Here is a 117718-nt window from a genome sequence, read left to right as displayed (position 1 = left end):
ACTGACTACCTTGGCTTCTGGCCTGCTCAGCAGTCACCTACACATTCAAATATGCCATCTACTTTAGTCATGGGATGCATTTCCATAACTTCTCTTTTCTGGCAGAACCGCTGGCTGGCTTCTGCTATCAGCTATCTAAGCCTTGGCCGACAAATCCTAAATTCGGAGTAAAATGGTGTTGCTACAAATCCGTCTTCAGCTGGACATGACCAGTGCTGCTGGTTTACTATATCTAAGCTTCTTCCCTTGACAAGCCTCATCTATAACATCCTCTCATGGCAGAGAGAGACACAGTCCACATCTATACCATCCTCTCATGGCAGAGAGAGACACAGTCCACATCTATACCATCCTCTCATGACAGAGAGAGACACAGTCCACATCTATAACATCCTCTCATGGCAGAGAGAGACACAGTCCACATCTATAACATCCTCTCATGACAGAGAGAGACACAGTCCACATCTATAACATCCTCTCATGGCACAGAGAGACACAGTCCACATCTATAACATCCTCTCATGGCACAGAGAGACACAGTCCACATCTATAACATCCTCTCATGGCACAGAGAGACACAGTCCACATCTATAACATCCTCTCATGGCACAGAGAGACACAGTCCACATCTATAACATCCTCTCATGGCACAGAGAGACACAGTCCACATCTATAACATCCTCTCATGGCACAGAGAGACACAGTCCACATCTATAACATCCTCTCATGACAGAGAGAGACACAGTCCACATCTATAACATCCTCTCATGGCACAGAGAGACACAGTCCACATCTATAACATCCTCTCATGGCACAGAGAGACACAGTCCACAGAGTGTTGGAGCACAGACTCGGGTGGTAATGTGTTTAGTGAGCAATACAGAGCCACCACAGCTTATAACCATATTCAAATCTTCCCAGCATTCAGATTTGCTAATACAAATAGACCTAGTGGACAGAAACAGCAGCATAAGGAAATGGCTGTGAAACCACAAGAAGCACAATGTAGTAGGTCTCGATCATATAATGATAATGATAGTTGTATGATTCTACAACTATTAACTCATCCTGTTACAATTTGTGCAAAATAGTTATGGTAAATAGAAAAAAGGAGCTTCTTGATGCTTATAGAAGGATTTAATAAAGAAGTAATGTACAGTTATACTTATTCAGTTAATACAAAGTACATCTTCAAGATAGGACAAGGGCACAAGGGACGCAATGCGTTTCAACCTCTGGTCTTCGTCAGGCTGTAGGCAAAATAGTTATAAAATAATGACAATATTTGAAGTACCATCAACTAAATGTACTCAGACAAAATTCTATCTGAGTCGTACAGAAAGGGATCAGTCAGAATCAGAATCAGTTGAAATTACTGCCTAAAAGGAACCAGGAAGCTGATAGTCACAATAGATGAAGCTAGGGCTGGGCAATATATCAATATTATATCAATATCGTGATGTGATATGAGATTAGATATTGTCTTAGATTTTGGATATTGTAATATTGTGATATTGCATAAGTGTTGTAGGCTGCATTACAGTAAAGTGATGTCATTTTCTGAACTTACCAGACTTACTATCCACATTACTGATGATTATTTATCGAAAATCTCAATGTAAATATTTATATATTGTAAATATATTTTGTAAATATTTTGTGAAAGCACCAATAGTCTTCCCTACAATGTTGTTTCAATATCGATATCGAGGTAACGTATTTGGTCAAAAATATTGTGATATTTGATTCTGTCCATATTACCCAGCCCTAGATGAAGCAAAACTTGCAACATTCCTCTGTGGGAAATCTAGTTTTTGATCTTACTCACTTTGACCCATTATATTTGTACGGTCACTAACCACCACATCCTTCTCGTCTTGTAGTCTGCTTTTCCAACACAAGGTGGCATCAGCACACAGTCTAACACGATGAGGTGAGACGGAACAGCAGGAAGTGGCCAGATGCTGTGTGTGATGCAGGTTGTCTGTGACATGAGAAGGCAGAACCAGTCTAGCAGGGTGGCAGCCTCTGAGCGGCCGTATGCTATTTGAGCAGCGCGTCATCAGCAGCACGCATGCTGTCAAACTGGAAGAGCAACATGGCGAGGACATGCAGGAAGTCAACACTCCCAGGGTGCCTTGCTCCTGTTTGACTGCAAACGAAGAGAGCCAAATAGATGAACAATCCTCTCGTCAGCTGGCTGAGCTCGGAACACATGAGGTCACGTGACAGGGGCAAACAGCTCGTCCCTACTGTCAAAGCCTGCTCCTCTCAAATACCTTTTGGGAGGAGGACAGGCCCACAGCAAGCTGAGGAAAGCCTGAATATATGAGGCTGGTACCAGTGGTTCTCAACAGGGGGTCTGTGGACCACCAGGGGTCCTTGAGGGGGTTCCAGCAGTGGGTCCCCAGTAAATTGATGAATTGTTAAACTTCAGCATTATTTCATTTGCAAGAAGAATGCAATTAGAGAACATAGAAGAGTGACGAGGCTATTTTGACCTTATTATAAGTACAGTCACCACAGTCACAAAACAGTAGTTATACCTATTCTAACAATAAAAACATAGTGAGAGAGACAGAATCTTGTCAAATGGGCGTCTGTGGCTCTTATGTGGACTAAATTCGAGGTCATTGATATGAAAAAGGTTGATACTCACTGGGCTACGCCACCCTTTTTTCTGTAAGGGGGGGAAGCAATTACTTGGGCATGCTCATAGTCTTTTTTCCCCCCTCCCCCTGCGGACACCATGTCTAATCACATCCAAAACAAACTCAAACTAAAAATACCCTCCTGTTTGTAAATGGGGAGGCATCCTGTTCTCAGAGGTAATGTGCCTCCGCTCCCCTGGGAGAGAAGGCCCATAAACCTATAAAACACAGGCCCGACCATTACTGCTGCCGGCTCTCCTGCTGGGATGACTGTAAATTGATGCTGAGAATGGCCAACCTCCAATGGAAAAAGACTGGGCCCTGTCACGCAGAGTTCATTCATTCATCATTAGTTAAATAGTTTAAATGGGGGGTAACACGCATGCAAGTGTGTGTGTTTTGCTCCTACTCAATTCTGGAAAAGGATGAGATCAAAAGAGTGGATCCACCCCTCTGCTGCCCTGGGAAATGAGCATAATGCCTTTAGACTTATATATCATCTGTCACAGTGAGTTCACACAGTGTGGAGTAAAGAGGGAGCTGAGCTGTCTGGCTGCACTGTACTTTACATCTTATAGGTCCCCTGTTCAAATAATACTGGAAGGCTCTAAGTAGCCTATAGCGTAGACAGAAGGCTCTAAGTAGCCTATAGCGTAGACAGAAGGCTCTAAGTAGCCTATAGCGTAGACAGAAGGCTCTAAGAAGCTTATAGCGTGGACAGTCTCATTACTTGGTCTCATTACTTTTGTGCTCCCTCCATCTCTCCATCTCCATCTTGGACATTAAGACCATCAAAATTCTCTATGCTTCAACCTTAATGCCAAGCCCTGCCTGCAAAGGTCTTACTGTGAGAAGAAACAGAACAGTGGCAGTGCCTTGGTGGCTCACTGTGTTTTTCTGCTCCCACGGGGCACCAAAACTACTAATGTTCACTTTCATATGATGTGGTCAAATATGCCATTATGAAAAGGTGTCGTACTTCTACACAATGAACGTAACTTGCCAAATGAGTGTGTGTGTGTGTGTGTGTGTGTGTGTGTGTGTGTGTGTGTGTGTGTGTGTGTGTGTGCAGAGGGGTAGTGTGTAAAGTTTAGAAATGAGACCACAGCACAAAGGGAGTAGCGTTATAACTATTCTAGTGATCTTTTACTTTTTCTAGAATACAGGCTTACAGATCTCTTATCCGGCTGCTTCCAGAACCCGCTACCCACAAAGAAGACCGGGCACTGATATCCCAACAACAAACTGAGATTGCCCTCTTGTGGAACAACATGAGAACATCACATGCATAGCAACATAAACATTACAACCCTCCCCCCCTTATATCAACTGTTAGCATGCAATTAAACTCAATCTTTTTTTCTTTTACATCCACTGTTAGCATGCATTTAAACTCAGATTTTTTCTTTCTCTTTTAGCACTATACTTTTCAGTCCATTCAATTTATTCAAAGTCAGTGAGGTATGATGGGGCGGGGTCCTCTGTTTACCCTGACTGGATATCTACGGACAGGTGACTGTGACCACGGGGGGTCAGGGGGCTCTGGGTTTTGTTCTGGATGGATTTCAGTCCAGTCCATGGCATCCTGTCCACCACCCATGTCTTCCCCCCACATGCCTGAGAGTGGTGATTTCCAACCCCCAGTAGAGTCTTAAAGTGAGATGAGTTTCTGGTGATGATATGGTTGTTGCGTTTGGCTTTCACCATGGAACCTTTCACAGCGATGACCTTGTATGGGAGGGGATTGTAGGGAGGGCATAGCTTCCCTTCCTTCTTCTGACGACACAGGACCACCGGATACCTGGAGTATTCATCAATGACCACCAAAAGGTAATCACCAGAGGGGAACGGACCACAGAAATCCACACCAACTTTTTCCCACGGTGATGATGGCAGCTCAGACATGCAGAGAAGCTCTTGTGTGTGATTGGGCACAACAGCCTGACACGGGATGCAGCCAGCTATCATGCTTTCTACTTGGCCGTTGATGCCAGTTAACCAGACCTTCTCCCTGATCAACCTCTTTGTCTTAACCACCCCCTGGTGGCCTTCATGTGCAAGCGATATTGCCCTGCTTTGTAAGGAATGGGGGACAACAATCCTTGTGCCCCGTAGTACCGTGTCATCATTAGCGGTCACCGTCAGTTCATTTTTGATTTTCTTGAATGACATGATCTGGAGAAGTGGGGGAACGCATCTATATGGGGAACACCCGCACATGCACAGGTCCCAACAACCCACTCAAGCATCACACTGTGTCGGTTAGAGACACATTATTTCAAAGATGTTTCAAGGTAAAATCATATTTTTCATCCGGAAAGTGCTGCTGATGGACCCTCGTGTATTTATCATGTGTCTTCCTCTTCTTCTTCTTCTTCTTCTTCTTTTGTGCTGTGCCCGTTTGTGCATTTTTATGCCTCCGCCGGCGATAGCCAGGCCGGAGGCATTATGGATCCGGGTTGTCCGTCCGTCCGTCGTCCGTCCGTCCGTCCGTCCGTCCGTCCGATGTTTGTTAACGCGATATCTGAGGAACGCCTTGACGGAATTTCATCAAATTTGCCTCAAACATCGACTTAGACTCAAGGATGATCTGATTAGATTTTGGTGGTCAAAGGTCAAAGGTCAAGGTCACTGTGACCTCTCGAACGCAATTTTCAGGCTTGTTAACGGGATATATCTCAGGAATGCCTTGACGGAATTGAATCAAACTTGTCTCAAACATCGACTTGGACTCAAGGATGAACTGATTAGATTTTGGTGGTCAAAGGTCAAAGGCCAAGGTCACTGTGACCTCTCGAACGCCATTTTCAAGCTTGTTAGTGCAACATCTCAGAAATGCCTTGACGGAGTTTCATCAAATTTGCCTCAAACATCGACTTGGACTCAAGGATGAACTGGATTCGATTTTCGTGGTCAAAGGTCAAGGTCACTGTGACCTCACGAATGCCATTCCCTAGTTCGTAAAGCGATATCTCAAGAACGGCTTGATGGAATTTCTGCCAATTTGGCTCAAACGTCGACTTGGGCGCAAGGATGAAAGGATTACATTTTGGCGATCAAAAGTCAAGGTCACTGTGACCTCTCCAATGTCATTTTCAAGCTTGTTAACGCCATATCTCAGGAATGCCTTGACGGAATTTCATCAAATTTGCCTCAAACATTAACTTGGCCTCAAGGATGAACTGATTACATTTTGGTGGTCAAACTTCAAGGTCACTGTGACCTCACGAACGCCATTCCCAAGTTGGTTAACGCAATGTCTCAAGAACGGCTTGATAGAATTTCTTCTGCTTTGGCTCAAACATCGACTTGGACGCAAGGATGAACTGATTCCATTTTGGTTATCAAAGGTCAAGGTCACTGTGACCTCTCGAATGCCATTTTCAAGCTTGTTAACGCGATATCTCAGGAATGTCCTGATGGAATTTCTTCGAATTTGCCTCAAACGTCCACTTGGACTCAAGGATGAACTGATTACATTTTGGTCGTCAAAGTTCAAGGTTACTGTGACCTCACACACCCAATTTCCAAGCTCTGTAACGCAGAGCTATAACTCAGGAGCGCCTTGACGGAATTTCTTCCAATTTGCCTCAAATGGTGATCTCAGGAGCGCCTTGACGGAATTTCTTCCAATTTGCCACAAATGGCGATTTGGACTCAAGAATGAACTAATGGCGGAGGCATAAGTCCACGTTGCGGTCATTCTAGTTCTTTGTTTGTAACAAAAAACATAAAGCATAAAGCATCAGAATCTGCTTGAATGATGAATCCTCAAAGGATCAGGTTGACTGTAGCCGTCCATCCTCAAAAACAAAGAGGTGTGTGCTCGACTTTAGCAGATATTCCTTTGATCCTCCCACAGCCGTGTTCATGCAAGTATTGTTTGATGTTGGAAATAATTGAGAAGAGGAGCCTCGGCTCTCAGGATGATTCCTTGCTACACTGCTGCAAATACAGAACAGGGGTGTACTGTGTAGATGTTTGTTAGATGTTTTTTTTTACTGTGTAGATGATTGTCACTGCTGGAAATACTGAAGACAGTGGTTTACTGTAGAGATGTTTGTGCTTGGAGCTGTGTCGATATGCCTGCAGCCATGCAGGAACAATACAACACCCTCTTTAGGTGAGAGCGCAGAAAGACATGCCGGTCATGACCACTTTTACAGTAGACAGCAAAGACATGCACTGACACGGTCATGACTTAGACAACACAGTCACTTTACAGTAAACAGCAAAGACATGCCCTTACCAATGGTTAATTAATGTACCCTTATTGTAAAGTGTTACTGAATGAGTATTACAGTATTGCTCCAAAGCCAGGCCATATAATAACACTTCTGGCCATAACACTACAATATAAAAACAAGACTTTAATCAGCTGAATATTAAATGAAATCTCCCAACATTATATTATCAAATAACATTTCCACATTTTCAGCTGCGACAAGTCATTGCTACATCAATTAGGACTTCTGGCGATGACACATCATGAGGCAACATTTTCCATATTCATCAAGAACCGGAAACTGACATGCTTCCATGTTCCTCTCCATGTTATGAGAAGCTAGGAAGAATGTATAGTTTTATTGACTCCTTAGCTAGATATTGTGTAGCATTTTACTATTCCTGTTTCTTAGCTGGCTGTTTAGTTTCAGAAACGCTGCCCCAGTTCTTCTCTAACCATGGAAACCATGCAGTTTATTACTATAGGTTGGGATGGTTTGGGATGACCTAATCATCATTAGGTGTGAGATTCAGCTCCACCAATGCAAGACAGATGAACTTTAATAATTGGAGGAGGTGTTTTTCCTGCACTAGAATAGAAACTCTATGTCAACCGTTGCTTGTTCAAAGTCATCGCATAGATGGAAAATACTATACTGCAAGTCCCTGTGGAATCAGAAGTAAAATACATTAGGTACATACTATTTACATTCTATCCTGTTGTTAGACAGCTGTGCAATCAGAAGTAAAATACCGGTACATTAGGTACAGTACATACTATTTACATTCTATCCTGTTGTTAGACAGCTGTGCAATCAGAAGTAAAATACATTAGGTACATACTATTTACATTCTATCCTGTGTTAGACAGCTGTGGAATCAGAAGTAAAATACCGGTACATTAGGTACAGTACATACTACATACTATTTACATTCTATCCTGTGTTAGACAGCTGTGGAATCAGAAGTAAAATACCGGTACATTAGGTACAGTACATACTACATACTATTTACATTCTATCCTGTGTTAGACAGCTGTGGAATCAGAAGTAAAATACCGGTACATTAGGTACAGTACATACTACATACTATTTACATTCTATCCTGTTGTTAGACAGCTGTGCAATCAGAAGTCAAATACATTGGGTACATACTATTTACATTCTATCCTGTTGTTAGACAGCTGTAGTCGACGTTAACAAGCTCTCTGACGGCAAATTCTTTCTTTTGTTTCATGTCTTGAGCTGCTGAGAACACAGACACACAGACACACACTCCAAAGCAAAACATGCCTGCAGAGATCAATCATATACTTGAGTGTGCTTTGCCTATCACAGGTTTCCCAAAGGTTTTCATATCAAGGGCCGTCAAACAGATGAGATAACACCACCGACCTACATTTGAGAAGATCTGGTCCTGTGAACCCCATCTGAGATTTGGTTGTTGTTAGATATGAATTAATTTTATAGGGCAGATGGCTGGGTGGGGAGATAAAGACTGAAACCTTGGATCTCACTTTGCAAACTGCCAGGGGGTCAAATAATAGGAAAAGTAGGCTATTCATTATTTTTGCTGATGGCCCCTGGTGGTCCCATGGACTCTACACTTTAACAATACCACCTAGCGACACAATTTCTGAAACCTGGCCTGTATGCCTTCATAGACAAGAAAACATAAGCATCGACAAGATTGACTTCATTCAGGAGTTCCTAACGGATTGATTCTGGAGAACAGACGCTGCAAAATGTCATGAACATCGGAACATTAAATTTGTCTTAACGTGGCGAAAGAAAGCAAAAATACAGCAAACAAATCATTGAATGTCTCTTCACTATCCACTGAAATTCATTCTATTTGCCTGCAATTCAATTCCCGCACCAATTTTGCTCCCTGTAGACTTCATCTGCACAAATTGAGATTCACGATGGCTATGGGAATTTAGCAGCAATTTACAAGTGTGCTATGAGGCAGGGCAGCAGCACCCCCACCCCGGACCCCCAGAGCAAACCCCACGCTGCCCCTCGGCCCCATTAGACTGAATGTGACTGCTACAGTGCTGCAGGGAGGGGAGGTTTCAATCTGCGAAGGTGGCCTGAGGTACGTGTTCAGCATGGAGAAAAGACTAGGTCTAATTGCTTGGGCTGGAAATAGCCTGTGTGTGCGCGTGTGTGTGCGTGTGTGTGTGTGTGTGTTGTGGAGGGGGGCGGTTTCCAGCCGAGGGAAAAGGGATGGCCCCCATCCTGTTAAATCACCACCCTGACCTCTGACCTCGCTGTGGCCACTCAGGTGCTGCAACACACACCTTGCGCTAATGCGTATGAACACACACACACGCGCACACGCACGCACACACACACACACACACACACACACACACACACACACACACACACACACACACACACACACAATTTATCGTTGACATCACTGCTGGTAATAACAGAGATGACCCCAATCACAGAGGGAGAAAAAGGGAAAAACTCTGCCCCGCTCCCTTGCCAAGGCTAAATTTTATCGCTTTCCTCCATTGTACCCTGCTGATGACATGGCAGGTTGATCACCTATAATGGAGTCCAGTGGACGTGCAGATTAAAAGTACAAATCACATTGTAAACGACTGAGCCAAGCTGCACTGTAACCTCCGTACCAGACTGCAGAGACTTTGCTCTGGCTGGGTCTCACAACTTGCCTCAAGAGAGGAGAGATAACAGCACAGTCTGTGATGCTAGGCCACTGAGAGAAGATATTAGAGCAGGTGGCTGGTTCTGACCTTCTGACCCTTCTTAAAGTCGCAGTGAAATGGCATTTTCAGAGCATCTTGCATTTCCTATGGGGGCGGGACATAATGCAGGGAGGGATCAATCATAAGTGTAAACAAATGGCATAACAGTTAGGGAGAGAAGAGCAGTTTCATTTGATGGGAGTAGCAGAGGGGCGGGATTGTCCAAAAAATCTGATGGTTTTATTGGTTGGAACTTTCATGTCGGTCTACGTCTCCTGGATGAAGTCACTAAAGATTGTCAAAGTAATGAGATTTTGATATAAAAAATACAAGAAATAACTTTTTTCTGGTTCTTTTTGACCCAAAATTGTCAAATAGGTGTGTGTCACAAGCTAAAAAGGCGAAAAGTTCAAAACGTCATTTGTGACTTGAAGCGCTCTCGTCTCCTCTGGCGCCATATGGCAGTCGGCCGAGGAGGAGGGAGCAGCTCTGATCAAGTTAATTTCCCACACGCAGCGTGTCTCCTGTGGTAAGGCTAAGTGCTGCTCCGCTCGCTAACGCCACACGTAACGCTCTGCGACAGCGAATTAAAATGTCACATCCACTGATGAGTGTCATTTTTACTGAAGTCCCCATCAGAGAGACAGATGGAGAGATCTCTAAATAACATGATGTTCTTCTCGGACTGAACCAAATCTCACAGGGATCCGCCGACTTCCCCCGCTTCTCTCCCGAGCAGAGAAGGGAAAGGTCATTAAATGTCATTCATCAGAAGTCACATATTAGTCATCAAAATGTCAGCGGGGCAAAACGGCGAGTCGATGCTTCGAGGTCAGAGGTCGGCCTGTAACAGATACCTCCATATCGACCAGGAGGGAAGAGGGCAGCGGGGCTTTGAATGTGTACAAACGCAAAATGAGGACTACTGACAAATGAGGCTCTGGGGGAAACCTCAAGAGAAATCTGGGCTGTCTGCAGGCCGCACCCGGCGCAGAGGGTTGATTAGGGTTATTCCTCCGTCTCCAGCTACAACATGCAGGTTGTTCCAGTCCTCCTCCTCCGTTACCAGCTTACAACACGCAGGTTGTTCCAGTCCTCCTCCTCCGTTACCAGCTTACAACAAGCAGGTTGTTCCAGTCCTCCTCCTCCGTTACCAGCTTACAACACGCAGGTTGTTCCAGTTCTCCTCCTCCGTTACCAGCTTACAACAAGCAGGTTGTTCCAGTCCTCCTCCTCCGTCTCCAGCTTACAACACGCAGGTTGTTCCAGTCCTCCTCCTCCGTCACCAGCTTACAACACGCAGGTTGTTCCAGTCCTCCTCCTCCGTCTCAGCTTACAACACGCAGGCCAGGCCAGGCCAGGCCACCGGGCATCGGCCCGACGTGCCCGATTAAGCAGTCCGCGCCTGTCTGTGTGTGAGAGGGGGAGGGAGACAGGGGCAGACAGGGTGCTGTCTGTGACAGCCTGTCACTGTCCATCTGCGGTGGTGCTGAACCGAGGGCTGTGCCTCGGTGCTGAAACATCTGAAGAGGCCTGGCTGGCAACCTGTGTTTTTCTTTTTCTTCTTCAGAACAAGCTTGTCTGTAAAGTGGCTTCACTGTAGGCTTTCTTGGACATAATATTACTTGGCTCAATGAGTGACAAATTGTGTTTTTCGGATATAGGGGCTATCAGCTATTTTACAGTTAATGACTTAAAATGACTTTATTTAATAAAGTCAGTGGTGTGAGTGTGAGAGGAATTCAATCAATAGACAATAACATTGGTGTTTAAAATGAGATATTCCACTAAATATGGCTAAAACAGATTCATGTTCAAACAAACTGGCATAAGCCAGCAGCGAGCACACTCACCGGTGTTTTTAAAGTTTCGGTGCGCGGCACAGGAGATACTTAGTAGGAGAAAGAGAGCCAGCACACAAAAATGTCCTTTCTTTGAGTTTATTCCAGCACACCAGGTACAGCACACGGACGTTTCAGCCTAACGGCCTTCTTCACGCTGAAGAAGGCCGTTAGGCTGAAACGTCCGTGTGCTGTACCTGGTGTGCTGGAATAAACTCAACGAAAGGACATTTTTGTGTGCTGGCTCTCTTTCTCCTAATAAAACAGATTCAAACATGCAAAAAAGGCAAATTTTTCTTCAGGGCCTGGCCTGGCCTTCAAAAAAAAAAAAAAAAAAAATTTGATGGGGCCCCCCTAAGAGCTTTGCCCCCTCTGGGCTGATAGGGTCGCTCCGCCCCTGGTTGAAAGGCTTGGGTGTGCCAGCAGACGACACAACCATAGGTGATAGTCTGAGAGCCACTTTGATGAGAGCAATGCTTTTAGAGGGCCCTTTTGTTAGCAGGGAGCGAATCACGCCTTGCAAGAGAAATCATCCCGCTAGCAGCCAGCCTATAGAATCACGCCTTACAAGCGAAATCATCCCACTAGCAGCCAGCCTAAGACTGTGTACAACCAGATAAGGTTGCCAAGGAAACCCTCCTCCTGCAGGACCAATGAGCACTCTCCTCCATACAAGTCTCTCTGATCTGTGCAAACAATTAATTCCTCACCCAGGAAGAATGGGAGGGAGCAGAGGAGGTGGGAGGCAGGCACAAATCCCCAGGTGCTTAGCACAACACCACTCTCTCCCTTTACCCAGGTGCTTAGCACAACACCACTCTCTCCCTTTACCCAGGTGCTTAGCACAACACCACTCTGTAGGGGCGGTTGGTACAAAGGCAGATGGGACTGGAGGGATGACGTGTGACTCATTGTAGCCTACATTAATTCAATGAGAGGAGAAGAGCACATAGTCCATAAATCTAATCAGCACACGTGCAACAGCACACGTCGCTAATGTGTTTTTAATGAATGTTTTCAATGCACAGCCGTAAAAGTGCCATTATATCCCGCCATGTCCATTTGCTGGATGGCGCTGGCATCGCTGCAGCAGAACAAACCCTGGTGCACCCCCACCCCCCACCCCCATGTGGAGCTGCTGGGGAGTCATTAGGATCCATGAGTGACTTTGACTGGCCACAGATCAATGCTCTGGGGCCTTATCTATTACTGACATCCAATTACAGCTATGGACGTCCGCTTAGCGCTGCTACTAAGTGCTTGAGTCTTTTTTATTGACCACCTGTCAAGCGCCTGCACACAGCCGAGCTATTGGCTAATAATCAGCAATCAATCCATTCCCATGTCAGGATCACCGGCACATTGTCAAGTGTATATCAAAAGAGAGGAAACAGTCGTCAGGGATGCCTGGATTGGAAGGAAAACACACACAGGCATGGATATGAACACTAATGCATTCATGATTCCTCCCACAGTCATTAACTTGGCATTTCACAGCATTAGGCATAGTTAATTAGAAAGCTAATTTTGTACAACTTTGATTAGTGGTGGCTTGCAATTAAACTAATTACCAACCCACATTAACTAAGGGAGGAAATTGGCTGTAATTGAAGAGCTAAGCAAATGTTGACTCAAATGGCTCTGATGTGAGGGACAATATGGTACAGGAGGGGAATAACAATGAGTCAAAAGAGGGGCTGAGAGGGAGGTTTAACCCTGCGGTAGTGGAGCCGGGTCAGAAACCTTTTGCGTGGTTCTGCTGGAGTTGTACGGCGAAGCGCCAGAGAAGACGGGCGGCGGCAGCCGCGCCTGCCTGCCTGCTCCATTGATTAATTACAGTCATTAACTGGTTGGAAAGTCACCTCACCTGGTGTTAGAGGGGTGAAAATCACTGCCTGATTACAATTCATCACAGTGGAAGGCTGAAGGAGGCCGGATCCCCGGAGGGCGAGCCTGCCGGGGATGAATGAATGAATTTTATTTACGCTCTCGAGTCAACAGCTGCTACTTCTTCTGGGGTCCAAACAAACAAACAAACAAACAAAAACATGGCTATCTCATTTTGTGGACTTTTATTATTCAAAAATACAGCACAAAAAATACACACACAAAAAAAGAAAAGTAAATTGGGTTTTCACGCGGTGTGCAAACCCCAAGAGATCTTCATACAATATTAGTAGGCTGAATTAAAAGCTACAGTTAATATCATTAGTAGTATGTGTCATGTTCTGAGCGGAGAGAGGGACGGTACAACAGGACTATCTCCCTAACAGCTCTGCACAGTTTGTCAGCAGGTGAAAGTCTAACTAAAATACTACAGGGGCCCCATCCAGACAGCAACCTCCCCCCCCTTCCCCCCCCACACACACACACAGGTTTAAGGAGAACTGACAAGTTTGATTCCTTCGTCTAGGCGGGCCCAGGTCTCACTTTCCTTGGTGTAAGAAAATAGGTGACATTAAACCTAAACCTGCCACAACCAGTATTTTCTACAGCTGTCACCTCCTGTTAAATCCCCGGAATGATTAGACACACAAACACACATGTAACGCCAGGAACTCCCAAATATACCGGGGCGCATTCATACTGTAACGTCACCGACAAGACCCCCCTTGCCCCTTCTCTCCTGTTTTAGATATAGATTTGCCAAGCAGAGCACTGCAGAGCATCGTATATACATACAAACGCCATCATCAATATTCACATCAACTGTGTTGTGATTAGCGATAGTGTTACTTTGACAGGATATTTATACATACAACCAAAAACCATGTTTGTCATAAAGTTTGTCATAAAAAAGAATAATAGCACATCAAGTAATGAAGTTTAAATAAACCTTAAAAAAAACACGATTCAATGTTTTGTCATATAAAAGAAAAGCATCAAGACAATGTGAGTGGTTTGGTTAAGCTGTGGAGAAAGTTGAATGCGATGACGAGAGAGAGAGGTGGGGGGAAAGGGTAACCTTGACCGGATCAAGGTAACAGAGAAATCATCAATAGGCTCAGTGTGTACTGATGATCATCATCTACATCCAGTGACAGGGACACCTGTGGAAGCCGTGGGATGCTAAGCAATCTGGCGCCACTAACATGGCCACCTGGACGGTGGCGGCTGTGTTATATTAACACAACTCAATCAGGACAAGGCACAATAGAAGTTATTCGATTTGGGGGGCGCGCGCACAGGGGCGAACTGAGGGGCCGGTGTGAATAAGGCTAGATTCACACATCGCCGCAAAGACAGCCAAAGAGCGCGCTTTGCCGCCAACACCAGACGCTTGGCCTTTCTCACTCACACCAAACAATAGACACATGGGTATGATTCACGAGCCACACCGGCACCACAGATGCTGTTTTTGACAAAATAAACAAACGTTTCTGTCTGACCAGATTTCCTTCTTTCTTCAATGATGCTGCGTCTGTGATGCACCGGACCTGCCTACAATAGCTGAAGCGTGGTGGGGACTCCTTCTCTAGCTTCTTCCTGACAGGACGCAGTAGACTAGCCCAAGTGAGTGAACATGGATGTAGCGCAGACTGCAAGGTGAACTGGAAGTGTAGTGCAAAGCAGACGCAGACGCACCGGTAACTCGGCATTCTCACCCTGTTCAACATTTCTTCCTTCATACGTCACACTAATGTAGATCCTTCGTTATAAACGTCCGATTCATGCTTATAATATGTACATAGGTGGTGTTGTATCCTTCATTAAAAAGTCCAATAGTGCCCAAGTACGTAGGCGTTGTATCCTTCATTAAAAAGTCAAATTCACACGGCGCGAGAGCGACAAAGGGTTTCGTATTGACCACAGAGGGAAGGTTAATCAAGATATTGGCTCCTTGTCATGCAACTGCAAATAAGGAGGATTAAGTAGGTCAGACCTTTGGACTGGGGTCATGGACACTACAGATGATGTATTAAGACTGCTGCAGTCCTGCTAATAAGGTGTGTGTGTGTGTGTGTTGGGGTTGGGGGGGACAGATGTTCTATGGGGTCAGAGGGGTTGGGGGCCTGTTGCCAGTCAAACACAATTAGATGTGATTGCTCAGTGAACCATGGTGTCCGGCTGACCGGCAATTTCCCTACACACCGCCTCTTCGAGAGAGGGGGCAGGCTTGGTCTTTTGTTTTTAAGCTAGGCCAAGAAACAATCATCCTCCAATCACAAGATGTGGTGGACTGCACCTCCCCCTCACCACCAGCCAATCCTGTCCCCTCCAGCCCCCCGCCCAAACCCAGAAGAGACACTTCAAACAGCAGTTCAACGGTTCAACAACAAGTGGCTGACCTAAACGCTCCTGGGCTCCGACATTTGACCAGTGAGATTGGACATTCGACGACTTTTCAAAGGACTCTGAAAATTCTTTGTAATAACAAGTCTGCTATCTTCCATCTCATTTAACAATGATTTCAAGGAATTAAAAAGATGTCAGAAACTAATAATGATTCACAGATGAGATTCGTTGTGTTATCATACTGTTGTGTGGGCATTTCATCAAGACACAAGAGCTGAACTATACATTTCCCAAACTCCCCTGCACATATGTACACACGCATCCACGCACACACAGTTGCAATTTTATACATACATACATACATACATGCATGCATACAGCTGGCCAATCGGGGGCCTGGATCTGTTATGAACATATTTCTGTGGAAAGGGCCATCTAGATTAAAAAAAATAATTAAAGAACATGCATTCAGTTATGTACAATATAATCTGTATATTGACCATTCAGCTGTATATCCACCCTAGAATTACTCGTTTTTTCTGTGAGAAAGTTCAGGAAGCAAAATTCATCAAAGTATTTGTATGTCTTGGGGAAAAAGTTAATGTGCTCTGTTGTTCCTCTCATCTTCTCAACACCACACCAGAGCCTGGCCTTCATAACGGGGAGTCTCCTCCCTCTTGTAAATAGTAAAGAGCCACAAGTCGGGGCTGATCAGCCCATCCCAGCCCTTCTACCATCTTCATTGGCTTGTGTCATCCCCCCCCTATCCCCTCCCCTCCCCTCCTTACACGGTCCCTCCTCCTTTACGAGGAAGGGGCAGGTTAGACGATGGAGCCGTCCCTGTTCTGAGCAGGGATCATGACAGGGATGGCCCCCATGCGGCTCAGGTTGGGGCCGGCCATCTTGGGGGCAGTGGGTGGGGGCAGCGGGGCGTGGCTCGGAGGCCTCTCGAACTCCTCCGACGAGGGGATCTTGTCATACTGGGGCTTGAGAGCGTACTCGTGCAGGTTGGAGGGCGACATGGAGCCCAGGGAGGAGCGCTGGCTGCCCACGCTGGTGAAGCTGCGCGCCGTCGAAACGCGGCTCTTAGGCGGAGGCACGTCCTCCCTGAGGGGAAACACAGACGGGGCAGCACAATCAGACAACGAGACAAGATTTCTGAATTCACTGAAATGGAATTTTGAAAGATGATTTTCTTACTCTAAGTGCTGTAAAGCATAATGAGGATTGATAGCGCACATGCAAAGCAGATTGAAATGTCTGGCACTTTACTGACCGACCTGAATTTAGGGATGCACAATAGGCCCGATATGACATTTCTGCCGATATGACAGGCCGATATCATCCAAGCCTGTTAAAGTAGGATTACTCGTACAGTTTTGTTTGAAAGAAAACGTCACATAAATAAACTGGAACGACCGCACTGTGGATTTATGCCTCCGCCATTAGTTCATTGTTAAGTCCAAATCGCCATTTGAGGCAAATTGGAAGAAATTCCGTCAAGGCGCTCCTGAGAGGGGGGGCACGGTGGCGCAGTCGGTAGCGCTGTCGCCTCACAGCTAGAAGGTCCTGAGTTTGATTCTCGCCTGGGACGCTGTGGGCGCTGGAGTTGTGTCCCCCCCATATCTTCAGTGCCTACTGCCCAGGTGGGTTATCTCGTCGAAAGGGCCTTTCTGTTTGGAGTTTGCATGTTCTCCCCGTACCCCCCAGGGGGTTCCTCCGTACATAACCCCCCACTAAAAACTTGCAGAAGATCGTCATACTTCCAGTTACGACAACATCCGAAGTTGGTCCCCGGGCGCTGGAAAGAAAAAGCGACCACTGCTCCTGGCCTGCTCCCCGGAGGAAAGGACAAGCCAGGATGGGTCAAATGCAGAGGACAAATTTCACCGGCCACCGTCAGCATGAGTGTGTTTGTGGCCGCATGCATGTGTTGGTGTGTGACTGTGTGACAATAAAAGACGGGCTTGTCCGTCACTAACTGCGTTTTTTAACTGTGTTTTAGATGTTGTGTTACAGACCTTGAAAATTTGGTGTGTGAGGTCACAGTGACCTTGAACTTTGACCTTTAACCATCAAAATCTAATCAGTTCATCCTTGAGTCCAAGTCGATGTTTGATGCAAATTTGATGAAACTCCGTCAAGGCATTCCTGAGATATCGCGTTAACAAGCTTGAAAATTACGTTCGAGAGGTCACAGTGACCTTGACCTTTGACCACCAAAATCTTATCAGATCATCCTTGAGTCTAAAGCTGTGTTCACACCGAGATATTTATTTTTCTCTCTGTCGCTCGATTCAACCCTTTGGAATCGCTCTGTCGCTGTGTTTAAATCGCTCGTTAACAGGCACATCTGGGGGCTATAACGTTACGCAATGTCATGATATTTGTCCACTACGAGCCACCATAGTTGTTTACAAGCTAAGCCTATCAGCGTGCTCCTAACGCAAGCTCTATACCGGTAGTACAGACTTCACTTCATGTCAGCTACCAGCCTGTCAATCAGCTGTCAATGCGGTTTGTTGCCACACAATAAACCAGCGGTGTGTTCCAAGCCAGTGTGATCCTTGACTCACTCTCACATGGCAGCCAATCAGCGTTGAACAGCGACTGATGCCAGCGTAATTTCGCTCGAGTTGGGATATTTCATCTCGGGCGACGAGCGAATTTTCTCCCTATCACTCTGTCTCTGTCGCTCGGACGCCCAGCGATTTTTCTCCGGGCGAATATACACTCAATCGCTCGTTTGCATTGACTTTGTATGTAAACTCGATGCCAGCGAAAAACTTTAACACATTGAGTGCCACAGCGCTTCAGTAAAATTGTCTGCAGCCTGTGCCAGATTCACTTCCATTCAGTTGAAAACAGCTATAGAATTTTTTCTATTATGGCTATATTGACGGGGCTGGACTTTAATGAAACATTGAACACTCCTGCTTCTTCCAAAGAAGAAATTTTGTTTCTAGACAGTTCCATTATGAAATGACAGCCTCTGAAACAAGTGCACTTTCAAGGGTTTTCTGTCGTTTTTTTTTACTTTCCAAGATATAGTCACTTTTATGAATACCTTTTGCACTCTAATTTGGAGCACATTCACTGACTCTGGCTGGTGTTTTCTGATGTGGTGGTGTGGTGTGGTTTCTGTGCAGCCTGCGTGCCCCCCCCCCCCCCCCCCCCCTCTCCACCTCTGAGCTGCGGGCTCCTCCCACATGCACAGAGTTTGTTTTCTCGACTCCGTTTTTGCCCCGGACGGATCCCAGCGCGCATCAAGGAAATGATGCGCGCTGGCAAACGCGACTGAACGAAAAGGCTTGGCCGTTCGGCTTCGGATGCTGGCTTTCTGGCAGGAAATCGTGTGGAGATAGATAGAAGCATAAGAGCTCAGTTGTGAGCGCGGATGCAGCCGAGCCCACTCTCCGCTGCAGACAGAGCAATATATACGGCTCTGGCTGAAGCATGCATCGGTTTCCTCTTTGATCACGTCTTTCCCTGCTTTCTCCTGTACAAAGTAAAGGATCTGAGGTGAGTGGCGCAGCTTCCGTGACGATGTTTAAGGTGGCGCCGTGTGATCCCTTGAAGGGATTCATGCTCACTGGCTGGGTACGACCTTAAACAGCAGAATTATGGAATAATATGAATTATGATTTTAGGACGTCCACAGACGTCCTTGGCACTCCTCGTTACTTTTTTTTAGGACGTGCACAGACGTCCTTGGCACTCAATGTGTTAATAGGTCGGTGTGAACGCAGCTTAAGTCGATGTTTGAAGCAAATTTGATATATATAAATATGGCATGTTTTATATAACCTAAGTTGAAGTAGTTTTATTATTTTGCCCAGAATGTGTACATTTTGAAAAGCATTATATTTATGTCTGCATCTGCCAGTGGGCCATCACGATAAGAGCAGGCATAATAATGTGTTTATTCCACTACAGGAGAGACTTGATTTTCACTGAAATTAGGTGGGAAAAAATGCTTTACCGCACCATTGTGACGAAAAGAGAGCTGAGCCAGAAAGCAAAGTTCTCGATCTACCGGTCAATCTTTGTACCTACCCTCACCTATGGTCATGAAGGATGCGTCATGACCCGAAAGAACAAGATCGTGGATACAAGCATCTCCCTTAGGGACAAGGTGAGAAGCTCAGTCGGCAAGGAACGCGGAGTAGAGCCGCTACTCCTTCGCGTAGAGAGGAGCCAGAGGTGTCCCACCCATCTGGTAAGGACGCCACCTGGTCGCCTCCCTAGGGAGGTGTTCCTGCCACGTCCACCTGGGAGGAGACCACGGGGAAGACCGATGGCTAGGTGGAGAGATTATATCTCCACGCTGGCCTGGGAACGTCTCGGGATCCCCCAGTCAGAGCTGCCTAATGTGGCCGGGGGAAAGGGACGTTTTGGGTAGCCTGGGTAAACCCATCCCCCACGTGACCTGCTCTCAGACCTGTTCTCAGTCACTATGTATGCTAGTGACTGGGAACTGAGAGAGCAGGTCACGTGGGGGCTGGGTTTACCTAGGCTACGTTTTGGGGTCCTCTGCTGTAACTGCTACCTCCGCAACCTGATACCTGATAAGTGCATGAAGATGGATGGATGAAAATGCACGCATATATCGTAGGGGTGGGAATCACCAGATGCCCCACGATACGATATTATCACAATGCATAAGTCATGATTAGGGATGGGAATCGAGAACCGGTTCTTGTTGAGAACCGGGTCCCAGTGGATCGATTCCTTGGAATCGTTAGCCAACGTCCTGAACGATTCCACTATCGATTCCATGCGCGATGACGTCACACGCTGCGACACGCACGCAACGCAGCCTTGTTTTGTTTCCAGCCACCATGGCTCTAGGCAGAAGCAAAACGATGACCACAGTGCCACTTGCAATTCTTGCAAAACCTCTATTTCGTCAAAGGGGGGAAATACTAGCAATATGCAGAAACATTTGTCCACACAGCATGCAATAATTTTGGAGGAATGTCACGTTTTTGATGTGCTACGGAGTGACGATAACATGGCTAACAGCAGCGCGGCTAACAGCAGCGTGGCTAACGTTAGCGCCTCATCTGTTAATATGGAGAGTAAACTCCTCCAGACCCTGTCTATTGTGTAAACCAGATTTCACCAATACTCCATTTCCATCCATTTAATTGAGAGGATGATGACGTTCAGAGTCAGACTGGTTCAGGGGCTGGTAGTCGCTTTGGGTCAGAGGCTGCAGCGAGTACTTCTTGTGCAGCTCTAGGCTAGAGCCTCTAGCCCCTCCATTCACCCAGGCAGCTGGGAAGAGTAAAATGACCGAGGCGAGGGTAAACGAATGTCCCCGAGCAGTGACTAAGTTTGTCTGACATGCCAGCTAAAGTAAAATGTCCAAAGTTGCATGTTGTCATTCTAACCACTAGTTCTGTTTCATTCATTCCGACTATATATTTTCTATGGGGAGATGACAAAGATGCTCAACCCAAAATACAAACCCCCAAACAGAGCCAGTTTAACAGACACACTGATCCCTGCTTGGTATGGGATTGAAAAGAGCAATCTGATCTCAGAGCTGAATAATAATACATAATTATAATAATAATAATCTAAAAGAAAATTAATGTTAATAAACCCGTTTGTACTCTTTTTTTTTTCCCCTTGCCCAATGAGAATCGATAAGAGAATCGATAAGGAATCGGATCGATAAGCAGAATCGAAAATGGAATCGGAATTGCTAAAATCTTATCAATTCCCATCCCTAGTCATGATACGATAGTATTGCGATATGCTAGTATTGCGATATAATGTGTATTTGCGATATTGCGATATACTGTGATTTATTACCTTTTTTCAACTGCAAATGATGTCCGCAAAGGAAAAAACTCAGTTTTATCTAATGAGATAAAGTTTCCAGTCTGTTCTTCTCACTTCAATCATTTTTATTGCAGCAAAATGGGATTGTGAAGCAGACAGACTGACCAACATAGTCATAAAAACTTGTCATAAATGTTGTATGCACTTGACATTTTGTATAATAAAATATCACGATACTTGGCATTCAATACGATATATTGCCCACAAAATATCGCAATACTATGCTGTATCGATACCCTCCCCCTCAACCCTAATATAACGTATCAGCCAAAACAAAGAGTTGGGAAACATCGGCATATCGGATATCTGCAAAAAAAAAAAAAAAAAATCCAATATCGGGCATCCCGACCTGAATTTGAGTCTTGAAGCCCACGGCACCGAGGGGGAAAGCAATAAATACAAACTCTTCAGACTGAACCACTAGTCTGCAAAACACACAAACTGACTCAATAAATAGTAATAATTGGAGTTTGCTCTCGTGTGATTGTTGGGGGCAGTGTGTGTGCTGGTCTGCCACACAGTCAGTGACTCTGTGTAAGAGCCTGCAGAGCTTGAGCCACACAGTCAGTGACTCTGTGTAAGAGCCTGCAGAGCTTGAGCCACACAGTCAGTAGCTGTGTTTCCATTACAGTTTTTCGCAAAATAATTGCGATATTTCTACAACTTCGACTTGTACAATTGCGACTTGTAGGTGTTTCCATTGAAGTTGAGTTTGGTCTGACGGCGCGCACACCTGAACGCACTTCCCCATTACCAGCAGCTGCCACAGTGATTACGCACGGGGATCTGCCCCATATGGCCATATCCCGTCCCCTGCATGCTCAAATCCAACCAATGGTCAATGCAAATCACAACATGAAGTTACAACACATATAAAAGAGCCTGATTATCAATTCAAAATAAAATTAGTGGCAACGTTGCTGGCTGCGGTGAATGCAGTGAGCGCGACAGGCAGAGGAAAAAATGTAGCCTAATACAACTGGTCCGATTTAGAGATGGAGGAGGGGGGAAAAGGCTGATATGGTTCAATAATCGGAATGTCGTGTATTATAATTATAACATTGCACCTGAAACGTGTGTAATGTATTACTCACAGTCACTGTATTCACTTCAGACAGCACCACCGCACCGGTGTGTGCTTTTCATCCCCTCATCTCGCTACCAAACTTATTTTCCGCTGCTTTTCCAAAGGAGAATATGGGTCACATGACGTGCAAATGCGGAAAAAGTGTTTCCATTACACTTTTGCGATAAACTGCTATATCGACACGTCTGAAAAACCACCTCATGAGAGCGCAAAAACTTTTTGCGATATTTGGGAGGTTTTTCGAAATTCACGTGTTTCCATTACCCAATTTCTATTGCGATATTTAGATTTTGCGCATTTCTGAGGGTAATGGAAACACGACTAGTGACTCTGTGTAACAGCCTGCAGAGCTTGAGCCACACAGTCAGTGACTCTGTGTAACAGCCTGCAGAGCTTGAGCCACACAGTCAGTGACTCTGTGTAAGAGCCTGCAGAGCTTGAGCCACACAGTAAGTGACTCTGTGTAACAGCCTGCAGAGCTTGAGCCACACAGTAAGTGACTCTGTGTAAGAGCCTGCAGAGCTTGAGCCACACAGTCAGTGACTCTGTGTAAGAGCCTGCAGAGCTTGAGCCACACAGTAAGTGACTCTGTGTAACAGCCTGCAGAGCTTGAGCCACACAGTCAGTGACTCTGTGTAACAGCCTGCAGAGCTTGAGCCACACAGTCAGTGACTCTGTGTAACAGCCTGCAGAGCTTGAGCCACACAGTCAGTGACTCTGTGTAAGAGCCTGCAGAGCTTGAGCCACACAGTAAGTGACTCTGTGTAACAGCCTGCAGAGCTTGAGCCACACAGTCAGTGACTCTGTGTAACAGCCTGCAGAGCTTGAGCCACACAGTCAGTGACTCTGTGTAACAGCCTGCAGAGCTTGAGCCACACAGTCAGTGACTCTGTGTAAGAGCCTGCAGAGCTTGAGCCCAGCAACCAAAAGCAGCAAAAGCCTCCAGTCTGCTCCCTCTGCCACCACATTAACAACTAATAAGCAGCAATAATCCAGTTAAAAGCTCAATCAAACCCAGCCTGAGGGGGCAACGCTTGTTTAGTTCACAGCCTGTTCCTACCACAGTGTTTCAGCAAGTGTGTATGTGTTTGTGTGTGTATGTGTGTCTGTCTGCACATATGAGACAGAGCCAGTGGGCTAATCCTCTTTGTCCTACAGTGTGGACCAGATACAGTCCAGAGCAGAGCCACGGTGGGCCCAGGGGTGGGAGAGAGGCCCTGTGGCCGGATGGACAGTTGATGGTGGGGGTTGGGATGAGGTGGGTCAGGAGGGGGGGAGGGGCGGGGGCAGCCAGCAACAGACACGACAGTGGATCCACAGAGCAAACAAAGCTTTCAAACTGATTACTACAGCCGTTTATTTGAGGAAGGGTAAAAAAAAGAAAAGAAAAACGCTGATGGAGAAAAACCATTTTCATGGTCGCTGGGGCTGTCTGGCATGTGTGTGTGTGTGTGTGTGTGTGTGTGTGTGTGCGCGCGCGTGTGCATGCGCGGGTGCGTGTGAGATGACAAGAGGCCAGTTGACATGAAGGAGTGGCAGTTACAGTATAATGATATGTATCACAGGGCATTTCAATGCTTGCCTTTCAGCCAATATTTCCAAACTAGAAATATGACTCATTATATAGGGGACTACACAGCGTTCCATCAGCGCTCTGTGATATGTGAGCGAGAGAGCCCTCGTTTCTGTTTGGGGAGCGTACCTGATCTCATTACAGATTTCCTTCTCGTACTTCTTCCTGTTATGGGCGCGGCAACAGCAGAAGAGGATGATGGCGATGATGATGAGGATCAGCAGCACGGCAATAATGGCCCCGGCGACGATGCCTGCAGTGTTGGGGGCTGGACGAGACGGGACAAACAGATTGGTTTGGGAGGTTTGGTGAAGCAAGTTTGGGTAGCAAAGACTTCAACACAAACTAAGCCATTTCAACAATCACATTTGCATTTCATCTCTAAATGCAAGGGGTAAAGATTGCTCTTTATTAGGGATGGATTCATCTCTCGAGACAGACTTTCGACTTGCATCACACTGACGTCCAAATAGGGCACTCGAGTACTCGTGGCCATCCCTACTGTAGTCTTTATTGGTTCAGGCTTTGAGACACCCAGTCGCCAGAAGTCCATTCATTTTCTATGCTGAGCTGTGACAAACTGCCAGATGTGGACTGCGGTCACCTTCGTCTCCTATTTGTTGGCGAGAAAAAGCTTTGGCTGTGCTAGCGTTGCTTAATGTACCACCTGTTGCAGCAACACCATTGGCACAACAACCGATAATTAGTCAACTCAAATTGACCAATGGCCAATGGTTTTTGGTAGTCGCGTGACAGTTGTGAATATGGACGGTGGCCCAGTAGGGACATGGAGCGAGGTGGGCACTTACGTGGTGTGATGTTGAGTCTCAGGATGCACTCCTCACTGCCCACACGGTTGGTGGCGGTGCAGCGGTACGTGCCGGACGCGCTGGCAGACGCGTTCCTCACGTTCATGCTGCCTCCCACAGGGTCTGTAGGAACGATGGGCAAGGATGTTTCCAAATACAACTACTGCTCTGACTGGTTACAATCCACTCCATTGAAGAGTTGACCAATCGTGAGTTTGAAATTAGAAGCTTCTATATGACCTTTCTTGTTGTTTTTTAATCAAAATTGAGTGATGCACATATTGTGTATGTTATGCTGTGCTTGTGTGGTGTTATTTGATTAAAAGAAGAACACTTTGGGATATTATAATAATAAATAATATTTTAAAAAAGTACGCTTTGCCAGCTGCTAAGTCAAATCTTTGATACTCGATATGACTGTGCAGTACTATGACCTTCAAACGTCACGTGCAGCTTTTGTGTTTGTTGGGGGAGAGTGTGTGTGTGTGTGTGTGTGTGCGCGTGTGCGTGTGTGTGTGAGGGGTCAGTTTACCCAGCACGGCGGACGCGGGCAGCAGGTTGCCGCCACCTGTCTTCTCCCAGGTGTACTGCAGGGGGTTGGTGCCCTCGCTGGACAGGCACCTCAGCACAACGTTCTTTCCCACCTCGGTGGGGCCTTCAGCATAACATCTGGGTTTGGACGGCTTCACTGTGGAGAGACAGAGCGGAGGGGAATGGGCAGGAAGGAGGTGGGGGGGAGTGAGGAGAGGGGAGGGAAGAACATGAAATATATAGCAGACACACCCAGGTGGCCACATTAACAACAACATGTCCCCCTACCCACATCCCCCTACAGCCCTTATTTCTCCATGTCTCAAGCTCTGTAGGCAGGTTGATTGTGTGTGTGTGTGTGTGTGTGTGTGTGTGTGTGTGTGTGTGTGTGTGTCTGTGTGTGTGTGTGTGTGTGTGCATGTGTGTGTGTGCATGTGCGTGTGTGTGTGTGTGTGTGTGTGTGCATGTGTGTGTGTGTGTGTGTGTGTGTGTGTGTTCGTGTGCCTAAAGTTGCCTCCCCCCCTTGCTCATAGCAGCAGTCATCAGCATAATGACAGCAGTAATCACAGTAATTGATACAGCTGCTGTCGTTACAGGTGCTGTCACTCAGGATAATGGCAATGAAGGAGGGAGATGTGCGCCATCAGACACACATGTGTGTACACACACACACACACACACACACACACACACACACAGGCAGACAGGCTCACAGAGTGTTCAGCGTAAAGGATAGGGGCAGAGCTTGCCATGTGAACGCTGAGCATGCACAAACATATTCCTTGTTCAGTCGCTGTGTTGGCAGGAGATGAGAAGGGGGAATTGAAAAACAAACAGGGCTCCAAATTAAAAGCAGACCAACTCCAGTGAAATGCAAAAGGGCACACACACACACACAGCCAGGCAGGCGCTGAAAAGAGAGAGAGAGAGAGAGAGAGAGAGAGAGAAGAGAGAGAGAGAGAGAGAGAGAGAGAGAGAGAGAGAGAGAGAGAGAGAGAGAGAGAGAGAGAGAGAGAGGCTATGAGGGGGAGGTGTGGACAGAGGGAATGTGAGAGGCCAGAATCCCTAGATCCAACTCTGCACCGTGTTCATTGGCAGAAAGCTGACATCATGATGTGGTAATGGGTGCTGTAACAACAAAGCCCTGGAGTGGGGCTGTCCAGATCTGAACCGGAGAGGGGGGGGGGGGATTAACACCAGACAGACAGCACTGAGCGCACTCCTACTAATCTAATAAAACACACATGGCAGTCAGGAGGGAGAGAGAGAGGGAGAGAGAGAGGACAAATTAAGTGAGCGGTGATGGACGGATAGAAGAGTGACGGGGGCCAAGGCTGCACAGCTCCTAACTCACTGGACTGCTCTCTACCTGGGTGTTGTGTCACACACGCACGCACGCACGCACGCACACACGCACGCACGCACACACACACACACACACACACACACACACACACACACACACACACACACACACACACACACACACACACACAGTATATGTCAGAGAGCTATGACATTTTGAATGCCTCTTTTAAAGGTGAAAGTCAAACTGGACACATCCGAGGGCTTGTGATGCGCAGCTCGTCATATTAGGACGTCTGTCCGAGGGTCAGATTGACGAGTCTGAAAGATGAGGTGAGAGAAGAAGAGAGAGCCACTACGCAGGCTGGAGGAGCACAGAGAGATAACGCCTCTCTTAGGATATCAAAGAACAGCGAGTGAAGATTTATGAGCTGTGCAAGGCTATCCTGTGGAGCAGGATAAGTGGAAAGGGATAGATAGTTAGATGTTAGGAGGCAGACTGAAAGAGTGACGACTAGTGGGCACTAATGTCAGGCAGATTAAATCAAAGAGCCTGGTTGTTGTTGAGCTGTGCAGTAAGATTCTTCTGAATGTGACACAGATTGTTTGGACTTGGACTCGTTTGTCAGACCTAAAAGTGATTGGTTATTACAAGTAGGGATGCAGAATGACATTGGCACGTTATCGTGCCAATGTCAAAAAAATTTGCGCATATATCAGTAAAATCCAATATCGTGCATCCCTATTTACGACTATTCACCTTATTCTTTGCCCACACATGGACGCTTCCGCATTACGTCATTTCGTAATAGTATTTCCGTTTTGACTTGCCAAAAACCCTGCAGGCAAAATGGCCGCGCACACTCCCCTCCTAAAGTGGCAAAATTACTCCCCCATAAACTAACATATCTTGGCCAATACGTATGTAACATACAAAATAAAACAACCCGTAATATCTTAATTTTATGTAGAATGCAGAGGACATGTAACTGTTTAGTTAAACTTGCATTCCAGGAATATTGTGCTCTAAAGATGACGTTAGTGGCTCGAGGCTGTTGCATCCTGAATTGCACATAGGTTACGTAACCTATGTGCGATTCGAAATAACGCATCCGAGATAGAAACGTTATGAATATAGCCACGTTATAAACAACAAACTAACGCTGGTGATCCGTATGGAAACAGTGTTACTCGAAATGGTTAAAAGTTATATCAATTTGGTCATTCAGTGGCATTTTACTGCCATATAACATAACTAACTAGCGGCTAATATTAGCCACAGAAGGCAACTAGCGCTGAACCGGAAGAACAAATACGTTTGCGTTGAACGCGGAAGAGAGAAAAAGTGGGCGTGGTGAATAAGGTGAATAGATGAGGTCCATTCAGAGATGGTGACTGGTTGTGAGAGCTGATGACGCGCTGTGCTGGACTGCAGGCAGGTGGGTACTCTCTTCCTGTTAACTTCACTGTCCAGCCGCAACCAAAACAGAATACACAACGAGGAGCGCTACCTCCTGTACCGTACCTGTCCTGGACAGAATACACAACGAGGAGCGCTACCTCCTGTACCGTACCTGTCCTGGACAGAATACACAACGAGGAGCGCTACCTCCTGTACCGTACCTGTCCTGGACAGAATACACAACGAGGAGCGCTACCTCCTGTACCATACCTGTCCTGGACAGAATACACCCTCTGTGTGTGTCAGCATGTGTGTATACCTGGATATCAGTGCGTGCTTGGCAGTGGTTGTGACGAGGCACACAACACCCCAGTGTAGTTTCACACGTGTGTGTGTGTGTGTGTGTGTGCGTGCGTGCGCGTGCCCACCCACACACACACACCCACCCACACACCCCCCCACACACACACACACACGCATGTCCCTACTGTTCTTGAGACCATCTACCTTGTGACAAGATCAACCTGAAGGTAACTGCAGAGCATGCAAGATGTCCTCTCCTTGTCACTGTTTCTCCCCCTGCTCCCGGGGTCTATAGCCAGCAGGCTGTCAGCCTCTGTACCCTCCGGCAGTCTCACACAGCTTTCAGCTCGTAAGGTTAACCACAATGGCTGCTGCATTTACATTTAGTCGTTTAGCGGATGCTCTTATCCAGAGCAGAGCAACTTACAAATGACTGCATTAGTAGAAAAAGCTTCAGTTTCTACATGACAAAAATGACAAGCGGCCAAAAGAAAGACCGCAAATTCAGAGTAATAGTGCCTTGACAGCAGCAGATACTATGACTTTTGTCAGTGTTTTTAACATTACAATGCAAAAGATTGTTACTGATTAAAGTAATTGAGGGTATTGATAGTTAACATACCTGTCTATTTAGTATTACTTTCACTTTTGCACAGAATTGGCTTGTCTCAACATTACAGTATGAATAAGGCAGTTTTGATATAAATGAAAAACAACATCCCCCCCCCCCCCCCCCGATTCAGTAGCCAGCCGCTTCTTTTCACCTGACAGGGGAAGCTTCACCGGTAGGACATAGCACGTGGGAGGATCACGCTATTCCAACGAGTTCCCCGAACAGGCGCATCGAATGACCAGAGGAGGCACCACTTCAGCGACCAGGATATTGTATGTTTTGGTGTGGGGTTCCTACTGTATATGAAGGAAACAGGGGGCACGGGGAGAACATGCAAACTCCACACAGAAAGGCCCTTTTGACGACCCCACCCGGGCGGTGGGCACTCGAGGACATGCGGACGGGCACGCACTCCTTCGGCGCTCACAGCGTCCCAGGTGGGAATCGAACCCAGGACCTTCTAGCTGTGAGGCGGCAGCTCTACCACTGCACCACCGTGCCCCCAATATAATTGTTTTCATGTATAAAAAAAAGTTTAATCTAAGCTCGCCAGCTTTTCTTACTGATGAGGCATGTGGGTCTATCACTGGAGGCGTCACTGCAAATTCACTTGACATAAAGGTGTATGTAGTGGTGGTGACTTACATAAAGGTGTATGTAGTGGTGGTGACTTACATAAAGGTGTATGTAGTGGTGGTGACTTACATAAAGGTATATGTAGTGGTGGTGACTTACATAAAGGTATATGTAGTGGTGGTGACTTACATAAAGGTGTATGTAGTGGTGGTGACTTACATAAAGGTGTATGTAGTGGTGGTGACTTACGTAAAGGTGTATGTAGTGGTGGTGACTTACATAAAGGTATATGTAGTGGTGGTGACTTACGTAGTGACATAAAGGTGTATGTAGTGGTGGTAACTTACATAAAGGTGTATGTAGTGGTGGTGACTTACGTAGTGACATAAAGGTGTATGTAGTGGTGGTGACTTACGTAGTGACATAAAGGTGTATGTAGTGGTGGTGACTTACATAAAGGTATATGTAGTGGTGGTGACTTACATAAAGGTATATGTAGTGGTGGTGACTTACGTAGTGACATAAAGGTGTATGTAGTGGTGGTGACTTACATAGTGACATAAAGGTGTATGTAGTGGTGGTGACTTACATAAAGGTATATGTAGTGGTGGTGACTTACATAAAGGTATATGTAGTGGTGGTGACTTACGTAGTGACATAAAGGTGTATGTAGTGGTGGTGACTTACGTAGTGACATAAAGGTGTATGTAGTGGTGGTGACTTACATAAAGGTGTATGTAGTGGTGGTGACTTACGTAGTGACATAAAGGTGTATGTAGTGGTGGTGACTTACATAAAGGTATATGTAGTGGTGGTGACTTACGTAGTGACATAAAGGTGTATGTAGTGGTGGTGACTTACATAAAGGTGTATGTAGTGGTGGTGACTTACGTAGTGACATAAAGGTGTATGTAGTGGTGGTTACGTAGTGACATAAAGGTGTATGTAGTGGTGGTGACTTACGTAGTGACAGAAAGGTGTATGTAGTGGTGGTGACTTACGTAGTGACATAAAGGTGTATGTAGTGGTGGTGACTTACATAAAGGTGTATGTAGTGGTGGTGACTTACGTAGTGACATAAAAGTGTATGTAGTGGTGGTGACTTACATAAAGGGATATGTAGTGGTGGTGACTTACGTAGTGACATAAAGGTGTATGTAGTGGTGGTGACTTACGTAGTGACATAAAGGTGTATGTAGTGGTGGTGACTTACGTAGTGACATAAAGGTGTATGTAGTGGTGGTGAATTACGTAGTGACAGAAAGGTGTATGTAGTGGTGGTGACTTACGTAGTGACATAAAGGTGTATGTAGTGGTGGTGACTTACATAGTGACATAAAGGTGTATGTAGTGGTGGTGACGTATGTAGTAACATACAGGTGTATGTAGTGGTGGTGACTTACATACTGACATAAAGGTGTATGTAGTGGTGGTGACTTATGTAGTAACATACAGGTGTATGTAGTGCTGGTGACTTACATACTGACATAAAGGTGTATGTAGTGGTGGTGACTTATGTAGTAACATACAGGTGTATGTAGTGCTGGTGACTTACATAGTGACATAAAGGTGTATGTAGTGTAGTGGTGGTGACTTATGTAGTAACACACAGTGTAGTGGTGGTGACTTACATAAAGGTGTATGTAGTGGTGGTGACGTACGTAGTGACTAATGTTTGGATGATGTTTTATCTAATAATAACACAGTAGCCTTCCCAAGGACAGTGTCAATGCCTCTGTAGTCAGCCTGCAGCCACTGCTGAGACAATCTCTGGCCATTCATCTCCTTCATTAGAGATGAGAGAAAAAGCTTAGTGGTGCAACAAGATGAATGCTGAGAAACCAGTTTGTTTTTTCGATACCTCGAGTCCTCCTGGTTCAGCTTGTTGGTGCAGTGGAGTGACTTTTGTACACATTCTCATAATGAGACCGTGTCAACAAAAGCACCCGCCATTTTCTAAAGCGCGTCCTATCTCGGTGAAACCAATTTGATAACGCACGAGTGTTTTTCCCTTATGCAAATACCAGGTGAGTTTCAGAAGGCAATTTCACTTTTGACATCATTGAGTCAGCTGACTGACCAGCAAGGCCAGTGTGTGTGTGTGTGTGTGTGTGTGTGTGTGTGTGTGTGTCTGTGTGTGTGTGTGTGTGTGTCTAAGTGTTTGCCTAAGGAGTAGACTCACAAGTCAGTCTCTAAATGCTTCGCTCAGCTGGAGACTAACAGAATTCAATGACTACTTCTGATTATTTTGGTATTATTTCAGAGTATTTGATCAATTAACTTTCCCATTACAATATATGGTGTTAATTAGGGCTGCGCAAAAATGTTGGCATATTAACAATATTGAAATATTCATGTAGAATGTGCACTGTAGTGGAAAATACAAGAATTGGATAAGATGTGAATGGTGCAATAAAATCATTGTGTTTTTCAATTCACTGTGATTATTTATTAGTAATTATTAATATTTAGTGAAAAGAATCAGTATCATTTTGGATCACGGAGTGCCTAGGTGAATATAGACTTGTATCACAAAGGGGGCAATGTTCTCCAGCCTGTGGGAAGGTTAATCACACATGACTACATCAAAAGAGCCAGGGAGAGCAAAGGGCATGTGATTTGGTACATTTCCGCTGTGTAGAGAATTTTGCAACTCAGGCAGCTGGATTCACGCAAGATCATGAGATCAGAATGATCACTTGGCGGTGTCAGGTGGTGAAGTTAATTTACCATGTGACCAAAACAAAACAAAACCGACTGCTAGCAGTAGCACCACGCCATATTTCCAGCAGCCAACAGTTGATTGTCCTTCTTCTGCAGCAACAGTTCCACTCACCCATGACAGTCAGCAGAAACTTCTTGCTGCGGATGCCGGGAGCCTTCTTCACCTTGCACTGGTAGGTGCCCGTGTCGGACGACTTGAGCCCCGTCAGGTTGATGGAGGCGTCGCCGTTCTTGGGGTCGGCTGAGTTGAAGTGGGCGCGACCCTTCATGGCAGGATAGTAGTCCTCATAGGCTCTGTCGCCTGAGTACAAGATGACCTGGAGATGGAAGGAGAGTAGAGAGGAGGGGGAGTCGGAGTTAAGAAATCTGCCTGCAGTGCTTAGAATGATGTACTGTGTATCTGTCTTTTTCTTCTTCTTATTCGTCATTTTAATTTTATTTATTTATTTGATTTATGGGGAGGGGTATTTTCACCTTCATTTGACAGGACAGCAGATAGACAGGAAAGATAGGGAGAGAGAGAGAGAGGGGATGACATGTGGCAAAGGGCTACGGGTCGGATTCAAACCTGGGCTGGCGGCCACGGGACGGTCTAAGCCAGGGATACTCAACCTGCTTTGCTCAGGGGCCACTTCTGCAAAATGACAGGAGGCCAGGGGCCAGTTAATAAACAATAATAATATAATTTTTTCTGTAGCGTATTGTAGTTTTTTGGCGGTGCCAGCTTAAGTTTAGTCTGACAATTTTGTGCACACAGGATAGTTACTGTATTAGTTACATATAAGTGCCTGAGTGGCGAGCAGGCGGCAATATTTGACAATTTAGCTGGAGCTCAGTCAAACGTCAAAAGTCAAATTTCACGTTAGTTTTCATTGTGAATTAGAAAATGGTTGGGGGGCCACTCGGCACTCTATCGCAGGCCACATATAGCCCCCGGGCCGCAAGTTGAGTATCACTGGTCTAAGCCTTTGTGGTACGTGCTCTACCAGGTGAGCCACCGGGGGCGCCCCTGACTTGACTATCAGACGAAAGAATGCAAGGCCTTCTGGAAAAAAGTAATATATCACAAAGGCATTGAAATGACGAGCCTCGCTCACTGAACCCACGAAAATATGAAGAAAGAGAGAAAGGGAGTGTAAGTAGTTTCGCCCTTCGGTCTGGCAGCCCCCCGTGCCACACACACACACACACACACACACACACACACACAGACACACGCACCACACACATACGCACACGCGCACACACACACACACACACACACACACACAGACGCACCACACACACGCACGCACACACAGACGCACCACACACACACACACACACACACACACACACACACACACACACACACCGCCTTTCAATCTGGCAGCATGTGCCGTCTCTTTGCCCTTTCTGGGCTGCAGAGGTCTGGACGTGGAACCAACAAAGGCACCACTGTGCAGTCAAATCAACACCTTCTGTGTCAACAAAGAGCCGTAGTTTACCCCCAGATTTACTAATTCTGTCTGGCATCTGAAGGCAACAAGGAAATGCCAGGAGATGAAGGCCGGGTGGAGCCAACAAGAAGTCTCATAGTAGCTACAGGAGCAGGGGGAGAAAAACTCAAGCACAAGAAAAAGTAAGGGAAGCAAGTAACAATAAAAAAAAAGAGTTATACGGGCATATTCTTCCCCATTTCCATGGAGACAGTCCTCAATGGGCTTTTCTGTGCCCCGCTCAACAACAGGCGTATATATGTGCGGCGACACCCCTGGGTGGAGAGGAGGAGAGAGGGAGGAGTGAACAACATGGCAGGAGGAGAGGAAGGATCATGAACTCATCAGAGGAGGCAGAGCCACTCAAAGGAAGCCAGGGAAGAGTCGAGACAAAGGGAAGCAGCAAGTTGCCGTGTCGCTCCGTTCCCAACCGGAGGAATTGTTTCTGCAGCTCCGAGGCAGGCGTGCACACTGCAGGGAATGGGGGTGTCACGTACAGGGCCACGCTAACATCTTGTACTTATTAGCCGTGCAAACAGGTAATGCAGGCAACATTCCACCTGGATCTCAGGGGAGGGAAACCGATCCAACCCAAACTCCAGCAGGGATCAGAACATCAGCAGTAATAACATGGAGATGAGACCGCGGGAGGGGAGGAAATTAAAGAGCCCCAGGCGGGCGGGCACAGACAGACAAGAAGTCTCTCACTCAGGCGGAAAACACGTCGATGCACAAAGACGTGAGGGCATGCATGCATACACACACTCGCGCGCGCGCACGCACGCACGCACGCACACACACACACACACACACACACACACACACACACACACACACACACACACCTCTAGCACAAAGTCCCCCAGAGCATGATAACCTTGCTGATCCAATGGTCCATTGAAAAGAAAATCACCATAAAGAGCCTAGGTAATGAAAATCAAAAAGGGCAAATGACTAGTAGACAATCTGGCCAGGCCGGAAAGGACAGAGGAGCACCGATGTCTCTGTACAATGTTTAATAACGGGTAGGACAGTCAATGTTACTATGGCCACCTGGCCACTGGGTAGTCTCTGTGGACAGTGTGTGCTGCAGAGGCAAAGGACCTCTATTGTAGTGACAGCTAGGAGCCAGACAGCCAGAGCCAGACTCATTTCCATGGGACACATGCAAAGATGAGGTCATTGTCATGTGATGCTGCTCAGGGACACGCGGGAGGGGCGCAGATCATTTGAGAGGCAAAGCAGAGACATGTGACACCTGTATACTCTAAACAACCTGAACCTGCCCAGCATGGAGAGTGAACAACAGCGTCGTTACAGAGGCTTTTAACTTCAATGACTCTGGAGTGCAGCTGCCTCCACAGATACCGCTCTGCTCCCAACGGCTTCTCAAGGTTAACGCACAATCACTACCTGAAAATGGATTAAGTAGGGCCTGACCGATACTGGATTTTTGGGGCCGATGCCGATATTAAGGAGTAAAACGTTTCCGATAATGATGCGTATGTGATGCGCAGTGGGCGAGCTGCAGCCTAGATATCTATAAAATGTATATCTATAAATTTGGCAATGTGGTCTCTGTTTACATTTTTGTGCCGGCCACAGCTATGCCGCTTTACGTGCGTTTGGGCTGAAACTTTCAGGGCGTGTAAAGAGCACCCGTGCAGGTGACCTGACGCAGCCATATTTTTTAATTAGGTGATTGCCCTAATGGGCTACATGCACAACTCCACTACTTCCTGAAATTAGTACAGCTTCTTTATTTCCTGTCATCACTATTGGATGAACTGATTAATGTCAGGTGTGCTGCAGTCACAACAATGATCATGCACACCTGATTAATCAGTTCATCCAATAGTGTAGGACAGGAAATAAAGAAGCTGTACTAATTTCAGGAAGTAAAGAAGTTGTGCATGTAGTCTATTACCTAATGACATAGGGCTAATGTACACCGCCTCCGGAACAGATGCGGTGTGAACAGACCCACACTCATGTAATCTGTCAGACAGATGTGGGATCCGACAAAAATAGAACAGGTGCGTAATTTTTCGTATGTATGTCGTAATGTATCGGCCATCAATTAACATGGGCGTAAGTCTTTACCGGATCCGCAACACAGCCGTAATGCATCTGGTGTACATCGCCTGATAGTGACATCACTGTCATCAGTAATGTCATCAATGATGTCATACCATCACTGATGATGTCATCAGTGATGTCATACATAGGCATTGTGACATCATTGATTATGTCATCAGTGACACACACACACACACACACACACACACACACACACACAGGGAGAGGGAGAGAGAGGAGAGTGAGAGAGGAGGGAGAGAGAGGGAGAGGAGGGGGAGAGAGACTGAGGGAGAGGGAGAAAGAGAGGAGAATGAGAGGGGGGGAGAGACATTGTGCGCACACCAATAGGACAGGCGAGGTCACGCAGCAGCTGAGCTGCGGGTGAGGCCGCGCAGCGGCCGAGCTGTGTATGCGAGCTGCAGGGCCAGCGGCGAGCCTAGGAATCGAGCGTGCATAGAGCGCGAGATGCCTAGCTGTTCAAAATTATACACTGCACACTTCACTCTGAATTTGATAATTACAGTATAAAAACAAACACAAATATAGATAACTTGAATTAAAAAAAAGGATCAAATACATCAACTGAGGCATATATAACTTTAAGAACTAAATAAAAAATATCTGCCATATTGGACCACATATAAGCTGATAGCAATATATCTGTGATAGGCCATCTACACATATTTCACACCTACATATGGGTCAGGCTCTAGTATTAAGCGCCCCTTCATTGCTGTGGCTGGAGACGAGAGAAGGCAACCAAACATGGCCATGAGGAAGCGTGATCATCATATGTGACAGACGATCAAGGCAATTCCCGCCAAACAAACAGTGTCAGGGCTTTACGTCCAAATCCTCCCAGGCCCAGCCAACACATACACATTCACCTGGCAATCACTCCAGCAAACAAATGGCTCCACACTGCTTCCTTCAAGGACAGGATATGGGATGAAGCAACGCCTTATTCTATTCACACATTTCACATTTCCTTTTCATCATTATTTCGCTTCTTGTAATCACACACTTTCAGCCACTCTGTAGCTAACCATGAGAGCTAGATGCTAGCTAGCTAGATGATAATGACTGTTGCTGTAGGCATGCCTGGCATCTCTCATTGAAGCCCAACAAAGCAACTATTAGCAATTAGCTATGCTTCATCAGCCTCAAAAAGACCCTGATGATATGTGGGCTATATCAGATGAAGAGGGCCATGATTCCCCACTAGGCCTAGCTAGGACTGAATGAATACGCAAAACTGTGGCATTACTTCTGATTGCATCAATGCAAAGACTGCACAGTTGGAATATGTAGTTAATTCCTAGAAACAAATGTCCTGTGTTTACAAGTGTGTTTAACACGTGTGTGGATACAGATCTGTAAGCAGCCAGGCACAACACAACACAACCCCACTTGCAGCGACAGGGGTTGTAGTTACCAGGTGTATGGCTAACGGCTATGTGTCCTGGTGCTGCGGGCCAGCTCTCCACGACAAAGCCGGAGCTGATATACTGAGTACCCCAGGGATTATGTATTTTTGTAGGCCAACCCAGAAGTCATGCACTTCCTGGTTCCCTCACCGGCAAGTCAATGGGATTTTTGGATTTCTGAAGCGTTTCCTGAAAATCACGGTTTTTAAAAATCATAAAAGTGCTCCTCATTTGTGAAGATTATTTTGCTGAACACAAAGGTCGCAGTTTCATAAACCTTTGTTAACCACAGGCGTTATTTACATTAAATTCATTTAACGAAAATCCCCATACAAAAATCCCATTGACTTGCCGACGAGGGAACCAGGAAGTGCTAACATCCGCGTCTTAGGACTCATTCCTGTAGTACTCTATAGAGAGGCAAAGTGAACATCACTTCCTGCTTCAGCACTGTACCAGAGATTTTCGGACCAAAACTTAAAGAAAACAACATAGATTTTTTTCCCTTTAAATCCGCTTTTTTTTTTTTAAGTTTTTGTCCGAGTGAAATGTTATGCGGTCTCTCCTGTTTCTAAATATATCTGTACCGTTTGGTTTGAACAAGTAAAACGATTTTTCTACGCATTTTACGAAATGTCTATGGGAAAATAAATGGCGGATGAAAATCTCTGGTACAGTGCTGAAGCAGGAAGTGACGTTCACTTTGCCTCTCTATTAGTGTTTGGTTTCCAGCGAGGACAGCTCTCCCTGGATTTGCTCATCTAAAGCAATGTGATCAAAGGTTGATGATGGTTTCTGGGCATCTGGGACCCTCTGGCCATACATTTGAGCCTTCCTTCTCATTTGCTTGTCCAGCCTAGTAGCCTTGGTCCTAGCAGACCAGCCTAATCCTATTGGGCACTGTCACATACAATAAGCAATCCATTGGAATTAATAGGTCACTAATTACAGAGAATTTTACTCTGCACATGACTTCATATCAGTCTGACCGCAAGTATATAACAAGCCAAATCTGGTGGGTCAATGAGAACCAACCTGTTCAGAGAGAGATCTTTGGCGGTTTGACATTTCTAGAAATGTTCGATAACAATGGGCTTCAGTGGCATCACATAAAACGTAGAAAAGAAAATGATGAAACTGGACTCAATTTTGGAATATTTTATCTATTTCTACAGCTGCATGCAGACACACAAGAGGAAGAGGCCCTGACAGGGTAAGCACCCATATTGAAATCTGTATTCACTTCGAGAATCACTGAGACACTGAAAACAGAAAACGGCAAAAAAGGCTTTATCAATAACCAATTACTAAATTAATTAACCCATCCCCTCTCCCCCCACTCGCCCAGTTAATGATCGCTCATTCCAATTCTCAATCAAATCAAACTAGGTCAAAAACAAATAGAGGCTGCAACTGGTTCCCATCTCATGGCACGGATCCAGACAAAAGAGAGAGCAGTGAACAGAGGATGGAGCTCTGCCTGGCTTGAGGACAAGGCTGGGTGGGTCAGCGGAGAGAGAGAGAGAGAGAGAGAGAGAGGTGGGTCAGCGGAGAGAGAGAGAGAGAGAGGTGGGTCAGCAGAGAGAGAGAGAGAGAGAGGTGGGTCAGCAGCGAGAGAGAGAGAGGTGGGTCAGCAGAGAGAGAGAGAGGGAGGGAGGTGGGGGTGGAAGAGAGAGGTGGGTCAGCAGAGAGAGAGAGAGGTGGGTCAGCAGAGAGAGAGAGGGAGGTGGGGGTGGAAGAGAGAGAGAGACAGGTGTGTCAGCAGAGAGAGAGAGAGAGGGAGGTGGGGGTGGAAGAGAGCGCTAGGCAGAGAAGCCTAAGCATGAGCAACTGACCCCATTTCTCGCATGCGGCCAAAAATCAGCAAGGCCCCAGGACACAGTTAGAGCGAGGAGGAGAGGAGGAGGAGGAGGAGGAGAGGAGGCCATGCGAGGGGAGTGCTGAGCCACAGGAGAATGCCCCTCTGCTGGAACGCTCCGTGTCGAGAGTGTGTCTCTGTGGCTGTGCTGGGGGCATGTGGACTTCCTGTCTGTCTCTGTGGCTGTGCTGGGGGCATGTGGACTTCCTGTCTTGTATCTGTGGCTGTGCTGTGGGCATGTGGACTTCCTGTCTTGTATCTGTGGCTGTGCTGGGGGCATGTGGACTTCCTGTCTTGTATCTGTGGCTGTGGGCATGTGGACTTCCTGTCTGTCTCTGTGGCTGTGCTGGGGGCATGTGGACTTCCTGTCTGTCTCTGTAGCTGTGCTGTGGGCATGTGGACTTCCTGTCTGTCTCTGTGGCTGTGCTGGGGGCATGTGGACTTCCTGTCTTGTATCTGTGGCTGTGCTGGGCGCATGTGGACTTCCTGTAGAGTGTGTCTCTGTGGCTGTGCTGGGCATAGATATATATAAAGCCTAGATGGCTTAAGGCGGAGTCACCAGCGTCGTTGAACGGCCGCCATCTTGCTACAGTATGCTTTCTGGTACGTTCTATGGTAGCTGTTGGAGGGTGAGTGACCTGCACAGACAAAAATACTCATAACTCGCTGAAATCTTGACGGATTTACAAACGGTTTGGTTTATTACAAGCATATTCCGTTCCCGAGATACGGCCAAAAACAAAACAAAACACTATTTTTTTGATGGGCTCCAAATTAGACCAAAATTAAACCGAAGCATCTATGCCATGAGAGGGATTCAGGCACAAAGTTTCATGCAGTTTCATCCATTTTCCTAGGAGTTATGATAATCTGATGTTGCCATACTAACCCAACAACAGATGCTCATAACTCTTAGGAAAATGGATGAAACTGCATGAAACTAGGTGCGTGAATTCATCTCATGATGATGATGCTTCGGTTTAAGTTTGGTATAATTTGGAGCCAAAAATAATAATAAAATGTTAGCGTTTTTTTAACCCATAGATATATTTAAAGCTGAGCTCCCTGTAGCAAGATGGCCGCAATGCGACGACGTCGCTCTCCATTGGCCGGCAGCGCGGGTAAGCTATCTAGCCTTTATATATATCTATGGTGCTGGGGGCATGTGGACTTCCTGTAGAGTCTGTCTCTGTGGCTGTGCTGGGGGCATGTGGACTTCCTGTCTCTGTGGCTATGCTGGGGGCATGTGGACTTCCTGTAGAGTCTGTCTCTGTGGCTGTGCTGGGGACATGTGGACTTCCTGTCTCTGTAGCTGTGCTGGGGGCATGTGGACTTCCTGTAGAGTCTGTCTCTGTAGCTGTGCTGGGGGCATGTGGACTTCCTGTAGAGTCTGTCTCTGTAGCTGTGCTGGGGGCATGTGGACTTCCTGTCTCTGTAGCTGTGCTGGGGGCATGTGGACTTCCTGTAGAGTCTGTCTCTGTAGCTATGCTGGGGGCATGTGGACTTCCTGTAGAGTCTGTCTCTGTAGCTGTGCTGGGGGCATGTGGACTTCCTGTAGAGTCTGTCTCTGTAGCTGTGCTGGGGGCATGTGGACTTCCTGTCTCTGTAGCTGTGCTGGGGGCATGTGGACTTCCTGTAGAGTCTGTCTCTGTAGCTGTGCTGGGGGCATGTGGACTTCCTGTAGAGTCTGTCTCTGTAGCTGTGCTGGGGGCATGTGGACTTCCTGTCTCTGTAGCTGTGCTGGGGGCATGTGGACTTCCTGTCTCTGTGGCTATGCTGGGGGCATGTGGACTTCCTGTCTCTGTAGCTATGCTGGGGGCATGTGGACTTCCTGTCTCTGTAGCTGTGCTGGGGGCATGTGGACTTCCTGTAGAGTCTGTCTCTGTAGCTGTGCTGGGGGCATGTGGACTTCCTGTCTCTGTAGCTGTGCTGGGGGCATGTGGACTTCCTGTCAAGCCCATGGCTGAGGGCCATGCTGGAGAGGGAGGACACTGCCTATAGGATTAGGGCTGGTATCGCCACTGATTTCCCGAATTGATACGATTCCCAGACACAAGGTCCTGATTTGATTAAATCTCCAATTCGATATCTCAGTTACCAATTTTGCTTGGATATGAAAGAGATTCTCAATAACTCATGCTGTAAATTGTACAAGGAACCCTCTAACCTGGTGCATTGATAAACATATGAATGTTTACAGATGTTTACGAGATCTCGTTACGCTAAGAATCAAACCCCGTGAGTCTAACAAGGTTAAAGCTTCAAGCATCCACGGGAAAAGGCATTATATTAGACGATTGATATTGGGATTTATGAATGGATACCAGTTCCTTCAAATGAATATTGATTCTATATTGATATATTGTTTTGTTTTCACCCAGCCCTTGATAGGATAAAGAGAAGTACCATCGTTCCCACTTCCCACTGTGCATCTGTGGGAGAACAAATGCTCAATAGAGAGGCAAAGTGAACGTCACTTCCTGCTTCAGCACTGTACCAGAGATTTTCTTCAGGAATTAATTTTCCCATAGACATTTCGTAAAATGCTTATAAAAATAGTTTTACTTGTTAAACCAAACGGTTCAGCTATATTTAGAATCGGGAGAGACCATAGAACATTTCACTGGGACCAAAACTAAAAAAAACAACATTGAAAAAATATTTTCTTTAAACCCGCATTTTTTTTTACATTTTGGTCCGAGTGAAATGTTATGCGATCTCTCCTGTTTCTAAATATATCTGAACCGTTTGGTCTGACCAAGTAAACCTATTTTTATAAGCATTTTACAAAATGTCTATGGGAAAATAAATGGCGGATGAAAATCTCTGGTACAGTGCTGAAGCAGGAAGTGACGTTCACTTTGCCTCTCTATTGAACACAATAGATATGTGGCTCAGCTCAGGTTACGTTTCGCCTTGTATGTTTACTTTGTCACAATGCAACACATCCGCCTCCAACATACAGTATACGCCTACTAGAGTATGTATTGCATTTCATCTCTTACATCACATACACACACACACACACACACACACACACACACACACACACACACTAACAGGTTAGCGCCAAACCACACACATTTCTAACCTTTATAGGGCTTTAAATCTATTGGCTCAATCCCACCACACTTAACAGCCCTGCACAGCTCGTCCCCACTCGGCTCCACTCGTCTCTACTCGATGGATGTTTTGCTTCGACCGGCGCTCGATCTGCCCCCACCCACCCCCGCCCACAGCTGGTCGTCTAAAAATAGCGACCGCATATCTGTCCTTCGGCTATAACATAACGTTACAATTAAATCCACCCACAGAACTTTTAAACTGTTTATGAAATACTGGTGCCTCTAAATGACCTACAGTGTACATGGGCAAATGTGACAATCGGCCAAGAGAATGATATCACAGGCATGCCTTGCGCTGTGCGGGGACGGGAGAGGCGCAACAGAGTGAAGCCTCTACCCCGCAGCCTCTCACCAGGCAAGACCGGGGCTTCCAAACACCCGCTGCGGCCTAGCGGAGCGCTGCAGCCTCCACTCAGCTACAGAGCTCCCTGAGCGAGCAGCGGACTTTTTTCTCAGACAATTGAACACCCGCCACAATTTTATTTCACCGGAGGTGAAGGCAGCGACACAAAATACTGATGGAAATATACATAACAGAAGATAAGGTAAGACCACTAAACTGGTATGCAGCCGCCAGCATTGCATTGACAGTCAGTAGACAGAGTAAACACGATTCTCTCTGACCAATCAGTAGCCATCAGAGTTTTACGTCACCATTTGGGACCTACTCGCCAGCCCGAAGTACCCCGACGAGGCAGGGACCAAAAGTAGCACGACTCGGCCTCAAATCAAACCGAGCTGGGCCGGTTTTTGACGGTGGGATGAGACCAAAAGTCGAGTCGAGCGGAGCGGGACCGCGCTACTAGCTGCTGTGGAATTGGGCCATATGCAACAAGTTAAACATTAACTGTTGTTTTGATAGCAACATTGGGAGAGTGTGTGAAACTTTTTCCAGAGCCACACACACACACAGGAGAAGTTCCATTCAGTTGGCTAACAAAAGGCAGGAACAAAGCCTGCTCAAATGACCACACTCAATAAAGGTTGTTAAGAAACTGATCAATGCCAAATTGCACTACCAAATGCTACGTTTGAGTTAACGCTGCATCTTCAAGGTGTTCAGTCACTTACCACTTTGTCCTCTTTCTGGTTGTCGGACGCCAGCAAGCTCCATTCAATGTCCAGGGGTCCAAAGTCTTCAGCGGCCAGAGTGAAGAGGCATTCCAGCTTCACGCTCTGCCCGCTGGCCTTCTCGATGCTAAACGGCCCCGTGGACGTGATCTCCAGACCGCAGGCCGTGCCTGGAGAGACGGAGGAAGAGAGAGGAGGAAATTGACATCACGAACACAGCAACATGACAATATGGTAAATGGTAAAATGGACTGCATTTATACAGCGCTTTTATCCAAAGCGCTTTACAATGTGCCTACATTCACCCATTCACACACATAAGGCAGCAAGCTGCCACGCAGCCATCGGGAGCAATTTGGGGTTCAGTGTCTTGCCCAAGGACACTTTGACATGCGGACTGGAGGAGCTGGGGATCGAACCAACGACCTTCTGGTTAGTGGACGACGCGCTCTACCTCCTGAGCCACAGCCGCCCCAACAATAAAAAATCCATTCGGGACTGAAAGTACCCCTGTAATTTACAATGGCCGACAACATCAGAGTTTTTACTTGCCCTTTTGTTGAATCAAAGTGTTCTGTTTGAGCATTGTGCAAATTATAAATGAACTAAAACAAGGCTAGGTTGAAACCTAGCATATGGCCAGTGCAGAAAAGCATTGACAAGCCTGTTGGTTGTAGCAGGCAGTGACATTGTTAAAGTGGAGGGCTGTCGGTGGCAAAAGTATCAAGGATATAATGGAAAATCAGTATGGTAAGAAAGCCCTAGAAAATAATTATTTAATTATCTAGTTGCATTTAATAAAACATTTTATTATAATACATTTGTGTGTGTGTGTGTGTGTGTGTGTGTGTGTGTGTGTGTGTATGTATGTGTGCGCACGTGTATTTATTGTGAAATTGTAAAATATGTGTATTTGTTGCATTAAAAGGACCCCACCCCTCTGTATAGCCTCATGGTGCCTTTTCAACTTCTATTGTTCTAATTACATCTCTGCCAGTTGCAGTATCCCAAAATCATGAATTCATGATGAAATAGCCTACGCTGCAGTGCAGGCTTTCAAAAAAACACAAAATAAGTTTTGAGCAGCACAGTCCACACATGCTGTGTGCTGTGGTTTGGTGAAGTTTGGCCCAAACTCGAAGGTGAAATAGCTATTTCTGTGAAATAGGCCCTACCCACAACACTTTGCAAGTCGATTATATCTATATATCTATATATTTGACCAAATTTGAAGGAGAAATAGCGAAAAAATGCTTTTTGACAAAATTCTAAATGGCGGAAAATGTCGTTAGACGGAAATGAGCGTGGTCTATATAGAAAGAATGTTGATCGTAGAAGCTATGGTTCCAAAGTTATGGACCAAAACGTAAAGAGGGCAGCTATAGCGCCACCATGAGGTCAATCGGTGTAATTCTTTAGGCCAGAGTAGAAGAGAACTCTATGAACCTATGGACCCAATTTGGGAACAGTCGCTCTTGTGGTTTGTGAGCTACGGGTACTTATTGTTGCCATAGAGCCCCCTATAGTCTAAATGACACAATTGTTTTTTCATCAGCTTAAGAGTACATAGCTGCACACCTGTACCAAGGTTCATTTGCAATGGACAATGCGTTCCGGAGTTAGGGTGATTTTTGTGAACTAGGCCACACCCACAAAAGTTCGGAAGTCGATTATATCGCAACGGTGCGGTCTTGCAAAAAACCGTGAAATAAATTTTGTGTAGGACAGTCCACAAACGCTGTGTGATGTGGTTTGGTGAAGATTGGACAACATTTGAAGGAGAAATAGCAAAAAAACGCTTTTGGAGAAAATTCAAAATGGCAGAAAATCTAGTTAAACGGAAATAGGCGGGGCCTCTATCAGCAGATGCGGAATGACCCAAGGAATCCAGGGAAAACATTTTGATTGTAGATCACGACCAAAATGTAAAGAGGGCTGTTATAGCGCCACCTAATGGTCAACAAGTGTAATTTTCCCACCCATAGTAAAAGGTGACTGTGAACCTACCTACCTAGTTAGATTTCTGAGTGGGACAAATGGGCTTCCAAATGGTCCCCCAAATGGGCTTGTAAATTGGGTGGACAAACCCTGTTATAGGGCCTGTGCCACTGCGTGCGCTGGCCAAAAAAGACCATGCCATGATTGCACATTCCTAGTTTTGGTGGTAGAAAAGGTACCTAGTTACACACATAAACCTAGGCTCGACAACATACTAAGTGGGCCTACGCAAGCGAAGGCATTATATTTTTATGTGGGCTAAAAAGCTATTATTCAGTTTGTGTGTGGTCTTAGTGTGCTATGACTCACTATGGTCCTGCTCATTATCTCCATAATAGAGAATCGTTTTACTTCCTATTTACGACCACTTGCACTCTATAAAAAAAATGGTGCTGACATGTACCATTTCTTAGAGGTATGTAGTCCACTTAAAAAATTGAATCTAATTTGTACTGCATGTAAAAATGATTATATACTAACAATCCTGCTTTTCCTGCTCAACTGTTATGATTTAATGATCAAATCGTGAGGTCCCTGTTCATTTCCAGCCCTCGTAGATAAAAAAGGTTTTTTCAATGTCATTCAACACAATGACAATTAAAGCCAAGGCTGCATTATGGTTTGATGCAGTGTCTCATATGATGGCAGGCACTGCTCTGCGTTCACTCTACAGAGCAATAAAGATTAACCAAGCCAACAACACTCCTATTATGTTATTGTTATAACTGTAACACTTTAAATTCTAGCAATCTGCTCCTGGTAATAATTTCATTAATATACAATTTGGGGAAAATATGACTGTTTACATGGACTTCAGTATCCAGGTTATGATTGGGGTTTTGAAGTATCCCCTTTTTGTGTTTGTGCATGTAAATATCATATCCTGATTTCAGAAACCTGGATAAGCCCTTATAGTCCATGGGCCAAGGCAAAAATCGGTACCACCTGAGGTGACCGCACGATTTTGTTATTTTTGTCTTCCTACATGTCTCTAGTTTATATTTTGGTATGATAACCCTGCCGATTTGGTAGCTTAAGGATAGTTATCACTCTAAACAAACCTACCCCCATATAAATGACAAAACCCTGATTTCTGTGTATTAGTCCAGATGATATGTGAAAATGATGTTCCCTTTTTTGTAAAAGCATGAAACTTGGTACGCTTATAGTTTGGGGCCCTGTACAGTTTCAGAAATTGAGCCATCGCAAAAATGCCTTGTGGTGGCCATTTTAATTCTGCCATAAGCAAATTATGTAGTTTGCATCATATCTCCTGAACCACACATGCTAACACTGAAAAGGAGATGTCTATCCCAACGTTTTCATGGTCAAGGATTACAATGATACCATATAGAACATCATAAACTGTTAAAGTGACTAATCAATGGTGAATTTGATGACGTTGTGAGAAGGAAATGACAGTATCTGATAACCGATGTTATAACTTCAAAGCCATGACCATTCTCTGGCTAAGATGTTTTGATGAGTTATTTGACTTATAGACCTTTTGTTAAAATAGCGCCCAGGTCCCTCCTAAAGATCCTGGGATTTTCCTTGCCAGATGGCCAAATCCAAGATGGCCACTGGCACCATGTTAAAAAAATTACTTTTGACCCAGAGCACATAGAATAATGTATGAAGACACTTTTCGGTGTAAGTCAACCACGAGGAATCCGATTCTGACATCAGTTTGACATTATGGCATAGTTTTGACCCAGAATTCCAAGATGGCTGCCATCCAGTATTGTGGAAATGTAACTTTTGAATGGGAAGCTATACTGTGCATTTGGGGTTTACCACAAGGAAGGAGATTAACAATGGTGGATGTTTTGGGAGACATTTCAGAATTATGTTCACTGAAAATATCATGTTAATGTCAACACCCATTTTAGTACTGCTGTACCAACTACCCCCAGGATTTCTTGCATTCAAATATTTAATGAATGTATGACAAGATAACTACAATAAGCTCTTTTTATTAGCTGTAGCTATAGATTCTGAATCAAATCAGATTCCGCTCATCATCTTTAGCCAAGTATGCTGTGTCATACCGGTCGATCACACAGATGATATGTCAACATCACCATGGCGGGCAAGGATGATGGATGACACCTTGTGGACATAGTCTGACCACTTGTATGGGGTGCCATCTTGTGTCTGCCAATCTAATTGCTGATGGAGTTGCCATCCTCTAGATCATGCCCATGTCAACGAGAGTGATGTAGGGTTCTTGCAGCCCTACAGATTGGAGATAGAGCTTCTAGATGCGCTTGCTCTTCTGCATCTTCCTGTATGTGATGTTGGAGTTGAATAAGGCCACACATTCATCAAAAACACAATGTTCCAGCAACTCGTGGAGGTTAACAAGTTGACCACAACCAGGTCGATCACTGCCTTGGAGCGCTCCACTCCATCTCAGCAGCTCCTACCTTGAGTTCCTCCCCGGGTAGTCTCGCTTGCCAGACTCCCTCCCTACAATGGCAGAGTCTGGCTGCTAATACCTCCACCCTGGTATAAGGGAAAAAGGCTCCGTTCACCTCTACAACTATCCACCAAAAGTATCAAGCAGGCCTGCTTTATTGCACAATCCAGATCCAACCGTTTTCAGCATGTAGCAACGAGCTAGCATTGTTGATGTTGTTGTTTCACAGTGGCACAGGCATTTGAGATAGACAGATTCGACACGGAGGGAGTGGAAACGAAATCCATAAATGGTCGCCACCAGTCAGTCAGAGCGGGTTGGAGCATGCATGCAGGGAGGAGGGTGGAAGATGATTGTGATGCTGCAGACGCAAAGTGCCGCTGTGTGTAAATTCAGCTCGAGCAGGACCCTGGCCATTCACACCAGACGCACTGCTTTGCTCCGCGCCGGTGACAACTTGTACTGACTTCCTATCTGGCTTCACACAATCACTCGCGGGTCTCACACAAAAATAGATCAGACGCCGAAACAATCTCTGCATGGGGCGAGCCGGCCGCATCACGGCTGGTCTGACTGAACGGGCTAATGTGCTAACAAGTGCGCCAAAATGAAACTGGCTGCGCTTCCAGATGCTTCGTCACTTCAGTGTCTGGTGTGTTTGCACCTTTTCGCATCCATTTTGAGCCATGCCTGCATGCATGAGTTCAACTCCTTCCCGTTTGACCTGTCCTCACCAACCCTCCACACCCTACAGTCTGCCTGCCTCTAATGAACTCATTGCAGACTTAAAATCAGCCCATGCTGCAGGAGAGGAGAAGTTGACCAGATTCTTGCAAGTCCCGGGGGCCCTATCTTCGCAAAAGCGGTACGCCGTGCGCAATGCAAATTGGGGGCGTGCACAAGCGCATGCCTGTTATAATTTTACTGGACATAGGCGTGCCACAATCAGCCGTTTCTGCGCAGAATACGGGGCAGCACCTCTTACACGCAAAAAAAAAGCACCTCTTACGCGCTAAATACTCCGCTGCGCTTGAGCGCACCATAATCTCTATGCTGTGCAGCGCAGCGCAGAGTAAAATTCCTTTTGGATATGTCATTACACACGGACGTGCCCATGCCAGGACATCAAATTCTGCTGCTAAAATTGGATATTAGCAGATAATTCAGTGAGGCAATCAACTATAACTCACTGAGAAACTTTTATCACATCGCAAAGAGGGAAATTAATTGAGAAAACTTGTTAGACAATGGACATAGGCTATTCACCTTCACCTATCCCATAGTCTCGCTGGCCAGCCTCCCCTCCCACGCAGGTCTCCATAGTGGGATTGCGATGGGCGGTGCTTAGCGGCAGTGCCCTTGGAAAATAGTTTCCAACAATCCAACTTGCCCTTTTCAGCGTGTAGCAATGAGCTAGCGTGTAGGTTTCTGCCGTTAGCTTCCTAGCTAGTTAGCGTTGTTGTTTTCACTGAGGCGGCAGGGCACTATTTACAGCGACACACAGGGAGGAGGGAGCGGAAGCTGCTCTGATTGACGTGGTCGGAGCCAATGACAGAGTTTGTAATAAGCCGGGAGCAGACATCCGGCAGCCACTGAAACAGTCGCTCCAATGGGGAGCAGCTGTAGAGCAGGGGAGGGCTTATCCCAGTTGCCTGTTTCCGTGGCGCCAGACTCCTCTCCCGGTAGGGAGGGGAGGCTGGCCAGCGAGACTAACATAATTATGAAATTACCCTCAAAACACAATAATTGTCATTACTAAACCATGTTTGGTAGGCATGGATTTGCAATTAAAATAGCTACAATTCACCATTGTTAATCTCCGTCCTTACTCTAAAAATGGTAAACCCCAAACACCACATACGTATATGTTGCCATTCAAAAGTTAAGTTTTCACGCTACTGGATGGCAGCCATCTTGGAATTCTGGGTCAAAATTATGTCAGAATGTTAAACTGATGTCAGAATCAGACTCTTTGTGGTTAACTTACACCGAAAAGTGTCTTCATACATTATTCTAGGTGCTCTGGTTCAAAATTTTCTAGATTGTACCAGTGGCCATCTTGGATTTGGCCATGTGGCAGAAAGTCGCAGGATGTTTGGGATGTTTAACAAAAGGTCTATATACCGGTAAGTCAAATTACTCATCAAAAAATCTTAGCCAGAGAGTGGTCATGCAATTGAGGTTATAGCATCAGTTATCAGAAACTGTGATTTCCTTCTCGCGTCATTAAATTCACCATTGATTAGTTACTTTAACAGTTTATGATGTTCTATATGGTATCATTGTAATCCTTGACCATGAAAACATTGGGATAGACATCACCTTTTCTGTGTCATCATGTGTGGTTCAGGAGATATGATGCAAACTACATAATTCACTTATGGCGGAATTAAAAAGGCCACCACGAGGCATTTTTGTGATGGCTTAATTTCTGAAGATTTACGGGGCCCCAAACTATATGCGTACCAAGTTTCATGCTTTTATGAAAAAGTGAACATGATTTTCACATATCTGGACTAATACACAGAAATCAGGGTTTTGTCATTTATATGGGAGAAGGTTTTTTACAGAGTGATAACTCTCAATAAGCTACCAGATTGGCAGGGTTATCATACCAAAATATAAACTAGAGACATGTAGGAAGACAAAAATACAAAAATTGCACGGTCCCCTTAGGTGGTACCGATTTCACCATTGGCCCATGGACTAATTGCATTGTATCCTTCTCAAAACACCACTGAATTCACCAAAACACCACTTAATTCACCATTAACTATTCATGTGAACAGTTTATGATGTTGTATAGGGTGTCATTGTAATCCCTAACCATGAAAACATAGGGGTAGACATCACATTTTCTGCGTTATCATGTGTGGTTCAGGAGATATGATGAAATCAGGGTTTTGTCATTTTTTGGGGGTAAGTTTGTTTACAGAGTGATAACTATCCTTAAGCTACCAAATCGGAAGGGTTATCATACAAAAATATAAACTAGAGACATGTAGGAAGACAAAAATAACAAAATCGTGCGGTCACCTCAGGTGGTACCGATATGTCAAAATTTCAGCCTTGGCCCATGGACTATTATCCCGGTTTTGAGAAACCCGATTATGCTAACTGGAGTACTCCAAAAGAAACCGGGATACTGTTGGATATATACATCTTATCCTGGATTCTGACTGCTGCCGACTACCTGTGCAGGCACGGCTTCAGCAGCAGCAAGAGCGTCTCACAAGGGCGAGCCTAGGAATCGAGCGCGCAAGATTTCTAGTATTATAAAAGAGCATTATTATTATTAACTCTTTTGCGGCAATGCATGAACCCAAATCCTTCCGCTACCGGTAATGTTATTTACTTCAGAGAGCAAGTAAAATCTTTTTTCACCTTTTCTCTCTATATAAATACCGTAGGCCTATTCCACTTATGTAGCCACGCCCATTTGACCCGGTTGTGCGGTCATGTCACGACTTCCGGCTAAAAAGAAAAAGGCCGGCTGCTCCAATATCATCTAACTCTGAATTAACTAATAATTTAGCCAATTGTATGTAACATACCAAATAAAAGCAAACGGCAATGTCTAAGAATGCAATGACATGTAACTGGCTCGTTAATTCTCGCATTCCAAGGAATTACGTTAACGTCTGCGGGTCTTATAGACGTAAAAGGCACGTGCTGCGCTCGGAGGAGAGAAAACCATCTGAAGCTGTCTTTGTTGGAGTCCAGGTATGTTTTACAAGAAAGTGCTCGTCATTGTCGATGATAACGTTATCTGACCTGGCTAACAGTGGACACTCCGCTTGCTTGCTGTGTACCGAGCTCAAAGTAGTAGGCTACGTCCTTTGTTTTACCCCCTGCACTGTCCGCTACAAAAACAACATTCTTCTTCTGACGTTCTTCTGTATTTCACGCCGTGACCGCCGGAAGTATTAAAACAACCCGGAAAATAAGGTGAATTAAGCTATACTATAAATATTCAGCGCCTATTCATGGTCTCATTTTCAATAGCCACAGTTAAATTAATTCAAAGTTAACAGTTAGAGAGGAACGTCAGGTTAACAATTTCAAAATTACCCGGTTTGTGTTGTAAACATCACAGGTGCTTGCGCAAATAGCATAAGTAACTGGGACACTGGTATTTATCATGTATACAGGGATATGAATAATGTGATTTCTCTGTGTTCCATGTAAACGCCATATCCTGAATATTGTAGCGGGTTGGGTTTGTGTGCTACTGTTGTGTGTTGTACTGTTCTGTGCATGGGGGTTAACTGTGGGATTGAGATGTCTGTGGGGAATTACGGGGGGTCTGTGAAGGTGACATTTAGCCAGTGGGGGGGGGGGTGAGAGAGGGGTTCACCTGTGATTGGCTGGGGGGAGGGGAGCTGTGAGAGCGGGGAACAGCTCGGCGAGTTGGTGTGTGGAGCCTGAGGGAGACGGCTGTGTTTTTGGAGGAGAGCGGAGAAGCTAGGCGAGATAGCGGGGTTTCGGTGTGTGTTGTGGGGTTTGTTTTGGCGTGGGCTACGGCTGACAGTAGCCCCGGACCTGTGTTCAAAGAATAAAGTGCGGTAACTAGATCCTGACTCTCGCCTGGTTTCCTGACAATGTTACACTGGCGTCAGAAGTGAAAATTAACGACTGGAAGACCTGGCATTAGCGGTTAGCTGTTTGTGTGCTAGCTGCTACAAAGACCACGTGGGATGGTGCGCGAGGAAGGATGCCTGTCGGTGGACGGGGGGGAAAAGGAGCTACCGACCCCGGAGTTTAGCTCGGTGCTTGCTAGCATGGAGGGCCGCCTGAAGCAGGAGCTCAGCGCGGTACTTGCCGGCGTGGAGGCCCGCTTGATGCAGGAGATCAGACGGCTGTTGGAGGCGACGCCTGCCTGGGCAGAGGGGCTTATGGAGCTGCTACGGGAAGTCGCGCAGCGCGGAGAGAAGCGGACGGAGGAGCCGCAAAGAGAGTGTTGGACCTGTAGAGAACCGGGCCACGTGGCGAGGTGGTGTCGCAGCGGTTCCGGGGGACAGACGGGGTACGCGGAGCAACGATACTGGGGACGGCCGGGTGTCTGCTGGTCGTGCGGAGCCTTCGGGCATCTCGCCAGGGGGTGTCCGGAGGCTGTCGGGGAGCAGAGGACGGCGGGAGAGGAGAGACGTGCAGGCGGCTGGCAGGTGAGACTCTGCTGGTCGTGTGAGAGGCCTGGACATTTGGCCAGAGACTGCACTGAGACAGTGGAGGTCAGGGAAGAGACACGGGTTGGGGAGAGTGTGGAAGGCCGGGGGGAAGAGAACGTCGTTAGGATCGGGAGAGCGACGCTCATATTTCCAGGTGAGCAGGTGTCGCTACTAACGCCGGAGGGACCGGCACAGCCGAGCTGCGCTACGCCCCCCACAGTTGCTGTACGGGAAGCCGAGGTGGTGGTCGCGGCCGTTTGTGTTCTCCCTGCTGTCCTGAACACGCCGCCCCCTGGGGGAGGGGGACGGGAGGACGGGCGAGTGCGAGAGGCGGAGGAAGAGGAGCACTGTTCAGATGAAGAGGAGTTCTGTTCAGATGTGGACCTGGAGGACGACAACATGACCATCATGGATGTCGACGCGGATGAGTGGCAATACAGGCAGGCGGAGGACGCGGATATCGGTCCCGCGTATACGTGGGTGGTGGCCGGACGCCGGCCCCCTGTGGAGGAGATTCACAGGTGTTCCGGTGTCACAAAGGAACTGTGGGAGATGTTTACCGACCTGCATCTGGATGAAGATGGAGTTTTGGGGAGGGGGGAACATGGGAAGAGAGGGTTCCGGGCGGTGGTACCCAGCTACCTGCAGGAGTTGGTATTACGGTGGGCACACAGGGGCCCGGGACCCGGTCATCAGGGGACTGAGGAGGCGGTCCGCGGTGTTCGGGCGCTGTTCTATTGGAACCAGTACGAGGGGGATGTGCGGAACTACTGCAGTGCATGTGATGACTGTGGGACACAGGGGGGGGGCTGAGGAGAGTCACCTGGCGGAGGAGTGACCCCACTGGGGGGGGAGAGGGACTAGTGTGCTTCTGGTGGGCCAGAAGCTTTGATGTGAGGGGGATGTGTAGCGGGTTGGGTTTGTGTGCTACTGTTGTGTGTTGTACTGTTCTGTGCATGGGGGTTAACTGTGGGATTGAGATGTCTGTGGGGAATTACGGGGGGTCTGTGAAGGCGACATTTAGCCAGTGGGGGGGGGTGAGAGAGGGGTTCACCTGTGATTGGCTGGGGGGAGGGGAGCTGTGAGAGCGGGGAACAGCTCGGCGAGTTGGTGTGTGGAGCCTGAGGGAGACGGCTGTGTTTTTGGAGGAGAGCGGAGAAGCTAGGCGAGATAGCGGGGTTTCGGTGTGTGTTGTGGGGTTTGTTTTGGCGTGGGCTACGGCTGACAGTAGCCCCGGACCTGTGTTCAAAGAATAAAGTGCGGTAACTAGATCCTGACTCTCGCCTGGTTTCCTGACAATGTTACAATATGATGAAAACCAGGATGAGCCTGATAACCGGGATACTCATGTCCATGTAAACGCAGTCTATGACAGTCCTCACGGGGAATGTTTCATTCTTCCACTCTGACAAAATGTTTGGTTACATCTTGGCAGAGAAGCTGAGTATTTAAAAATATATATATATTAATTAATATTTAAATTGTAATATTTGAAATGTAATAATTAATAAATAAAAATAAAAATCATAATGTAAATCATACAGTAAGAAAGGAAACTAATAAAGCAGAACATAGCTTAGCTGAAGGAATGATAATAATAGAAACACTGTAGCCGATCGCTGAACGGGAGCAGATTCTTAAGCGTTTATTCTTAGAACGAATAAACATAATTTCCTGGTGACATCAAATGGGCTATGATACTCTATTGAATAAGAGATTTAAGCCCCAGCAAGGAACCCAGTCCATAGAGAATGGAGTTGTCACATGCTGCCGCGACACATTCAAATCCTTCTGACAGCCTGCCACCTTCCACTCAGCGAGAGGGGGGGAAACAGCTTTAAAAAAATGATATCACCACAACGTGCGGCTGTGTTGAATAATACTATAAATGCTATAAATGTGTAAGACACATTACACAATTTGTACAAAATACAAACTGTGACATTTTCTGAGAAAGAGCATTTCCACTGCATTCTCGTGTGTACATAAAACCTGAAAAAAGTCCATGACCTGCACTAACCAAGATGATGTATGTGGAACCAAATGAAAACAGATCTGCATCCCATCCTTTTTGTGCACTGCCAGTGCTTTTACACTGAGAGGTGATGTATAAAGATGTTTCATGAACCAGGAGCCACACTTAGTCAGTGTAAATGCATTTTAATGTATGGATGGACCTGTGTTTGTTAATATGGAGAGTTTAGTTTTTGGATTTCCGCAAAACAAACATGTGAACACTTGCCCAGTTTTTCTCCAGCTACAACCACACATACATGTACAAACAACAACAACAACAATAAAACATGCACCCAAAACGCATGCACACGCACACGCACACGCACACACACACACACACACACACACACACACACACACACACACACACACACACACACACACACACACACACACACACACAGTGAGGGGCCTGAGCAGCAGTTCAAAGTGCATGACATGCATATAAGTGTGATGTAGGGTGACCGTTATAAGAGTAGTGTGTGTGTGTGTGTGTGTGTGTGTGTGTGTGTGTGTGTGTATTTTGTGCATGAGGTAGGTGCAACAGGTAATGTGATTCAAGGCAAAGTGATGAAGTGATACAACAAGTGGACAGCGAAGTGTTGGAATGAAGTGATCTTGTGACTGGATGAAGAGTTCATCAGAGTGATGGCCCATGGGAAAAACTGTTCTTATGTCTGGTTGTTTTGGTTAGGGTCTGGGCACAAGCCTATCCACCACCACTGATTCGGTGACGTATTTTCAGTCCCAACTGATTGGTTGCTGTCTGTGTCAATCATCAAACTCTTTGACCAATCGCAGTAGCAATGCAGGACAACTTCAATGTTTCTGCATCAGTGAGGCCATTTACACCTGGCTGGCATTAACATGCGTTTTCTGCCATCAGATTGCAATCAGATTGTGCTTGACCACTTGAAAGTACAGGTGTAAATGCCCCCAAGACCGATTGCAATCTGATCGGCCAAACCACCTCCGGAGGTGGTCACTGGTCAGGGATGCATTGTGAAAAAAATGCAATGTGTCCTTTCAATCGGCATACAGCAACTGTATGCGGATTGAGAGGACATCCATTTTGGGTGATCAGATTGCAATCAGATTGCAATGTTCACTTGAATGTTAACTTTAGCTGTAAGCCACAAGCAGCTCAACGGATTTCAAAGTTGATGGGTTACTGGAAAGAGGGTGACTCAAACTGGTTAACAAGTGGAACGTTTGGTCACTCACACTGGCGTTTTGAGCCCGGTGTCGGTGAAGTGGTTACAGCAGCAGTAGTGGGCTTAGCTAACTTAGCTAACAGCTAGCTAGCTATTTAACATACAGGTGTGTTGTTGCAGCGCTCTCTCTGTAATGCATCATCAGTAACGTTAGATAAGTCCCGCCGTCTAGTACATCGACCAGCCAATCACGTGCCCTGGACAGTATCTGTCCTGAATAAACGCCAGTGGATGGGCTTGGGTCTAGAGACCCCATTATGAAGAGTGCTGACAACTGCAATTCATATGGGTCTGGATAGCAGGCTAGATGTGGCCAGCACTGTGTGTAAAGTGTGTAGAACCTGTTTCTCTGGTCCTCAGGGTGTGAGGGTGTGAGCTACAGGTGGAGGTGGCCCTGTCTCATCTAATGACCATCAGCTCCCTTTCAGCACCAAACCTCACTTCCTCTGGCCTGCGGGAGACAACAACACCTGACATCTCTCTCTCACACACCACACATAGAGAGTGACAGTCTCAGTCACACACCCGCCACTATTGTTGAGCCACTAGTATTGTTGAGCCACACAGAACCTGTAAGTAAGCATTGATATGGTTGCAGTGAGCGCGAGCGTAGCTGTATTCCCCCGACCGCTAGTGCAGCAGCTGGCCGTCTCAGCCCACAGACTTTGACAGACGCCTCTTGATGAGAGCCATCCATCGCCGAGGAGAGGAAACGAGGAGCAATAGAGACAAAAGTGAGATAGGCCTCTATCACTGTCAAGATAGATACAGAGCTTTGGCATCTGCATGACTGAAAGCTGCCTCAATTCATCAAGCACCTAAGCAAGCGGGGGACATTTTTGCAAAGTTGCAGAGAAAGGGGAGAAAATGGCATTCTCTGGGAGAAAGAGAAGCTTGAGCTGGAACAGTTGATCAGAGTAAATGTTTCCTCTGACCTGAAAGGCAGTGATTCTTCTTCATGTGTTGTGCACCCTCATTTAGCCGCAGAGCTCCATTTGATGAGGGTTTGTCTCTCAAAACCCATTTGAGAATATTTTCATTCTCAGGTATAGAGACACTGCATGAAATAGGCCACGCCCATCACGGGGGAAAAGCTCAGTTCATTTCCACACACCAGCGTCATTTTCCATTGAGAATTGGCGAGAAGAAAAATGTGGATCTAGCTGTCAAGAAGTAAGTTGGAGTGTTCATCTTCCGTATATACAATCTTTTTGTGCAACACGCAACCATGCACGTGACATAGGAGAACGCCAGGATTGGAGGGGGGGTTTCCGTTTTCCCCCGTCTTGGGCGTGGTTTCTGAATGATGACGCGTTATGCAGTGTCTCTATAGTTTTGTCCAGAATTCTATCATTATCTCTCTATTGTAGGTAGAGATGACAGTGACACTATGATCAAAAGTTAACAGTCCTTCTACATTCTCTAATTGTGTTAACTTCTTGTGAATATCCTCCCATGTGCTACGTCCTACCGGTGAAGCTCCCCACTCTCATGTGAAAAGAAGCGGCTGGCAACTGCGCATGTGTTGGAGGAAGCATGGTGCTAGTCTCGGCAGAGGAGGTGGAGCAGCGACCGGGGCAGCCAATAGGGCAGCATGGGGATAAATTGGCCAAGTATATTTGAGGAGAAAATGGGGAAAAATCAGGAGAGAAAAAAAACCCTTCTTATGAATAAAATAATGATTAATTTGATCAATTCATCAATCTGCTGGGGACCCCCTGTCCCCAGACCCCACATTGAGAAGCACTGTAATAACGAACACTGCCTGGTGTTCCTACCAAATCAATGGCGGACCTCTGAGACCTTGGGCAGCATTTGTCTAAATGACAGTTCAGAGAGAGGCATCTTCCAATCACCGCCACACAAATGGGAAAGCACAAAAAACATCCTATCATCTGTTCCAGTGGCTTAGAGACTTGTTTGCTGCTGTAAAGCTGCCTGTTTAACAATGGCTCCGGTGAGAGCCGTGCCAGGCCTGGAGAACTGATGGACTTGAATGTGATCCAAGATTGATTCAACATTCAATCAACAAACAGGAATTTAAAACTGCACTAATCCAGCCACAGCTGAAAGTAGCCCAGGAGAGACTTTTTGGGGGAAATGCATATTTGAGATTATGGGAGCAATTTCTTCCTCAAGAAAAATGAAAAATGAAAAAATACACAAATCACTTTGAGGGGTGCTGGGTTAGATATAAATTCAGTAGAAATAATGATAGAACCCACACACACACTTGTGCTCTAAAGAATGCTTTACTTCTTGAAAATCTGACGTTTCGAGCATCAGCTCTTCATTGGGTCATCTTGATCATAATTTCTTCCTCAAATGTGGGCTTTTACATTGATCAACTCCCTCCACAATGAAGGCATTTGTGAGAAAAAAGCAGCGCATTTGTACGCATCCTGTACTGTACAAGCACCCAGATGGCCATCGTTTTGATTACTATAATGGAGATACAAGCTCAGTAAAAAAAATATCTTTCATCATTTTAATAAAGTGGGCAATAATGGCGCCTGTATCATTTTGAATGGGGGAGGGAGAACGGAAATGAGCCCTCACAAAGATGATTGGGCTAGAATAACCCAGTCAAATCAATCGCTTGCAACTAGCAAGTAAACAACAATGCAACATAAAACAGAATAAAGAGTGAAGAAATGACGAAGAGTTAGAAGTGAAAAGTGAAATGGGTGGACAGATTCAAACCCCAACTGTTCTGTGGTATACCCATGACAGCTGCGCTGAGATAGTATCTCATCATTGAGAAATATAACCACCTCCCAATAGTTACTGGTGGTAGAGTAGTAGGACTGGGTATATCAGATACATTTCCTGATTCAATAGGATTCCGATACATAAATAAAATAATAAATATTTGATTTCCGATTCGGTATCAATATTTCAGTTACAATACCAATCTTGCTTGGATATGAAAGAGATTGTCATTGAACTAATGTTATAAATCGTAACCGGGTGCACTATGTTTACAGATGTTTACGAGATCTTGTTGCGCTAAGAACCAAACCACACGAGTCAAACGGGGTTAAAGCTTCAAGCATCCACGGGAAAAGGGATTATTATTAAAAGATCGATATTTGGGATTTATTAATCAATATCAGTTCCTTCAATTGAATATCAATTTGATATTGATAATCTTTTCTTTCTTTTTTTAACACAGCCCTATGGAGTAACACAAATAACCCTGTTGGTGTGCTCCAAAAACACAGCTGTCTGTTACTGATTAACACTTAGTAAGCACATAGTGTGTACATACAGCCTGAGAAGCCTGGAGCCATGTGACTAGCATGGTAAGAGAGTGCTCCATATCATCACTATAGCTTATATAGGGTGGCCTTCACTACTTTCTATTTAGGGTAATGGCACCATGGCCAAAGTAAACTGGCCTTCCTCCTCAAAGCTCATATAATAGGCTGATCAGAGAGCCCGTTATTACAGTCCAAGGGAGAATGGACAACTATGGAAAATAAGCTGCTGGTAAATGCAGTCACGCATGCAGACACACACACACACACACAGACACACACATGCACACACATATACACACACACACACAAATCCTTGAGCTCAGTGCCTGCCGCTGCAGTGAGAATGCGTGTCCGAAGCAGTGGGGGAGGAGGGTGTACCGGCCAATTAAAAAGGCTGTCTTTACTCATTGAGTGCCAGCCACTTTTGGAAAACGGATGCTCCCAGTGGCAGAGTTTCAGAGCGTTTTCAGTGATTTCTCGAGGCCCACAGAATATTGTGTGATATTACTATGTAAACACCGAACATGCCCAAAGAACGATGAGACTCTCTTCTATCATCAGCAAAAAAAAGTTTATTGATATCATTTTCCGTTCTTTATTATGAGCCGGAGAAGATAGGTTGATTTCACCAAAAAGAGACGTTTCAAATTAGAAGCTGAGATAATTAGCCTTTTGTGAAATGAAGCATTTCAAGCACATGACTGACTCTGAAGCTAATATTTTCTAATGTAGTCACACCTCAAAAATAATTTCCTTCAATAAAACAGTGAAAACAAAGGAATTTTGTTTGGCAAAATAATATTTTTTAGCTGCAACCAGCAGCGCTGGCCCCTGCGTGCGCTGCTGGTTGCAGCTTCTTGCAGGTCTTGATTTACTGCTGGTGGGCATCAGATATTCTAGCTTGCGTTTGCCAATCCTGTCCTGCTGTCTGGGTCTGTCTGGGTCAGTGTTGTATGCTGCCCTGCGTGCCCCACCCCGCTCAACTGCAAACCCCACCTCCGTGGGAGTGTCTCTGGTGGCTCTCTGCTGCGTTTGCTCTGTACTGAAAGTGCGCTACATCCAACTTTTTTACAGCGTTCCGCATGTATTTGTCACCGGCTCCCATGCTTCCAGTTGAGAATAATAACAACTCCACAACTAATCATGCGGATGGGCTATCGCAGCGGACACGGAGGGGCTCAATTGTGGCAGCAGATTGGCTGCTGCAGGCACAGCTAACGTTATGCTTCATGCATATCCGTTTCCCCATGACTTCTTCTCTGTTTTTTCCTCGCCTTTCTGTAATCTGGAGAGCACTCTCGCCACCTAATGGGTCCGTAAAATAGCTTTTACACATTCAACATCCACCATACTTTCACAAGAGATGGATCAGGCTTTGATCCACGTCCCACCGTCAAAAAACGCAATTGACGACTTTAGTCGTCATTGGCACTGAACGTTACTATTTGAATTGACGACTATAGTCGTCATTGGCACTCAATGAGTTAATAACTAATCACGGCCGCCAGTGTCTCCCCCACCCTCTCTCCACTACGCTGTCTGACACAGCCCCCACCCTCTCTCCACTACGCTGTCTGACACAGCCCCCACCCGCTCTCCACTACGCTGTCTGACACAGCCCCCACCCTCTCTCCACTACGCTGTCTGACACAGCCCCCACCCGCTCTCCACTACGCTGTCTGACACAGCCCCCACCCTCTCTCCACTACGCTGTCTGACACAGCCCCCACCCGCTCTCCACTACGCTGTCTGACACAGCCCCCACCCGCTCTCCACTACGCTGTCTGACACAGCCCCCACCCGCTCTCCACTATGCTGTCTGACACAGCCCCCACCCTCTCTCCACTACCCTGTCTGACACAGCCCCCACCCTCTCTCCACTACGCTGTCTGACACAGCCCCCACCCTCTCTCCACTACGCTGTCTGACACAGCCCCCACCCTCTCCACTACGCTGTCTGACACAGCCCCCACCCTCTCTCCACTATGCTGTCTGACACAGCCCACACCCGCTCTCCACTACGCTGTCTGACACAGCCCCCACCCGCTCTCCACTACGCTGCCTGACACAGCCCCCACCCTCTCTCCACTACGCTGTCTGACACAGCCCCCACCCTCTCTCCACTACGCTGTCTGACACAACCCCCACCCGCTCTCCACTATGCTGTCTGACACAGCCCCCACCCTCTCTCCACTACGCTGTCTGACACAGCCCCCACCCTCTCTCCGCTACGCTGTCTGGCACAGCCCCCACCCGCTCTCCACTACGCTGTCTGGCACAGCCCCCACCCTCTCTCCACTACGCTGTCTGACAGCCCCCACCCTCTCTCCACTACGCTGTCTGACACAGCCCCCACCCTCACTCCACTACGCTGTCTGACACAGCCCCCACCCTCTCTCCACTACGCTGTCTGACACAGCCCCCACCCTCTCCACTACGCTGTCTGACACAGCCCCCACCCTCTCTCCACTATGCTGTCTGACACAGCCCACACCCTCTCTCCACTACGCTGTCTGACACAGCCCCCACCCGCTCTCCACTACGCTGTCTGACACAGTCCCCACCCGCTCTCCACTATGCTGTCTGACACAGTCCCCACCCTCTCTCCACTACCCTGTCTGACACAACCCCCACCCTCTCCACTACGCTGTCTGACACAGCCCCCAAACTCTCTCCACTACGCTGTCTGACACAGCCCCCACCCTCTCCACTACGCTGTCTGACACAGCCCCCACCCTCTCCACTACGCTGTCTGACACAACCCCCACCCTCTCCACTACGCTGTCTGACACAGCCCCCACCCGCTCTCCACTACGCTGTCTGACACAGTCCCCACCCGCTCTCCACTACGCTGTCTGACACAACCCCCACCCTCTCTCCACTACGCTGTCTGACACAGCCCCCACCCGCTCTCCACTACGCTGTCTGACACAGCCCCCACCCGCTCTCCACTACGCTGTCTGACACAACCCCCACCCTCTCTCCACTACGCTGTCTGACAGTCCCCACCCGCTCTCCACTACGCTGTCTGACACAGTCCCCACCCGCTCTCCACTACGCTGTCTGACACAACCCCCACCCTCTCCACTACGCTGTCTGACACAGCCCCCACCCGCTCTCCACTACGCTGTCTGACACAGCCCCCACCCTCTCTCCACTACGCTGTCTGACACAGCCCCCACCCTCTCCACTACGCTGTCTGACACAGCCCCCACCCTCTCTCCACTACGCTGTCTGACACAGCCCCCACCCTCTCCACTACGCTGTCTGACACAGCCCCCACCCTCTCCACTACGCTGTCTGACACACCCCCACCCTCTCCACTATGCTGTGTGACACAACCCCCACCCTCTCTCCACTACGCTGTCTGACACAGCCCCCACCCGCTCTCCACTACGCTGTCTGACACAGCCCCCACCCTCTCTCCACTACGCTGTCTGACACAGCCCCCACCCTCTCTCCACTACGCTGTCTGACACAGCCCCCACCCTCTCCACTACGCTGTCTGACACAACCCCCACCCTCTCCACTACGCTGTCTGACACAGCCCCCACCCGCTCTCCACTACGCTGTCTGACACAGTCCCCACCCTCTCTCCACTACGCTGTCTGACACAGCCCCCACCCTCTCTCCACTACGCTGTCTGACACAGCCCCCACCCGCTCTCCACTACGCTGTCTGACACAGCCCCCACCCTCTCTCCACTACGCTGTCTGACACAGCCCCCACCCTCTCCACTACGCTGTCTGACACAGCCCCCACCCTCTCTCCACTACGCTGTCTGACACAGCCCCCACCCTCTCCACTACGCTGTCTGACACAGCCCTCACCCTCTCCACTACGCTGTCTGACACACCCCCACCCTCTCCACTACGCTGTGTGACACAACCCCCACCCTCTCTCCACTACGCTGTCCGACACAGCCCCCACCCGCTCTCCACTACGCTGTCTGACACAGCCCCCACCCTCTCTCCACTACGCTGTCTGACACAGCCCCCACCCTCTCCACTACGCTGTCTGACACAGCCCCCACCCTCTCTCCACTACGCTGTCTGACACAGCCCCCACCCTCTCCACTACGCTGTCTGACACAGCCCTCACCCTCTCCACTACGCTGTCTGACACAGCCCCCACCCTCTCCACTATGCTGTCTGACACAGCCCCCACCCTCTCTCCACTATGCTGTCTGACACAGCCCCCACCCTCTCCACTACACTGTCTGACACAGCCCCCACCCTCTCCACTATGCTGTCTGACACAGCCCCCACCCTCTCCACTACACTGTCTGACACAGCCCCCACCCTCTCCACTATGCTGTCTGACACAGCCCCCACCCTCTCTCCACTACGCTGTCTGACACAGCCCCCACCCTCTCCACTACGCTGTCTGACACAGCCCCCACCCTCTCTCCACTATGCTGTCTGACACAGCCCACACCCTCTCTCCACTACGCTGTCTGACACAGCCCCCACCCGCTCTCCACTACGCTGTCTGACACAGTCCCCACCCGCTCTCCACTATGCTGTCTGACACAGTCCCCACCCTCTCTCCACTACCCTGTCTGACACAACCCCCACCCTCTCCACTACGCTGTCTGACACAGCCCCCAAACTCTCTCCACTACGCTGTCTGACACAGCCCCCACCCTCTCCACTACGCTGTCTGACACAGCCCCCACCCTCTCCACTACGCTGTCTGACACAACCCCCACCCTCTCTCCACTACGCTGTCTGACACAGCCCCCACCCGCTCTCCACTACGCTGTCTGACAGTCCCCACCCGCTCTCCACTACGCTGTCTGACACAGTCCCCACCCGCTCTCCACTACGCTGTCTGACACAACCCCCACCCTCTCTCCACTACGCTGTCTGACAGTCCCCACCCGCTCTCCACTACGCTGTCTGACACAGCCCCCACCCGCTCTCCACTACGCTGTCTGACAGTCCCCACCCGCTCTCCACTACGCTGTCTGACACAGTCCCCACCCGCTCTCCACTACGCTGTCTGACAGTCCCCACCCGCTCTCCACTACGCTGTCTGACACAACCCCCACCCTCTCTCCACTACGCTGTCTGACAGTCCCCACCCGCTCTCCACTACGCTGTCTGACACAGCCCCCACCCGCTCTCCACTACGCTGTCTGACAGTCCCCACCCGCTCTCCACTACGCTGTCTGACACAGTCCCCACCCGCTCTCCACTACGCTGTCTGACACAGCCCCCACCCGCTCTCCACTACGCTGTCTGACACAGCCCCCACCCTCTCTCCACTACGCTGTCTGACACAGCCCCCACCCTCTCCACTACGCTGTCTGACACAGCCCCCACCCTCTCTCCACTACGCTGTCTGACACAGCCCCCACCCTCTCCACTACGCTGTCTGACACAGCCCCCACCCTCTCCACTACACTGTCTGACACACCCCCACCCTCTCCACTATGCTGTGTGACACAACCCCCACCCTCTCTCCACTACGCTGTCTGACACAGCCCCCACCCGCTCTCCACTACGCTGTCTGACACAGCCCCCACCCTCTCTCCACTACGCTGTCTGACACAGCCCCCACCCTCTCCACTACGCTGTCTGACACAGCCCCCACCCTCTCTCCACTACGCTGTCTGACACAGCCCCCACCCTCTCCACTACGCTGTCTGACACAACCCCCACCCTCTCCACTACGCTGTCTGACACAGCCCCCACCCGCTCTCCACTACGCTGTCTGACACAGTCCCCACCCTCTCTCCACTACGCTGTCTGACACAGCCCCCACCCTCTCTCCACTACGCTGTCTGACACAGCCCCCACCCGCTCTCCACTACGCTGTCTGACACAGCCCCCACCCTCTCTCCACTACGCTGTCTGACACAGCCCCCACCCTCTCCACTACGCTGTCTGACACAGCCCCCACCCTCTCTCCACTACGCTGTCTGACACAGCCCTCACCCTCTCCACTACGCTGTGTGACACAACCCCCACCCTCTCTCCACTACGCTGTCTGACACAGCCCCCACCCGCTCTCCACTACGCTGTCTGACACAGCCCCCACCCTCTCTCCACTACGCTGTCTGACACAGCCCCCACCCTCTCCACTACGCTGTCTGACACAGCCCCCACCCTCTCTCCACTACGCTGTCTGACACAGCCCCCACCCTCTCCACTACGCTGTCTGACACAGCCCCCACCCTCTCTCCACTACGCTGTCTGACACAGCCCCCACCCTCTCTCCACTACACTGTCTGACACAGCCCCCACCCTCTCCACTATGCTGTCTGACACAGCCCCCACCCTCTCTCCACTATGCTGTCTGACACAGCCCACACCCTCTCTCCACTACGCTGTCTGACACAGCCCCACCCGCTCTCCACTACGCTGTCTGACACAACCCCCACCATCTCCACTACGCTGTCTGACACAGCCCCCACCCGCTCTCCACTACGCTGTCTGACACAGTCCCCACCCGCTCTCCACTATGCTGTCTGACACAGCCCACACCCTCTCTCCACTACGCTGTCTGACACAGCCCACACCCTCTCTCCACTACGCTGTCTGACACAACCCCCACCCTCTCCACTACGCTGTCTGACACAGCCCCCACCCTCTCTCCACTACGCTGTCTGACACAGGTCCAAACCCTCTCTCCACTACACTGTCTGACACAACTCCCACCCTCTCTCCACTACGCTGTCTGACACAGCACATCCCAGCAAGGTTACTGGGAGACCGGGAATGAGCAACAGGAATGTTGGGGTGTCAATGTGTACCCCACCCTATACCCCCAATGCCATTCACTCAGCCACCCATCCCCCCTACCCCCTAACCCCGCTCCTGCCTGCCTGTCCTCCAGTCCTCCTCAAACACACCCCTGATTGTGGTGTGCCAGTCGTCCCACAGGCGTCTGATTCTCTGTGCTCCGGCTGATTGTAGACCCCCTCTCTCCCACCCCTTCTTTGTCGCCATACAATGGGGAGTGAATCCTGTCTCCTGGCAACGGATTCCACTGAGAAGGTTGCCGTGGTGCTCGAGAGGCAGCATGAGAGAGAGAGAGAGAGAGCGACAGAGAGACAAAGAGAGAGAGAGAGAGGGGGGGGAAGGTGAAGAGAGGAAGGGGTCGAGTAGGTGGAGATAGAATGGGGATTTCTGAAAAGGGGAGTTAGCATGTTACTCCAAGGTTTAAAAGCCTTCTGAAAGGGGACTCCAGCTGCAACTGGACGGCACGGTGGCTCAGTGGTTAGCATTGTTGCTTCACAGCAGGAAGGTCCCGGGTTCTAACCCCGGTCCCTCCCAGGTCGTTCTGTGTGGAGTTTGCATGTTTGCAGGTTCCCGGGCGCTGCACTGTGGCTGCCCATGCACTGCTCCTAGTTCTAGGAAGGCTCCTAGTAGAGGATGGGTCAAATGCAGAGGATGAATTTCATCATGGGGTTAAATAAAGGATAACTTAACTCACCATGGTAAGCTACAGTATATTTATGAAACATCCAGGTGGTTCCATAAAAAAAGAAATAATTCACCAAGGCATAAATATACACAGGCATGGTTTGACACCAGATTATACTGCAGATTATTTTAACAACCTATGAGCAAAAATACAGCCTTAGGTCTACACAGGAAGCTCTAGTGGCCATTCCTAAATCAAAAACGTCGCTCATTTCTCGCATCGCCTGCTCAAATGCAGTTGAGCAATAGGCCTTTTTCACAGCAGCCATTTTGTGTCTCAGAGGCAGGAAGTAACACAGGTGCACCAAAACATTATTAATTAGGGTTTAAAAAACATCCAGTCCATTTAGATGTTCCAGTGCTGGGGCCCTAATTAATGAGTTGGTTGCACCTGTGTTTACCCTGCCTTTTAGACACCAAATGGCAGCTGTGAAAATGGCCCATTGTGCGCCGCCCTCACCTCTCTGCCTTATTATAGTAGTGAGATTGGGTATTTGCGGTACAGTATGGAATAGTGTGCCCGAGGAGGACATTACATTACACTATTTTACTCCTTGTCCATTTTAAAATGGGCTTTTATAAATGTGCATTTGATTGTTGTAACTTTGGCAATTGCTGTTTTGTCGTGTGTGTAGGGTTAGTCATGTCAACATTAAACTGTCATAGTTTTGTTAATCTAGTAGTGTGTGTAAGTGTCACTACTAGTACTATTCGAAACGTATCAATATTGTTACGTTTAAAAATGAAATTATATAGTTAATAAACTCACGCACCCCCAAATAAATAAATACATTAAAGATCCCCTAAAGTCAAAAATAAATGTGTTCCTACAGTTGGATGTCTGAGCTTCACTGTGCAGAATGATGTCTGTGCAGAGTTTGACACTAGAAGCTGTTTCCACAATCATCTTCTGAAAGTGGAAAGTTTCTCTGAGCTCACTGAAAAAGCCGTTTTCAACGAGGAAGATTCGTGACATCACGAATCCTGTAGCCAATCCCTATCCAGTAGCTGCAACACATTTTCACTCCCAACTCGTCATATACTGCAGATCAGTCAGGAACGCTTAAGGCAGGGGTGGCCAAACTACGGCCCGTGGGCCAACTGCGGCCCGCTGCCCGTTTTTAAGTGGCCCGCCATGAATTTAGATTTTTTTTTCTTTTTTGTTTCCTAAAAACGTTTTTCCGTTTTTCTGTTTCAAAGTTTAAAACGGAAAACGAAAACGAAAACGGGGGAAAACACGGAAAAACAAAAACATTAAGAAAAAGAAACTGAAAAACAAAAACAAAAAAACTGATTCCCCCATTTCGTTTTTTCAATTTAAAACCATTGAAAATGGGTTATACTTGGGCACCCCAAAAAAAAATTATAATTAATGTTTAAAGCAGCTACGAGCAACTTTTTCGATTGTTATTAAACAGTATAATTACAATATTGATGCATCACATCTTACCTATAATAGTAGCTGAGACCAAAGCCGTGTGAATCGGAGATTGCTCCCTTAGATGATTATTACGTCTGTGTCTGTCTAAACTCGCGTCAACAGGGGGCTCTCTCTCTCTCTCTCCTTACCGCCGGACCGGATAAACGCGGAAGTGAAACCCGGAAGTGAAACGCAGCTGCCTGCCTTCACCCGTTCGCGCTGCCTAGCAACATAGCATAAACAATGTGAACGCCATGCATACTCTCGTGAACATCTCTCGTTATATTCTAACAGGTTTTTGGAAGTTATTTTGTGGTTATGGCCGAAGTGGCTGCTGCAAACCGTTTCATTTCACTTCCTGATCTTCCCTGGCCACAGACAGACTAACACTGGCCGATTCATTCGGGGTTCAAGTGAGACTACTCTGCGTTGGTCTCGTCTACTATTAGAGGTAAGATGTGATGCATTGATATAAAATTTATACTGTTTAATAACAATCAAAAAAGTTGCTTGTAGCTGCTTTAATACTAATGTTATGTTAAATTATCTCTGTCTTAACCTGTTGGCACAGGAAAAGAAAATTTGATAACATATAGAAATACCCATTGTAATAGGTGAGCGCATCAATAAACTATGTGTCATATATTTATTTAGGTAGAAATTCAATTTTTGATGGCACAAGGGTTTTCTGGTCCAATTTTTTTGCCGCGAAAACTGCCGCGCTTAATATTGTTTGGCCCGCGACTCCTTATATTTTTCTGTATGCGGCCCACAACCAAAAAAGTTTGGCCACCCCTGGCTTAAGGCGTTTACAGACTCGTCCGTCAGAGCCTCACCCCGCCCTCCCCGTATGACGGCGGGTGGACGCCGTCATGCAGGGAGGGGACGCCGTCGGCTGACGGGGGCTCCTCCAAAATGTAATTCAGCGGCGACGATACGTGCGTGACGTCAGCTGCACGAGAGTTGTGATTGGCCGTTGCCTTGGGCCGCATACGTATATCCGGTGACGCGCATACTGCGAGACGTTGTTGTGATTGTGAAGAAGCTCCACGTCAATTTCCTCATTATTGTAAGATAATGTCCAGCGCTGCCAATAAACAAAGAGCATCCAACGGCGCCGCCATGATTGAAAGTTCTGGGTAAACAGCAAGATTACGTCATAGTAGTGTGCCACGACCCGCCTAGTGCACCTGAAGCCACCTAGTGTGTCGGAGGTTTACTGCAACCAACGTGCTGACTGACGTCCTAGCATGTAGGGCTCGCTGGCGCCAGCAGACGGCGAGACGGCTCCAATTCGAGGCAGACGGACGAGTCTGTTGTGGCCTTTATCATCACTTTGAAATGTGTTGAAAGCCCACGTTGTATGCTGTGATTGGCTAGTTAGGTAACTGTTCTAGATAACCCTGATTGGTTGCTTTGGATTTTTAAATGAGGGAGAAGGAGGGGAAGTCATCTTAAGGATTTTAACAAGATAATGTTACTTTTTTTGTGTGGGGGAAAACCATCCGACACAAATTATTATTCAAAGTAGAGTATTTTATATACATCTTGAAACATGACTTTAGGGGGTCTTTAAAAATGTAAAGCGTCCAAATGCTACGATTGAGATTCCAAAGCCACCAGAGATGAGTTTGGCAGTGACATGTATACAGATTCCTACGCATGGATAGCACAAGTGATTTGTCAAAGGTCTTCCTGCCAGACATGAGGTTAAGCTGTGTGGTTTTCAGCAGACAGTAATAAACCCTGAAGCAGAAGACAGTTTGACGACCTAACCTCTCCTCTCCTGACCCCTGCTGCTATCCAAGCTAAAGACCCTCCAAGCCTGGGCTGGGGCCATAGTGGATGATAAGCCTCTTTCCCCAGCTGCCCTTTGACCTAAAGGAGCATCCGTGGGAGTGGAGACTGTGAGAAGCCAGGTCTTACCAAGGGGAGAGAGAGGCAGAAGCTATTTCAGGGTTGCACAGCAACAAAAGCAACCCGGAAATGGCTTGGCTGGCTAAAAGAACGACTGGGTGAAGGACGCGTCTTCATCAGAGTCCTGGACTTAGACTCTGATGAAGACCACCAAAATGTGGTCTCGAGACCGGTCTCGAGTACTCCAACTAGGGCTGCAACTAACGATTATTTTCATAATCGATTAATCTGTCGATTATTTTCCCGATTAATCGATTAGTTGTTTGGTCTATTAAATGTCAGAAAATGGTAGCAAATGATGATCAGTGTTTCCCAAAACCCAAGATGACGCTCTCAAATGTTGTTTTGTCCACAACTCAAAGATAATATCAGTTTACTGTCATATAGGAGTAAAGAAACCAGAAAATATTCACAATAAAGAAGCTGGAATCAGAACCTTTTCTCTTAAAATTGTACTCAAAACGATTATCAAAATAGTTGTCGATTAATTTTCTGTCGATCGACTAATCGATTAATCGTTGAAGCTCTTACTCCAACACTAGTTTGAGTATCTCTTGATGTAAAACGTGCTTGCATTTGGACTCTAAGGTAAACCACAATGATTGAGCACTAGCTCAGTATTTTGGTTAAATTTGAGAGCTATGAACAGAAATATTCTCAAGAGCAAATGAGTGCATAATATACTGCATTTGACATTTGACAGTGGTTTTGAGAATCGCCAAATAACAACACTACAAATGGAAATACGTTTAGTCCTGCTTGGGGAGGAGGGGAAAAACATACCACAAAAAATAAAAAATAAAAAGGGAAGAGGAGTTATTTTAGGATTTGAGAAAAACCAACCAACATGGTGGTCAATGATGATGGGATTAACAGTAGTGGATCATTGTTAAAAATTGCAGTTGGGGGGCCCTGGAGTGAGCAAATTAAACAGCAGTGCTAACACTCTTCCCTACCATTAACATCATGCATTGCAAGCCGATCCCATGTGGCCATGCTATCAATTACTCCAGGCATCGCAGACGCACAGCAGCGTTTCCCCTACAATTGTACAACGAGGACAAGGTTTCAATACAAACCTTTATGGCATATTATCACACAACAAAACCTATATTGGTGCTGACAGTAATATATATAAGAGCACTAAATAAGACAAAATATACATTCATTCAAATCAATAAGCATTTGCTTTTGAGAGCCTGTGAGTTTGCATCCCTGTAATGCTTTGCAATAAATGACTCTGCTTATTTATTCAGCAATAAATGCACTTTATTAAGTCATCCTCTCCTTGTGATCACTTTGTTTTAAGTCTTGAATATACCACGGAACAAAAATTTGAAAGTAAATATAAATTGCAGACTGCCTGCTGCGCCATCTGACCGAAGCTGACTGCACCAATATGCCCTCCCGCCACGGGATGGTCGATTTAAGGTTTCGTTTTTGGTGGGTAGCACCAGGCCTGAAGAACATTCTAGGGGAAACACTGCAGAGGACAACTTCCTGACTCGGATTCTGACGGCTCAATGCCCTGCTGGAACTATTCTTTGAAGCAATGTGGTGGTTTATTTGGTGTTGCAGAAGGCTGGGGCTCTTGAACCATACTGATTGCACTGTAATGCAGCTTGAAAGCTCCACTTGCCACACAGAGCTGCCATCAGTTCCCAGTGCATATGACCTAAAGGCACTTTAGACATAATTGAACATTAAACGAGGAGCGGGTGACAAGTGACAGGCGTTTTACTGACCCCGCCAGAGCATTTAACAGCTGTCTGAGGGGCCTGTGGGGACTGTGCTTAGTGCCAGTGTTGTGACTGTCCACAGTCTACCAATTGCCACACGCACCCAAGTACAAGACTGACAAGGACTATGTTTACATGCACACAATATTCTGGTTTTTGCCCATATTCGGAAAAAGACAATATTCCGACTAAATGAATAATCCACTAATATTCCCGTTTACATGCAGCCGTAGCTCGCCCTCCCACGTGAGCTGGAGAGAGATGCAGGTAGAATCAGCAGAGTTCTGTTCTGTTCAGAACAAACAGAGGAGCCCTGACTGTATTCTTACCAGCATCATCTGGTCCATTTCAGGAGCTTGCTGCTGAAAGGTTTGGCGTTGCGATATCCAAGTTTTTCATATTAAACGCAGGCTACGTTGTTAGGTCAGAGTCAGTTATAAGAGTTGCGTCCACTTCCGTGTTTCTCATCTCCTCCCGATCAGAAATGTCGGCTTTCCTTTTCGCATGCGAGAGATGATGGATTATATGATTATATCGCCTCTTCTAGCGCTTTCTAGCACACATCAGCTGACCGCCAACAGGCAACATGTGTCGCAAACTGCGGTAAAAACCCTAATTGAGACGCATATTCCAAATATGCTGTATACATGATCAAAGAATCCTCCTAAAACCAGAATAATACTGGAATAATCCACATGTCTTAATCGGAAAATGCTAACTTCTGAAAATGCAACTGGAATATCCTGTTTACATGACCCTTATTAAATTCAGAATATTGTCATTTTCTGAATATTAGTGGAATATTGTGTGCATGTAAACGTAGTCAATGATTCCCATCAAATTACTTCAACAGAGCTATACCTCCACTATGTTACAGATTACATTACGTCACTTAGCAAACGCTTTTATCCAAAGCGACTTACAATATCAGATTTAGTCAACAGTAGAGAAATCAACTATGCAACAGTCTATGACAGCTAAGACTTTCTGAAGGAATTAGAGTAGCACTTGTAGAAAGTAGTTTGAGAAGGAATAAGTACTGTAACATTAGGATTTTTTTGTAATAAGAAGAAGAGGGAGAAAGATGTTGGTGGAGCCTGAAAAGGTAGTCATTTTTAGACTCCACCGAAAGATGGGCTGTGATTCGGCCAGAATGAGTAGAGTCGCGATCGGGATGAATGACTTTTGAGCCCACGTAAAATATAAGCATTTCCTAATATTTGAGGTGAGATCACACATCAGCTTGGCAAAAACGAATTTCTGTGAAAAGCTGAACAGGTAAAGGAAATACTGTACAGGAAGGAGGCAGGAAGGACAGATGGGCAGGACCAATCCACACTGCCTCATTCCCCTCTTGCATGGCACGTAACACGGGGTTACGTTTCTGATTTTTTGCTGTTCATCTGTCATTTACGTGATTAATTAGGTAGTTAATTCTGAACAATGCTGTTCATGCTACATACCAAATTAATCATTGAGACGCAGAACCATGTCTTCCTTTTTCGGATCAGATCAACACAGTGGAAGTTATAGCCGTCTTTGTACAAAGACAAAGACAAAATTTCAGATTATTTGGCTTTTTGGAAATCCGCCTAGGTATCTCCCTACAAAAACCACTGCCAAATACTCATGTTTTGGTATTTTTTCATCTTCTTTGAGTTGGGATGTGGTAAGGCCTGTGGCTATGTCTCCATTGGGTTTCTAGCCATAAATACAACAACCACAGGTAACTGTTTACACTCTAAAAGTGTTTTTTATTCTAGGCGAGAATCAACCACTGTGTTTGAGCTGGTGTTACTCAGGGTCAGTAACACATATAGTCATTCTGACACTTGGAACAGAAACTTCAAAGTCCTACCTTTCAGAAAAGGTCAGGCAGTTGTCTGTAACCTTAGCGGTTCAGCCACAGTAAGCATTTTAGTTTGGGTATGTCGTTTTCACCATTTTTTTCAGAAATAGGTGGCTTTAGAAGAGGTTGGTCGGTTAATCAAAGACACAGGGACTCTTACAGCATGGCCTTGGACAACTTTTCTCTGATTGGATAAAAATTGGCGCCGACCTCAAACTATCCAATCAGAGAAAAGTTGAAATTTCCTGGGAAACGGAAGGTCAGACCGCGATGCTTATAAAAAACTATATATTTTTTTTCACCCCAAATCCAACGCCGCCGTACCCGAGTCTCTACGAGTTATGGTTGCGGAGATACGTCCGCCCTGCCTGCAGGACTACAGGAGAGAGATAGAGGACAGCGGGGGGTTGGGGGTTTCAACTCACTGACCAAACACGCTATTTCAGTGATTGCTGTCATGTTAACGTACTAGTTATTTATAGGCAGTGCATTACATTTGACCAGGTGTAGGGCAGTGGATTTAAGCAACTGCTGCTTGTCTAACCCCCCTCTGCCACACCGACTTGTCCTGGAGCTTGACACAAACCACTACCACCAACTCCCAGCGCCTACCTACCTACACTACATCCTGTCCAGCGCCTAACTACAGTACCTACCCTACATCCTGTCAACTCCAAGTGTCTACCTACTTACCCTACATCCTGTCCAGCGCCTACCTACCCTACATCCTGTCAACTCCAAGCATCTACCTACTTACCCTACATCCTGTCCAGCACCTACCTACCCTACATCCTGTCAACTCCCAGCATCTACCTACTTACCCTACATCCTGTCCAGCACCTACCTACCCTACATCCTGTCAACTCCAAGCATCTACCTACTTACCCTACATCCTGTCCAGCGCCTACCTACCCTACATCCTGTCAACTCCCAGCATCTACCTACTTACCCTACATCCTGTCCAGCACCTACCTACCCTACATCCTGTCAACTCCCAGCATCTACCTACTTACCCTACATCCTGTCCAGCACCTACCTACCCTACATCCTGTCAACTCCCAGCATCTACCTACTTACCCTACATCCTGTCCAGCGTCTACCTACTTACCCTACATCCTGTCCAGCACCTACCTACCCTACATCCTGTCAACTCCAAGCGTCTACCTACTTACCCTACATCTTGTCCAGCGCCTACCTACCCTACATCCTGTCAACTCCCAGCATCTACCTACTTACCCTACATCTTGTCCAGCGCCTACCTACCCTACATCCTGTCAACTCCAAGCGTCTACCTACTTACCCTACATCCTGTCCAGCACCTACCTACCCTACATCCTGTCAACTCCCAGCATCTACCTACTTACCCTACATCCTGTCCAGCACCTACCTACCCTACATCCTGTCAACTCCAAGCGTCTACCTACTTACCCTACATCCTGTCCAGCACCTACCTACCCTACATCCTGTCAACTCCAAGCGTCTACCTACTTACCCTACATCCTGTCCAGCACCTACCTACCCTACATCCTGTCAACTCCAAGCGTCTACCTACTTACCCTACATCCTGTCCAGCACCTACCTACCCTACATCCTGTCAACTCCAAGCGTCTACCTACTTACCCTACATCCTGTCCAGCACCTACCTACCCTACATCCTGTCAACTCCAAGCATCTACCTACTTACCCTACATCCTGTCCAGCACCTACCTACCCTACATCCTGTCAACTCCCAGCATCTACCTACTTACCCTACATCCTGTCAACTCCCAGGCCCAATCCCAAACCACTCCCTACTCACTACCACTTCACTACCGAGTGCCACTCCAAATGGAGTTCCACTCGCAGCTGTAGAGGGCACTGCTGATTAAGGGGAGGGCATAAAAGAGAAGCCGAACAAGTGAGACGCCCTCGCTACCTTACTGGAAACAGGAAGGAGCCGTCACCATGGAGATGGACAGACGCGTTGCCTCTGCCGCAGCTGTCATGCTGTTCCACAATAGACGTGATTTCAAAGCGGCGTCTATGATTTAGCTCTCATATAGCCGGCTAATGTATAGACCTATTTTAGACCAAGCAGTAAATACATTATTAAAATGAATAATTAGCAGTAAATACAAAAATATACACTAGATAAGTCCTCCACGTTAGCATAAAAGGTAATTTATCTGAGCACAAGATTTTAATGTTATGTCTATGCTTAGCTCTCATTTAGCCCAGGATAATGTTGTCTATGCATAGACATGTTTTAGACTACACACAAAATGTATATATTCTTTAATTAATAACCATCCACAAATATGAAAAAGACACACATGGGCTACAAAATAAACCTTCTAAGTCCTTTTCGCTGAGCGTTATTGCGGTGTTTTTCGAACCAAGGTCGATTCTTCAGGAATTTGTTTCCGACGCGTCGGAACACATCTGTGGATTGACAGGTGGGTCAAAACTCGCATCGCAATTTTGTGCGTATATTTGCATCGCTCTTGATGTATACGACCCCTGACTGTGTTTATATTAGGTCTATGCTTAGCTCTCATTTAGCCACTTTGTCTTGAATACAGTAGCCTATACCTCTCAATTGTGGACTAATAACTCGACATATTCCATGATTTAGTTTGAGATGTAAAGTCACTGTGAGGGAAATAAAGGTGTGTGTTTGATCTAAAATACTTGGAAGAAGTAGACGGAACTAACTTACACTTGAATGATGTTTCCTCCGGACATACTTTCTGCAGCAACCGTCGGCGAGCCTGCACCAGTGCAGACTCGCTGTTTAAGGGTTTGACAAGCCGCCTGCACTCAGTAGGAATTGGTTTGGGACAGCCCTTAATATGGCGACCTCCGCGTGAACGCGCAAACGGAGGGGTAGTGGATAGGGTTAGGGGATAGGGGCTGGTTTGGGATTGGGCCCCAGTGTCTACCTACTTACCCTACATCCTGTCCAGCGCCTACCCACCCTACATGCTGTCCAGCACCTACCTACCTCCCCTATACATCCTGTCCTCTCTCCATCCCCCAGCCCTGTGAGAAAGGAGCTTCTTTATCTAAAGCACCATGAAAAGTCAGATAAGAACACCCCTTCACCAGTGTTTGTGAAACCTCTGAAAACACACACACACACACACACACACACACACACACACACACACACACACACACACAGAAAAGGCCTGTGTCTCCTATAGGAGCCGTGGGAGCCCAGGGACAGAGTGCTCCCGACAATGGAGGGCTGGCTGTGCTGTGAAGCTGATAGGCGCGAGGCCAGTCCAGGGAGCAGGATTACAGATAGCCTGCTGATAACATCCTCAAGGGAGACAACAAACAACAAACAAACGGTACAGCCGACTCCCAGAGAGGGGGACATGAAAAAAAGCGAAAGAGTCAAAAGAGCATGAAGGTGCTGAATATGAGGTGTCTCCAGGGACATGTTGCCTTGCCTTGTTTGGAGAAATGCATGTATTTGTAGATGGAGTTGGGAGGAAGAAAGGATAGCAACGTGAAACCGCTGGAGTGTTATCTTCACTGGAAGAAGTGGAGTAATTACAAAATCATGTCCTCCTCACTTTTCAGGGTAAAAACAAAAGTTCCCCGCAAGCAAGTAATTACTAAATGCTCAGTGCAAGCAAGGCAGTGTGCATGATTTGTGGGGTATTAAAAATAGAAAACATGCATTCCCAAACATACATACAGCTTATCATAAGTCCATGGACCAAAGCATTAGTAGGATGATAGGATATTTCAAACAAAGTTGTAGTTGTATGTTTGGCGAATCGGGTCGAGGTTTCAATTAATCAGCAACCAGCGTTTGTTGGTTGAGGGATATTTGAAAAGGAGGAAGTGCTACTAGTGACTAATTTCAGGCGTATTCCTTACATAGTTTTTACACCTGGTATTATTAACATGTGCCTCATATCCATATTGTATGATTTAACTGCACCACCGTGCCCCCCTACTCATGTTTACGTAGTTGCTATCTGTGGATTGGAGTGATTGCATTTACACTTTATGGTCCTTTAAACGTGGCCATGTGTGTCTCGGACCACCTCCAGAGGTGGTTTGGGTGTTCGAGGTGTCGTGGGTGCATTTACACCTGGGTTTGATATGTTTTTGCTCTATCCAATTACGATCAGATCCAGGACGCCTGTTACGGTCAGGCAGAATGGGGCCGGGGGTCTGTGAGAGTGGAACGGTGGAGTGATTGAGTGGTGGAGCTGCTTTATGATGCTGTAAATCTTTACATTTCCTCTAGGACCTTTACGTTCACTACTGTACAACTTGACTGCAGTGGGAGGCCATTTAGGACGGAGAGTCTGACACTGATACTGTACTGGCTGTACACAATGGTAAACTCAACAATCCACTCCCAGCCCAAAGGCTGTTCCATATCTCAGAATACAATCCTGCAAACAAATAGGGCTGTCAAAGAATATTCTATATTCAAATATATATTCAAAAATCTAATTAAAATAATATTCGAATATGAAAATGTATATTCAAATGTATTATTATTATTATTATTATTATTATTATTTACATTTATATTTAACCAGGTAAAAACCTGACCAAGAGGGCAACATAAAAACATACATCGTTTGCCTGGCTATTTAAAAACATTACAAAATTGTAGGCTACTACTGTATTAGTACTGACTGAATAAATATGGGGAAAAAACATGTTTATGTTGAAAAAAAGAAGAAGTTTATGTTCAAATACATATACCAAGTATAAGCTTATATAAGGTTATATATATATATATGTATATATGTATAAGGCTATAAGGTTGAATTCACGCACACAAAAAAAGTATTAGAATATATTCAAACAAATATGTTTTGTTTAGAGGGAACATTCAAATATGATTTTGGGGCAATTTTGACAGCCCTACAAACAAAGCACTGCAAGAAATTATCAAAAGATAAAAAAAAAAGATAATTAAAAAAAGATGATTGGGGAAAGGGTGGTGAAAGAGTTCACGCATCCTCAGATCAGTGTTGGGAAAGTTACTGAAAATTGGTAATTAGTTACAGTTACTTCTCTCAAAAGGTAATTGAATTACTTTAAAGTTACCAGTTACTTCAAAGTAATTAGTTACTAGGGAAAGTAACTTTTGCGTTACTTTTAAAAGTCTGCTTCGATTGTTATTAATGCACACATTATGTTAGTGTTGCTGTGCCACAGTGTGGCATTGAACCTTCGCTTATTGGGGAGGCTTATAGCCTATCAAGGTCATTAGCCTCTGGGGCTCTGGCTGCAGCTCTCTCCCCGGACTAGGTCTGAGGATCAGAAACTGGGTAATCCTCTGAAGTTGTCCGTTATTTTCATGTCCTAAAGTAACTAGTAACTAGCCCAGTTACTATTTTAGTAACTGTAACTGAGTTACTGAATTTGAAAAAGTAATTAGTTAGATTACTAGTTACTGAAAAAAGTAGTTAAGTTACAGTAACTAGTTACTTAGTAACTAGTTACTCCCAACACTGCCTCAGATATATGCTATGTGAAAACACGAAAGGGGAGACTTTAGGTATTTGTGTTCTAAGCTTCCAGCAGTTTGCTGTGAAGCAGAAATGAAAGCCACATGTCTCACTGGGGCGTCTCTCTCCTGACACAGGGCTTTGGTTTCTCGGCAATCAGGGGGCATCCATGCCTCAGCCTCTCCTACCCCCATCCATCCCCCAAAACAAACAGAGCCTCTGATACAGGCCGGGCCCCTGGCCCAGCCCCAGCCTTTGTCCGGGCCCCGGGGCACAATGCCAACTTTGATCAGGAGGCAGCATCGCTGATCAAACACACCCAGACACAAGTGCTGCTGAGTGCAGCCACTCCATTCAGACTGTCAATAGACTCAGTCTCACACACACTGTGGTTCTCAATGTGGGGCGAGCTGATACATACTGTATCAATTGAAAGGTCTCAGCGAGATCCGTTCAGTGCCAAAAGGACACATCTGAAATCATGACCCATACAAAAACTGAAAGCCGCAACAGTAAGGGTTTTGTTTACTGCCAAAAGGAGGTAACTGCACTTACGCCCCTTTTGACACCAAGCAAAACCCCACTTTTGACACTGAACAAGCATTGTGGGTAGAGGATTCTAACAGCAACAAGGTCAACTCAAACTGCATGCTGACATAAATAATGCCAGCGTGGGAGCATGATCACATGATTTTTAGTATCCTATACATGTCCTACTTAATATTCTAGGCCAATATTAGATTAATGTTAATATTCCCATTAATAATGTTAGGAGTGTGAACTGGTCAAGACAAGACTGCTGGTAGCTGTTATCACTCAGTGTTGAGGAGTTTTACAGGTGTTTGAATGTGTCCCCCCCCCAGCAAAAATCAAAATAAAAGATAGTAGTTTAGAAACAAAAGTAGTTTTAAAGGCCATTTTAAAGGCCTTGGTGAAAGTTGATGAGAATTAGCCTACTTCAAGATAAAGATATTCGTTTTATATTTCAGTGATGATTGAAGTGTAATTGCTAGATTTCCATTAAAATGAACGTGTTTTACAATTGTTTATTTACATACATCCATATTCTGCATGGCTGTATTTGGACAGCATTTGTGCCAAAAGGCATATTTCACTCTTTTGCCTTACAAAAAAAGTTAAATAAAATTCAACTATCTATTATAAACACACTTATGCCCCTTTGGCTCCAAGCCCTCGACATAAGGCGCCCCAAAATCAGACTTACGACCCTAAGTGGCTCCAAGCCCTTTGTATGTGGGTTTAAGAGAACATGTAGACTTGCATGCACATTGATCACAATGGAGAACATCCAGGCAAAGGGTGGAGGGGAAGCTAAGGCGTTCTCACCACTGTGCTTAATTATGTCAGTGGGGTGAACACACAAGTAGCCATCTTAGCCCAACAGAGCGTGAAAATTAGACTAGAACATTCTCCCTTGAAACACAGGGCTCAATTAGGGATTAAGAGCCCTCGCTGGAGCTCCTAACAAGTAATGGAAGTTGAGGAAAACCCAGAGACTGACCTGGAAAAAACAAAAGACCCCTCAAATTTCTGGCATTTCTAGAGCTCAGCCCATTTGATGGCTCAGTCTAGTCTGAGATGGGCCAAATGTGCCATGTTCACCAATGTACTGTAGCGTGTTGACAGAGAAGATGAAATGAGGTCATGCTGGGCCATGAGAACGAACAGCGCCAGTTTTGTCCAGGTCAGACTTTCCTTTCTCAGCGATAAGAAACTACTTCCTCATTCCATCCGACACAAATCACTGACACTGACATGCTGGCAGACTCATACAGTGAGTGCGTCCATGTACCAGGCCCAAAGCTTTTACTTCACTTTAAGCTGCCTGGGAGGTCAACGCAGACATATACACATAAAAGTACCACAAGTAAATACCTATGGAGTAAAGACTCCTGTGGCTCAATGCCAAACCACTAAAAGGATTGAGAGGCCAGACTGCACACAGTACAAGTACAGTGGTATGTAAAGAATATCGTGCACTCAGCACAAATGCCTCCCGATGAATTCCTCGGTTCCTCCCAAGTTCCTGAAGATGGCGTGGGGCATTTTATAAAACTTAGACCAAGACCAACAACAATGGGGGGGAATAACAGGTTTTAACACTTTGATGCAGGCTATTCCTTGGGTTCATAAGTGTATGGATTTTTTGTCACAAAAAGATAACATATCAAGAATGGGAATTAATTTAAAATTGCGATGAAACAAAATATCTGATTTGCTTGGAGAAACAGAACTGCTGTCAAGTGATTTGATTATTTGGGTCACGGCTGATTTTCCCATATCTTGTGTGGAATACAGAAGCACATTTCCTGCAGATTAAGATATTAACTCGCCGTATTCTAGATGCATATTTTACACAGTAACCTATTTTCTTTGCTGCGCAGGAGCATGTAGAGCATGTATGGTATGCCTGTCAGATGGATTGGCTAGGAGGCATTCAACGACTCACGTTGTTCCCTCTGAGGTTCTGGTCTAAATTTAGTTCCCCCACCTCCAGGACATTGCATTGGACATTGGTAGAAAACATACACACAGCTGCATTATACATATTTTTATGCACTTATGGTTATGGATGCAAGTGTAAGTCTCTAGCCTGTCCAAGACTACATAGCCATATGATTTCCGCAAAACAGAAAAAACTGGCAAATCATGGAATTTGGTAATAAAATGGAATCAACTGTAAAACATGGAATATTATAAAATCCCGCGCGATCTTGCATCCAGCTGCCAGGCAGCGCTCGGAAGCACTCCGCTTCTGAAACGTGTGCGGTGGGACATGCCGCCGTGCGGAGGACGGAGCAGAGCTGCGGCGCAGCCAGAACGCTGCGCAGACAGACTTGGTGGGACCAAGGTGTTAGATATTGCTTTAACGAGCTTGAAAATGGTGTTCGTGAGGTCACAGTGACCTTGATCTTTGACCTTTGACTACCAAAATCTAATCAGTTCATCCTTGAGTCCAAGTGGACGTTTGAGCCAAATGTTGATAGCCAAATGTGATATCGCGTTAACGATCATCAGACGGATGTACTTGCAGACGTACGGACAACCCGAAACCATAATGCCTCCAGCTCGGCTATCGCCGGCGGAGGCATAAAAATGGTGTGTTGATAAAGCACTCTGTAATAACAGCCAAAATATCAATATGCTTTTCAATACATTTGCAGCATCACTCGTTTGTAAACCCTCTCATCCTGTCCATGGCTTTACCAAGCAGGCAGAACGCACGCACAACACAGACAGCCTCTTCCTGTCCTCTGTGGAGGCCGGGGAGACGTTACAGCAGGACATCAAGATAAGATTGCTGTTCAAAGATAACGGGATGGATTATCCTTCATTTCTCTTCTGTCTCTTTGTCTTCACAGGCAGTGAAACCATAGCCTGATGTTTTAAGGCTGGAGTGCCTTCATTCAGAGCTCCTCACAGGCAGTAGGTGTATGTGTTAGGGATGTCACGATACTAGAATTTCTACTTTCTACTAACATTTTCAGTATCGATACTTTTCGATACTATCGATACTTTTGACAACCCTAGTATGTGTACCTGAGTGTCGAGCCGTGTGGGAGGCCAGAGGCAAAGACTGTCCGCTATTGTTACAGCTTAACCAAGAGCGCTGGCTCATGCCTCCAGCTCACACTCTCAGCCTTGACATGAAGAGAAAGCTCAAAACGGCCACTCTAGTCTAAAGTAAGTGACAACAAGCGACTGGGAAGCATTATGTTAAAGGTGCATTCAGCGATGTTTTTGTGTTAAAGTAAGTGTTAAATGGCTCTATATTCCGACAGCAATCACTGAAATAGAGTGTTTAGTCAGTGACCTGAAACCCCCAACCCCCCGCTGTCCTCTATCTCTCTCCTGTAGGCCTGCAGGCAGGGCGGACGTATCTCCGCAACCGTAAAATACATATAGTCATTTATTCACCTTATTCTTTGCACAAATAAGGACGCTTCTGCATGACGTCATTTTGTAATCGCCTTTCCGTTTTAGACACGGAAGTAGATTTCGCCTACCTTTACCATTTTTAGACTTGCCAAAAAGCTGTTTTCAAGCAAAAAAAGAAAAACTGTTATAAAGTTTTAATATTTTGTCGGATGAGAACGTAATATTCATGTGACGAGTTTATCAGAATAATGCCTATTTGGACATTTTTAACGAGCAGCGAGGAGCTGGCTGTGTGACCGGCTGTCAACCCTTACCGTAGGCTGCTGCCTGGCAGTGAGAAAACACTGTCGACGTACTTTTGTAACTAACGTTAAATGCCGACTGGGCACAGCCATCGGCTCCTCGCAGCAGTAACGCTATGAACATGTAACTGAAGTTGGCCGCAGTGTAGCTTCTGAATGTTGCCAAAGTTCATTCATAGTGACGTTTTGTTTTGAAATTGGCCGCCAACTAGCGCTGAACCGGAAGAACAAATACAATTGTGTCGACGCAGAAGAGAGAAAAAGTGGCCGTGGTGAATAAGGTGAATAGGCATCTCGATCCGACCTTCCATTTCCCAGAAAATGTCAACTTTCCTCTGATTGGATAAAAATTGGCACCGACCTCAAACTATGCAATCAGAGAAAAGTTTACATTTTCTGGGAAACAGAAGGTCAGATCATGATGCCTATAATAGACTATATGTATTCTTTCATCCCGAATCCAATGCCACCATCCCTGAGACTCTACGAGTTATGGTTGCAGAGCAGAGATACGTCCGCCCTGCCTGCAGGACTACAGGAGAGAGAGGACAGCGGGGGGTTGGGGGTTTCAAGTCACTGACGAAACACTCTATTTCAGTGATTGCTGTCAGAATATAGAGCCATTTAACACTTATTTTCAGACAAAAACATTGCTGAATGCACCTTTAAAAATAACCTTGCTGCAGTGTTTTAGCGGAACTGGTGTTCTGTTCTGTTACTGTGCATTCAGGCTTGTCAGGTATCAAGACGAGCTGAGAGTCTGGACGCTAGAGATAAATGCAGTAAGCCCTTTAAAGAGGCATGGCTCAGATCCTACTAGTGCACGGCTGTGGGGTGTAACCAGTGAACAGTGTGTTATTTGGACCATAGTCTGGACATTCTTCAGAGGCTCTTTAGATCCATCTCGACAGCCTAAGCATCTATAAGAAGAATCTTGATGAGCTGATCACTTAACGCCCTGTGGCGAACTGGACACAAACTCCCATGGAAAACATTATATGTAAATGTCCAGCGATGTGCGTTATATTACATTGGACTTCAGAGCATGAAATTGCCTCTGAAATGAAGGCCAGTAGCTGTGCTATTTTGTAATTTATCATGGCAAAGCAAAGCTGACACTCAGGATGCAGTGAGGAGCAAAAAAAGCTTAAGTAAAAAAACTGAAACATAACATGGAGATTCAGTCTCTGATGAGCAGTGCCAAAAGGAAGAAAAAAAACGTGAGCTTCTCTTATCTTCAAGCTAACAGATTCATATTTAATAAATAAGGTCACAGGCCGTGTGTCCATATAGCTTCTTTTCCTAAGCTCCAGTGTCTATTTTCACTTGTTTCCAATGAGGAGAGAGCGTATGCGGGTGTCAAAGTCAAAGTCAAAGTCAATTTTATTGTCAATCACTACCATATGTACAAGACATACAGAGCATCGAAATTCCGTATCTCACGATCCACGGTGCACTCAATATACAGATAGGAGACAACACATGACATAAAATACGAAGATAAAATAGATAAAAAAACATACAATAAAACACTAAAATACTACCGTAGGGGTCATAATAAGGTCACTGTAATCACTGTAATAAAAGTCAGATAGTGCAAATAGTGATGGCAGAAAAGTGCAATAAAGTGAACAAAGCAACATAGTAATTTTGCATAAAGTGACTGGTGCTGAGTGAGGATATGGGTTCAAGTCCAGACTGGGGGCAGAGGGAAGAGAGGGGAGTTGTACAGTGAAAAGTTAACAGTCCAGACTGGGGGCAGAGGGAAGAGAGGGGAGAGAGTTTAACAGCCTGACAGCCTGGTGGACAAAGCTGTTAGCTAGTCTGGTGGTGCGGGCCCGGAGGCTCCGATATCTTCTCCCCGACGGAAGCAGGCAGAAAAGTCCATGAGAGGGATGGGTGGGGTCGCACACAATGTTAGTGGCTTTGCGACCCAGGCGAGTGTTATAGATACGCAACCAGCGTCTATTTTCACAGCGTTCCGGCGTTTTTGTGCGCCGGCTCCCAGCGCTTCCAGCTGAAAATATCTGAACTTTTCAGAAAGGCGCTGTGTCGGGCGCTCCTTTTCAGGCAACTAATCATACTGTATGGAGAAACGATCACAACGGAGACAGAAAGGCTCAATTGTGGGAGCAGATTGGCTGGACACTGGATATTTCTGGTGAGTGTTGCGCTAAATCACCGTACGTGTGTTGTTAGCTAATGTCAGCTGTCAGCTATCAAGCTAGCTACCGCTGCTGAGCTAACGTTACTTTCAGACTGCTTCCTTGCATATTGTGCGCTAGGGTCAGCGCTCCCCAGCGTACTTCCAGCGTTTAACTGTCAGAAATAGAAGCTATATGGACACACGGCCTTAGTGACTACCGGTAGTTGCCAAAAAAATCCGCGGCCACACTGATCTGTTGTGTCTGTCCGTCTCCGTTCATTTCAATTCATTTTCAAAGACAGCTGCCTGTTGTCCGAGCAGCGCTGACGACACATACGTCTCCGTCAGAATTCTGTCCATTTTGACGGATAGAAAGTTCACAACCCACTGGATTCTTGATAGATGGATTTGTCCCCGCAAATCTCAGGCGTTTGTTGCTTTAAAAATAGCGTTGACGTTCCAAAACAGCCCAACGGACAGAAACCTATCACTTAGTAATTCTGTCCATTTTCCAAAGGATCTGTGTGGCCGCGGCAATCCAGTCATTAACTCTTTGATATTGCTTTGTGAATGTTCAGTCATCATTTGATATTTCTCTGTGAATGTTCACTCATCACATTCAGGATGGGGAATGACTATTCTGCCTTTCAAAGACAAACAAGAAAAGCAAAGCAAAATAAAACCAAGCTTGACCTTGGTTTCAGTGTGAAACATTCAGTCAAGATAAAATAATTCCTGAATGAATAACTACATGTGGCTAGTAGACACCGAGTGTGAACACTACAAGGTGTTTCAAAACAGGAAAGATCATCCTACTAATATTATAAGATGTGTAATACTGCTGCTTCGATTTGAGGAAATGACAAACTGCATACCGTCTAAACCTGATCTCATTATTAATTTCATATACACGGCAGAAAGTAGAAACTCTAATAATAATAAACTGACATGTCAGTCACCTAAAGGAGATTGTGCAAAAGGTCATTTCTCAGACTATCTGGCTGGAGGATATGTTAAGTGAGCGTATCAGAGAGCGTTTGCCTGAGAACTGCCACAGAAGCCTATATAGCTCTAATCACATGTAAAAGGCCTAAGCCGGCCCATGAGTGGTGCAGACAAACAAAGCAAACACTGCTTATGGAGCAGCCTGGAGCAGACTGACAAGAGTACATATAGATCTCAGTGAAAGTGATTGAGATGCAGTAGAACGAAGACGGTTGACCATACCTCACAAGTGAGACAAAGGTATGTAGCTTATAAATCAGAACTAAAACAAAATCAGAATTCCAGACACAAGTTGGATATTGGATAAATATTGTTAAATATGAATACACTCAAATACAAAAAGATGAAGGGAAGTATGCTGTGGTGATGTTTAGGAGTTGACTTGACTACAGTTCAAGTTTTATTGTCCATCTTGAATAAAACACCATATACCCCTATGTCCCAGTTCGTTAATATGATGGTTGCCGGTTACCCCTGTTATGTGATTTATGACGTCGTGTGAGGTTGTCATGGGAAAGTGGGAGTTGGCTTGAGGGGGTGTAGTCTATATGACGTGGCAATAGGCTGCGGGGCTCGCTCGCGGCCACTCCACACAAGGACAGGTTGTCTCTCTCGCTCCTGTTCTTTACTCTCTTTATTCATTTATTTTGCACGTATAGGTGTGAGTGTGTGTGAGATACTTTTCTGTTAGCGTCTAAACTAATGAACGGAAGCTAGTTGTAGCTAGCCTCCACACCCCGGCTTGGGCTGGCCCGTAAAGCTGTCTGCCTCGGGGCCTACGGTCTGCGCCGTATGCTGGGTAAGTCAATCTCCCTTTTGCAAACTTTCCACCTGACAGCCTTGTGGTTATTTCGTTCTGCCGTGGTGTGTTGCGGGTCCAGTTCACCTAGACACGAGCTTATCTCTTTTTAGAACCGAACCCGTGACCCCTATAATAAGCCCAGAGTCTCCTCTCCACTCTAGAAATGTGCGTGCATATGTAGGTCAGGGTAGCCAACCTTTATCTCTGCAGCAGGATCATCTGGGACTTTCATGTCTTTTTGGCAAGGTCTTGCAAGCTCTACTGTAGATAGGTTTCATTACTGCCTGAGACATGTTAAGGCGGATTCATAAGGGTAAGGCTGATTCATAAGGGCATGCATTCAATTCAAAACACTGGTTCTGGCCTACAGGGCAGTACACCTGACAGCCCCTCTGTACTTACAATCTATGGTCAGGCTCCAAATCTCTCACCGTTCCCTCCGCTCCTCCACCAGTGCAGGTCGCCTCGCCCCCCCCCCCCCCCCCCCCCGCTACGGGGGCTCAAAAGTCACTCATCCCGTTCGCGACTCTTCTCGTCCCTGGCACCTCAATGGTGGAACGAGCTTCCACCTTTGGTCAGGACGGCCGAATCACTGCCGATCTTTCGGAAAAGACTAAAGACACACCTTTTCAGGCTCCATCTGGGCCCTTCTTGAACTAACATATCTCTCTCTCTCTCTCTCTCTCTCTCTCAAAAATAAAAAAATAAAAATAAAACTAACTAAACTAAACGTTACCACTATTCCTTCAGATGTTGTAGTTGTCATAGACTGTGTTGCATAGTTGATTGCTCTATTGCTGACAAAAATGTGTTATTGTAAGTCGCTTTGGATAAAAGCGTCTGCCAAATGACGTAATGTAAATGTAAATGTAAAGAGACTTTTTAGTTGCTCAAATGACAGGTGATATTGTAGGCGGTGACGGGCTGTATGCTAGTGTGTATGTGTCCCCACAGATCATTAATTCTGCAACTCTAACTGTTGCACTATTTCCCAGAGGCTGTGTGTTAGCTCGAGTTGTCAGCCAATACATCATCTCCTTATTGTCACCAGGCAGACGCCCTGTCTCAGAGCCATTCAATGCAGAGCTGATGTTCCTCCACAACTCACGAAAGAGAGCCAGGTGCAATTAGTGCCAGTGTGATGGGTGTGTGGGGTGCCTCTCTCTCCAATTATCGGCCACTCAGAAAAAGCCAGCCAGCCAGCCAGCCAGCTAGCCCCTATGTGCGCTTATGAATTATACATAGGCTCCATTAAGACTTAACAGCTGGTTCCTCAGGAACCTACATCGCCAGCAAGAACTGTAGCCTGGCTGCTGTCCCTTTGTGGCTGCTTATTAAAACAGCAGCAGCACTCCTGATGAAGGCTGTGCGCTAATGTGCCTTCTGACCATCAGAAAGCAGCCAGTCAGTCACGGGGCTCTTTTCACTTCAATCCCATCTCTCTGGAGGACCACTGGGCCAGATGCCCATTTCCTCGCATGGTGGTGAGATGCACTACAGTAATTAAATGAATGTCTGTTGTGGCTTGTTGACCTTGCTGTGGTTCAGCCTTTTCCATAGCAGCTGTCCTGCTGCTCACCATATCCACAGAACAACCGGCCAGTGGTAATAAAGCGGGTGGCAGCGAGAAGATGATGACCTTTCTCAGGAAGGTTAAGGGCAGAGAGGGGAGGTGGCAGACTGCCACACTGCTTTTGGACATCTGGTCGTAAAAGCAACTGGAAATAATTTTAACGTAGTGAAGACCCATTAAGCGCTTAGGCAAGAAAATTCATTGTAGAGTGTACATTGCACTCTACTCCACCTCCTCAAACTTGTCTTAAATTCCAAGTGAAAGTTCTCCCTAAAATAGATTTAGCATTTGTAAATTGTTGTTCTTGGATAGTTTAGTCGAGAATTCCATAAATGAACAAATCTCTCCTAAAGCAAGAAACAAGACAGCAAAGTCTTTCTGGAGCTACCTGACGAGTGGGGGAGCTGCAAGTCTTTCTGGAGCTACCTGACGAGTGGGGGAGCTGCAAGTCTTTCTGGAGCTACCTGACGAGTGGGGAAGCTGCAAGTCTTTCTGGAGCTACCTGACGAGTGGGGAAGCTGCAAGTCTTTCTGGAGCTACCTGACGAGTGGGGAAGCTGCAAGTCTTTCTGGAGCTACCTGACGAGTGGGGAAGCTGCAAGTCTTTCTGGAGCTACCTGACGAGTGGGGAAGCTGCAAGTCTTTCTGGAGCTACCTGACGAGTGGGGAAGCTGCAAGTCTTTCTGGAGCTACCTGACGAGTGGGGGAGCTGCAAGTCTTTCTGGAGCTACCTGACGAGTGGGGAAGCTGCAAGTCTTTCTGGAGCTACCTGACGAGTGGGGAAGCTGAAAGTCAGATTAGAACTCTTTTGCCTACTATATGAACTAAATGTCATTTAGGTATAAGAGTTTTTTCAATTATTGTTCATGTTCACTATATATTGATTGATTGAAATGTTTAAGATCATAGGAATAACAAAAGTAAGTAAAAGTTTGTGGGGGTAGGTTTTTCTGTTACAAAATTGAAATGCAGATGTTTTATAATCTCTTCAGTACTCACAAGTTGTCTTATTATCTTCTCTGCTTTTGCAATGACCCAATTTCTCCTCGGAGATCACTGCTGTTCCATCTCATCTAATCTAATGCTCTTTCATGAAACAAAGTGTTCTATGCATTCATATTGCCAAACTAGATGAGGGTTACTTTGCAGAAATGCTACATTGGATATAGCCTTCCTTTCTTCACATCTTTCTACGCCTGTGAACAAGTTACAATAGCCTCTGCAATTCTGTAGCTCCATGAGATATATGAACATCAGACAGAGACGGGTGGTGAGATCTCTGCTTGACGCCTGCTGAACTGCGCTCAACTGTTGCAATAGATAAAGCGCAGTCTGTCTGGCTTTGAACATCAAACCTACATGGAACAATTTCACCTCTTTTCACATTCTTTTGGAAATCTCATTCTAAGTATTGGCAATGCAATCGTTGGCCTCATTTTCTTGTGAGGTTGAATTTGTGGCAAGAAATGTTATTACAAATGGGATTTTTTTCTGGAATGAATTGTGTATCTCTCTTGTATCAATACTCCTTTAACGCTCCCAATGAGATGTGGCCTTTAGGTTCAAGGTTCAAGGTAGTCTTTATTATCCCCGAGGGGCAATTTGTGAAGCAGCCAGTAGAAGCATAAAAAACAACAAAACATCAAACAAACAGCAAACAGATTTCAGCACAACAATTTACAGCAGTTACAGTGGAAATCACTGAATCTGCGACCGGACGGGAGCAGCTCAAACTCGAGGCTCAGAGGGTGGCTAGGGTCAGCCAAGATCCACTGTGCCTTTTTCAAGGTCCTAGTTTTGTACAGGCTATGAAGGTCATTTAGAGTGTTGGGAGCAATTTTGCTGCAAACCTTCACAATACTGTGCAGTCGCTTCTTATTCTTGAGGGTAAGAGACCCATACCAGCACACAAACGAGAAGGTAAGAACTGAGTCGATAAAACAAGAGTAAAACATTTTCATAAAACTCCTGTCGACATTAAAATTCCGTAGCTTACGATAAAAGAACATGCGCTGATGTGCTTTCTGACACACGGCATCTACTTGAGGGTCAAAGGTCAGCTTCTCATCTATTATCGTGCCGAGATATTTGTACTGCTGTACAACCTCCACAGCCTGGTCATTGATAATGACAGGGGAGACGACAGAGGGGCTCTTTCTAAAATCGATGTGCATCTCTTTGGTCTTGGACACATTAATATCAAGGAAGGATAATTTACACCAGTCAGTGAAGTCCTTCCCTACAGGGCCGTCGTCAAGATCGTCATTGTTGAGGAGCGACACTATGACGGAGTCATCAGCAAATTGAATAATGTGACGCTTCATAAAGTGACTTTGGCATAGGTTTGTGCATAAACGAATAAAAGTGCAGAGAGGACAGGGGTGTTTATTATAAGATTTCACGATAGGACTGCTTTACTACTACAATTTAACAATTTAGGATATCATACAGGCAATCATACCCTTGTGAAACAAGGGTTCAGAATGGGATTTTGTACATAGCAGCAGTCATATTTATCATAACAAATCCCTTTTTTGTATGCACAGGAGTTATCATTTGCCATGATGATTCAACATGAGACAAAGATTGAGTTGAATTATCAACATCATAGGGGACAAGGAATTTGAATTCAACAGGAATAGAATCAAGAGGGAGGCTTTCTACAGATACTACTACAAACACTTATTTGCCTTTTTCTCCATATGACAATGGCAGTCGCATTGTAGACAGTCGACAATGTGTAATGTTTTTCAATGAGATAGAGGTGCTAAAAATGGCTCCTTCAACAGCTGCTTCAACCCCCTCCTCCTTCTAAATCCCACCCCACCTTCTGCCTATGTCGCTTATTTTCTGAGCCATAATATTTCTCAATATTAGACACGCAATTAACTCTAATGTTCTTAGCGGAGAGGGTGGGGGTGTTACTGTCGGAGCCGGAGGAGACAAAATATCATCATATTCCAACGACTCAGCTGTGTAAGACAATGTATGGACGTTGGCTGTTAATAACGGGACATGCACATTACAATGGATAATGCTTATCGCAAAAATGTCCTTGTGAAAAGTCTGAATTGGCAACAAAAGATTCATTGTCAGAATTAAATGTCGGGTCTGTTTTACATGATAAGGTGAAACAATGGTTCCCCGTATATCCTACGACCTAACAGAAGCTATTTTTCCATATTCCATGAGGGCTAGTGTGTAGGGGACAGTCCCAGCCTGTATAGAGCTGAGCTGACAGACACCTACGTAGCAGGTAGGCAGCAACAGACTGCACAGCCACAGCCGCACCTGCAGAGGCAGCACCCCGGGGACCTGCTTGCCACATTGTGTATCCTCACACTGGGATGGCTTGCTCACATGCCATGATGAGAGAACATTATGCAGAAAATAACCAGTATACATTACACAGTCATAAAGGGCAATGCCTTAGAGACCTGGATATATTGACTGCAGAAGCTTTGGTAATCCCATGCCTCATTGTTGAGTTGGAAAAATCCTTGAAGATAACACACCCATAAGCCACTTCTTAACATGCAGTGGAATCCGTATTATAACCTGCTCCTAGCCGGTTGGCCTGCATGTTAAACAACAATTAGCCGGCCTACGCGCACTCCCGCGACTCCGTATCTTATCTACCTCGACCACCGGTATAAGATCCGCTTCCACGCAATCGCACCTCATGTTAAACAGTGGCAGGTCATTATCCGCAGATCTGAGTGGGCGGGTGTGACTCACTTCACTTCACTTCACGTTCACTAGTTTATTAATTAATGAATCGTTCGGGCAATCGCTTATATCAACGTGCAAACTCACGGTTTCCTCAAGTGCTGCAAAAAGGGCTTGAATTGTTTGGCCGTGTGGTCCCAACGCGCTTCAGCTGCAGCCAGGCAGCCAGGTCCATTGCATCAGGAGGGACGCTTACTGCTGCGCTGCTTGCTTGCTCCCATGTCAGAAAAAGCCTAACTTTTGTGGAGAGAAATACATTGAAAACTAGTCAGATATGACTTGAAATGCCACTTGTAAAATAAATCACCCACAGTGATTGACGACAGTCCGACCACTATTTTGACTGGGCGGCTTTATGTAACCTAGGCGAAGCGCTCATTTTTGGCACATTGCCACCCCTCGTTGGAATGGACTCCGTTAAAACGGCACGTTTTTTGAAGTCTCCAGATTTGTCGCTAACGTGATGCAGCCAATTCTATTGTGTGAGGCAGGCAGTGTTGTGTGACTGTGCGTCCACACTGCGGAGAGGATAGGAGCTGACGGACTGATAGGCTATCAAACTTTTGTGGGGAGAAATACATTTAAAACTAGTCAGATATGACTAGTTGCCACTTGTAAAATAAATCACCCACAGTGATTGACGACGGTGCGACCACTATTTTGACTGCCTCATAGCTAAAGCTGTTTCCTATCACATTTCTTGTTTTCGATCCCCCCCCCCCCCCCCCCCCCCCCGGCAGAAAAAACGGCTCATATCCAGTTGTTTCTTAACAAAGACCCCTCATGTTTAGAAAGGCAAAACCTGAAAATATCCTGTTCTCTCTAGCTGGACATGATCCAGAGTTCATGTTTAAAAGGCACTATAGTGTGCTGTGCTAGAAGCCCAAGATGGACCATATCTGACAAAGGAATGAAGTTTCAATCCAGAATGAGACATCCACCTTTTTGAAAACAGTGACAAGTACTCTGACAAAAATGAATGCTGGCATGAGGAACTTTATGGGTTACTATTAAAGTTATGAGTCACCTTAAAAGCTTGTTGTGCTTTTTTGTGGCGTGTATCTTATCTTTTTTCCACATTTCCCCCCCTGGATTTTCTCCCATTTTTCTCTCCAACTGTACTTGGCCAATTCCCCCTACTGTCCCAGCCGTCGCTGCACCCCCTCTGCCCATCTGGGGAGAGCCACAGACTGACTAGCGCATGCTTCCTCCGTGCAGTCGCCAGCCGCTTCTTTTCACCTGACAGCGAGGAGTTTCCCCGGCAGGACGTAGTGTATGGGAGGATCGCGCTATTCTCTCCAGTTCCCCTCACCGCCGAACAGGCACCCGGCTGACCAGAGGAGCTGCTAATGTAGTGTAATGTAGTTTCCACAGTGGTAAGGCGAGTGCTTTACAGACGTCCCTTGTGTAGTTGTTGTGTTTTAAAAGAGCATTCTCTTAACTGGTTCATTCCAAATGGATATATGCAGTAGAGCATTTTGTAACCCTTCAAGTCTCCTTCACTGTCATGTACGCAGCGTCTCCTCTGCCTATCTGTAGTTTATCTACAGGAGAAAAGGCTCTTTTTGTGATGTTCATGTGAGATATGAGCTATGTGAAAAAGCCCTATTACCATCACAGTGAACAGCTTATTTATCACAGAGCCCATTATTCCTCATTAGGAGCAGAGGTGCAGAAGTGATAAATGTGCTGTGGGCGTGTTGAGATGCTGTGATGATGACCGATGGACTCCAGAGAGTGGAGAGAAGCAGCACTGCAGTGACCTTCTTCTTACTGATGGGTTACACGGATAGCGGAGGAGATTTCTCCCCTTCAATACGGTTCCTGCTAAATGGTCGCGCTTAGCTCTTTTCTCCATCATTTTATCTACCTCTTATTTTATCAGTGCAACTGAATGAGGAGGCGGTAGGAGTGCAGTGTGCGACATGCAAAAGATAAATTGACCGCGTGATCCTCCCACGCGCTACGTCCTGCCAGTGGAACTCCTCGCTGTCAGGTGAAAAAGAAGCGGCTGCCAAATCCATCCACAGGTGTATCAGATGAGGCATGTGGGTCTACAACCTCCCCAGATCAGCGGAGGGGGTGGAGCAATGACAGGGGAAATTGGCCATGTACAATTGGGAGGGTGGGGTGGGGGAGAGAATAAATTAATAAATAAATAAATCTATATCTATAAATTTGGCAATGTGGGCTCTGTTCTCTGTTTCAATTTTTGTCCCACTGATGATGTCATCAGTGATGTCATAAGGGGGCACACACACCATTGACAGCAAATCACACACACACAAGGAGGCATTGTGACATCACTGATGATGTCATAAGGGGTACACACACGTGCACGTGCGCGTGCAGCGTGTGAGATTCCTAGTAAATAAAAACAATAGTGATGTCAGTTAGATTTGTTTAGGTCAGAGCTATGGAATATTAAATCATCCATCTTTGCACACTACATCTTAGCCCTTCTTACCCTCAGGTGCGCATAACTACAGGTTATGAACATCTTAATTCTTAAAATACAAAAATGTGAAATTATCGGTATGCATCGGCCATGAAGCAGGTAATTATCGGTAATCGTATCGGCTGAGAAAAATCCATATCTTGCATTGTGTGCTATTAAGTTCTTAACTGCCAACACTGTCATGCAGAGTCTGAATTGACTGCTTCAATTTACAATCATTCACCAGTGAAAACGATAGTTCTGCCAGCTTTAGCCTATTATGAAAGACAGAAATAAATCAGTTTCCTGAATGTGGTTTTCCATGAGCCATGAGTACAGCAGCAATGGACTACTCAGGTACAGGGAAACAATTGTGGATCTGCATTAAATTCGTAAATGCTGAAACAAACGGTCTACTCTAAATCAAACACCTGCAGTGAGTGCAACACACAAATTGGATTTCAACTCAAGACAATAAATCAGATTTGAAAATGACCCCCCCCCCCCCCCTTCGCCCCCGTCACGCACTAAATATACTTATACAGACTGTGAGCCATAGTTCCTAAGTACGCATCAAACCATGATTGACCTTTATGAATTAATCAGCCCCTAATTAGTGTCAGTAAGGCATGACTGCTCCAAAGCTAACCTTACTGGGCAATATGGCACCTGAATGCATACTACAGAAGACCCTGGCACTCTTAGTATAAAGGTCAAAGTATTACAGAGCCTACCAACTTGAATAGCTGTCAATTGGCTTTATGACCAAGGGGTTGAAATAAAATCTTGCCAATATATCCACACACACACACACACACACACACACACACACACACACACACACACACACACACACACCTCCATACAGCGCTTTGGCAGCAGGCCAGCAGGAGGCACTTTTCTCTCCTGTTACCTATGAAAAAGGAATGAGCCCTGAATACAGAGTGGCTGCACGGCCATTAGCACGACTCAGAAACAAGAACTACTATTAATCATTTCCTGGTTCTGTAGCGGGCAATTTGCTCCTTCTGTCATTTAGATATGAAAGGGAGAGCAGGGAGGGACGGGGCAAGGTGCTGCAGTTAAGTAAAGGCCGGGATCTCCTGTGATACGGGCCAACAGGACCTGTGATACGGACCAACAGGACCTGTGATACGGACCAACAGGACCTGTGATACGGGCCAACAGGCCAACAGGACCTGTGATACGGACCAACAGGACCTGTGATACGGGCCACCAGGACCTGTGATATGGGCCAACAGGCCAACAGGACCTGTGATACGGACCAACAGGACCTGTGATACGGGCCACCAGGACCTGTGATACGGGCCAGCAGGACCTGTGATACGGGCCACCAGGACCTGTGATACGGGCCACCAGGACCTGTGATACGGTCCACCAGGACCTGTGATGCAGGCTACCAGGACCTGTGATACGGGCCACCAGGACCTGTGATACGGGCCAACAGGACCTGTGATATGGGCCACCAGGACCTGCTGTGATACGGACCAACAGGACCTGTGATACGGACCAACAGGACCTGTGATACGGGCCAACAGGACCTGCTGTGATACGGACCAACAGGACCTGTGATACGGACCAACAGGACCTGTGATACGGGCCAACAGGACCTGTGGTACGGGCCAACAGGACCTGTGATACGGGCCAACAGGACCTGTGATACGGACCAACAGGACCTGTGATACGGACCAACAGGACCTGTGATACGGGCCAACAGGAGTCTTGCTGGCATGTTAAAATATGAACGTCCCGGGGTTCTGAATATTCATGCACAGTCGTCCCCATCATCAGACTGTGGAGGACAAAGCAGTGTCCCTGGAGTGTAATCCCATTCTACGTGTTCTTACTTTACGTCCAAGGACGTAAGCCTCAGGCCTCAGGCAGAGCCGGGCGGCCAACAGGAGGCAAGTGGGGGGACTGTGTCACCACAACTCAATGTGACATTGTGACCTGGAGCCATGAGCTGTCTGCGCGGGGGCCATGACAGCGGCTCAGGTTGAGCTGTTCATTCACACATAACTCTGGTTGGACCACCAATTTTCCTCACGGAAGGACCACCCCACCACATGATCAATACACAAACATGCCGCTATTTATTTTAGTTGTAAAAGTGTAAAACGTGTTCCCCAGATATGGGGAGCCTAACTGAGGTTCTCAAACTTCTTGAAGGAGCCCTAAACTGACACTAATGCCACTTCTTAACATGCAGTGGAATCCGTATTATAACCCGCTCCTAGCCGGTTGGCCTGCATGTTAAACAACAATTAGCCGGACTACGCGCACTCCCACGAGTCCGTACCATATTCATCTCGGTCCCCGGTGTAGGATCCGCATTACCGCAAAATCAGCTGCTGTTTAACTCTGGCAGCTCATGATCCAGATCATCTAGCTGTTATGTGTGAGTGGGCGCGTGGTGGCACTTTACAAACCATTAATGTCCCATCATTATTTTCATGAATGGACGTAGCGTTAGTTACGTGGCTGGATTATTTGGAAGAGAGCCAATTTAGGTGAGTAAACAACTAAAAATTTAATCCCCCATCTGCCAGTTTAAAAATGCAACAAGAGAGATGATAGCCTACTAGAGTTGCGCGATCTTGACCTCAGTCAGATCGTCAATCGCCACCCTTTGACATCGCCAATACATGATGTCATCGCGCAAGCACATGGCTATATATTATATGGATGTTAACGTCCATATTAATTAGCTTCAGCTGCGCTCTTGCTGTAGGCTACTTTGCTAACTTAGCATCGATGCTAGCGGGACGTACCCAGCTATTGCCTGCTTTTACTGCTGCTTGCTGGTAATAATCCCATCATTCCCATGTCAGAAAAAGTCTCCAGATTTGTCACTAATGTTAGTCTCTTCTGAGAAGTTTTCTCGAGTTGGATGCAGCCAAGTCTATTGTGTGAGGCAGCCATTTGAGGCAGGCAGTGTTGTGTGACTGTGCGTCCACACTGCGGAGAGGAGAGGAGCTGACTGACTGACAGCCTATATCGAGACATAGGCCTAGCCTAACTTTTGTGGGGAGAAATAAATTTAAAACTAGTCAGATATGACTTGAATGCCACTTGTAAAATAAATCACCCACAGTGATTGACGACGGTGCGACCACTATTTTGACTGCGCTCATTTTTGGCACAATGCCACCCTTCGTTATTGCCTGAATGGTTGGAATGGACCTTCTGTTAAAACGGCATGTTTTGGAATGGACTTTGGTTACAGATTCGCTAAAGCTGTTTCCTATCACATTTCTTGTTATCGATACATGCTACCGCACCCCCCCCCCCCCCCCCCCCACTGGCAGAAAAAACGGCTCATATCCAGTTGTTTCTAAACAAAGACCCCTCATGTTTAAACAGGTAAAACCGGAAAATATCCTGCTCTGGATAGCCAGACATGATCCAGACTTCATGTTTAAAAGCCACTTAATTAGACCACGGACCCCCCCATTTGATATGATTTTTAGATATTTTATTACAGAAAGTGTATGAAACCTACGACTAAAATAGTCCTACATTCTGTCATTGTGTTACTTATGGATGGAATTATAGTGAAAATAAATTATTCTCCTTTTTGCTGGGGACCCCCTCAAGGACCCCTGGGGATCCCTGCACCTGAGTTTGAGAACCACACTGGCCTAACTGTTTGAAACCTTTGGGGATAATCAAGTACACTGGCAATAGCTGTTTTGCACCTTAACATGGAGGACGTTTCTGCTGTAAGAGGACATACTGTGTAGACTTTCAAGCAAGGGGGAGGGTAGCTTTATCTGAGCAATAGGAGCACATACAATCACACTCCCAGGAACTGCCTGTCTGTTTTCAAACGGTATCCAAGCAACCAGCTCCCAGCCAGGACCTTTGGGTGGAGGCTTATCAGGTAACAGCATTCTGCGCCTGGCCTGCTCATAGTTCCTTTTCCTTCATGTTTATCCTCGGTCAGTGGCTTCACTATTGACCCAAACAGCCAGGGGTGGAGGGGCTGGAGAGGGACTACCAGAGCAGGCCCTGCAGTACTGAGGAGTGGAGGGGCTGGAGAGGGACTACCAGAGCAGGTCCTGCAGTACTGAGGGCTGGAGAGGGACTACCAGAGCAGGTCCTGCAGTACTGAGGGGTGGAGGGGCTGGAGAGGGACTACCAGAGGAGGCCCTGCAGTACTGAGGGGTGGAGGGGCTGGAGAGGGACTACCAACGCAGGCTCTGCAGTACTGAGGAGTGGAGGGGCTGGAGAGGGACTACCAACGCAGGCTCTGCAGTACTGAGGAGTGGAGGGACTGGAGAGGGACTACCAAAGCAGGCCCTGCAGTACTGAGGGGTGGAGGGGCTGGAGAGGGACTACCAAAGCAGGTCCTGCAGTACTGAGGAGTGGAGGGGCTGCTGGAGAGGGACTACCAGAGCAGGCCCTGCAGTACTGAGGAGTGGAGGGGGTGGAGAGGGACTACCAGAGCAGGCCCTGCAGTACTGAGGAGTGGAGGGGGTGGAGAGGGACTACCAGAGCAGGTCCTGCAGTACTGAGGAGTGGAGGGGCTGGAGAGGGACTACCAGAGCAGGCCTGCATTACTGTAGCAGGGCTCAGGGGAAATAACTGGCTAGGACTCACAACTCCAACAAACAGAGAGTGCGATCCAAATAATGTTCCAATTTGTTGTTTAGTAACATGAAGGCTACATCAAAATTGCCTGCTGTGTCAGGTTGTGTATTGTACAAATTGGCTAGAATTTCAGCAATTCTTAATCTCCCTCTTGGATGGTTGTTAAAGTCAAGGTCTCATTTTGTGTTCCATATAATACCTCACGGACAAGCAGAATTAAAAATATATATATACTGTCTATCCTAGTCTATGAGAAAGAGGTTAGTACATTGTTGTGTGATCCTAAGCCATTTCAAAAGAATGCTATGAGTCTGGCAAATGTTGTTCTTGTCTGCTGAAGTGGAACAGTGCCCAAAATGACAAGGCCTCTGTGCTATTAAAATGGTAATGAGCTCAAACTAGTGTATATAGAACAATGTGCAGCATCAGACAAAAGTAGGCTAAACAACACTCGCTATGTATGGAGACCTTTACATATTCCTCTCACTGACTGTCCCAGCTTTTACATGTCAGGGAGAGAGATGCCGGAAGAGAACAAAGCACCTCGTTATCGCATGAGGTTTCTCAGTAATAATCAGCGTACTGGAATGTCAGTGTTCTGACCGTGGTTCTGTGGCTCCCATTCAAAATCTGTGAAAACATTTTAGTAACTGCTACAGGATGCTGATAGCAAAAGAAAACCTGCCACAATAGCTTCACGCCAGTGTTTTGAGTGGGAGGAGGGACCAGCTAGTTTCACTAGAAATTCCAGGGCACTCAGCGGACACACCCATACAACTTGATTTTGCATTTGCTATAATGTCGTCAACCAAAAAGCAGGGGTACGTTTACAGTTGAATACATTTATGAGTTTATTAATAATGCCAATGTCATTCATGGGTAATCAATGTTAGAAACTACTCTGAATCTATTATCCCAACGACAATTGAGAGCAATCTGCATTTTGACTGAGTGCCACCAACAGATGAAACAAAACACAACAGCCCAAAAAAATTGAGAAAACCATACAACTGAAGATTTGCATCTGTCATCCTCATAGCCACCATCCCATCTTTACAACTGGAAGTTTAATATCTGACACTGTGATTGTAGTACCAAACAAATACGTAATTCAGTGGTTGCCAAACTGGGGTGCAGAGATTGTAAGGTGTCCTTCGGGCTCTGGCAAAATTAGGAATTATAGTTCAATTTCACAGCAAGTTCATTAACTAGTTGGTAGCCTACTATTAGAGAATGTGTGGTTATGATTTCACTCTCCCCACTGCTCTCTCCCCTACAGTGTAAACAGACAACTCAAATGTTCTTAGATGAGGGTCCCCTGGTCCCTGGACAAATCCCTCATCACTGTAATGTATAACGTTAGGAATATAGATGTGTGTAGTTAAGGATAAACCAAATATATTCCTAACGTTATACATTACAATCACATGATGGTAATCTAAAGCATATCTATCTGGGGGCACTGGAAACGCCAATGCCAAATAACCAACAAAACTAAAAAAAAAAACATGATGATGATGATAATAAAAAATTAAGGGAAGCCAAATTATGCAATTTAATGTGCAACGTTATGATGCTGCATTAATACATTATGTTAAACTTCAAAACTTCAACTCATTTAAATGTTAAGCTAGTTTGACCCCATTTACGTTATCTAGGTTAAGCTGGAAAAACTGGAAACCTGTTAGCCAATATAAGTCGGCTATTATTTATCATTTAAAGTTTAAATGAGGATCATATAGGGTTAGTTTACGTTTTAAAGTAACCTCATATTATCCTTCGCCTATGCTCGAGTTAATGACGTTACCCCTTAGGACAATTTCACAAGTGTGGCTTCAACATAAAACTTGAGGTAACTGTTACAATTTACAAACGCAACCTATAAGTTATCAGCAGTATTAATATATGATCGAAAAAGCTGCCAAATTAATGGTTTCCACTTGCCAGTGGTTCGTGGTTTGAGCGCGGTTGACCACACCGTGAAACATTCGTTGCTGTTTTTTGTTCAAATCCCAAGGCAATAAAAGTAGCTCCGCGGCTCTTGTTGTGGGGAAACTTACCTGCTAAAATGCTCAACAGTACACAGCAGACCCGGGCTATCGTGGGCTCCATTCCTTTCCCAGCTATTCCACCCGCTTGTCCGCTGAAACTTGCTGGCTTTGGGGGGACTTGTGTTGAGTTCAGAGTGAAACGCAGCAGCTCCGTTTCGCTCAAGCATCCGAAACTCCACTCCTTCTCCTCCTCCACAGGCTGCTCTCTCTCGGCAGGTGCACACCGGGGGTAGAGGAGGGAGTCACGTGACACACCGTTTCCCCAAACGAGATCCAATGACGCCCCCTGTCGGTGTTGTGAACACTAGTCTCTCTATCTATGCCTAGTGGGGGCTGGGGCTTGAGAAGACCTCAGACAATTCAGTGATCCTCACTGATGCACCTTGGTTCTATTCATTTGGTTTAATGTTGTTTGTGTTGTCTAGTTATTTTCCCTTGATTTTAGTTTCATTGTTTTAATTTGGTCTATGACGCCCCTCATGTTACTTCCTTGAGCCAGGTTGTAACAAGGACGAATGACTGATGAGTCTCGTGTTGAGGCTAGGTTGTAACATGAGGGGTCATACACCAAACTAAAAGTTAAAACAATAATTTATGAAGTAAAACTAAGGGAAATTTATAGCTGCTGCACAGCAATGGGTCGTGGCCGGGCAAGTCTCAAGGCTTTGAGCTAGAGGTCTTCGGGTATGCCCGACCCCCCGAATACCCGAGGTTCCGACCCGGACCCGGCCGGGTCTGGGTCCATTCAAAAGAAGTGCCAAACCGCTTGACCAAACCCTTAGAAAAGTCATAGCACACCTGTCCTCAATAAGCCGCATGTTTTGAGTTCGGGCATGTCTATGTGGCGCAGAAATTGTGGGAGTTATTACGTGCCAAAAAAGTGGCTGCTGCGCAGCAATGGGTCGTGGCTGGGCAAGTCTCAAGGCTTTGAGTTATTATGACATCACAATTGCTCGAGTGACATCAGTGATGGCATCACAATTGCTTGACTGACTGATGACATCACAAATACAACCTAATTGCCATAGGTAGCCTACAATTAGGCTATACACGGGGCCAGAATTCAACGTTTTGATGCACTGTGGGCTCAATTTTTGACCGATCGAAAATCTGTTTTGATACTTTTGTGTAGGACAGTCTAACGATGCAGATGCTGAAGTTTGGTGTCGTTTGAAGAAAAAATGTGGGAGAAGTAGGGTTTAATTCATTTTTGCAGTTTTGCGGTCTTTAGACTTCATAATTGGCCATAGGTTGCATTGTACAAAAGTTTCCCCTCATTTAGGCGCACATTTCAGTGAAAGTTGCAAAGCCGTAGCACGTATGATTTTTTTTTGTTTTAAACTTTAGACGGTCGCTGTAGTGCCACCGTTAGGACTACTGGCCCCAAATTTGTGTCAAAGACGTTTGGCATGGGACTGGACCTTTGTGCAAAGTTTGGTTAGTTTTCATCCATGGGAAGTCGAACTTCCCGGGAGGAAGAAAAATAATAAAGGCAAATACAATAAGTGGCCCTGCCGCTTCGCTGGCCCGGCCACTAATAACTAGACAACACAAAATACATTAAACAAATCGGTGAGGAGGGAGAGAGACTGAATGAGTCCACCAGGCGTAGGTGACCCAATCAGCCTAACAACCCCCAACACCAGACTCCTGCAAGGCCCAGGAGAGCCATCACACTTTTAGATATTTTATTACAGAAAGTGTACATTGTGTTAGCTTTTTGCTGGGGACCCCAGCTGGAAGAAATATGCAAATGTTTTTGTCCAATGCTCCAATGGCATTGCTCCCTCTCAGAACTTGCTTGGATGTCCTAGTAGCAAAAGTAAACACATAAATTAATGATTAAATTAGCAGATGACATCAGGGTTTAGCAAACCCAGATTGCAATGCTGAGTGAGTGAGCTAGTAATTTAAAATGAGATATTCCCATCTCCACCTTCCTTTCAGCTCTGGCTGATGGACATGGTCTCAGTTAGATGACACAGCCTACACTGCATCTGGTCATTCCATAGATCTTTCTGACACAGTACCTTCAATCCGTGATCCTAATATTTACAAACTGTGGACCCTCTATGAAAGAATAAACAACTCAAACCAGCATTACGATGCTTGTTTAATAAAACTTCATAATTTAAAACTTAAAAAGCCTATAAATCTCATAATTCTACACAGAATAAATAAAACCTTTGCTCACAAAGAACGGTAGGTGGCATACATGTAATTCTCCAATCATAAAAATACAGTACTTATTTCAAGACTACAAAGTATGTACGACTTCCAGTATACCTAATTTAATACAAGTTATTTTATTCAAACTATTACAAATTGTCTAAAGTGCAAGAATAATTTTAGTCTGGGAAAAAAATGTAACTATAAAAATTCCTGTTTAAAAAATTGGTCAGTCATCTTATTGGTCTATTCAGCTTTTGCTCCTTAAATGTCCAGTGTGAACTATGATCATGACAGTCCCTAACTGCAACAGTGTGAACTATGATCATGACAGTCCCTAACTGCAACAGTGTGAACTATGATCATGACAGTCCGTAACTGCAACAGTGTGAACTATGATCATGACAGTCCCTAACTGCAACAGTGTGAACTATGATCCTGACAGTCCCTAACTGCAACAGTGTGAACTATGATCATGACGGTCCCTAACTGCAACAGTGTGAACTATGATCATGACAGTCCCTAACTATAATAGTGTGAACTATGATCATGACGGTCCCTAACTGCAACAGTGTGAACTATGATCATGACGGTCCCTAAATGCAACAGTGTGAACTATGATCATGACGGCCCCTAACTGTAACAGTGTGAACTATGATCATGACGGCCCCTAACTGCAACAGTGTGAACTATGAGCATAACAGTCCCTAACTATAACAGTGTGAACTATGATCATGACGGTCCCTAACTGTAACAGTGTGAACTATAAGCATGACAGTCCCTAACTGCAACAGTGTGAACTATGAGCATAACAGTCCCTAACTGTAACAGTGTGAACTATGATCATGACGGTCCCTAACTGTAACAGTGTGAACTATGATCATGACGGTCCCTAACTGCAACAGTGTGAACTATGATCATGACGGTCCCTAACTGTAACAGTATGCCAGATTGTGGTTGTCCCAGTATCCAGGCCCTCTGGATCCAGGAGGGACCCAGACATTTTGTGTGAAGATGTGGGGGGCTCTGCCGCGGTGCCTGAAGCCACACTGAGGTCGTGGAGGGATGGGACCTGTGCCTGGCGCCATCTTCTTGGGATGCCATGTAGGAGCAGCTGGGTTCATCACCTTTACACGAATAAGACACATTCCTTTTACACAAACCATTCTGGCCCCAAGTATTAGTCTACATACACTAAACTAGACATTTGATTTAAACAAGTTTTGAATAGGGTTGGGAACTGAAACGTGGTTCCAAATTAGAACCAAATCCAAAATGGCGGGTATCATATTTCTTTTTTGCAGGCGCTAGTTTCAGTTTACGTTTCTGTGGTGGCATGCACCTTTGGTTTGTAGTCTGCCCGGCTGCTGCGCCTGTATGCAAGTGTGAATGTACACTACAGTATGTAAGTCTTCCCATCTCCTAAAAGGTACACACTGGTGCTCTTTCTGGACTGTACAACTTACAGATCCTGTGATACTGCCAGTTGTTCCGTAGATTGCGTTCCTTCCTTTCCCATCAAATACTGTCTCTTGAGGCTTTTAATCAGCATCACCCTGCATTGTTCCCGGTGCCCGATCGTCATCAACAACAGCTGGTCGTTTGGGTAACGTACGTTAGCTTAGTAACGTTACGACTTGGACGGCCAATACCTTCAGTCTTAACCTCTGGGTCCGGGATAATTACAATAGCTTGTATAGAGCAACACTTTTTACATTAACCTTACCTAAACCATAGGCCGTATATAAATATCTGGACGTAGCTACCGTAATGTCACGATTGGTATTTGGCGCCTGGAGGTTGGCATTTTCACCGTCGCCATCTTGGTTATTTGGATACAGAGAAGTGACGTGTATTTGGACGACAAGAGCTGCAGCGTGGTCTGCTATTGGTCTGTGATCCGCAAGCTGCACGATCACTGGACAGGCGACCTGTCAACCAAGTTTGTATCCAATATATTTCCATGTCTAGTATTATTTATCTTCTACGCGTTGTTGACATTCTATATTAGGGAAATTACAAAACTGAACTCTGGTCAGTCAAGCAACTTCTCTGCCTGCAAACACCATGCATGCTAGGTGTCTGCGGGGTCCTAGAGAGCCTAACTTAGGGTTCTCTATACCATTTTATAGACGGTTTTAACTTGACAACAAAAACATTCTAAATTGAACCCCCGCTCACTTCCTGTTGCAGTGTTTGCTATGGACATAAAATAAAAAAAACATTCAAGTGCAGGACTGACCATTCCGTGAAAACCGTCTATACAGCTGAGCAGCGAAAACAAAAGTAACGATGTCGAATATTTCTGCAGTTTGCCGAATGCTGAGAAAAAGGAAGTGCTGTGGGGTTGCGCTCTGGTGAAAACCGTCTATACAGTCAATGATAATAACCTAGAGAGCCTGCATAATAATGATTACTGTGGGTATGTTTCATGAACTGTATGAAGTCAATTGTGAATATGACTGAATGACTTGTGTAAAGGGTTTTAAAAATAAGTTTTTTTTTATGTTAAATAAGTACATGACCTGTTTTGACCCCACCCCTCAAAGAATCTGAATTAAGAATCCTTGAGAACCAGAATGGCTAAGCAGAATCGGAATCAGAATCGTTAAAAGTTCAAACCCAAACGATACATAGCCATTACCCAACCCTAGTTCTGAACTCTGATAAACACTGGTGTCGCACTGGCGGCATCGTACACAGACCTCCTACTCAGTCCCTTCCTAAAATCAGATGTGTTCCAGTTCCAGACTGATTTGTTGACTGTGTTCTAAAGATTCCCTTTAGTTTTTCCACTTCCTCTCCTCACTCGGTTCACTTCCTTTACCTCACTTCTTTCCCTAGCTTTATTCCTCATTAATAATTATTTTGTTCACCTGTTGGTTCCCTCACTGATTGTCCCCATTCATTTCACCTGAGTTCCCTCCCTCCTTATTTAAAGGAGAATTTAGTTTTTTTTTACCTGGAGCCCTCTCCTCACATTAATTATTATCTGTCGACTCACCCAGTGTTCTCCGCAGCGATTTGGAGCATCGTAGGCGTTGTTGTGATCTAAATAGTACTCCAAGCCAGTCCTTGAATGCGCTCCGTCGGGGCCACATGGCAGCGTGCTGTTACTCCATGTAAATAGACAGTTTTCTTCCCGTGTTCTACCCATATTTTCATTATATTATCCCTAAAGAAACATCAGACTGCTATTCACCCCCGGGCTATTTCCACTAGTCTTTACAGGGATCTCATTTCCTCATTCGGGGTGAGTTTCACCAACTCTCGTCAAGTCAGTACTAAGGCCAGCCGCAGGAAAGTCTTGCGGGACTTGACGCCTATGACGCTCCAAATCGCTGCGGAGAACACTGGGTGAGTCGTCAGATAATAATTAATGTGAGGAGAGGGCTCCAGGTTAAAAAAAAACGAAATTCTCCTTTAAGTCTGCACTCCTCAGTTTCCTCCATCCCTTCCACACCAATGCATGGGGCGGCATGATTCACAGACGGCACTGGTAAGATAAACTTATGTTTTACTCTAGGCCTATTAGTTTTAGATCCTTATTCTCTTATCCTATATCCTTATTTCTTTATTTGTATATTTTAGATGGACAACTTTAAACCATACGTTTGCATGGCTAAATCTAATTTGTTTATCTTTTCCTAATGCTATGTTTTGTTTGTCTTCCAGCATTTAAAGGGCAGCTCCTGTGTTTTTCCCCAAAGATTTGCAAGACTTAGTAGTAATAATAACATGTTTTGCAATCTTCCCCACACCTGTGTGAACCATGGTCATAGGCATTCTAAAATCCATTTAGTATACCTGGTGGGTATGGCGACTGTGGAGAACAGTAAGGGGGGAAGCGAACGTGCTCTCCTCATCGGAAGAAGAACCTGAGTGGTAGTCTGATGTCACCCTCTCCAAAGCACAGGTGACCTTCTTCGTGACATCTTTGTCCTCCTCATCACTAGAGAAACTGGCCACTGAGAAGCAGGGGTTTAGCTCTCCATATCTGATGGGACGGGGAGGAAGACAAAATGTCAATGTCAGGTACTCGGTTGTAAAATTTGCAATCTGCTCAGGTCTGAAAATCAAATAAATAAAATCTGCCACATAATTACATAAGCCCAGGAAGACTCCGATTTTATAATCTAAAATTTGGGATATACCAGGATTGGAAATTATTGGGGGTTGGGGCAAAATGCCAGCAAAAAATATTAAATTGACCTTGAAATTGGGATGACGAGGGCTTTAAATGCCCCCATAAATTAAGAGTTAACTTTCGGTATTCTACTGCAATTTGCAGTGTCAGATTTGGTTCAAATTGGACACGCAACGTTCAATATAATAAACTTAAATTCCATATCTCTCATTCCTCCGCCAGATTTCGGCCCATTTTGACAAACGGAAAGTTATTTTTCTTGACGGATTCATCACCGCAAATTAGGGGTGGAACAAAATATCGGAATACTTCCTGTTGCGATACATTATCGATACACTGGCACCCGTATCGTGATACCATATTGTGATGCCCTATCGTGACATTTTATCTGTATTTTTTGCATTATTTTTTGCATGCATTTTTTCTGTAAACTTGATTTACACAGATTGAAAAGATTTTAGTGAGGCATTATTTTGTATCCTTGCTTTAAACATTTTGACTTCACACGTGGAGTCGTGGACAAGTTGCAGTCAGTGTGTATTAAAGAGGCAATATGCAGTCTGCACTAGTGCTGCACGATTAATCGAATTGCAATCGCGATGTCAGCACGTGCGATTACATACATCAAAGCCTCACCTGCAGGAGACCTCCCCTGGGTCCACCCACAGTGTGAATTCTCTGGGCAGCCCCAGGTCCCTGTACTGAACCCCACTCTCCTGGCAGGCTCGGAGCAGCTCTGAGTCCTGCCTCTGGAACCTGTTCACTCGGATGCACCTACAAACAACACAAAACAGATGTCTAGTAAAACACAATCTTAAGGTGCGTTCACACCAACCTATTAAAGTTTTTTGCTGGCATCGAGTTTACATACAAAGTCAATGCAAACGAGCGATTGAGCGACAGCGACAGAGCAAAAATTCGCTCGTCGCCCGGATGAAATATCCCAACTCGAGCGAAATTTCGCTGCCAACACTGCACTGCACTGTTCAACGCTGATTGGCTGCCGTGTGAGAGTGAGTCAAGGATCACACTGGCTTGGAACAAACCGCTGGTTTATTGTGTGGCAACAAACCGCATTGACAGCTGATTGACAGGCTGACGGCTGACATGAAGTGAAGTCTGTACTACCGGGTCCGGTATAGAGCTTGCGTTAGGAGCACGCTGATAGCTTAGCTTGTAAACAACTATGGTGGCTCGTAGTGGACAAACATCCCAGGAATCCCAGGCCGGGGCGCGATCGCTCCGATGACGTTATACAAGCGAAAAAAACTAGTCTTGAGAATTATGCCTTTTGAAGAGCGATTTAAACACAGCGACAGAGTGATTCCAAAGGGTTGACTCGAGCGACAGGGAGAAAAATAAATATCTCGGTGTGAACACAGCTTTAGAGTAGACTAGTTCAATGAAAGACTTTAATAACAAAACATAGAAAAAAGGCCGGTACCTGAATGCCTGGCCTCTGCTAGGGTTGTCAGGGTACCAGTGGCCCCTGAATTTCTCCTGCAGTGCAACAGCCAGCCTCTCGACAAACAGCTCAATTTTCTGCGACTCCAACCTCTCTCCCTTTTTTATGAGCCTCTTCAGGAAGAACACCACAGCTGCAATTTCTTTCCTCATATTTCATGTATGTTTCATTACGATGAATAAATTAAAGTCTGTGAAAAAATAACTTCAGTCAGCGGCAGAGCAGCAACAATTCAAGAAAAATGGAGACACAGTTCCGTGCGACTGGACTCTTCCCAAACAGATATTCACAATTAAAAACACTAACCTAACATTATTCTTACAAAATGCTACTTGACAAAAATGTAATACAAGGTAACAGGTTACTGTTACAATGAGTCCTCATACCTTTGCCTGTAGCTGCCTGTTTTTGAGGATAGAATAATCCATTTTTGAAATATTGGCTGATAAACATTCAGTTAGCAAAATTGTTCCTAAAATCGATAGTCTTTGTTTTGGAATAAAACCGTCCATATATCTCCAGTGTTGGGGGTAACTCATTACAAAAGTAACATATTACATGTAATATATTACTTTTAGCAGTAACTCAGTAATATAACTTATTATTTCAGTAATATTATACCAGTTACTTTGTCAAGTAACTCAAGTTACAAATTGAGTTAATTTTTTTTTTTTAATCAAAGCACATATTTAAATCATTTCCTAATCAAACTGTGTGTTTTTATACAAATAATCACTATAGATGACAAGAACAAAGATAAAGGATAACATTTAGAATTTTGTATTGTTAAAACTGACTTCAAGATGGTTGAAGTTATTTTTCGGGATGGTGTGAGATACAACACCATACTGTCTATGGAAAACAGCGTCGAGGCTAGAAAACACCCAATTTTAAAGACTTGTGACATTGTATTTCAGCAGGGTTTATTCTGTAGACAAAGGTTTTTGATCTCTGTATTCAAGTGCAGGCAGCCCGAGCTCCATCACACTACGCTGCGTTATTTTGAAACCCACATAGGTTAAGCCAAAACCACGCCCTGTGCCCGCCTACACAGCAGTCAAGCGCCGGGATTGGCCAGCAGCAAGTCTTTTGTCTTCTTTTGACAGCTTGAATCTCCCACACCACAAACACTGCATGGCACGCAGCCCAGCGATTTCATGAACCAACTGAATTGCTCTTGATAGCAGACATTGAAATGAATTATGGTCACATACCTTCCTTAGTGTATTAACGCTAATGAAAATGTAATACAAGCTTTTAACACATTTAGCCACACCACAAACACTGCGCCCAGCCCAGCGATTTTATTAACCAAATTGCTCTTGATAGCGGACATTGAAAATAAATTACTGTAATATATTAACGCTAATGAAAACGTAACACAAGCTTTTAACACACAATCGATTTTTAAACAAAGCTTCAATAACATAGCTCAGCTGACAGTTGAACTTGCAAATCCTATCCTTTGTCTGATTTGTATTGTTTTAGGGGCGGCTTTAGCTCAGGAGGTAGAGCGGGTCGGCCAATGACGCAAGGGTTGGCGGTTCGATCCCCGCTCCCTCCCAGCTGCTGTCGTTGTGTCCTTGGGCAAGACACTTAACCCTCCTTGCTCCCGATGGTGTGTAGGCACCCTGCGTGGCAGCCTGCCGCCATTGGTGTATGAATGGGTGAATGTAGACTACCTACTGATTGTAAAGCGCTTAGGATAAAAGCGCTATATAAATGCAGGCCATTTTATTTGATGCTACTGTATTACTGTGTGTCATGTTCTTAAATCAGGGACCATGATGGAAGTAAGTGTATTACACTTTTCATGTTATCCCTTGGATGTTAGTCCGCGCTCTGCATTATCCATAATAAAATTCATTCATTCATGCATTCATTCAAATGAAAAATATACAAAATATAAAATTAAAAATACAATAGGCTACAGCACATAGACATCATTTCAATGTCCTCTATCAAGAGCAATTCAGTTGGTTCATGAAATCACTGGGCTGCGTCCTTGCAGTGTTTGTGGTGTGGGAGATTCGAGCTGTCAAAAGAAGACAAAAGACTTGCTCATGGCCAATCCCGGCGCTTGACTGCTGTGTAGGCGGGCACAGGGCGTGGTTTTGGCTTAACCTATGTGGGTTTCGAAATAACGCCACTACACTACTCAACAGTTAGCTTGTTTGGCTAGCAATGCTAACCTATACACCGCGCCGAAATTAAGTCCCAAGCAAGTCGAAAGGGTCTTAAATCAATGTATTATTCCCGTTACACAGACTACTAACGTTACTACGAATTGGTGAACATGACAGTGTATTCACCTGACAGGAAACAAACATGATTCTAGCCTTTTCATAGCTAACGCGCTAAGTTAACATTAGCCGTATCATGCGAGACTAAAGTGAATAACGTGTCGAACAAACTGGTTATGTTGCTTCAAGACAACATCTAATGTTAGAATAATAGACAGTTATCACAGAGTATTAGAAGAAATGGTAATTCAGCTTACCTTCGCTTAATATCTCCTCCACCATGTAGTATGGAGGGAGCTGTTGTGTTGAAAAGAGGGAAAGAAAAAAAAACCCGCCCATTACAACCATACCCCCGCCCATTGGGTCCACGCAGGACTAGTCTGGGCACCTTCCACCCCGCTTTTTGTCATGGGGCGTAAACCACGGAACCAGAATGAACACCGGAAAGCAGTGCTCCAAAAAACATCTGTGTTGCTGTTAGCTTGATGTCTCTTCCCTCGATTAATTGTCTGATGCAAAGCTTCTGTATTGGCTTAAAAGATGTGAGATTGTGAATCCGCAATGTTTCTAAAAGAACTTCGGTACGTCCATCTTTTGTTTTGTTGTTTGCCGTTCTGATACTTGGGTCAAATTGTCAAGTTAACGTGAAAGTTGACGAGCTAGACACGCTGCCATCCGGTCTAGGGCGGGCTCTAGGCCGGAACCAGTAGGGTGACAAAATCAATTGTGGGCGGGAGCCAGGCTCTTTCTCGCCGAGAAGAGCCTGGTGACGCGAGGTTACGCAGGACAGTGTAGCTATTCATTGGCCGAGCACCTGACATCCGCCGAGTCACACTTGCAACGCAGAGCCATGTGCAACGTGTTTGTTGTTATGACTCATGACATGGTTATGGTTGTTGCAACCGCGGAGGCAACGAACCAAACAACCACTGATGTAGAATGATGTGAATGAGAACTCCAGCTACAGAGTTCATCCAGTTCATAGTGACTCACAAGAAAGTCACCGGAAAAGTTTTTTTCTGTACCCCCCCCCCCCCCCATGTCATTCATTATGTCAATTGTATCTTATCTTACACTAATAAATTATGAAAATCAAAAGAGCAAATTATGAAAATCAAAAGAGCAGTGATTGTGAAATATCTTCCAAACAATCAATTTAGTAGGCTACCCCCTTCCAAACACTCGCCCCATGTTACTGATTGAATATTTGTTCACAGTTGTGTGAATTATTTTTTCAATAAAGAAGCAGGCATGTAATGATTAATCACTTTTGTGATTCTATCCATTGTCTTTCGCTCTGCGCATTGTCTTCTCTCTTCTTCTCTGGTTGCAATTTGATGTGATTTGGAAGTCAGTCTTTCATTGGTAGAATAGCCTATGCACTCGCAGAATATAAATTCCCATGAACATTTAGACTCATCTGTAGTCACGTTTAACATGAATATTGTTTATGCCTGAATATTGAGGTTTACCCAAAATACACATCGACAATTGTCCTAGATCCATAAGGAGAAGCATTGGGAACGAACATTTGTGGTTGTATTAGTTAATTTCTCCACAAGAGGGCAGCCAATCTCCACCTACCACCCATTACAAGCGGCCACTCAAAATTGTGATGCACTCAAATAGTCAGGCGGCTTAGCACTAGATTTGAGCTGGATGTGGACAGTTCTGACAAAAGCACCAACATTTCCCCAAATGCTACCCATAGCCATAGCTTTCCATTTTTGATAGGATCCACTTCAAAAAATTAAAAATTAAAAAAATTCAAGTGAAAAGTTTTCAAACTTTGAAAGGCCATAATAGGACATGGGCCAATGCAGAAACCGGTACCACCTAGCCTACCGCACGATTTTGTTATTTTTGTCTTCCTACATGTCTAGTTTATATTTGGGTATGATAACCCTGCCGATTGGATAGTTATCACTCTGTAAACAAACCTACCCCCATATAAATGACAAAACCCTGATTTCTGTGTATTAGTCCAGATGATATGTGAAAATGATGTTCCCTTTTTCATAAAAGCATGAAACTTGGTACGCTTATAGTTTGGGGCCCTGTACATTTTCAGAAATTGAGCCATTGCAAAAATGCCTTGTGGCGGCCATTTTAATTCTGCCATAAGAAAATTATGTAGTTTGCATCATATCTCCTGAACCACACATGCTAACACTGAAAAGGAGATGTCTATCCCAACGTGTTCATGGTCAAGGATTACAATGATACCATAGAGAACATCATAAACTGTTAAAGTGACTAATCAATGGTGAATTTGATGACGTTGTGAGAAGGAAATGACAGTATCTGATAACCGATGCTATAACTTCAAAGCCATGACCATTCTCTGGCTAAGATGTTTTGATGAGTGATTTGACTTATATAGACCTTTTGTTAAAATAGCGCCCAGGTCCCTCCTAAAGATCCTGGGATTTTCCTTGCCAGATGGCCAAATCCAAGATGGCCACTGGCGCCATGTTAAAAAATTGACTTTTGACCCAGAGCACATAGAATAATGTATGAAGACACTTTTCGGTGCAAGTCAACCACGAGGAATCCGATTCTGACATCAGTTTGACATTATGGCATAGTTTTGACCCAGAATTCCAAGATAGCTGCCATCCAGTATTGTGGAAATGTAACTTTTGAATGGGAAGGTATACTGTGTGTTTGGGGTTTACCACAAGCAAGGAGATTAACAATGGTGGATGTTTTGGGAGTCATTTCAGAATTATGTTCACTGAAAAGATGTTAATGTCAACACCCATTTTACCTTGGTACTGCTGTACCAACTACCCCCAGGATTTCTTGCAGTAAAATATTTAATGAATGCATGACAAGATAACTAAAATAAGCTATTTTTATTAGCTGTAACTTGAATAATTGAATAATGAAATCCCTTAAAACATGTCATATGATCAGATTGAATTCTGCCTCGCTATAGATTCTGAATCATCAGATTCCGCTCATCATCTTTAGCCAAGTATACTGTGTCATACCGGTCGATCACACAGATGATATGTCAACATCACCATGGCGGGCAAGAATGATGGATGACACCTTGTGGACATAATCCGACCACTTGTATGGGTGCCATGTCAATGAGAGTGATGTAGGGTTCTTGCAGCCCTACAGATTGGAGATAGAGCTTCTAGATGAGCTTGCTCTTCTGCGTCTTCCTGTATGTGCTGTTGGAGTTGAATAATGCCACACATTCATCAAAAACACAATGTTCCAGCAACTCGTGGAGGTTTACAAGTTGACCACAACCAGGTCAATCACTGCCTTGGAGCGCTCCACTCCATCTCAGCAGCTCCTACCTTGAGTTCCTCCCCGGGTACTCTCGCTTGCCAGACTCCCTCCCTACAACGGCAGAGTCTGGCTGCTAATACCTCCACCCTGGTATAGGGGAAAAAGGCTCCGTTTACCTTTACAACTATCCACCAAAAGTATCAAGCAGGCCTGCTTTATTGCACAATCCAGATCCCGTTTTCAGCATGTAGCAACGAGCTAGCATTGTTTCACAGTGGCACAGGCATTTGAGATGGACAGATCCGACACGGAGGGAGTGGAAACGAAATCCATAAATGGTCGCCACCAGTCAGTCAGAGCGGGTTGGAGCATGCATGCAGGGAGGAGGGTGGAAGATGATTGTGATGCTGCAGACACAAAGTGCTGCTGTGTGTAAATTCAGCTCGAGCAGGACCCTGGCGATTCACACCAGATGCACTGCTTTGCTCCGCGCCGGTGACAACTTGTACTGACTTCCTATCTGGCTTCACACAATCACTCGCGGGTCTCACACAAAAATAGATCAGACGCCGAAACAATCTCTGCATGGGGCGAGCCGGCCGCATCACGGCTGGTCTGATTGAGCAGTCTAATGTGCTAACAAGTGCGCCAAAATGAAACTGGCTGTGCTTCCAGATGCTTTATCACTTCAGCGTCTGGTGTGTTTGCACCTTTTCGGATCCATTTTGAGCCATGCCTGCATGCATGAGTTCAACTCCTTCCCGTTTGACCTGGCCTCCCCAACCCTCCGCACCCTACAGTATGCCTGCCTCTGATGAACTCATTGCAGACTTAAAATCAGCCCATGCTGCAGGAGAGGAGAAGTTGGCCAGATTCTTGCAAGACCCGGGGGCCCTATCTTCATCAAAAGTGGTAATTTAGTGTTTGCAATGCAAATTGGGGGCGTGCAGATGCGCATGCCTGTTATAATTTTACTGGACATAGGCGTGCCACAATCAGGCATTTCTGCGCAGAATACGGGGCAGCACCTCTTACGCGCAAAAAAAAAGCGCCTCTTACGCGCTAAATACTCCGCTGCGCTTGAGTGCACCATAATCTCTATGCTGTGCAGCGCAGCGCAGTGCAGAGTAAAATTCCTTTTGGATATGTCATTACACGGATGTGCCACGCCAGGACATCAAATTCTGCTGCTAAAATTGGATATTAGCAGATAATTAAGTGAGGCAATCAACTATAACTCACTGAGAAACTTTTATCACATCGCAAAGAGGGAAATTAATTGAGAAAACTTGTTGGACAATGGACATAGGCTATTCACCTTCACCTATCCCATAGTCTCGCTGGCCAGCCTCCCCTCCCTACCGGGAGAGGAGTCTGGCGCCGCAGGTCTCCATAGTGGGATTGCGATGGGCGGCGCTTAGCGGCAGTGCCCTTGGAAAATAGTTTCCAACAATCCAACTTGCCCTTTTCAGTGTGTAGCAACGAGCTAGCGTGTAGGTTTCTGCCGTTAGCTTGCTAGCTAGTTACCGTTGTTGTTTTCACTGAGGCGGCAGGGCACTATTTACAGCGACACACAAGGAGGAGGGAGCAGAAGCTGCTCTGATTGACGTGGTTGGAGCCAATGACAGAGTTTGTAATAAGCCGGGAGCAGACATCCGGCAGCCACTGAAACAGTCGCTCCAATGGGGAGCAGCTGCAGAGCAGGGGAGGGCTTATCCCAGTTGCCTGTTTCCGTGTCGCCAGACTCCTCTCCCGGTAGGGAGGGGAGGCTGGCCAGCGAGACTAACATAATTATGAAATTTCCCTCAAAACACAATAATTGTCATTACTAAACCATGTTTGGTAGGCATGGATTTGCAATTAAAATAGCTATAATTCACCATTGTTAATCTCCGTCCTTACTCTAAAAATGGTAAACCCCAAACACCACATACGTATATGTTGCCATTCAAAAGTTACGTTTTCACGCTACTGGATGGCAGCCATCTTGGAATTCTGGGTCAAAATTATGTCAGAATGTTAAACTGATGTCAGAATCAGATTCTTTGTGGTTGACTTCATACATTATTCTAGGTGCTCTGGTTCAAAAGTAAATTTTTCAAGATTGTACCAGTGGCCATCTTGGATTTGGCCATCTGGCAGAAAGTCCCAGGATGTTTGGGAGGGGCCTGGGGGCTATTTTAACAAAAGGCCCATATAAGTCAAATTACTCATCAAAAAATCTTAGCCAGAGAGTGGTCATGGAATTGAGGTTATAGCATCAGTTATCAGAAACTGTGATTTCCTTCTCACGTCATTAAATTCACCATTGATTAGTTACTTTAACAGTTTATGATGTTCTATATGGTATCATTGTAATCCTTGACCATGAAAACATAGGGATAGACATCACCTTTTCTGTGTTATCATGTGTGGTTCAGGAGATATGATGCAAACTACATAATTCGCTTATGGCGGAATTAAAATGGTCACCACGAGGCATTTTTGTG

The 117718-nt window shown here is 45.8% G+C and overlaps 2 protein-coding genes across 2 annotated transcripts; both read right to left on the bottom strand.

The window, feature by feature from the left end:
* Positions 1-16471: 16471 nt before the first annotated feature.
* cxadr (CXADR Ig-like cell adhesion molecule) lies at positions 16472-102138 on the bottom strand. Its single transcript, XM_083642980.1, has 7 exons — positions 101966-102138; positions 43489-43658; positions 32563-32767; positions 25529-25684; positions 24997-25119; positions 24317-24455; positions 16472-16781 (listed from the first exon to the last, which is right to left on the bottom strand). Exons 1-7 carry the CDS (start codon positions 102015-102017, stop codon positions 16496-16498), a joined length of 1131 nt encoding a protein of 376 aa, XP_083499106.1. The 5' UTR covers positions 102018-102138; the 3' UTR covers positions 16472-16495.
* A 1913-nt stretch (positions 102139-104051) lies between these two features.
* btg3 (B-cell translocation gene 3) lies at positions 104052-112286 on the bottom strand. Its single transcript, XM_083647248.1, has 5 exons — positions 112238-112286; positions 109717-109927; positions 108909-109046; positions 107933-108122; positions 104052-105252 (listed from the first exon to the last, which is right to left on the bottom strand). Exons 2-5 carry the CDS (start codon positions 109887-109889, stop codon positions 105055-105057), a joined length of 699 nt encoding a protein of 232 aa, XP_083503374.1. The 5' UTR covers positions 109890-109927; positions 112238-112286; the 3' UTR covers positions 104052-105054.
* Between the last annotated feature and the right edge of the window lie 5432 nt (positions 112287-117718).

The sequence above is a fragment of the Poromitra crassiceps genome, assembly GCF_964638095.1.
Source record: "Poromitra crassiceps genome assembly, chromosome: 1".
In the NCBI taxonomy this organism is placed as follows: Eukaryota; Metazoa; Chordata; class Actinopteri; order Beryciformes; family Melamphaidae; genus Poromitra; species Poromitra crassiceps.
This window is presented reverse-complemented; position numbering and strand designations above follow the sequence as displayed.

Excerpts from the sequence above, each read along its gene's own strand:
- cxadr (XM_083642980.1), bottom strand. The coding sequence starts at position 102,017 with ATGGAGCCCACGATAGCCCGGGTCTGCTGTGTACTGTTGAGCATTTTA. Across the intron at positions 25,685-32,562 it reads GTTTCTGCTGACTGTCATGG|TGAAGCCGTCCAAACCCAGA; the intron begins GTGAGTGGAACT and ends GTCTCTCCACAG. Across the intron at positions 16,782-24,316 it reads GAAATCTGTAATGAGATCAG|GGAGGACGTGCCTCCGCCTA; the intron begins GTACGCTCCCCA and ends GTTTCCCCTCAG.
- btg3 (XM_083647248.1), bottom strand. The coding sequence starts at position 109,889 with ATGAGGAAAGAAATTGCAGCTGTGGTGTTCTTCCTGAAGAGGCTCATA. Across the intron at positions 108,123-108,908 it reads CCAGGGGAGGTCTCCTGCAG|ATATGGAGAGCTAAACCCCT; the intron begins GTGAGGCTTTGA and ends CCGTCCCATCAG. Across the intron at positions 105,253-107,932 it reads ACAGTCGCCATACCCACCAG|GTGATGAACCCAGCTGCTCC; the intron begins GTATACTAAATG and ends ATTCGTGTAAAG.